The following is a 121,896-nucleotide window of genomic DNA, read 5'->3' on the forward strand; positions in this document are numbered from 1 at the left end:
ATAAGGAAATAGAATTAACTTTAATAATATTAAAATACAGTAAAGTAGAAAACGTAAATTTTTTATCGTAATTAATTGTAGAAGGTTTAAATTTAACGAGAGCCAAGAATCTTCTTATATGTATTACCAGCAATAAAGCTTCCATGGAAATCAGACCTCATTGAGTTATGACTGTCTTGAAATATTTTCATTATATTTTTTTTTTTTTGAATAAGGTATCCAAAACAATGTATCAAAAGTAAAATTCGGATAAGATATTGTACAAAAAAAAGCTACGAGGGTTATTTTTTTTTTCAAGGTCCGATCGGTCAAGAAATCAAAACCACAGTGAAAATAAAAATTTTTTATTTGTACAAAGTACTTACATAAATACCCTATTTTTCTACATAGTCGTCACTCTGATTTAGACATTTGTCGTAGCATGGTACTAACTTTCCAATATCCTCGTCATAGAACGGAGCCGCCTGTGTTTTCAGCCATGTTTCTACGCTGGTCTGCAGCTCGATGTCTCAGCCAAAATGTTGTCCTCCTAGCCAGCGTTTCATGTGAGCACAGAGATGAAAATCAGATAGAGCCAAGTCTGGGCTGCATGGTGGGTGATCAAACACTTCCCAACGAAAACGCTGCAGGAGCTACTTTATTACAGCTGCAGTGTGCGGCCGAGCATTGTCATGGAGAAAGACAATGCCTGATGACAACATTCCTCTCCGCTTATTCTGAATTGCCCTTCGTAGATGTTGAAGAGTCACGCAGTATGAGGCTACAGTGATGGTTGTGCCATGAATTCCACCAAGAGAACTCCATTCCGGTCCCAGAACACAGTAGCCATACTCTTTCTATATGTATAGTAGTACAACGATTTCTGACAAGTTATAACAACTCGTTCTTCCAAAAAGTAAGCCGTCAGACATTTTTAGGCTAATATAATAACTATGATTTTTTTCTTACATATTTTATTTTGGAAAAACTTTCTCCATTTTTATGTATATTATAATTTTTGATAGTATTTTTAGGAAATTAAATTTATTTATTAAAAAATATATTTATTAAAAATATTAAATTAAATAGTTTTTCTTTTGCACTGAGTTTTTAATAAAAACTGTTTATTTTATTTCAAGTTTTGACTTATTACTTCCTTCTATGAAGTATAGCGATCACGAAAAATTTCGGTTTTCAGATTTTTGTTTTGACCATCACTGAATCCATTTTGACTAGTAACGGCGTGACGTTTGTACGTACTCATGTATGTATGTACGTACGTATCTCGCATAACTCAAAAACGATCAGCCATAGTACGTTAAAATTTTGGGTTCAGGACTGTCGTAACATCTAGTTGTGCACCTCCCCTTTTTATTGTTATCGGCTGAACCTAAAAGCTCAAAATCCCCCAAATAATTGGATTCTGGACTTTTTCTTAACTGCAGTAATAAGCCCTCATTAAGATCTTTTCAACGATATATCATAAGTGGCACTTATTTTCATTGTTTCCAGAGTTATAGCCAAATAAAATTTTAATTAATGACATATTTGGATCTTCCAAGGGGAAGACATATTGGTTCGAATCAGACTTCATCTTCCTTTTTGTTTTTAACTTTTGTATTTTTTAGTTATTTGAACCCTAATTTTTTTAAAATGCTGAACAATACAGAGATAGAAGAACAATTGCTAACATGTACAGGAACCAAACAGCAACAATAACAATTGAAGAATATAAGAAAGAAGCCCTAATAAGAAAGGGAGTCCGACAAGGATGTTCCCTATCTCCGTTACTTTTTAATCTTTACATGGAACTAGCAGTTAATGATGTTAAAGAACAATTTAGATTCGGAGTAACAGTACAAGGTGAAAAGATAAAGATGCTACGATTTGCTGATGATATAGTAATTCTAGCCGAGAGTAAAAAGGATTTAGAAGAAACAATGAACGGCATAGATGAAGTCCTACGCAAGAACTATCGCATGAAAATAAACAAGAACAAAACAAAAGTAATGAAATGTAGTAGAAATAACAAAGATGGACCGCTGAATGTGAAAATAGGAGGAGAAAGATTATGGAGGTAGAACAATTTTGTTATTTGGGAAGTAAAATTACTAAAGATGGACGAAGCAGGAGCGATATAAAATGCCGAATAGCACAAGCTAAACGAGCCTTCAGTAAGAAATATAATTTGTTTACATCAAAAATTAATTTAAATGTCAGGAAAAGATTTTTGAAAGTGTATGTTTGGAGTGTCGCTTTATATGGAAGTGAAACTTGGACGATCGGAGTATCTTAGAAGAAATGATTAGAAGATTTTGAAATGCGGTGCTATAGGAGAATGTTAAAAATCAGATGGGTGGATAAAGTGACAAATGAAGAGGTATTGCGGCAAATAGATGAAGAAAGAAGCATTTGGAAAAATATAGTTAAAAGAAGAGACAGACTTATAGGCCACATACTAAGGCATCCTGGAATAGTCGCTTTAATATTGGAAGGACAGGTAGAAGGGAAAAATTGTGTAGGCAGGCCACGTTTGGAGTATGTAAAACAAATTGTTGGGGATGTAGGATGTAGAGGGTATACTGAAATGAAACGACTAGCACTAGATAGGGAATGTTGGAGAGCTGCATCAAACCAGTCAAATGACTGAAGACAAAAAAAAAAAAGAAAAAAAAAAAGCAAATTTTACTTTTCCAGCTATTGTAATACATCTATAGCACAAGAATAGATCTAATAATATATTCATAATAAAAAAATAGTAGGGTCAAAATATAGTAAAAGAAGAATTGTTTAAAATTTTAAAATAAGTAGGTAGCTGTAATAAAATAGAAGAAAGACACTTGCGCAGTTCGACGAAAGAAGATTGACTTTTTGTAATTTTATTTTTGAAAAAGTATGAAATCATTCTAATCTATAATTTTACAAAAGAAAGATTTTTGATCAATAGTTACCGCAGCTAAAGAAATGTCAACGTTCCAACTTCAGTATTAGAACGATCTCAGCTTCCAGCTTCGTCCACAGAAATCTTTTGGTTCTCAAATTAAGCGTATCTGAAGAACGACTCAACCAATCTTCATTGAAAAGTCGGCAAAAAAAAAAGACAAATTGCAGCAAATTAGTAGTGATGTATTGATGTAGCCTATCCCCAAACTTCGTAATTTGTGAGTAGAAAAAGCAATAAAATAATAAAAATAAAAATTTGAAAGCAAAGTAATACTCCACGGAGATAAAATAATAATGATATAATTATTGATATTGTAATTTTGGCTGAAACCTAGGAATGAATTAGAAAAAAAATAATGAATGATAATACTGAAAAAATTTTAAGTCGAAAGTAAAATATTGCAAAAACGTTTAATAAATACGAGTGAAAGGAGTTTAATTAAGAGCTATTAAAATAGGAGAATGCAATACAACAAATTTTAAACGAATTTTTGCACAACATAAAAGCTTTTATGTAGAAAAGAAATGTACTGGTGTGAAATATAAACTTAAGAAATAGAAAAAAAATTTTGTAAAGATTTCTATAAAAAGTAAAACTTTTTGGCACATAAACGAGGACAATGTTGAGTTTTGAGAAGTAATAACAAATTAAGAGTACCTAAAATTAGTTAATAGAAAATGAAGAAATTTTAAGACAAGTTTTAGAAGATAAGGTTTTTTTCTGGAAAATGCATTTACTAATTTTTGTGAAATTTTAAATTAGATTCAATTTGTAAAAATTCTTCATAAAATTTGCCTTTTCAGAATGATGCCTATATTACCTATTGCAAATAGTTAACCTTCATTTACTGAATCACTACTAGGCGTGTACTCTTTGGTATGCTAAATTTTAAACACTAACTTCCATCTGTATTTATTACATTTACTGTAGTCAACAATGTGTTTTAACACAAAATATAATTACAATTAACAAGAAAAAATGGGGAAACTGAAGAATATCTTCTTTCATATTCATTCATGGGAAAATTCAGAGGTATCCGTTGTTCCTTTTTTTTTTCTTTTTCCTGTTTAGCCTCCGATAACTACCGTTTAGATAATTCTTCAGAGGATGATATGTATGAGTGTAGTCTTGTACATTCTCAGTTCGACCATTCCTGAGATGTGTAGTTAATTGAAACCCAACCACCAAAGAACACCTGTATCCACGATCTAGTATTCAAATCCGTGTAAAAATATCTGGCTTTAATCCGTTGTTCCTGGAAACGTTTTACGTTTTAACAACTAATAAAATAAGCTTATTTTATGCAATAAACATTTTACAATTAATTTTTACGATCGGCACATCTAGCTTTTCCATTATTGTAATTTTCATTTAGTTAATTCAATCTCATTGATGAATCTAATTATATAAATTCAGCACAAAATGAGCGAAGCCTACTGTTCACAGAACTGCTTGTAAAAGATTTTCTAAATAAAAGTTTAAAGCGTAAAACCAATAAAGATAAACTGCGATTTAAGTATATGAAAAGATTATTTAGTATATTAACATACATAAGTTTAAGAAAAGAGATTAGCTTAGAAAAGATAGGAAAGAAAAGTGAATTAAACAACATATCGGGTGAAATCCAGGTAGATAAATAAATCAGTTGATTTTCGAAGACAAGAGTTAGATTCCAGTCCTTGTAAAAGCTTTTATATGAATTTGAACGCTAAGCTGTGGATACCGGTGTTCTTTGCTGGCTGAGTTTCAGTTAACCACACGTCTCAGAAATGGTCATCCTGAGTTTGTTTTCAAGAATATACATTAACCGGTACATTTACACTTACCCGCCAAACTGCGAACAGATACCTTGTCATCTCTGCACGGTACTGTTGACGCCATGTCATTGTGCTGTTACTATGTAACCCGGTATTACATAAATAGATATATCAAAAATACGAAGGATGAATTTATGCTAATATTAGTAGGGATTACTAACCGCACGAATAAAAAGGATCCCGTTACTACCTCCCGTGTAGTAACGGGAGGTAGCCCTCTTGCCTAGGCCATTTTGGCTCACCTGCACTCAAGAGCAGTGAGTCGGGGTGTGTCCGATGATGGCATGGGGGACCCTCAAGGGTGGATTGAGGGCGCGAGGCTATGGGTGTGCGGGGTGCATGCCTGTAGCCTGTTTATAAGAAGGATTCAACTGCCACGGCACCCTGGCGCGACTGATATACTGCTCAACGGCGGTTCTGGTCGCCCCAAGATTGCTTAAACAAACTGTAAACGAGACTCGTAGAAGAAAGAAAGAAGGATGTGGTATTGATAGGTTGAATTTTTTTAATTTCATGGTCTTTTTGAGAACCTTATCTCAAATTTTAATATCGGGGCATAAGTGTTGTGTGTTATTTTAATAACACACTTACGGGGTGTAAAGACAACCCGTAAGTGTTGTGTGTTGTACTTGTCTTTTGTGTCTTGATGTTTTCTGTAGTTTATGCTTTTAAATAAAATGTAAGGGCCCTTTACACCCTTACATATGACGATCCAGATGGTGATAGTAGTTTCTTTTAAAGATTGTGACGAGGTCTAATGACCTTAGCAGTCGATCCCCGTAAAAATTCAGATTAGAAAAAAAATAAATAAAATAAAAAGGACGTTTTTACTTCATAACCCAAAACGTCTGTTTTTCGTAATTGTTAGTTTGTGATATCTATACACTTTTAACTTGTATATATGTTTATTTAACTTATATTTTAGCTTTGTTTGCGATTTTCTCTTTAATTACTTTAACAAGTTTGGCCTTGAATTGTTGCCATCTTCATTTATAGATATAGCTAAACTTTTTTGAAGGATTTTTTTTTGGTAATTTCAATAAATAAGCACATTCAAATTGTTTGTAGAAAAACATTTTCTTACTACTGACTAAAAACTTAATGCTGAAAAATAAGATTTTAACTGAAAGGTACTTTTTTCTTTAATCTTTGTTTAAACCGTAAATGTAATGGTACTTTATTGCACAAATTAAAAAAAAAAAAACAAATAAAAACAGTAAACTAGCCTAAATAGTCGTATATTACCATACACTGATAAATTTATGTTAACGATTAACAAAATAAATTAAGAAATATTTACAATGTGAAATAATTACTACCCTAAAGTAAAGATATAAAGTTGTTATATATAACGTATCCAGGTTGGTTGGTTGGTTTGCTTGGCATTTCTCCCGCCACCATCCCATTCGGTCGCCCTAAAGCATATGACTGAATGTCTGTGCCACAAACGGCTACTGAACCTCGAACAGTTTAGCGACCAGTATCCTAATATAGCTCCTAGAACTTACCTAAATACGTGAGCGGACTAAGCGTGGTGCCATACACCATCGGCTTACGTGTCCCAACCGCTCATTTGTCATATATATGTTAAATGAGTAGGCGCACCCCGTCAACTACTAAAAATATGTATAACTAATAAATATATATATATATATATATGGTCGTTAATATATAATGTATACAGAAATACCTTAGAAAAATGTATTTTACGGTTACAACCGTTAATAACTATTAACTACAAAACGTACTTAATTTTGTTGTACACGCATTTTTTTATAACTTTCAGAAAATGGGACTTCTCCAACAAAAACACTACAATTTTTTTTTTTCTAATACAGATTGAAATACATTTTCATTTTTATACTTTTATCAATGTTATTTTTTATAAAGTTGCTATTTCACCATTTTTTTCCTACTCATGTAAAGTTTTTTAAAATGTTTTTGTAAATCAACAAATGTATACGGCAGCCATTTAATAATTAGAGATTTAGTTAGTTTCCATCTGTTGAATATTAGGTTTTTATAAAAACAGATAAATACAACACGAACAGCTGACAAAAATTCTAAGTCATAAAGATAAGCTCTTCCTAATCGATCTCTATAAATATTACAAATTCTCTTATTAAAACTGAATAGAAAATACAACGTATCCACATCATTCTTAACAAAATCATAAAACTACATTATTTTGGGAGAATATTTCTAGTTTTACTGCCTCTAAATCCTGAACATAATCTTATAAATGATATTAAGACTACCGTTCACTTTTTATTTTTTTGAGGGACATGAGAGGTTATTTTAGAATTTATTTTTTTTTTATTAAGACTCATAAAGTATTTCTTCTAGTTCACTTTAATCCATTTATTTACTGCCAAATGTTTATTGCTTAATAATTTCCATTTGATTAAGAAAGCTACATTCTAAGTCGATATATAGTTTTACTTAATTATTAGGCATACCAAAAATAAAAGTATCAATTCAGGTATCTGTGGGTTAAGATGTTTTGTTCAAACGGAAAGGTAGTATGATAGATCAACGGATGAATGGAAAAAGGAAATAAAATCTTGCTTGATTGTGAAAGCAAACGAATAATAAATTCACTAGAAAAAAGTGATTAACATACCAACAAGCTCATACGTGTATTTAACATAATGGTTAGCTACAGCCAAAAATAAAAATTCTAACTAGGTTTAGGAAACCTACGTTTCCGGTTATGGATTAAGCGTTATTACATCCTTACCAAAGATCCAACAGACATTCAGTCAGTGTATTTAAACAACAATTTTTTTCAGTCAAAAAAAAAAAAAAAAATATTTGCCGATTATCTCTTGGGAGATGAACGATTTTTGTCAATCGGTTCAAATAGATGTTCCAACAAATTATTTTCCTCCAGATTCTAAATATTCAAGTTTATGATTTTTCTATAAAAACAATAATTTTTTTCAAATATTTAGTAAAGCAATAATGGTTAGAAATAAAGAAGGAATGGACTACATATTCAATGTAATTAGATTGTTTTATACATTCTTTATGCTTTTAATAACCTCACTCAATTTTATAAATATAGCTAAGTGCACGTGTCTGAATTGATAACAAGGTTAAAGTACTACTAAAACTTTCCTTCCCCTTCAACTGACCACCCACGAGCCATTAACTAAGTTTATTTCTCATAGAGGACAGCACTTTAAAGTTTGAGAATTGTACAGGAAACTAATTTTATTGCAGATTGTATAGAATAGCTGCACGTGAATAATTGTTAAAACGAATAAAATCATAAAGGAAATTCTATTTAATTGAATATATTCAAATTAAACTTAGTTTATTTGTATATGTAAAAACCTATAGCAAATATTAATTATGTGACCTTAGAGGAGTGGAATGATCTATTTTTCATCGGATTGTTCACGAACTCTTATTCTCAGGCAGGATTTTTTACAAGTTAATTCTATCATTACACAGCTGTTACTTGTCTACAATTGCTTAAAATTAAAATAAAATAAGTAATTATTTTTTCTGAGCTAATCTCAAAAAAATACTGAACTGAAATAAAAAATTCTTACCCATCTATAACTTAAAAACTTGTTTTTTACTGAGTGCTGTATATAGTAATTACTGACTATATTTACCTACTAGATTTCCCCACTTGCCCAACCTTCCTGGTAATATAATTTTTAACAAATACAGATAATAATATACTATGACTAGAAAAACACGTTGATCATAGTTCTACTAACTCTGTAAGGCGGTAAAATCCTGTTAGGTTCTACCGTAAACCATTCGATAAACAAAAGAAAAAAAAGTAAAATATTTTGCGACTAAATTTTATTGAATTATCAATAAATTATAAATAATTACAATTTGCAGTAAAGCTTTATAAAAAAAATTATACAAATAAATTCGTTCAAAGACAAATGCAAGTTTAAAAATCATTAATCAAAACTACTAAAATTTAAACCACTAAAATTAAAAGTTTTTACTTTAAGGTTATTATTTAAACTGACATCTCTTGTTGTAGATACAGAGAGTAAAATAATTAAAAATATAGTACGGAAGTAGTTATTAATAATAATGCGATTATTCTTTAAGTTGCAAATCTGAATAGTTCATCTTTGTCATATAAACATTAATTGTCATTACTATTAATATTAGTAGTAATGAAATAATAATTTGCCTTCTCGTTTTAAGATCCAAATATTTCATTAATTAAACGTTTATTTGGCTACAACTCTGGAACCAATGAAAGCAAGTACCATTTATGATATATCGTTGAAAAGCTCTCAATAAGGGCTTATTATTGCAGTTAAGAAAAAGTCCAAAATCTATTTTTTTTTTTTGGATTTTAGGATTTTTTAGACATTTTTAGTTCAGCCGATTGTAATCAAAAGTAAACATAATAACATATATTCATTTCTTTAGTTGATTCAAGACTATTTACGCACATTAAATTAGAGAAAACTCATAAAAAATTATGAGTTCACAATAATACCCGATGAAGAATAAAATTTTAATTAAAAGTAATATCTACTTGTGCACCTCTACTTTTGATTGCAGTAGACTGAACCAAAAAAGCCCAAAATCAAAAAATTTGATTTCATAACTGCAGTAAGAAGTTCGTATAAGCTTTTCAATGATAAGGTATTTATTTTCATTGGTTCCAGAGTTATGGCTAAATAAAATTTTAATTAATGAAATATTTTGTATCTTACAAGGGAAAGGCACTTCGGTTCGAATACTACTTCATCTTCTTTTTTTAAACTTTTTTTTTTATTTCAATACTGTTTTATTAATAATTATTAACCTCTGATAGTAAAAAATATTTACAATAAATAATAATTCAATAATAACAGTAAAACAAAATATGAAAAAATATTAATAAAATAGAGTTTTATGCACTTTTAAAAATGTGTATATGTAATTTAATAGGCGTACAAGAAAGTCATGTAGTGTCACATCAGTTTTTTTTATTTTAGGATTATGAAGAAAATGTTTGATTTGCTTAAACTTTTAACGTTTTGCTGCCACATTTTGGACTGAATTGGTTAAAATTAGTCGAATTTCTAAAACTCATATTTAACCTTATATTTTTTCTACCGAGTTATTTTCATTAATTTCCTCAGAAGCAAATTCTTCCAACTTTTTTTAAGAATAATAATGATAAACACAATTTTTGTTTTGTAATATATGACAGATAATACTAATCTGTTTTGAAATGCTAAAACGAATATGATTTCAGATTTTTTCCATCATACTACGTTTTTGAAAAATTTCAAATTTTAAAATTTCATAATTGTTGATTTTATACATTACAAGATTATATAGGTATACATTTTATTATACAATAATATTTTATATTTATGTGCTCAGTTTATTTTTAACTCTCTTATAGAGAACGAGTGATCAGTGAAGTCCCATAATGCCTCGTAAGTAAGTAAATGATTCGGACTTTATTTTACGTGTGTGGTGAATTCACTGTAAAATTATATAAGAAAAATATTACACCTTTACATAAAGCACTTATAAGTTGTACTTTAACTACAAAATCATTGATCGGGATAATAAATGGTTCCTCATTTATTATATAGTAATTATTCGGTCAATTTAAGTGGATGGCTAAAAGGCACACAAATGTCTTGTAAGTTAATGTCCCTATAGTTTGGCGTGAACCAAATGATCACTTAATAGGTCTTTATTTCTGTCTGACTGATGTGTCTGGATATTCTAAGAAGTCTAACCACTCTGTACTTTGGCCTTCATTGCCATCTGCACTCAGACATATGCTTCACAGTGAATCTCTTTCACTTTTCAAGTTTCCTGAATACTTTTTTCGCAAAAATATGATGAAGAAGCAGGCATTATGAAGAAGACAATCATGATTCACACTTTGAATCATAATCCAGTGAGCCACATCTTATATCACAGGGTGAGCTAAATAATCTAGGCTAAGAAACTTAAACTAATAAAAAATCAAGCTAAATTTTAGGCTCAAGATAAGAATATAAGTTAAAAATATACAAAATTTTCAAGCTATAGAAGATGGCAGAAAGTTTTTTTCCAATATTTTTCCGAAGAAAATTACATAGCTTACTGTATAAATAATAATGAGCCTATGTTAAAATTAGGGCAAGTTCATGAATCTGAATGGTGGCGCCTTTACGTTGATTCCTTCAAACACAGCTTAAAAGAAGTTCTGCTTCACAATACCAATAAATATATTTTTATACTATTCTGTTATGGAATTAATATGAAAAAAACCTATGATGTAATGAAAATTGTTGTTGAAAAATAAATTATAAAAAGCACAGTTCTAACGTCTGTAGAGATTTGAAAGTAATAGCTCTTTTCTTAGATATACATTTAGGGTATACATAATACTTTTGTTTTATCTGTGAATGAAAAAGCCGAGCTAGAGATCTGCATTATGTGGTAAAACAGTGGAAGAAATGTGAGAACTTAACTTCTTGTGAAAAAAACCGTTATTCATGAGGCTCTAATGAAACTAGAATATAATTTTTACTGCACCTTCATATGAAACAGAGATTAATAAAACATTTCGTAAAAACTATGAAGAAGGATAGTCAAGGATTCTTGTACTTAAGACAGAAATTTCATAAAGTAAGTGAAGAAAAAAATTAAACAGATTTTTTTTGACCCATAAATAAGGGAAGTAGTCGAAGATTAAATGTTTAACTCTGTGTTAACCTGCGTAGGAATAACTGCTTTGAAAGCGTTTAAAGGCACTTGCGAAATTTTTTTGGATGTACATAAATTAAAAAATTACCAGGTTATTATTTATAAATTGATAAATTCATAATTCATACAGACTTCTGGAATACAATATGTCAATAAAAGTTCGTTCCCTTCATTCATATTTGGATTCCTCCCAACAAAATCTTGAGGCAGAAAGTGATGAAAATCGTGAACGTTTCTACCAAGATGGTTCAGTGTTGGAAAACCGTTAAAAACCGTTAAAATATAGTGTTAATATGCTATCTGATTATTGCTTGACTTTAATTCGAAATAATTCTGATTTTAAATAAGGAGCCATGTCCTAAGAAGTTTTAATACAAGTATATTTAATATACTGGTATATAAGTAATTTTAAAATTATTTTATTTATTTATAACGTTTACATATTTTTATCAGTATTATTTCATAAAATAGTCTATGCACTAATTTGTAGTATAATCACTCGTAATTTTTATTTATACATTTTTTCTTTGTATGCAATTCTGACCAAGGGTATCCATTGACCCTTCCAGGCACATACTGGAGTGGTTCTTTTTATTATCCATCGAACAGCAAACCTACATCAATCTGTTAAACGTCTTATGTTATGTTCTAAATAAAATATTTATTATTTTAGGTTCAGTAAAGTTCATTATACCGATAAATTGAGATAGATTTTTTTCATTAAAAGGTCCATTTTTTTAATATATAAATTTCAATTTCTTAACTTTTTTTATATTTAGATTTTATTTTATTCATATGTATAATTTCTAACTTATTATAATTGTTAAATAAAACAATACTTAAATATACTATACATACATGTAGAATCTATGTTTTGTTACCATATATATGCCTAATTTAATATCGACAGGCGACAACGGTAGCAGCTCTTTCTTTTCCTGTTTAGCCTCCGGTAACTACCGTTTAGATAATAATTCAGAGGATGAATGAGGATGATATGTACGAGTGTAAATCAAGTGTAGTCTTGTACATTCTCAGTTCGACCATTCCTGAGATGTGTGGTTAATTGAAACCCGACCACCAAAGAACACCGGTATCCACGATCTAGTATTCAAATCCGTGTAAAAATAACTGGCTTTACTAGGACATGAACGCTGGAACTCTCGGCTTCCAAATCAGCTGATTTGGGAAGACGCGTTCACCACTAGACCAACCCGGTGGGTCAACGGTAGCAGCTCAGATGTTAGCTGGAGCACAGTATACGTACGCGCTGGTACGCGTCACTTCCACCACGCAGATTACCGCGCACCCACCACAGCGGTGCTGCGCCGGCGAAAGACGACCGACGCTGACCCGACACTGAGGGGCTCTGGGAGCCACCACTGCCACGCTGTAGTGGGGACCCAACTGCCGCTGAGGGGAAGCCAGGTCTGATTACAATAGACGAGCCGCAACTCCCCGACTTCGCCGGAGACCAGCTTCCGGACCCCAAAGCTCCTCTCAGATGTAACACAAAAAACGGCCCTTTTACAAAATTACAAAAATTACAAGCCGTCGAAGCCATTCGGCGACAAAATATATATATATATAGATTGTATAAATCATACAGTAATACATTTGTTATATACTATGTATAAAACAAAATCTATATATAGAAATTGCATTAAATCAAACAATAATACTCAAATATATAACACAAACAAGTAACAAGTAATAATTTAAGTAGACGTTAAAGATAATAAATTTGTTAGAAATGAATTAATATAATAATAATAAATGAAAAGAAGAAGAAAAAGAAAATTCGTTCTGGAAAATCTTACTAGACTTTACATTGATAACTAGATTTATTTTTATGTGTCCTAAAATTTACATTAAGATGAGCAATCATTTTTTATCTGATGATGGGTGGTAATTTATATACGTATATGAAACCAGGTAGTTATAACTGTACAAAGTTTGTTGCGTTGCAACAAAATGAAAATAAGGTGTGTGTGTGTGTGTGTGTGTGTGTGTTTGTGTGTGTAAAATCACTGGTCTCTTTCATTCAATTTTAAATGCTGACGACGATTTTGCTAACATTTTCCGCCATTTGCACAGACCCTCTTTGGAATATTTAATTTTTTTTTTCTTTTGTAATATTTACATACATTGTAATTCTTCCGGGAACTTTTCAGTTTTCCAAATTTCTTCGCAGATTTGGTGCATCTTCTTTACTATTTTTCCTTCTGCCCATTTCAAAATTTCCGCCATTATTTCATCTTCTCCAGGTGCTTTATTGTTTTTCAGTGTCTTAACGATCTCCCTCCTCTATGAATCATGAGACCTTGCCGTTGGTGAGGGGGCTTGAGTGCTCAGAGATACAGAGTAGCTGGACAGAAGGTGCAACCATAACGGAGAGGTATCTGTTGAGAGCCAGACTAAGGAATGATTCCTGAAAGAGGGCAACAGCTCTTTCAGTAGTTGTTAGGGGCGTGAGTCACAATGACTTAAACGGCCATATCAACATCACTCAGTCCTCTGAGTACTGCGCAGCTGAAAGCAATGGAAAACTACAGCTGTTTTTTTTTTCCAAGAAATGTGGCTCTCTGCATTTTCAAAAGCAATAATGGAGGCGCCTTCCTTGGTAAAATATTCCGGAGTTAAAATAGTCCCCCGTTCGGATCTCCGGGTGGGGACTACTAAGGAAGGGGTCATCAGAAAAGTAAAAAATAACATTCTACGAGTCGGAGCGTGGAATGTTAGAAGCTTAAAAAAGGTTGGTAGGGTAGAAAATTTAAAAAGGGAAATGGATAGGTTAAACATGGATATAGTAGGAATTAGTGAGGTTCGGTGGGAAGAGGAAGGCGACTTTTGGTCGGGTGACTTTAGAGTAATTAACTAAGCGTCAAATAATGGGCAGGCAGGAGTAGGTTTCGTGATGAACAAGAAGATAGGGAGAAGAGTGGAGTATTTCAAGACGCATAGCGATAGAATCATTGTAATAAGGATAAAATCAAAACCTAAACCGACAACGATTGTTAACGTCTATATGCCTACAAGCGCCCATGATGATGATGAGGTAGAGTGTGTATACGAAGAGATTGATGAAGCAATTAAACACGTAAAAGGAGATGAAAATTTAATAATAGTTGGAGATTGGAATGCAAGCATTGGAAAAGGCAAGGAAGGAAGTATAGTGGGTGAATACGGGCTGGGCAAAAGGAATGAAAGAGGGGACCGACTTATAGAGTTTTGCACGAAGTATAATTTAGTAATTGCCAACACCCAATTTAAAAATCATAATAGAAGAATATACACTTGGAAAAAGCCAGGCGATACTGCAAGGTATCAGATAGATTATATCATGGTTAAGCAAAGATTTAGAAATCAACTCGTTGACTGCAAAACTTACCCTGGAGCAGACATTGATAGCGACCATAATTTGGTGATAATGAAATGTAGATTGGGGTTTAAAAACCTGAAGAAAAGGTGTCAGATGAATCGGTGGAATTTAGAGAAGCTTGAGGAAGAGGAGGTAAAGAAGATTTTTGAGGAGGATATCGCAAGAGGTCTGAGTAAAAAAGATAAGGTAGTAAATGTAGAAGAAGAATGGGAGAATGTTAAAAAGGAAATTCTTAAATCAACAGAAGCAAAATTAGGCGGAATAAAGAGAACTGGTAGAAAACCTTGGGTTTCAGACGATATATTGCAGCTGATGGATGAACGTAGAAAATATAAGAATGCTAGTGATGAAGAAAGTAAAAGGAACTATCGGCAATTAAGAAATGCTATAAACAGGAAGTGCAACCTGGCGAAAGAAGAGTGGATTAAAGAAAAGTGTTCAGAAGTGGAAAGAGAAATGAACATTGGTAAAATAGACGGAGCATACAGGAAAGTTAAGGAAAATTTTGGGGTACATAAATTAAAACCTAATAATGTGTTAAACAAAGATGGTACACCAATATATAATACGAAAGGTATAGTCGATAGATGATTGGTAAGTATAATCTGAATTAAGTTTTTAATCCTTTTATAACTCTGGTGTTCATTATTTCTTTTTAATTTTTCCTAGTTATAGTGACATGGGCTATTTTAAATTCTCCTATTTTTGTATTAGACACGACCCATGTCTTCTTCTTCTTCTTCTTGATCATATTTTTAAAGTGCATTGTCATCAGTTTAAGATGAAAGATTTCGCAGAAAGCGATGAGTATTTCCCCGTTTTTGTTCGTTCTTCTGTAAACCATATAGTCTCCCACTATGCTATTAAATTTCCTTTCTTTTCCTACTTACGCATTAAAATCTCCAAGTAAAGATTTTATGTGACGTTGTGGAATTTTAGATGAAATATCTTTTAATTGTTTCCAAAATGCTTCTACTTTATTTAGATTAGTTCTATTATTCTTATATACTAGGGGGAGGGTATATCCTTTGAAGGATGTTGTTGAAATGTTTTCTGATACAGATGAAAAATTAATTACGCTTCCTGTGATGTTTTTTCTTACTGAAAAATCTGTTCCTAAAAAGCTGGTTACTCCATTGCTCTTTATGATGGCTGATTTTCCTTTGAAAATCCTGTAATTACGAAGTCCATATGAAGTTCGTCCCTAAATCGAGTTTCTTATAGTGCTGTTATTTGTGTATTTTTCGCGAGTCAGTTGTTTAGCATGGTGGTCTGTGTAAGTGTATTGACGTTAAACGTTGCCAAGTACTTGTGTTAGTTTTTAGTCTAGTAAGTAGGTTTAAAGGTATTCCTGGAAGCTCCGATACTTCCGAGCATGATGGTCTAGGCTCTCCAGAATCCAAAGGCCAAGTTGCACCGCGTACGGTAAAGGATTCTCCTTTAAGGTTATCCCCTGGGATGGTTATCAGATTGATTGGCGACTCTGTCATCCCTAAAGGTATGTATGTATTTAAATAACTTTTAAAAATTTGAAAAAGCATACATAATATATAAATACTATTTATATATAATTTATATATAATTATACATTATATATACGAGCCTTCAGTAAGAAATATAATTTGTTTACATCAAAAATTAATTTAAATGTCAGGAAAAGATTTTTGAAAGTATATGTTTGGAGTGTCGCTTTATATGGAAGTGAAACTTGGACGATCGGAGTATCTGAGAAGAAAAGATTAGAAGCTTTTGAAATGCGGTGCTATAGGAGAATGTTAAAAATCAGATGGCTGGATAAAGTGACAAATGAAGAGGTATTGCGACAAATAGATGAAGAAAGAAGCATTTGGAAAGATATAGTTAAAAGAAGAGACAGACTTATAGACCACATACTAAGGCATCCTGGAATAGTCGCTTTAATATTGGAAGGACAGATAGAAGGAAAAAATTGTGTAGGCAGGCCACGTTTGGAATATGTAAAACAAATTGTTAGGGATGTAGGATGTAGAGGGTATACTGAAATGAAACGACTAGCACTAGATAGGGAATCTTGGAGAGCTGCATCAAACCAGTCAAATGACTGAAGACAAAAAAAAAGAATATATAAAATTGTCACTCACACACTCTTTTTATCCTTTATTAAAGCGCAATGGTTATCAGCAATGTATTTTTTTTTTTTTTTGGCATTCGAGTTTTTTTTTATTTTTAATATTTATTTCTTGTGTTAAGTAGTATTAACATGACTGATCATAAGTAGCTGGGTTAGTTACAGACTTCTTCAAATAATTTTATAGCATCAACCCAGTCCATCTTTTACAATCTATAGTTTCTCGTGTTTTTTTATAAAAATATAAAAAAATGTAAATGTTATCTATAATCAATATAACATTTATTGTGTTGAACAATGTAACAGTAATGTTTTTTTTTCATAAAATAAATGTATAGGAAAAAAAGAAATATGAACAATAAAAAAGATATACTATTAACATAATCACAAACTATTACAAAAAAATTACATTCAAAAAACACCGACCCATCAGAAAAAAAAACCGTTACCGTTTAACTATAAAGAAATAAAGTAAACTATTAACTACGAAAGAGAATGTTGTTTGGGGCAGAAAATAAAACTTAAGGTTAAAATATTATAAATTTGTTACTAGTAAATTATTTGTTTTATTTTAGATATCACTTTTACACTCGAACCTATCATTCATTTAAGATATGATTTTGTATTTCTTTTTTACTTATATTAATTTCTCTGAATCAAGAGATTATATTTTACTGGCTCTTGAAAGTTTCTTTTAATTTTAATTCAATATACGTTAATGCTATTTTTGTATAGTTTTTCAGTATTGTGCTCATTTCTATTTAATTTCTAGCTGAACGTTATAGGATTCCTCCGATACTGTTTTTTTTTTGCAGTCAATATTCTAAAAAAAAAATCTGATGTGGACAACACATGACTTCCTTGTACGCCTATTAAATTACATTTACTAATTTTTATTTTTTATTTTTAATGGAAAGTACATAAACTTTATTTCATTAAAAACTTTTGATATTTTTATTTATTTATTTATTTTTTTTATTGATATATTGAATTTTTATTATTTATCGTAATTTGTTTTTTACAATCAGAGCTTAATAATTGTTAAAAGATCAATATATTTAAATTAAAAAAAAGATGGGTGGAATATATTGAAGAGTTATACGGAGGAAATGAATTAGAAAATGGTGTTATAGAGGAAGAAGGAAGTTGAGGAGGATGAAATGGGAGACACAATACTGAGATCTGAATTTAAGAGAGCATTAAAAGATTTAAATGGCAGAAAGGCTCCTGGAATAGACGGAATACCTGTAGAATTACTGCGCAGTGCAGGTGAGGAAGCGATTGATAGATTATACAAACTGGTGTGTAATATTTATGAAAACGGGGAATTTCCGTCAGACTTCAAAAAAAGTGTTATATTAATGATACCAAAGAAAGCAGGGGCAGATAAATCTGAAGAATACAGAACAATTAGTTTAACTAGTCATGCATCAAAAATCTTAACTAGAATTCTATACAGACGAATTGAGAGGAGAGTGGAAGAAGTGTTAGGAGAAGACCAATTTGGTTTCAGGAAACGTATAGGGACAAGGGAAGCAATTTTAGGCCTTAGATTAATAGTAGAAGGAAGATTAAAGAAAAACAAACCAACACACTTGGCGTTTATAGACCTAGAAAAGGCATTCGATAACGTAGACTGGAATAAAATGTTCAGCATTTTAAAAAAGTTAGGGTTCAAATACAGAGATAGAAGAACAATTACTAACATGTACAGGAACCAAACAGCAACAGTAATAATTGAAGAACATAAGAAAGAAGCCGGAATAAGAAAGGGAGTCCGACAAGGATGTTCCGTATCTCCGTTATTTTTTAATCTTTACATGGATCTAGCAGTTAATGATGTTAAAGAACAATTTAGTGTCGGAGTAACAGTACAAGGTGAAAAGATAAAGATGCTACGTTTTGCTGATGATATAGTAATTCTAGCCGAGAATAAAAAGGATTTAGAAGAAACAATGAACGGCATAGATGAAGTCCTACGCAAGAACTATCGCATGAAAATAAACAAGAAGAAAACAAAAGTAATGAAATGTAGTAGAAATAACAAAGATGGACCACTGAATGTGAAAATAGGAGAAGAAAAGAATACGGAGGTAGAAGAATTTTGTTATTTGGGAAGTAGAATTACTAAAGATGGACGAAGCAGGAGCGATGTAAAATTCCGAATAGCACAAGCTAAACGAGCCTTCAGTAAGAAATATAATTTGTTTACATGAAAAATTATTTTAAATGTCAGGAAAAGATTTTTGAAAGTATATGTTTGGAGTGTCGCTTTATATGGAAGTGAAACTTGGACGATCGGAGTATCTGAGAAGAAAAGATTAGAAGCTTTTGAAATGCGGTGCTATAGGAGAATGTTAAAAATCAGATGGCTGGATAAAGTGACAAATGAAGAGGTATTGCGACAAATAGATGAGGAAAGAAGCATTTGGAAAAATATAGTTGAAAGAAGAGACAGACTTATAGGCCACATATTAAGGCATCCTGGAATAGTCGCTTTAATATTGGAAGGACAGGTAGAAGGGAAAAATTGTGTAGGCAGGCCACGTTTGGAATATGTAAAACAAATTGTTAGGGATGTAGGTTGTATAGGGTACACTGAAATGAAACGACTAGCACTAAATAGGGAATCTTAGAGAGCTGCATCAAACCAGTCAAATGACTGAAGACAAAAAAAAAAGTTACATAAACAGGAAGAAGAAATCTGATTCAAACTGATGTGCCTCCAAATATTTCATTAATTAAAACTTTATTTGACTATAACTCTGGAACCAATGAAAATAAGACCTACTTATGAAATATCGTTTAAAAGCTCTCAATTAGAACTTATTGTTACAGTTAAGAAAAAGTAAAAAATCCAGCCTTTTTTTGGATTTTGACTTTTTTGGTCACTTTTGGTAAAGTCGATTGCAATTAAAAAGAGAGGTACAAAACTAGATGTTACAGCAGTCCTAAATCCATAAATATAGTATTTTTACTTCCTTTACTTCGTGCAAGGAAGTAAAAATACTATTTTGCAAACACTGTGGACATTAATTCTTTTTCCTACTAATTTAATTAGTATTATTTAATTGCTGATTATCATGACAAAATATTCTGGTTTTGTCATTATATTTTATTATATAATTTATTTATTTTTATTATTTTTTTGTTTTACAGTAACGTAACATTAAAATAAATCTGACCAACTATCTACACAATCCATTTCCTTTTAACAAGAAATCTCTCTCATCCTTAGCCTCACTCTCGCTCGATCTCTCTCTTTCTTTCTTGACATACGTTAGCTATGAAGTGTCTTTCACTGTTAAGTACCAAACTTGAACCATCACAAGCAATTTACTTTGTCTTAGCGTATTAAATCAAATCCCAACTCTTTCAAATATCAAAGTACCTTTGTATTTTATTGGACAATATAGTTTTTTTTTTTAACATCTTTCGAAAGTAGTTAAATAAAATCTTCAATTATTATCTAAAATCACTCTGATCATGAATTGCCAAATTTAATACTTTTATTACTATAATTTTTTTTTAAATCTTTCTCTAATAGATTTTCTGTCCACAATTTTTCGTCTAATAACTTGCACTCTGTACGTACAAAATAAAACTAAACTCACAGACTTGAGGATATGATACGAACGTAATACTATAATTTTATTAATATAAATATCATAATTATTCATTTAAACTCACAATTACTGGGTATTTACAATTGTTATACTTTTTTTCCATAAAAAATTAATTTTGTAGCTTTAGCCTGATCGGGATTCGAACCCGGAACTTTACGAATGAAAGGAATACCCACTACAGCGTGGCAGTGGAAGCCCCCAGAGCCCCGCAGTGTCGGGTCGGTGTCGGTCGTTCTTCGCCGGCGCGGCCGAGGCGGTTATCCCCGAGCGATCCCACGCTGGGCCGGCTACTTTTTTTTTTTTTTTTTTTCCCCTACTCTCCCCGACCGCATATCCAATTAAGTATACTCAGTCGGGGAGAGTGTCCTTTTACTCTCAAAGGAGGCGTCCCCCACCCGCCGGCTATACGTCGGGCACGGCAGGTTGGCCTCCCCGGTCTCGGATCTTTTGTTTTACATTGCCTGCCTCTAATCCCCCGCTTTAGAGCCAAGGTCCGGCTATGCCGTCCCCCAGCGCCTCAGCAGGGAACCGGGACTCTTTCTTTACGCCTTTGGCCTCTAATCGACAGCGCCGACCCCACAAAGAGCCTAGGCTCCCGCAGGGACGACCCCGCCGACCGGGACTTGGTCTTTTATTTTAACCCAAACTCAAACTCCCCTGGAGTTCACCCCCTTCTCAGGTACCCGCACACCAAGGCGTACAGGCCCTCCATGGAATGACTGTCCGCCCTACCCTACTGTTTATACTCCCATTCTTCTGTCTTCATCCTCTTTGGCCCGCAGGACCTCCCCGGCGAACCTGCGGAACCATTCCCAGTTCTCATTGTTGTACCCCAACCGGTTTATGAGATTTTCTGGTGTAAGACCATTAATTACTATTTGACCTCTGTTAACGGCCCATCTTGGACATATGAACAACGTATGTTCGGCATCGTCGTTCTCTGGACAATAGATGCACTGCGGGGTGGCTCTCTTCCCGATCCTATACAGATACTGACCGAAAGAGCCGTGCCCCGTCAGTAATTGTGTCATGTAAAAATTGACATCTCCGAGTCTATTGTTATTCCAGGTTTTAATATTAGGGATTAGGCGTCTGGTCCATTCTCCCACTCTGGACCCTGTCCACTCTTCTTGCCATTCTTGTTCTATAATCCCTTCCATCTCTTCTTTCGACATACCGCTGTGTCTGAGGGTTCTGGCTTTTATCTGAAGGTCTATGGGTAGGACCCCGGTCAGTACGCACAGCGCGTAATACGATACCGTACAGTAACTAGCAGCTACACGCAGCAATGCCAGTCTATGGACACTTCTCAACTTCTTTTTATTTCGCTGTATGTTCATTGCCGCCCCCCATATGGGAGCCGCATACAGTACCGTCGAAGTGATAGCCGCGGTTATCAATCTTCGAATAACCATTTTAGGTGTGCCGTGGTTTTGAAATAATCCTCTTAATCCCTTTACAGCAGGAGTAACTCTCCCACAAATCATATCAATATGCTTGCTGAACCTTAAACTTTTGTCCAGAAGTACCCCCAAGTATTTTGTTTCTTTTACTTCATCAATTCTCTGTCCTCTGATATTTAGATTCACACTTCTTAATGGTCTTCTACCCGAGAGGACCAGGCAACAGGATTTATTAGGAGTTATTTCTAATTTGTTATCCTCCATCCATTCATCTATTGTTCTAAGCGCTTGGTTTGCCTTGTTCTCCAGTTCATTAATATCTCTGTCTTCTACTAATATTGCGATATCATCCGCGTATCCTACTATCGATACCCCTTCGGGGTAGTTCAGCCTGAAGATTTTATCATAGAAAACATTCCATAAGGTTGGGCCAAGGACAGATCCTGCGGCACCCCTCCGAATACCTGAAATATGGCTTTCCTTTCTAGGGTTTTGATCTCTATGAACCTATTTTGCAGATATTGATCTATCTGATTTACTAAGTATTTACTTATTTGCATGGCTTGAAGCGCCTCAATGATGGCTATCCAGGGGACCGTACCAAATGCGTTTCTAACATCAAGCATTATGATCATGGGGATTTTTCTAGTCCTCTATGTACCGCTTCTGCAATTTAATGCCCAGTTTTTTACCTTCTCAACTGCGGTCACCGTGGACCGTCCCTTTCTAAATCCGTATTGTTCCGGATGTAGACATTGTTTTTCCTCTATTTCCTCTCTAAGTCTATTTTCTAACAACCTTTCAACTACTTTTCCCATATTATTTATGAGCGTAATCGGTCTATATGCTGTGTTCTCTTGAATTTGTCCTGCCTTTGGGAGGAAGACTGTTCTTGCTTCCTTCCAGCATTCAGGGAAGCTTCTATTTTGTAGGCCGTAGCTGGCTACATCGACTATTTCCCAAGGTACGATCCTAGCTATTATCTTAATGATGTCCGCTGGGATGCCATCTGGGCCGGGGCTTTTCTTTTTTTTTAATTTATTTATAGCTTCCATGACCTATTTTTGTGTAAATCTTCCTCCCTGGCATTCTATCACCTCTCTATTATATTGCTCCTCCGTTCTGGAGAATAACTTTCTGATCTGCAACGCAGCCGTTTCTTCATTCAGTGTCGGAGCTTGTCTCCCAAGCCGCTTGGTTACTATTTTGAAAACCCTTCCCCACGGATCAGCATTCAACTCCTCGCATAGTTCTAACCATTTCCTTCTTTTGGCCTGCTTTATGAGGAAGTTAAGCGTCTTTCTCGCTTGCCTATATTGCTCTGTCGCAATGTTACATCCTATTTCCGAACCAACTCTAGCTCGCAACCTCTGGGCCGTCCTCTTGTGTCTTTGCATAATTCTACGCTGTTCCTCTATCTCCCTGGACCACCAGTAGACCATATTATGTTTAATATTATTTCTCCTCGGTATGTTCGCCATCTCTTCTTTAACTATGCTACCGAGTCCGTCGGAGTCCTCGGTAGCTACTGCTACCGAGTCCGTCGACCAGGGCGATTGAAGCCTGGCGAGCTGAAGCCGGAGCGGGAAACCAGCGTCTGCGTCCAGCAACTCCCTCGGCGGGGACGTTGGCATCCGCTGGGAGGTCCCACGTTGAGAAGGCCAGGACGTTCTGTCATCTTCCATCTTCTTCTTCTTGGTCTTCTCCAGGTGGTGGTCGACGATGAATTGCATTCACTCTCGCGGTGCACGCTCTTTTATTGGAGCCTGAGATTCGTGGGGCTCCAGCCCCGCTATGGTGGGAGAACTGCGCGGTCATCTGCGCGGCGGTATTGTTGCTTGTATCAGCACGTCCGTATACTGTGCGCCAGTTGCTATACCGTGTCCGGCCACCGTTATTAAATTAGGCATATATGTGGTAACAACTCCTCCCCCGTAAAGGCGGGCGCATACGGATCCAGATCTGATGGATCTTGTTGTAGTCCGCGTTCAGGCCGTGGTGTCAGGTTTCAGCCTGGAGACGTGTACCTTTAGCCGGGTACCTTTCCGGCAAATTTCATAAACTTGCCTTGTTTGTTGATGGACAATGTACAGGCCTTCCCATGGAGCCTCGAATCCTGCATATTGACAATCGCGAGCAGGGCAGACGTGCTGTCTGATGAACACTTGGTCATCCAGCTCGAATGTCGGTTGTTCTTCTCTGTTGCCGGTGAACATTTTTTACATTAGACTTCCTGGTGTGCTGCCGCCTTCTCCTCTCTTTCCACAGTGGGTTGAGACGGTTCCTCTGCTTTTGGGTGTTGCCAGTCCCCAGGTTTCTTTAACTCTCTCCCAATGAGCAGTTTGCTTGGTGCCATGCCATCTCGTGGCGTTAGCCCGATTTTTCAATGCAAACAGAACTCATGGTACACTCTTATCCCACGTTAGATGTTCGACATCCTGCTCGAGAGCTGTTCTCAGCGTTTTCTTCAGCTCCTCATAACGACGCTCCGTGGGATTCGCCTGTGGATGGTATACGGGTGTAGTCCAGTGTGCAATGTTTCGTTGGCGGCATAACTTCTTCCACTTTCGGCTTGTGAGCGCAGTCCCGTTGTCTGTCAGGACGGCCGCAGGATAGCCCCAGCGGCAAAACACTACCTCCTCCAACTAGCTGAAGATGGTGTCCGTGTCAGTTCGAGGAACGGGCCTAGCCTCTATCAGCGGGAAAACAGGTCAGTTGCCACCACTAGGAACCTGTTGCCTCGTTTCATTCCTGGGTACGGACCCATTAAGGCAACCGCCACATGCTTGCAACAAGGCTTCCGGGTTCGCTGATTATCTGATGGAGTATTTGTAATAAAAGAGCGTGCACGAGAGTGAATTTTCAATTCATCGTCGACCACCAACTGGAGAATACTAAAAAGAAAAAGAAGAAGATGGAAGAAGTCCCTGGCCGCCTCAACATGGGACCTCCCGGCGGAAGCCAACATCCCCGCCGGAGTAGCAAGCCTGGCCGGCTCATCGTGAAAGCCGCTGGACGCGGACGCTATCTTCCCGCTACAGCTCGCTGGGCTTCAATCGCCCTGGCCGTCGGACTCAGCAGTAGCAGCCGGCCTAGCGTGGGATAACTCTGGAAGAACCGCCACGGCCGCGCCGACGATGGACGACCGGACACTGCAAGGGCCTGGGGGCCACCATTGCCACGCTGTAATGGGGACCAACTGCCGCTGAGGGAAAGCCCGGTATGACTTCAATGGACGAGCCGCAACTACCCGACTTCGCCAGAGAACAGCTTCCGAACCCAACAGCTCTTCTCAGAGCTAACGCAAAAATCGGCCCTTTTTAAGGCAACCACAAGGTTATGGATTACGAACCGTCGAAGTCATTTGATGACAACAGCCCTACTTGGGGCTACCATAAAGTTAGTAATTACAACGAGCTGTCAAAGCCAATCGACGACAAAACGGCCCTTTTCAGGTCTACCATACGTTAGTATGGCACTTACTAACTTAGCACTTACTAACTATGGCACTTAGTATGGCACTTACTAACCAGTAAGTGCCACGTGACGTCGAAGCCATTCGCCGACAATATATATATTGTCGCCGATATATATTATTTATCATCTTATCAGATGGATAATTTTTTTTCCATTTTAATTAGTAACTTTATTGCATAATAAAACAAACATAACATTACATTTTTTTAAGAAAAAAATGTAATTTTTTGATTAAATGACTGAAAATAAATAAAGAAGATAATGAAAAACGAAATTAATTTTAAAATTCAAAAATTTTTATTTATTTTTACTCCTTTTAGTAACCTTAAAAATCGTAGAATTTTGAAAAGTACTATTTCATATCTTCTTTAAACTTCAGAAAACTATCTATGCATAATTTCAAGTTTACTCCAGGCAGTTTCTTAGATATGATGGTCGTTCAAAAAAAATTTGGGACTTGTTTTAACCTTTAAAGGAATGTGTATTTGATACACGAAAAACAAATCCGTCACCCTCATTATACTGAAAATAAAAGCTACGCGTTTGTTTATTTGTGTGTGTGTGTATATATATATATATATATATATGTGTGTGTGTGTGTGTGTGTGTGTGTGTGTGGTCAAAGTTTGTCATATGTTTATATGTTTCCTGACGCTACATAAAAGTTTTCTTTAACGTTGACCGTCTAATGGTATGGCAAAATATTGAAAAGTGTTAGAAAATAAATTTGATCATGCTAGAAACTAATGTGATCTTTTCATATTTTGATGCTTTTATATAATTTTTCCATGACAAAGAAATCACTATTTATTTATAGTAATAGAAAAAGATTGAATTAAAAATATTATCAGTACTTGATATATTTATTTAAAAAAAGCGTTCGACTTGACTTATTTTATATAAAGAAATCAATGAAAAATAAACAGACTAACAAAAACCACATTGAAGATTAGAAAAATTATTATTTAAGAATTGAAGTTTTTTCTAAATTTAAATTCTAACAAATAGATTCTAAATTAAAACTAAAACAATTTACTGACTCTTAACATAACTCTGACTTCAAAAATTAATATTCAAAACATTAAGTCAAAAATTAATATTTTATCTGCCACGGACGGACACGTCCTTTTCTTCCATTTTTAGTAGCTTTACTACATAAACAAAAAAAAAAATCTAATTTGGACACCATATGAATTCCTTGTTCATCTATTAAATTACATATACACATTTTTGCTGCACTTCATTTAAACTTATTTCATTTGAAAATGAGATACGATCTTCCAATTTTTTAATAAAAGTGGACATTTACACAATTGCTAAAATATTCGGTTTTATTAACATCAAATATTTACATTAATTCAACAATGTTACCTGAAATGTTAGATCAGAGTAAAAGTCCCTTGATTACTCTAAATAAATTGTTTACCAAATAATCCAGAAATAAAAATTGATTGTTCTACACCGTAAGGTCAAAATTAATATTAGTAACCAGAATACAGGATTTCATTAAACGGAATATTTTAATTATTAACTTTTATTTATTCTAGCCGAGAATAAAAAGGATTTAGAAGAAACAATGAACGGCATAGATGAAGTCCTACGCAAGAACTATCGCGTGAAAATAAACAAGAACAAAACAAAAGTAATGAAATGTTGTAGAAATAACAAAGATGGACCACTGAATGTGAAAATAGGAGGAGAAAAGATTATGGAGGTAGAAGAATTTTGTTATTTGGGAAGTAGAATTACTAAACATGGACGAAGCAGGAGCGATATAAAATGCCGAATAGCACAAGCGAAACGAGCCTTCAGTAAGAAATATAATTTGTTTACATAAAAAATTAATTTAAATGTCAGGAAAAGATTTTTGAAAGTATATGTTTGGAGTGTCGCTTTATATGGAAGTGAAACTTGGACGATCGGAGTATCTGAGAAGAAAAGATTAGAAGCTTTTGAAATGCGGTGCTATAGGAGAATGTTAAAAATCAGATGGGTGGATAAAGTGACAAATGAAGAGGTATTGCGGCAAATAGATGAAGAAAGAAGCATTTAGAAAAATATAGTTGAAAGAAGAGGCATACTAAGGAATCCTGGAATAGTCGCTTTAATATTGGAAGGACAGGTAGAAGGGAAAAATTGTGTAGGCAGGCCACGTTTGGAATATGTAAAACAAATTGTTAGGGATGTAGGATGTAGAGGGTATACTGAAATGAAACGACTGGCACTAGATAGGGAATCTTGCTTAACCCACCGGGTTGGTCTAGTGGTTAATGCGTCTTCCCAAATCAGCTGATTTGGAAGTCGAGAGTTACAGCGTTCAAGTCCTAGTAAAGCCAGATATTTTTACATGGATTTGAATACTAGATCGTGGATACCGGTGTTCTTTGGTGGTTGGGTTTCAATTAACCAAACATCTCAGGTACGGTTGAACTGAGAATGTACAAGACTACACTTCATTTACACTCATACATATCATCCTCATTCATCCTCTGAAGAATTATCTAAACGGTAGTTACCGGAGGCTAAACAGGAAAAAGAAAGAAAAAGGTAGGGAATCTTGGAGAGCTGCAGCCAAACCAGTCAAATGACTGAAGACAAAAAAAAAACAAAAAAAAAGACTTATATTTATACGATACCCCAGAAATGTTGTACATATTACGTACAAGTGAAAAAAAATTTCAACAATCACTTTAAATTGAATACAACTCAAAAATATATTTTATTTTTTTGTCAATTAATTAAATGAAATGATTTTTTTTAATAAATATTCAATTTTTACAAGAATTTATAAGAAAATCCAAAAATAATACGATTCTAAATTATAATTTTCAATTAATATTAAATAATCAGATGATTCACCAAATATATTATATATAAACATATGTAATTCTTATATTACATTACATATTTTAAAAAGTACATAAAAATTTTATATCACTAATAAATTTTCATGTTTTTTTTTCATTATCATTGAACTTTTATTTGTTGTAAAACCATTCTTACAATTACGGATTAATAATTATTAAATCAATATACTTAAATTAAAAATAAATAAATAAAAAAAGGTAAAAAAAAAAGCAAAAGTAGAAGTCTGATTCGAACCAATGCGCCTTCCCTTTAAGATCCAAATATTTCATTAAATAAAATTTTAATTTTAATTTCGATTGCAATCAAAAAGGAAGGTGCACAATTAGATGTTACAACAGAGCTAAATCCAAAATTTCAACATCCTACGGCTAAACGTCTTTGAGTTATACGAGATCCATTCGCACTCGTACGTACGTATGTACGTACGAGTGCGTACGTACGTATAGAAACTAGTCAAAATGGATTCAGGGATGGTCAAAATGGATATTTCGGTTGAAAACCAATATGTTTTACAGGGAATTATGATCATTTTATAAATTAATATTCTCTTTTTTCATACCTTAGAATTAGTATAATTTCATATTTCTGAATTATGACCATCATTGAAGAAAACTTTCAACCTCCTTTTAATTTCTAAAGGGATAAATTATAATGAGATATGAAAAGTAATTCCTGAACCTACATTACCTTGAAATTGATAGCGTTGTGTTTGGGTATACAACTTAATTAAATTTCCATGTGAAAATATTTTTAATAGAAGAACGACATTACAATACAATATATATCTATTATGATATAACAGTTCAATCCAAAATCAATTATGATGTGGAATAAAATAATTTAAAAGTTAAAAATAAAAACCGACTTCAAAAAATAATAGTATTAAAAAGTTCCAAATAATGACATTTTTATTTATTAACTAAAGTAAAATTATTTACAACACATTTTTGAAGTGTCAGCTAACACAAATTAAAGATAAAGTTATTTAAACCGACTGTAAGGCGGCTAAACTGGATTCCCACATATAAAATGGAATCTCAAAAGCATATAAGAGAGAGCGTCTCACGATCACACCTCATCTTGAGTTAGCTAAGGTATATATACTTAGTGATAATCCTGTACCTAAGCATCTTAAAGTATTCTTATATCATATTTTTGTATGTCGAATTTTATTGTTGTATTATATTTTTGTAGTTTTTATTTTATTTTGGTTAAAGTTCTACTACCAATTTTGCATTGTTAAAAGTAGGATTTGTATTATGTAGATCATGGGTTTTTTTTGGGGTTTTTTTTTTTAACTTGTGTTGGCAGGCACTGACTTCAAAAATAGTTGTTTGTTATAAATACTTTTACTTTAGTTAATAAACAAAAATTTAATTATTTGAAACTTTTAGATATAATTATTATTTGAACCCGGTTTTTACGTTTATTTTTTAAATTATTATATTTCACAATTTTTAGTGATATCTAGTACCTACATATATATTATAATTACAATACGGGTAGGTCTAATATACGTGCTGCTCAAATGAGACAGCGACGTTTAAAAGAAAGTTGCCAAGAAAGGAACGAACGTTTTAGGAAAAATGGAGAAAGAAATGCCATGAATATTTCGGCATGTTTCTCAACAACGAGAATGCAGAGTGGCGTAGTGTATTGCAGGAGAACCACTGTCGGCTAAATAAGGACGTTTTCTTTGTGTGTCGGTGTCCACAATTCGTAGTTAGTAAGGCCAATAAATTTTCTGGATTATCTGGCAGGTTCGAGAAGCGATTTTGTTCCGACCTCTCCAGTGATCTGACTTAGGAGCTTTTAGCTTTTGACGTTTCGAGCGGGGTTACGTGAGAACAGGTGACCTTTCTCAAAAAATAAATTGTTAAACGCTCACCTTGCCTTGAGTTAGATGTTAGTTTCTTACAGGCTGTGGACGTAGTGCCTGGCTTCCCAGTCGGTGCTGTTTGCTTAAGCTGCGATGGAGCAATCCGGGGGAGATTGCTTGGAGGACGTGGTTGGTTATGCCAAGGACTTGGTGGTCATTGACCATTCCAACCGAGAAGGTCAATCGGCAGGTTTCTGCAGAAGCCCCGGTCCTCCAGATAGGAGATTCCTTTCAGAGATTCCACAGAGAAGGTGTTGTGCCCTCGCGAAGCGAATTGCGCGAACAAACCAGCCGAAACTGGATCGTGGTAATTCACGACTTCAGCTAGAAGTCTGGGCGCAGGCGGCCTTGTCGCCTGCGTCAAAGGGCTGAATGGACATTCAAAATTTAAAGATTTCTGTGTCCAAGACGAAGTTTATACTTCTCAAGGGTGCAGCCAAATTATCGTACAGTCGTAACCCCCATATTAAATATAAAGGCTGTGTAATCAGCCGATTTAGAGTTCACAAGTACCTAGGTGTTTCGTTTGATGAAAACTTGCTGTTCAACAATCACATTTGGCAAGCAGCGGTGGACGCTGTCTCAGTTATGCACAAACTTAGGAGGATTGCTCGGAAAGACTATGGGTTGCCGGGCTGTCGAATGTACATAGTGTACTGAGGAGTATTCGAAAGCATGTCCTCTTAAGCAGTGCCCGTTTGTGCGCATAGGTTGGATTTGAATAGAACACTTGGTCAAAATTTAAAGGGTGCCCAGTGCAGAGCCTTAATTGTATGCACTGGTGTTTTTAAAACAAACTTCTACGAGGCTACCAACATATTGCGAAAGGCTTTCCCAAACGTTTTAGTGGTGAAAGTTTGGACAGCTGTGTACAGATTGCGAAGAAGCCGGGAGACCGAGGTATTTGGGATGCAGTTTTGAGCCGAGCCAGTACCAAAGCGGAATGGTGATCACAATGCACCAGATCTAAATTTCGTTCAGTTGCTTATCTTCTGCCTGCGGAAGAGGCTGCAGAGGCTTGCGATGGAAGGATGTCAGCTAGAATGGGACACCACGACTGTGAAAATCCTTGTATACTTTTATACAGGATTTTGGGAGATGGTATGCCTCGAACTCGTTTTTAAGGGCAACGGGTGCCCAGGTGCTCGGGTGCTCACCAACCACGCTAACTTGAACCAATATCTACTTCGATTCCGCTTGGCATGATGAGCTGTGCGTTTGCGGAATGGACCGGTCTCTGGCCCCCCTGCTCTTGGATGGGGGGGGGGGGCTAGAGACCGGTCCATCCTGTAACTTAGAGGTCAAGGCGAAAATTGGCTACTCACAAGCATCAAGTCAATGTGGCGAGAGCCGCATTGTTGGACCATGTGGAAGTTTCTTGATGCAGTTGCTTTTTTTCAACCGGCTCCTTAGTTTGCTTAAGGGAAAGAGTCTTATCGCATTACCGAGGGAAGCTAACCCTGAGTATAGCTGACTACCAACCAATTATTATAACTCCAAGCGCTATAAAATGTTTGATAGGTATTTGCTTGCATTCGGTGACCTAGGAGTGGCAGTGGAATTGCTGCCTAAACGAAATAAATTTTATTATGTATGTCATATGTATTTTAATAGTTGACGGGATGTGCCTACCCATTTCAGCAAATATATGACAAGTGAGCGCTTAGGACACGTAAGCCGATGGTGTATGGCACCACGCTTAGTCTGCTCAGGCTGTTAGGTAAGCCCTAGGAGCTATGTTAAGATAATGGTCGCTAAACTGTTCGAGGCTCAGTAGCGTTTCTGGCACAAGACATTCGGTCTTATACTTTAGAGCGACGAAAATTTGAAATGCCAAGCAAACCAATAGTATATTTTGTCATTGGTTGGTCGAAAGCTTTGTGATGCGTTCGAAATCGGCGGTACTGCATGGTGTACAGAGGCGGATTCCCCTCCGCACCGTTTCGGCATTCTCAACTTCATTTTCAACTAAAGCAGTGTTAGTCATTGCAAGCATCCCTCCGTTTAAACAACTAGCCGAGATGAGAATTGGGATTATTGGAGGATCTTATCGGAGTGACTTGCACGGGAAGTTGTTCCGAGAATGGAGGTCCGCTGGGACATGTTTTCCACGGGGCGAAGGACAAATGTCTGATCCGGCAGGTTGAGCCTTGGGTCAACCGCAGCTTTGGTGAGGTCACCTACTAGTCGACCCAATTTTTATTTAGCTACAGCGTGTTTCGGGTATACTAACATGCCAGAAGGAGCGCTGACGACCTCTTTTTCCTTTCTTTTTCCTTTTTTGGGAGTTCGATACACCGGAACATTTTGTGCTCGACTGCAGGACGTGGGTTGCTAAACGTCGCTGCTGTGAGTTGGTGACTGGGCCACTTACAGTTGACACAATCTAAGGCTGACGTTATCAACGGCAGAGAGGTTTCGTGAGGTAATTGACTTTGTGACTTCTTTCTTTTTAAAGTCAGTTAAAAATGGAAAATATATGTCCTGACTAACTACATTGGCAATGGAATTTTTTATTTTAAAGATCTTTCACTTAATTTATTTAGTATAACTTTCAATGGAATCAATTTCAAAAAATAAATAAAAGCATCATCAAAATCAACCAATCTGGTAAAGATCTGAACAAATTTTAAGAAAAGTATGATAAGTCGAACTAAGAATCACATTCTTCTAGAGGGATGTAAATCATTCCTTTCAAGATTTACTTGAGAATTAGATCATTTTTACATTCGATAAAAGCAGAATATGTTTTTTGTAATCCAGCAATTTGTTATATTGTACAACAAAAATTGCTTATCTTCGAGAAAATAACAGCATGCTCAAAAAGGTTTTCAAAATGTTTGAAGTTTTCTAATGAAACAACCTCATTTATCCTTGGAATTTTTTTATGCAAGAAACTACTCAACCGAAGTACAAAACATTTTAGGACTACCATTTAATGGACCATAATTACTGAGAAAGAAAATTATTTAAAACACAGAAAATTGTTGAAATATTTTAATTTTATTTTTGAATATGAGACAAAACTTTTTATAATATAGAATTATTGTGGAGGGAATTTTAAAACTAATTTTAATGGTCAGAAAGTCATTTAATATAAAATTATCACAACTTCATAAGAAAAAGCTCAAATTAATATGGAAGTACTGAACGGATAGCATTCAGACAGACATTAGAAATAACACTCATCATTTATTTTCAATTAAATGTTTCACTTACTGTATTTGTAAGAAATGTTTTAAATTAATAACTGTATTTTATTAATTACTCATTGTTAGTAAAATACATCAGACAAAAACGTTTTAACAACAGAACCACAATTACAACTCAAGTAATTGTCTTCAGTAAGCTGAACAAGACTGAGAATGCTGATGTCAGTAGGAATAATTAGTTACTCTGCTTTAGAACAATCAAATGTCATTTTGTTCTGAAATCCAGTTAATGGATTAGTGGTCTTTTCTTGAACACATTGTATCAAATTCTTAGTTGCAAAACCCAATAAATAATCTATCATCTTAAGTTCCCTACTCATTTCCTTTATAATAAAAAAAAAAATTATAACTTAAATTAGTCCAACAGAAAACATTAACTTATGTTCATTAAGTGTATTTAAACATTCTATAATTCGTCATAAGTAATCCTGTTAACAGAGTAATGACAATAAATATTTCAATGTTATTAAATGTATCTTCTAGAATACCATGCGATTCATTTTCAATATCATATTTATCATGTCTATTATGCTAAAGAAGTACTTTCATCCACTAAATTCAGTTTTGCAACTTAAATGACAAAAAATAACCATTTCCTAGGGATGTACAGTGTTATTGATATACAAAACTGTAATTAACATTACATACTCAATAACTTAGGACTTATTATGAAACAGATTGAGTTATTTTGGTTTTTATTGGTGTTATTGGGTTTTTTAGGTGGTTATTTGGTCAGATTGAGAATTTAGACCTAATAAATAGACAAACTAATGTAGTAAGTCAATTTCAGTTGATTTACATGAAAAATTTTGCTTATTTTAAAACTGCAATAACCTGTTTACAGATACAATAAAAAATGGTGTAATTAAAAAAAAAAGAAACAGATAATCAGTAAGCCTTAAAAAAATTTGAGAGAAATAGAAAAGAAAACACTTATGAGTTCCTTCTTATTTTAAGAAAAGCATCATTGTTGTTATTCTATCAAAGAAAGCAGGAAAAAGCTGGAACAGAGTACTGGGAGAACTGCACTATTGTAAGTTAACATATCAGATTAACTAGAATAAAATTAAATAAAAACAGAAAAGAGGTAGAAAATATGCTAAAGGAAGACCAATCTTTTTTTGAGGAAGTAATTTTATCCTCAGATTAATTTTGAAAGTAGATTAAAGAAAAACAACGCTATCAAAATGGCATTTGTAAAACTTGAAAAAATTTTTTATTGTAGAATGGAAGAGAATAATTTATATTAAGAAATATATGGTTAACTTATATAAAAAGAACAATTAGTAGTAGAATTCTTTCTTTTTTATAATAAAAATAATGTTTTATTGAAATATGAGGATACTTCTCAAGTTTCATAGATTTTTTGATGCTAATGGATTCAGTAGGCCTAGGCATACTTTTCCCAGATATCATAGTAAATCATACGAAACATTCATTTTTATACTCATAAGACCTCAAAATACTGAAAATATTATTTGCATGTTAGCAACATTTAGTCGTTATGTAGTATAACGACAAAAATGGGAATAAAGTAAGTACACTATGTTATTTAACATAGATCAAAGAATTTTATAATAGAATTAATTTATATTCCACTGTAAACACTAGTTGTAAAGATGATAAGTAACAAATAGTGTAATATTAGAATTATTTAATGACATCAATGACTTTTTTTAGGTAAGAATAAATAAATCAGAACTAATGATACATTTTATAGATCATGTTATGAGCAGATATCCTACAGCAAAGATAGCAAACAGAAATAGCAATTACCTGGAATGATCAAGCAAAACCATGGAAAAAATTTTGACAAAATATTACAAAGCACAAAATTATTTATTAAAAAGGAATATAGTTAAATCCATACTAGTTCATAAAAATTAAAAAATAATTGAAAAAGAATACGTGAAGATAAACAAAATCATTACAAAAAAATAACAATTTTAAAAATATTTATTAAAAAGGGGGACAATTCAAATATTTATAAATTTTCAAAAGAAAGAAAAACAGATTTTTTTCTTTATTATATAATTATTTATTAATTATATATGTCGTTTCTTTTACTATTAATTAAAAACCCACAACAGAATAACACTGTTTTTGAAAAAGATAACCTTTAAAATAAAGGAAGAGCTTATAAATAGTTAGGTAATAAAAATACAAAAAGATTCTAAAATTTTTAATTGTCTAATCAATAGACTTCATGATTCATCTTTACAGGTATCAAACAATGATTTGAAAGATAATTTTTAAGTATTAAAACTTGCTCTTCCTTTCAGAAGAAGGATTTTTATTTTAATTTAACAAACAAATTTTGACAGAAAAGGAAACATTTTATTATTTTTATCCACAAAGCAGCTTTGCTTTTTTAATTTTATTAGTTTAGTTATAATTAAAATTATAAATTTACTTCAGTAAAATCATAATTTAAAGGGTAATAATTTATAATTTGAATGATAATTTCAAAGGTTATAATTATGAATATCACTTTTCAGTTCAATGAAAAGTATTTTTAATAAAAACTAGTATTTTTAATAAAAACTAGAAAGAACGCAGAAAAATGTTACATGGTTTATGTTTCATGTTAAAGTTTTTGCTAAAAAATAATACAAACGTATATGAAAGACTTATTGTGTAACACATCTACAACTTTTACTACAGAAACAGATTATGTACTATAAGAGCTCAGTTTTGTAACAAAATATTTTTTTTTTTGTTAACCAGCCATTTTACTTGTTTAATGTTATTTTGCATTCCTTCGTGTGCTGTTCCAGTCTTCTAACCTCTTTAAACTTTCTACACCCCTCATTGATTTCTGTTCCATACACAAACTGCAATCTATATATTTCTTGACAAGTGTTACCTTCTGCACATCTCTCCATTTCCTAATTACCAAACTTTGTTACCTTAAATTTTTCTATAAATTGTGTTTATATTTATTTTACCATAAACTACTTTCATCACAAATCCATTTTAAGACAACTTTATTTTGTTATAAACAACCTTATCAACTTGATTGTCAATGTTCACATTAATATTACATTTCAAAGGTCCCTCCTTCCTTTTTTCCATGCTTTCATGTTTCAGTACAATAAAGTGTATTAATGTAGTATTTTATAATATATCAACACAAATATTTTACACAAAGATATTCTAGACAAAGATAGGTCCAGAAAGTTGTATATGTAGAACCAGATACATTATTACATGAGGCTGGGTTTTACAAATAAAATTATTATATATTTTTAAGTAATAATTTCTTTTATGTTTTTGTTTCATGATGGAGAGGTGAAGAAAACGTTTTTCTTTATTGTGTTAATATTTAGCTATAATATTAATTCTTTAGCATGTTTCATAAAAGTATATTAATAATTGTTCTCACTGTATTTTTTTTGTCTTAATCCAATAAGACAACGATGAAATCAACACATCTGAGTTAATACCTTATTTTGTAAGTATGTTTGTTATTAGTGAGAATGTATTTTACATGTTACAAAAAGATTTCTGCTAGGATGCTGAGAATATATGTGCTACACATAGCAAATTAATTAACTTGAATGTAATATTTGTTTTGAAACTTAAATTAATTTTATATTTATACAGTTCATTATAAGGGATTTTTCTGTGTTGTTTGAGAGGTTGTTACATTGTATAAAATCATTTACAACATATATACTATTTAATTCACTATATTTCTCAATAAAATTTATTTGCATCCATGAAAATGTTATGTTATCTTCATATGATAGTGTATTACTCTGATCTGTTCTGGATTTAAATCTTCAAAGTACGCTAAAAAAAGTGGCCTCGCAACTGATTTAAACACCTTACATTTGAGTTCACTGAGATTTAGTTGGTGGATATTTAATATTGTTTTAACTATATTTCAATTTTATATACTGTTTTCTGTGTAACTATATAGGATACACAAGCCTAGTTCTGTACATCTTATATCATTGTTCTATTTTTCTCAGGAAGTTTATGGGCAATTGCATCAAAATTCTTCTAAAATCCAGAAAATTAATGTAAAGATTAATTTTATCATCTAATTTCTTGTTAAAGTTTGGCAAAAATTTTATGTCGGTTTATATAATGTATATTAATTAATTCTAGTTTTTAGTTTTGCATTAACTGAGTCAGAGGAATTAGGCTATAGCTTTTCACATCATTTTTTTATTCTTTATTATGGTCTAGTTTAACTAAGCTAACTTTAGAAATTTAATCTTCTCTATCAAGGTACTAACCGAGCTAAATACCCACAACGTGTCTTATTGTCACATTTGTGTTGGTATTTTCTTGAGATGCTGCAAAAAAATACTTTGCAACTACTAATCGATGTGTATTTGAGTATTCAAGTCGATTTGAAATTTTATTAGTTAACAAAATGTGTTAAGTTTATATGTCGCGTTAAATTTTTTTCCTTCATATGATACTATTTGTTTCCAAACATTATAAAATATACCACTTTCAAAATGCAAATAGATAATATTTTACCTGTCTATTTTTTTGTTATACAATATTTTAGAAGGAATTTGGATACCTGGGTTTACATGCCATACACGGTTCAGCTGAGGTCTTGTGCAGCTACCAAAAATGAAAAATAACAGGAAATGGAATTCCGATGTCAGTCCTCAGGAATCCCCAAATAAAACCAACACTCCTCAGATTAGAAATTATTCAACGTGGATAAAAGAGTATGTCAGATCTGCACCCATTTAAAATGATAATGAGAAAGAAGATAACAAGATATGTAAAGGGGTGGGGGTAAGAATGAATGATTACCTTTGGAAGAATCACAGTGAAAAACAAACAACACAACACTACCCAAAGGAAAGCTCAAGGCTGTCTCCAAATAGCAAGAATCCATCCCAACCACAACCCTTCATGAAATTATTGATTTATTTACTTCTTTTTTTATTAATACAGAGCAAAAATATTTAATTTCCTCTAGGAATTGAAGAGCCGTATATAAAAACACAAAGGGTTCATAAAGGAGCAATCTCATTCACACCCTATATTGAAGTAAATTTGGAACTAAATCTGGAACCATATTGAAGTGGTATCTGTTGAGATTCCTGAAAGAGGGCTACAGCTCTTTCACAAGTTGTTAACGGCATAGAAGACTTAAACAGCCATATCAACATCACTCAATTTCTGAGTACTGCACAGCTGAGAGCAATTGAAAACTACATCTGTTTTTTTTTCCAAGAAAATGTAGCTCTCTGCATTTTTATGAATCAAAGATAGACACGTCTTCCTTGGTAAAATATTCTGGAGGTAACCAGTCCCCTGTTCAGATTTTCAGGTGGTGACTGGTAAGGAAGGAATCACCAGAAGATTAAAAAATAACAATCTATGAATCAGAGCGTGGAATGTTAGAAATCTAAAAATGATTGGAAGGTTAGAAAATTTAAAGAGGGAAATGGGTAGATTAAATGTAGATGTAGTAGGAACTAGCAAATTTCAGTGGGAAGAGGAAAATGATTTGGTCAGGTGATTTTAGAGTAATTAACTCAGCTTCAAATAAAGGGCAGGATGGAGTATGTTTTACAATGAAAAGAAAATAGGGAAGAGAGTAGAGTATTTCAAAAAGAATAGCAATAGAATCATTGTAATTAGGATAAAATTGAAATCTAATTTGAAAACATTTATCAACATCAACTTTTTTCCTGTTTAACCTCCAGAACCACCATAAAGTATTACTTCAGATGATGAATGAGAATTATATCTATGAATGTAAGTGAAGTGTAGTCTTGTACTGTCTTAGGTCAACCATTTCAGAGATGTATGGTTAATTGAAACCCAACCACGGAAGAATATCGGTATCCACAATTTAATATTCAAATCCATATAAACCAAACCTTCAAACCTTTACTAGGATTTGAATTTTAGAACTCTTGAATTCAAAATCAACTAATTTGTGATTTTGAGTTCACCACTAGACCATCCCAGTGAGTTAATTGTCAATGTCTATATGCCTACAAGTGCCCATAATGATGATAAGATAGAGTGTGTGTATATGAAGAAATTGACTAAGTAATGAAACATATAAAAGGGGATGAAAATTTAATAGTAGAGATTGGAATGCAAGTATCAGGAAAGGCAAGGAAGTACATATTGTGGGTGAATATGAGCTGGGCAAAAGAAATGAAAGAAGGGAACGAATTAATGAGTTTTGTATGAAGTATAATTTACTAATTGCCAACACCCAGTTTAAAAACCATAATAGAAGAATATACTTGTGGAAAAAGGCTGGTGATACTGCAAAGTATCAGATAGATTATATAATGGTTAAGCAATGATTTAGAAATAAACTCACTAACTCCAAAGCATATTCAAGAGCAGACATTGATAACAGTCATAATTTAGTGATAATGGGAATAATGGGAGTTTAAAAACCTGAAAAAAAGGTGCCAGGTGAATTGGTGGAATCTAAAGAAGTTTGAAGAAAAGAAGGTAAAGAAGATTTTTGAAGAGGACATCGCAAGAGGTTTGAGTAAAAAATTATAAGGTAGAAAATATAGAAGAAGAATTGGAGAATGTTAAAAAGAAAATTCTTAAAACAAAGAGAATTGGAGAAAACCTTGAATATCAGAAGATATATTGCAGCTGATGGATGAACATAGAAAGTATAAGAATGCTAGTAATAAAGAAGGTAGGACCTGTTGATAATTAAAAAATTCTATAAACAGGAAGAGCAAATAGAGAAAGAACAGTGTTTTTAAGAACAGTGGAAAGAGAAATGATCATTGGTAAAATAGACGGAGCATACAGGAAAGTTAAGGAGAATTTTGTAATACATAAGTGAAAATCTAATAATGTATTAAATAAAGATGGTATACCAATTTATAATATGAAAGAAAAGTTTGATAGGCGAGTGAAATATGTTGAAGAGTTATATGGAGGAAATTATTTAAAAACTGGTGTTATAGAGGAAGAAGAGGAATTCAAAGAGAATGAAAAGGGAGATACAATATACTGGAATATGAATTTAGTAGAACATTAAAGGATTTCAATCACAGAAAGGCTCCTGGGATAGATGGAATACCTGCAGAGTTACTACACAGTGCAGGTGAGGAAGCGATTGATAGATTATACAAACTGGTGTGTAATATTTATGAAAAAGGGGAATTTCCGTCAGACTTCAAAAAAAGTGTTATAGTAATGATACCAAAGAAAGCAGGGGCAGATAAATGTGAAGAATACAGAACAATTAGTTTAACTAGTCATGCATCAAAAATCTTAACTAGAATTCTATTCAGAAGAATTGAGAGGAGAGTGGAAGAAGTGTTAGGAGAAGACCAATTTGGTTTCAGGAAACGTATAGGGACAAGGGAAGCAATTTTAGGCCTTAGATTAATAGTAGAAGGAAGATTAAAGAAAAACAAACCGACATACTTGGCGTTTATAGACCTAGAAAAGGCATTCGATAACGTAGACTGGAATAAAGGGAGTCCGACAAGGATGTTCCCTATCTCCGTTATTTTTTAATCTTTACATGGATCTAGCAGTTAATGATGTTAAAGAACAATTTAGTGTCGGAGTAACAGTACAAGGTGAAAATATAAAGATGCTACGATTTGCCGATGATATAGTAATTCTAGCCGAGAATAAAAAGGATTTAGAAGAAACAATGAACGGCATAGATGAAGTCCTACGCAAGAACTATTGCATGAAAATAAACAAGAACAAAACAAAAGTAATGAAATGTAGAAGAAATAACAAAGATGGACCACTGAATGTGAAAATAGGAGAAGAAAAGATTATGGAGGTAGAAGAATTTTGTTATTTGGGAAGTAGAATTACTAAAGATGGACGAAGCAGGAGCGATATAAAATGCCGAATAGCACAAGCGAAACGAGCCTTCAGTAAGAAATATAATTTGTTTACATCAAAAATTAATTTAAATGTCAGGAAAAGATTTTTGAAAGTATATGTTTGGAGTGTCGCTTTATATGGAAGTGAAACTTGGACGATCGGAGTATCTGAGAAGAAAAGATTAGAAGCTTTTGAAATGCGGTGCTATAGGAGAATGTTAAAAATCAGATGGGTGGATAAAGTGACAAATGAAGAGGTATTGCGACAAATAGATGAGGAAAGAAGCATTTGGAAAAATATAGTTGAAAGAAGAGACAGACTTATAGGCCACATATTAAGGCATCCTGGAATAGTCGCTTTAATATTGGAAGGACAGGTAGAAGGAAAAAATTGTGTAGGCAGGCCACGTTTGGAATATGTAAAACAAATTGTTAGGGATGTAGGTTGTAGGTTGTAGGTTGTAGGTTGTAGGTTGTATGTACTGAAATGAAACGACTAGCACTAAATAGGGAATCTTAGAGAGCTGCATCAAACAGGAAAAGTTGTTTTCAGGAAAAGTATAGTGACAAGGGAAGCAATTGTAGCAATAGTAGTAGGATTATTAAAGAAAAACAAACCAACATACATAGCATTTATGAAGGTATTTGATAATGTAGGCTGGAATAAAAGTTCAGCATTTTAAAAACATAGGGTTCAAGTATAAAGACAGAAGAACAATTGCTAACATTTACAGAAACCAAACTGCAACAGTAATAATTGAAGAACATAAGAAAGAAGTAGTAATAAAAAAGTGAGCCAAAAAAGGATGTTCTCTATCCCTGTTATTTTTTAATCTTTTCATAGACGTAGCAATTAATGTTATTAAAGAACAGTTATGATCCAGAGTAACAGTGCAAAGTGAAAATATGAAGATGCTACAATTAGCTGATGATATAGTAACTCTAGCTGAGATTTAGTAGAAACAATGAATAGCATGGATGTTGACCTATGCAAGACCTACCATGTGAAAAAAACAAAATTAATCAAATGTAGTAGAAATAAAGTAGATAGATCACTGAACATAAAAATAGGATGAGAAAAGGGTATGAAAGTAGAAGAATTTTGTTATTTGGGAAGTAGAATTACTAATGATGGATGAAACAGGAGCATTATAAAATGCCGAATAGTACAGGTAAAATGAGCTTTCAGCCAGAAATGTAATTTATTTGCTTACATCAAAAATTAATTTAAACATCAGGAAACTATTTTTGAAAGTATATATATGGAGCATAGCTTTATATGAAAGTGAAACTTGGACAATTGGAGTACCTGAAAACAAAAGATTAGAAGCTTTTTGGGCCATAGCAAAAGGTTAAAAATCAGATGGGTGGATAAAGTGATAAATGAAGAGGTGTTTCACAAATTGTTGAAAAAAGAAGCGTTTGGAAAAATATAGCTAAAAGAAGAGACAGACTCATAAGCCGCATCTTAAGGCTGGAATAGTCACTTTGACTATTGGAGGAACAGGTAGATGGGAAAAATTGTGTAGGCAGGCAAAGTTTAGAGTATGTAAAACAAATTGTTAGGGATGAGGATGTAAGGGGACACTGAAATAAAACGACTGGCATTAGATAGGGAATCTTGGAGAGCTGCTTCAAACTTGTCAAATGACTGAAGACAAAAAAAGTACATAAAAGTACTTGTGCTTACTTTTCATGAATTTTTCTGGTATTTAGATTTTATAAATAAGTGATAACTTAATTATTTAAACAAAAGAATATTTTAATTAAATTGTATCATCCATTCTTTTCATCTCTAAAGTCTAGAATTTGACCACCAAGTGTTAATTTTTTTTTTTTAATTCAAATTGAATATCTTTGTGATTACTGATTGTGTCTGTTGAAAATGTGACATTTGAATTTAAAGAATCAGAATGTAATATTTTTAAATTGTTATTAAGTTTTCCTAAATTATTCTCTAAAGTATATTACACTAATCTGCTTAACTGAATGAAATTTTACTAATTGGAATATCGGTTTTCCTAGAACATTGAAAAATGTCAGTTCTGATTTACCTTATAAAGTGACTGAACCTGAACATTATTTGTGAAAATGAGAAATTTAATAATTACAGATTTTAAGTGAATCTAGTAATAGTACTTTTAATGATATTAAAATCATGACATGTCATGTGATCAAAAAAATAATGATATTTTAATTTTTATCAAAAAGAGTTTACTTATTGATATTTTGTTTATCAAAGTAGTCCCAAAGAGATCAACAGACTTATTCCAGCTTTCCTCAAACTCTCAAAGCATTTCTGGAAAGCATTACTTGGTGTAGCATTAAATTCACCTAGCGATTTTTCTTTATTACTACTATCATTACAAATCATTTTCCTTTAAGGGTCTCTTAAAAAAAGTAGGAACAAGGAAAAAATCACTGAGTTATTTAACCTCTTCCGATGCAGCATGGCAACCTTTATTTAACTTTGTTAAATAATCACAAACCTAAAAAAAGAATTGAAGTGTAAGCTGATGAAGTGGTAAACTTATCAAGGTGCAAATCCAAAAATTGTTTGTGCTCATTATTTGTGGTCATTCTCTTTGGATTGCCTGACATAAACAGCATAAACCTGTTAAGTAATAATGAAACATTTATATCCTAGCAGTTATTGCAAGGCGCTTGCAGTGGGGAGTAGATATATGGTTGCAAACAGAGTAAAATGTGCCTTGCTACAACAGCTCTGCTATGAAAATCAATCATAAGAAGAAGAAAATGAAAACAAAATATGTTTTTGTATTTTCACAAAATCTATTTAAAAATCGGATGTAGACACCACATGACTTCCATGTACAACTATTAAATTATACACACACATTTATTGCTACTCTTCATTTAAACCATATTGAAAAGTGAGTTACAATCCCCCAATACTTTAATAAAGTGGACAGTTACACAGTTGCATTGTGGTGGACACCACATTCATCACTTTTTTGTGGTGCCCATATCAGCATTTTATATTAGTTTATATAATAATTTTGTTTCACGACACTCAAGTAGTTATGTGGTGTAATGAGAATGTTGGATTTGTAACCATGGACACATCGATTCGAATCATATATTTTTCGACTTCATATACATACATTTTTTTTAATTTAAATATATTGATTTATTAATAATTATTAATTGCCATTAATTGAATTATTATTTATTGTAATTTTTCTAACAATCAGAGGTTAATAATTATTAATAAATCAATATATTTAAATTTAAAAAAAAAAGTTAAAAAAAGAAATGTATATGAAGTTGGATTAGAACCGATGTGCCTCCCCTTGTAAGATCCAAATATTTCATTAATTAAAATTTCATTTGGCTATAACTCTGGAACTAATAAAAATAAGTACCACTTATAATATATTACTGAAAAGCTCTCAATTAGGAGAGCTTAACAAGAATAATATAACTGCAGTAATAACTGCAGTTATTTTAAAATCATAGGGAATCTTGGAGAGCTGCTTCAAACTTGTCAAATGACTGAAGACAAAAAAAGTACATAAAAGTACTTGTGCTTACTTTTCATGAATTTTTCTGGTATTTAGATTTTATAAATAAGTGATAACTTAATTATTTAAACAAAAGAATATTTTAATTAAATTGTATCATCCATTCTTTTCATCTCTAAAGTCTAGAATTTGACCACCAAGTGTTAATTTTTTTTTTTTAATTCAAATTGAATATCTTTGTGATTACTGATTGTGTCTGTTGAAAATGTGACATTTGAATTTAAAGATTTATTGCTATTATTGCTGCAGTTATTATTTTGAAAAAGTTCAAAATTCAATTTTTTTGGATTTTGGGCTTTATTAGACACTTTTGGTTCAGTTGATTGCAATTGACTGGGGAAGGAAAGGGGAAGTGCACAACTAGATATTACAACAATCCTAGATCCAAAATTTCAACATTTTACAACTAATTGTTTTTGAGTTACGTGAGATACATACGTATAGATGTCATGCCAAAACTAATCAAAATGGATTCAGGGATGGTCAAAATAGATATTTTCATTGAAATCTGAGAAGCAAAATTTTTCATGATCACAATACTTCCTTTACTTCAAACAAGGAAATCCTGTAACCTTGCATAACCTTAATCCTTATTTCCTTTACTTGTATGAAGTAAAGGAAATAACAGGATCTAAATGATAGAAATGGCAGCGTTTTGGTACACATTGCCTTCCTCAGATGTTACATACTGAATGCAAAAGCTTAAATGTACAGTATAAAGAAAAAGGTAAATACATAAAACCAAAAGTAATAAAATGTGTAAAAATAAAAAGCAACAATATGAGTGTTCACATATATATGTATAAATTTAACAGTAAAACTCCCCAAAAAATAATAATTTGAATAAGTGAAATTACTGACTCAAATATGATTAAAATAATTTAAATTGGTAAGATTATTATGATATTTTGTTTGAGAATGTGTTTCCTGATAAAATAATAAGTAGGTGACCTGGAATTATGAGTCATAATATTAGCTGTTGTTTCAGTTAAGATTGATATTCCATTTGGTAAAAGGTGTTTAAATATGTCATTTGATAGTTTTTACTGTTAAATTTATATGTTAGCGATTCATGTGTACATTCCCTATTGATGGTTTTTATCTTTATTTATTTCATTTCTTTTGGTTTTGTGTATTTACCTTTTTCTTTGTATCATACTTTTAAGCTTTGTATTCTGCAAATAACATCTGAGGAAGGTGCTGTGTATCATAAAATCAACAAATCAATCGACTTTTCAATAAATTTTGTGAAATTTAAAAACATATTCGTATTTTGTTTCCCTGTTTTCATTTTATTTTCATTTTTATTTTTGGTACTCTTTGTTGATAGTTCAACATTGTGGCAAGAATTCATAATGGATGAGGCCATTATTAAAGCAGAAAAAACACAGTAAGTAAAATCTTACAATTTGATAGCTCTTGGAATGCTTTTTTTTGGATTTCATTTTTCAGGAAGCTCTCACTGGTTTGATTAGTCCTACATTTCAGTATCAAAACTGGACATCCACATTTTGTCAACAATTATAACATGTTTGAATAATTCTGAGTCATCAGTAATGTCAGCTAATAATTGCTCAACAATGTTTTTCTCATGTCACTTTTGATGAAAATTTAACAATTTTGAAACAAATTTTGTTGCTACTCATTTCAAATCCAAAATGCAGTTAAAATTGTTTCATATGAACCATAAGAGATTTCCCCTTCTTCAATAACTTCCCTAACAGTTAAAAATAATCATATAACACAATGTCCTTTATTTTATTGATATTTTCAGAGGTTCTGAAGAATTAGGACTTCCGACCACTTTGTCACCTTCACCACCCTGTTGAGATCATTTGTGCCTCTCATAAACCCTCAGTACTGACACATCATCCTTGTAAAAGCCTTCTCTAAAATCTTCATCCCTTCACTGGACTTTTTATACTTTGAATGCAAAATTTAATGCTTATCCTGTGTTCTGTCATTTAAAAAAAAAAATCTTCACTTGGAAGTAAAATACATCCTACTTACTCGGTTACCAAATTTGAATTCTATATGGCTGAAAATATTGATATCTCTTACATAAAAGAAAATGTCCTGAATTTTCAGGGTACCTTCGTATCTTTAAATAGGCGTGCACTAATTTTGATTTTAAGGGGTTCAAATCGATAAAAAACTAAATTTTGTGTTAACAGCGCTATCTATTGGACGTAAAAGCAACATACGCTATACTAAATATTTTATGATTCCATTGCAATGTTTCCAATATGTGTGTTTGCTATGAATTAAAAAAACTATTGGACTGATTTAAGTGCGAGGAAGAAGGGAGAAAGGGAAAAATCAGAAAAGGAAAATAGGAAAATATCAAAAAAGATAAAAGGGAAGAAGGGGAAAACTGAAAAAAGAAAAAAGTGGAAAACAGGGAAAAGGAAAAACGGGAAAAGGAAATGGAAAGGGAAAAGAGGAAAAAGGAGGGGGGAATGGGAAATGGGGGAAGAGAAAGTGGAAAGTAAAGTAAGGGAAAGGTAAATCGGAGAAAATGGGAAGGGAGAGCAAAGCGAGCCATGACCCTCTGATTGTGATGGCAAGTGCAAGTAACCATAGAACATGGCGAAGCTGCGGTGGGGATGCTAAATTTGGGATAGTAATAAATGTTTTGTTTATCTTATTGGACTTTTATATTTAACTATTTTAATTCATTCATAAAATGAATTGGTCTAAGAAATATTGTTCAGTTTTCTTATCTACTTTTTTGTTTTTCTTTATTTAAGTTTTGGGAAACAATTCATTGTTTATCGTATATTCCTTCAGTAATTTTCATAAAAAATGTTATTTACCATTTTATCAGGATTTAATGAAAATCTAAATATAATGTTGTTGATTAAATATTTTTTATTTATAAAAAATAAGTTTGCTATTAAAAAAGTATTGCGGGTAAAGCTACATCTATATTGTGGGTGAAGTAATTACGGGGTACGCTAGTACATTATAAACAGTGTTGCTATTGCATAGTGTAAAGAGGAACTCAATAAAAAGACACAGAATGCTAAATAAAAAAAAAACCATTATCTTTTGATCTCACATCACATAAGTAGATGTTTTCTTATTACATAATCTATCAAGACAACATTATAACAAAATTATAATCTATTTATGATGAAATTAGTAGAATTATTTTAAGTGTTGAAAATTGTTTTTAAAAGTAGGATGAACAAAGACATTAATCATTTTATGAAAATTTTACAAATATATAAAAGCCAAGATTTCAATACACTTATAACAGTATTCAGTTTTTCAAAACACGCTAAATTTTACTAAACCATTTATTAAAAAAAAAAATACAAAAATGATCGTATGCATTATTCAGTTAAACAGTCTTTCGTTTGAGACAGGCAATATAGCAAATAGGCTATTGGTAAAACATTTAAGACACTATTATAATTAATTCTAAAAGTCCATTTGATGAATCATTTTCATCCATTTCAAAGTGAGTTGTTTATATAATTTTTTGCAACTTTAAGACTATATCTCTATTTTGCACATACAATTTTAGTTCCATTTATATTATTGCCACTGGTTTTTAAGGAAAAATTTCACATTTAACCACATTTAAAAATGTAATCATATTCAATATTGAACAAGATATGTAATGCTATAAGCATTAATTTCCAACTCTGATTAGTTGCTCACAATTTGTTTAATACCTAAATTGTCTATGATTGAATTTTTATTAATTTGTAGATAGAACTTGTTCATTGTTTTTTTTTTCTTTCCTTTCTTTGTTAGTTTAAGAAGAAGTTTGTTAGTTTAAGAAACTAGTTTAAGAAGAAACTTAAAAGGGCTTTAATTGGCGCAAAACAGAAAACGAAAGAAAAATTTTAGTTGAAAAACATGATATTAGGCAGAAAGGATTTCATATATGCAGGCAATCAGTGATTTTAGAAAATGTAGCCAGGCAATCATATATTTAGATGAATCCTACGTTTTATCATCTCATTAAGTGGCAAAATCAAGGACTAACAACCGCGATGGAGGACTTCATTTATCCATAAATAAAGATGAATGCTTAATTATAATTCATGCTCTCCAATGTTAACTTGGACAGCCAAATCAAAAAGTGGAGATTACTATGATAGCATGAATACTAAAAATTATTTGAAATTAAAATTAAAATTAAAATTATTTGAGAAAAATTAGTTCCTAACCTTCCTCCTGAGTCTGTAGTAGTTATTGACAATGTTTCGTACAATAATATCCTTTCTGATAATAATAATACACCTTAATTTCATGCTGCAGAAGAAATTTCATAAGTAGCGTGCATCAGCATACTATAAACTTTTACATCCAGATTATGATTCAAATGCAATACTTGCTTTATGTTTTGATTTATGTTTTGAGTAAGTGTAGCCTTTTCCCAAATCTGCTATTAAACAACCATATTATGCGAGACAAATTGGATTTTACAATTTATGTCTAACTTAAAAGGAAAAGAACCTTTCTTTTATGTGTGGACTGAGAAACTGAGTGGTAGAATTTTAACTGAAGTTTCATCTGCTTTATTATATTATTTGAAAAATTATGTATCAAACAAAAACCATCTACATCTTTATTGACAAAAATCTAAATAATATTAGTAATTTTGGATTCACATTAGGATTACTTATCGAACATTAAGAAAGGATTCATATTAAGAAAGTTAAAAATGGGAATAAACATCAGTTGTGAATCAATCATTTCTGTGTTTCAGATTTCAAGTTGTAAATGAACAGATGACTAAGCTGACCTTACAGAAGCATGGTTGGACTCCAGCAAAATGTTCCACTTTTTATTTACAACCTTTACAATTGATTGCTTAGGTATCAATGCAGCATCATGGCATTAAAGCAGCAAAGTAGAATGATGTTAATAATCTTCTTACAGACACATTTGGCGAGTCTTGGAGAAATGAAGAACAGCTGTTATTGTATGCTAAAATAATCGATGGAATAAAAAAATAGGTGTAATGTAATAAGATCCACAGATGACTGTGAGTATAATTCTTAATGAAAAGTATAAACATATTAATTAACTATTATTAATACTTTTTTCTTATAATTGTATTACTTTTCTTATAATTTTATATATTTTACATTTATAAAACATAATATAAAATATAAAAGGTTTCTGTTATATCTAACCAGTAGTGGTTAATTATTCTCACCAAAACTACTTTTAAATCAATTATTTATTAAACATTATTTGTGACATATTATAAAACATGGAATATAAACACAACTTAACAAGTAAATGCATATTTATAGAATACAAAAACTTCTATCTGCTAGATTAATTGCATATTTTAATTTTGCATTTTCATTATTTCATTTTTTGCAGGTGTGGATAAAGTTAAATGATGGTGAAGAATGTGATGAAAGTTAAGAATGTAATAAAGATGTATGAAGCGACAAATGATTACAATGAATATGACAGATTCCATTACTAATTCTTTTTCACATCATATGTAAATTTGTTTTTTCTAAAATAAAATTATAACCTTTATTTTATTACTTTTTTTTGTACGTGTCTCATTAATTACATATTTACAAGATTAATTAGCACTTTACCAAGAAGTATAATATTAAATCTTTTTAATGTAAACAACTTCTATTAATAATTTAATTACATTTTGTTTTCACAACAATTCTTTTTCTATCAAAATTATATTTATATGGTATTTCATGTCAAAGTTGTGTATGAAATGGAATTAATAATGATGCATTTGCCCTGAGGTAGGTAATCCCCACATCCAGAACACTACATCTATGTTCCACATCCAGGGCGGTAACAGCTGTACTTATGTACTATACTTATAGCTGGCCAACAGGGCTCCAAGTAAATTCCTCGGATATATTACTCTTTTTGACCTGTTTCCACCTTCAGGTCCTCACATGGATTGGATTTTTAGGTCACCTGCAGGATATGAACAATTTATTGATTAGGAAGTGGACACATACCAAACTTAGAGCTGGCTATGTGGCGGCCAGGGTCAATGTTATTGCAGGTGTAACGGAGACCCTTCTGTTGTCCACATGCCACCTACGATGGCAAGCATGTAGCAATGATGCCCATGTATGTCGGTGCATGGGAGCTTTGAAAGCTTCGGTGAGTAGAAGCCTGGAATCAGTGCAGAGATTGCGCCTCCGCTCTCTGCCAGGACATATGCCGCTTCCACCGGAGTATCGGATCGGACCTCCAAGGTTAGTAGCCCCGGAGTGGGGGTGTACCCCGGCGGCTAGTCTTGCTACAGAAGGGATAAATGTTCATGAATATTCTTGAACAAACTAACGTGGCAGAGGGTGCACGTAAACACCCTCGTTTAGAAACCTCCGATTCGCCACAAGCAAAGAGGAAAAAAGTAAGGAATCTGATAAGATAAAGAAAGATGCTGATAGAATCAGTAAAGACTTAAAGTTTATTTGGCTATAGCGTACCTAAGCCAAGATTTTTAATTATTACAAAGGAGAATGGAAACTTTCAAAAAGTTAGTCCATTCTTAATCGCAAGAGAAATTACTAATTGTGCTGGTGGTCCTGTCAAAGAAATACGTAAAACTTTTAATGGTTTGCATGTCGAAACCATCAACGACATGCAAAGCCAGAAAGTTCAGGTGTTGAAGAAAATCCGTCAATTTGCGGTTTCTGTCCAACCCCATAGCACACTTAACTCATCCAGAGGAGTTGTTTGTCGCGATCTTCTTAATTGTACAGAAGAAGAAATTGTATAAGAAATGTCGAGTCAGGGAGTGACTCAAAGTCGCAGACTTACTATGAGAAGAAATGGTGAGATTATTCCTTCGGCCTCGCATGTTTTGACATTTAATAGGCCGAATCTTCCTGAAAAGGTACGATCTGGCATCCATCGGCTTGATGTACGAGCTTTCATTCCGCAGCCGATGAGATGTTTTAAGTGTCAACGATACGGACACACAGCAGCAAGATGTGAAGCGCAGGAAATATGTATATGTGGAGAGAAAGCACATGAGGGGACCCATGTACAGACCATCCAGCCTGCGTTAACTGTAAAGGGCATCACAATTGTCGTTCAAGAAACTGCCCTACATATAAATTAGAAACAGCCATTCAGGAAGTTAAAACGCTTCAGAAGGTCAGTTATCCTGAAGCGAAGAAAATTGTTAATCAGCGTACACCACGACAATCGACTTCTTACGCAGAAGCTGCGGCTGCCCCTTCCACATCTAAAATTAATGTGGAGCAGTTGCTTAACACGATGGCACTAAGTCTTGCGACAATGATTGAAAGAATCATTGATTCAAAGATTGAGTCGACTCATCAGAGAAAACAAAGTAAAGATGAGAAGGCTCACCCCCGGACTGACACCGTTGACATGAGAGACGCACCAGCGCCATTTAAAAAACCAACTAAATCTGTGATTGTAAAGTCACCAAGTTGCGTAAAAATTAAAAATCTTGATTTATCTGATGGAGAGAAACAGATCACTCCGTCATGTAGTCACAAACCAAAAGAAATTGTAACAAGAAAATCTGACTCTACTGAAATGGAGGTGCAAGTTATTATAGAAAAAGCACTAGAATGAAATAAAAACTGCAACAATGGAGCCTCCAAAAGCTTAAAGTACAGCTTCAGCGAGAGCATCTATTTCAGCTGGACCCAGCACTGCAGTAGAGGTAGAATCCAGTTCATCAGCCGCGGAAAGTGCATCGCTTGCTAGATTAGATTCAATAGCAACGATGCTAACTGCACCAACGATGTTTTTGTCTCCCGACGTCAACCGCAGAACGTCACTGGCATCGGAAAGAGAGGAAGACGATGCGATGTCTCAGGCCTCAGATACGCTGTCATCAGAGGTTGAGGCCGTTAGAAGAATGGAGAAACGGTGCAAGAAAGGATGGCCGAAAGGAAAGCCTAGGAAGTAATTTTCTGGATTCGAAGTTATAAAAGAATGTAAATTTTGAATTTTTTTTTTGTTTTTTTTTTTTTTTGATTCATGAATGTGAATCACTGAACCATTTTTTCTTTTTTTTTTGAAGTGGGATGGGGCTAATGACCAAAGTAGTCGATGCCCTAAAAACCTCAAAAAAAAAAAAATGATGCATATACTGGCTGATAAAATAACCCTAAAAATAAGGCAGTAACTCAGTGACTCAATAAATGTAAATCATTTTTACATAGACATCTTTACTAGTCACTTCTCGCCTTTCAGCAGCACATATACTCTTCAGTTCTTATTAAGTAATCATACTTTATGAGTCATGCTTCTGCTGGTAGTAAATGTACATGAACAAATTAATTTTTCTCATATGAATTTTTTATTAACAAGATGAATTGTTCCTTTTTATTCTATTTTTTTCTTTTTTAAATTCAACACACTTATACGTTATAATTAGTTAATTTATTAGTATATTTATATAGGTTGAAAGCAAAGTTAGAGTAGTTATTAAGAATAGCTTAGGTATACTCTACACTGAAAACCATTTAATTAATTTATTTATGTCAAATAATGATCTGGGATTTTGATGTTCCTGGCCAGTTCTTAGCTATTTATTCATTTTAATTTAATAAATTCTCTCAAAATGTCAGTTTGAATGTTTAACTTTTTTCTGACAAAACAGTTAAAATAGACCTACTGAAGTTCTAAAAATATAACTGCTGAAGAGTTGAATACGCTTATGTCTCTGGAAGAGGCAGTATCTACTTAAATGTTGATTTATCTCTGACAGACCTAATAAGCATTTAAAAAACTAGAACAATCAAGCTAATGAGTGTACCCAATATTAATATTAGTACTTTCTATGTAGTTACATGTTTATTTTTTCTCTCCAAAGTGTTACAAATATTTAAGAAGTCTACAGGTTTTTTACAAGAAGTATTTTTATCTTTAATATAACTTAAACATATATAATTTTGGTGTATTGTAGTAGTATCAAGCTCTAGCTTTTCCAAATTGTGTCACTGAAGGGAAATTCAAATCTGTTGTATATTATTTCTTGATAAATAAAATAACAGCAGTAAACCTGCTTCAGCTAATATGAATATCAATTTCAAAATTGCATGAAACGGGAGTCAAAGTTCAGAATATAATTTTCTAAGTTACTATACTAGATTTTAGTCGAACAAGCTGGTCTAGTGGTAAACTGATCATCACAAATCAGTTGTTTAAGAGCTGATTTTTGAAGTCAAATCAAAGGTTCAAAGGTTTGAACCCTGTTAAAAGTTGGTTCCTTTCACACCAATTTGATTTTTACATGGATTACTTATTATTGTTCACTAGTTCAACACATTATAATGTACACATTAGTAATATAATACATAATTATAGATACATACATACCACAATATTGCGATTAAAAGTGAATAGAATTGATGACTAAAACTAATTTTTAATCTATAAATATATGTAATCATTTATCTAAAAAAAAAAATTATCATTGCTGCTGTAATAAACACATAGATTTACATATAAATTGTACCTTTAAAATAACTTGTTCTAACTGATTGACTGTTTCATCAACAAGCAGCAAAAACTACTAATGCTAAATTGACGAAAATTTGTATACATGTTCTCAGTGTTCATTAAGAAATGATTTTTTGAAATTCCGAATTTAACAGGTTAAGATGGAGTGACAATAAAATTGACTATCTTTTTTAATTTCATTTTAACAAATGAAGATATCAATTTGAATTTTGATGTGTGTAACTTTCCTATAAATATCTAAAAACCATTTGTAATTTTTTTGAAATTCGACCTTGAGAGGGATAAAGACAGGTAAAAAAATATTAACAACCATTGAAAATTTTCCCTATTTCGACTATATCAAATGAGATATTCACTGCATTGGAGCTTCCAAATACTCTTCATTTAAATATATAAAAATCATTTTCAGGTCTTTTAATTTTGATTTTTTAAGGATTGTGACTGTATTCAGCACGGCAGCTCAACCTACACTACCACTGTTACTGTATGTGCATTTTATTTATCATTATTATTCTCACAAGCATGAGTTAAATGATCGCAGCAGGGTCCAAAGGGCAGAGCTTTCTGGCTAGACGGAAAGGACAAGCAAAACGAGCCATGACTAGCCTAATATCTCCTAACTGCGACAGAAAACTCGAGTAACCATGTAGCGCAGCGAAGCCACAATGGAGATGCTACATTTTTTGGGGGTTTGAAAATATTCTTCAGATATATATTTTAAAACCATTTTCAAAGATTATTGAATTTTTATTTTTTAAGGGGTGCAATGGAGTTCGGTGCAGGGGTTCAACCAACATATCCACTGCCACTGCTACTGTCTGTGCTACGCAACTGGTTGCACATGCCTCTCGTTTGCTGAATAAAAAACATAAAATAAAAAAAATTTGACTGCGAAATGAAATGCAAGTAACCAAGACCACAGGCGAAGCCGGAACAAGGAATGCAAATTTATAATTATAAAAATGTAGTCTATTAAAAACTGTTCAACCCCACTTTAATGGAGAGAAGACTTTATTGGTTAAAATTATAAATAGAAAAACTGTAGTAAAATATAAAGTAGTGAACCTTTCTTCCTATTAGTTTCTTTACTGAATAAAGTTTTGGTACAATACATTTTTACCAAAATGTATTATAAAACTGATTTTACGCCAAAATATGTATTGAATTATTTCTCTTCTATCAGCAGCCTTTCTCCTGTTGTACAACTTTCATATGCTAGGTTTAATTACTAATTAAATTTTAATTAATGACTGATTTAGCTATCATTATATTGTAATTAATTTTACATTTTTCTTTTTCATTTTATTGACATTGTACAATGTTTATATGATTATAATTAATATTTGTATTGCATACTGCATATTCTTTCTCTTTTTCTTATGTCATACTTTTCTTGTTGATGTAATGGTTATTTATATGACGTTAAAAATATAATCATATTTTCTGAATTGAACCCTTCCTAAACTATTGATGGATGAATCAGCCAACAAGGGAATAAGTAAATTTTTGATAGATACCAAGTTATTGACAGATACACCTAAACATTAGATTATTAACATAAAATGAAGTTTATTTAATGTTGAGAAGATGTACCTAGTATTATTTGACTACTATAGTCTCAATAAATACTGAAACATGAATAATCTCTGCTAATTTTTAAAAAACAACCTTGAAGTTGTTAGACTAAGGTTATATTAACTTTTTATTTTTCACTTAAGCTTCTTGTTAATTTCCCTTTCATAAAATGGATATAAATAAGGCATGTCTTTTGCGATTTTTAATTTATTCAGTTATTTATTTTTAATTTTCTTTATTTAAAGCTCTCTATTAATACAGACATAATATGATTTTTTTTTATAATTGAGAGTTGATGTTAGTTGCAAATTATTTCATTTTAACAAATACAATTTTTCTTTTAACTAATTTTCTTAAAAAAACATTTAGCTCTACTTAAATTCATTTAGTTGCGCTGTAGCTTGAAAAGGATTAACTAAAATGGACATATATACTATCAATGTCATATATATGTTTTTATACATATATAATTGAAAGTAAAGATTCATCTTTATAATCTTGATTTATAAACAGACTTACATTAATATTTATCTCTATTATAAAATTGTTATTTATTTAGTTGATAAATTAATACTTAACTTTTTTTTCTTTCGTACTCTCTAAGGATATCTGTGATATTCAGGTAGCACACTGAATAGCTTTACATTTGTTATCAATGACTATATCAATATGTTTTGAATAATTTGAATGCAGTTTTCTCATTCGCTTTTCATTTTTAATTAAAGGTAAACTTTTTAACAATGTGAAATAATAGAATAACTAATAGATATTTTGTATCACTTAATATAAAATCATTTAAATTTGGGTACATGTATTTTCTTTTATTGTCATAGGATTATACATTATGTAATGTTTAATCTTATGTGATTTATTATCAGTAATGTATAAAAAAGAAAACCCTTGTTTCAATATTTCTTTTACATATGGTTTGTAAATAATTATTTTTCAAGTGTATGAAGTCTTAACGTTAATGATTTAATGATGACTGGTAAAATATTATAACAGGTTGTACTGTCTTTTGTAACCAATTTTAATTATTTATTAATATTTTTGACAGTGTTTTAAGATTAGTGAAATTTTATTGTCTTTAATGATCTTGATCTTATCATTTGATAGTTTGGTACCTTCTTATGCAATTTAACGTTCTGGAATTATGTGACACTAGATGTTCAGCTTTCTGCCCAGATCATTAACCATCATTAGAGGTTACAATACGCAAGTGAAACATATGCAATTCACCCACACCCAAACTGTTACTACATTACAACTTTAAAATTAGATTTGATAGACATCATAAAAACTAACAAGAAGCAAAATTCAGTAAGTCTTACTTAGTAAAAGTACTCACAAAAAACATAGAAAATATAACAGATCATATTACATATATATCATATATGATCTGAGCAATAACAGATCACATTAATTATTAAATGCTACTCGTATATCATTAAAATTAATAGTAACGTTAAATGCTACAAATGAACCCTGATACTTACAAGAAGCATGTTGGCTGTAATATTGTTCTCATCATTTTCTTGAGCCTTCAAAATTCAACCTTGTATTCTCTGTTGACTCGTCAGCATAAAACTAATGTGACATTATTTTGTCAATTTTTACATCTATTCTCTTTATTTTTATGTCGATGTTCCACTTTGTAGAGTTAAATTTGATTATTAACTCTCTCTGCCTTCCATGCCAAAGTTTTTAGTCTTTTAGTTTTTAGTCACAGTTACATGATTCCTCAACTCATCAAATCATTTATTAAATACACCAAATTTGATTCATCTGTGATGCTCTTGTGCCACAACAGTCCCCTGTGGCACTAGGTACTATTCCTGTGTTACCAAGGAGACCACTCTCCAAGGAGGTGGTCTCTTTTATCTGTTAACATAAAGCAATGCAAGAACGAATTGCACCGAAAGATTTGAGTACTTATTCTGAATTACATACAGTTCATGCTTTGAATCACTATACAAGTACAAAAAAATTCTTTTCAGCATGCCGGAAGACGGAGGTAGATTTCACGGGTGCTAGAGGTATCACCTGCAAGAGAGGTATGATTTTTTTTGTCTTCGAAACCCCATTTTTTCCACCCCCTAGGCCAATAGTTGGTTATATCAATTTACTTAGATAAATTTTAGGCCCTTATCCAAAGAATAATAGGAACTTTAAACGAATTCGATATTCTACTTAATAAGAAAGGTATAGCGATATATTTTTTTTCGAAAAAGCCACCCCATTTCCACCCCAATGGTCCGATTTTGGCCGTTAACGAACTCAACCGAGATTTTGGGTCGAGGTATTTTTAGGAAATAATTTGAAACTGATTGGCGCAAAATTAGGTAGTTATTGTGTCCACAAGAAAGTGAAATGTATATAAATACGTATATATATATATATATATATATATATATATACACTACCGTGTGTAAATACAACGCCAATGTCATCGTACTAACAGTTACATTGTATGTATATAAAACGATTTTTTTTAAAATCAAAAATAGCAAATCTTCTACCCGTGTACAGTCCTCGTTCTATCACGGTGCTAATCTTCAACTTATAATGGGAAACCTGTAATTACTACAAATCAAGTATAATATTAATGCAAGGTGCTTCGTAGTTTCAGATATTAGTACAATGTTCGACTACATAAAAAAATTACTCAACGAAAATAGATACTAAGCACAAATATTCATTTTTTTAAATTGGTTACCACAACCTTTTTCCTTTAACTGTAGTATCGATATCACCGATTTAATCTCCTTCACAGGATTAATTTCATTACATAAATGTATAAAATATATTTAAAAATAATATGAAATTTTGAATTTATACTCTTGTTATACTGCAATTCCATTACGAACTACTTCGTATCACGTGTACGTATTACAACACTTGACATGGCTACCACTTAAATAGCTGATAAGGACAATCGCAAAAATATTTAAAAGAATGTTTAAAAGTAATCTAAAAGTACTCTAAATCGTTCGAAAATGTTGTACAAGTAACTTTGTTTTTGACTTTTAAATCATTTTAATTTTACTTCTAATTCCCCTAACGCGTATTTTATACGTACTGGGTGATTTTAATTATTTAATGTTTGTTTTGTTTTAAACTATTCATTATAAGCCGACTGTTTAAAGAGAACATGCCAGATTGCAACGATACTGTATTAAAGCGATTGGCTGAAATTATGGAAACTGGAGAGGAAAGTGATATTGAATCATCGTAGGAAAGGGTGAACAACAAAGAAGGTATTGTAGAAAGTTGTAAATACGTTACTTTATAATTAATATTACCTTTGAAGATGCAGTATGTTAAGCTCACCAGCAAAAGGGCCCTGCAATATCACAGAACAAATTGTAACACCAATTATCCTGTGGAGCATGTATATAGAATAGAATATTTTTTTGCTATATTATAATCAATAATTGTTTGTTTTTTTATTTCAATATTTGTTTGTTGTGAAATATGCCGTCCGGTTGTATAAATTTCAACAAAACGTACACAGCAAATTTATTCTAAATAAAATCTACGCTGTTTTAACATGGTAAGGTTTTTTGGTCTTTTTAAAGAAAAATACTTTTTTTACATTTTGTGGCCCGGCACAAATAAAAAAAAAAAAATGTATAAGATTGAATTCAATATTTTTAGTTTGCTGCAAATATCATAACTTCTCTGCGATAACCTTATAATATCAACATACTTATTAGATTCAATAACTTTTAATTATTAGCTTTATGTTTTTCAATTCCCTTCATCCTACAAATTGTATCGTCTGCAATCTCTTATAAGATGAAATAAGTAACCACGGGTTACTTATAGCTACTACGCTGATAAAATTTCCTAGAAGACTGCTTTTGATTTTTTACAAAGCCTACTCCTAAATTGAAATAAATAATGGTTCTAAAATTGTATTTTAATTTTTAGAAATGGACTGTCAAGATCTTCCATAAAACTGGAGGTGAAAATTGTTATTCGTGACTACAAGATGTCTATTGTCACTAATCCTGTCAATTTCATTTACCAATATTATCACAATTGGTGTGTGATTATAATATATATTAAATATTTTTGTATAAAAGGAGGAGATAATTCTTAATATTATGAAATATTTAATTGTATTTTATTACTTTATTCCAGTAAAATAATTTCTGGTTTAACCGAAAAATGCATTACGGAAATCACATCCATAAAATTACAACATTCATCCATTTGTATATATTTTCCAATGGGATATTTTTGTTGTAAAATACGTATATAATCACACGAACCTCTGTAGAACTATAAACCAATCTATATTGATAATCACGTAAAAATATCCTATTTTACAGAAGCAATTTTACTGTCATAAGTATTAAGTTACGCGCGTGTGTGTGTGTGTGTGTGTGTGTGTTTTGTTAATTCACAAAACCTGCATTTTCTGCTCTTTTGTATGAAGTACACAAATAATATAAAATTAAATAATTTTCATTTACTTTTTCTAAATTGTTAAATTTTTTCATTCCTTATTTTATATATTTTTACATTTCGTCATCTTTACATATTTTTGAATTATTATATTTAATTTATTTATTATATTTATATATTAAACTATACTATTATTTTATAATTAAACGTTTATTTTTTAATCCTCTTTCTATTAAGATATTACAACCGTTAACTTAGAAACTTTGATCTTGGAGTAGTAATAAACTTACACTTTCGTAATGTATTTTATAATTGTCCGCGCGTGCGTGTGTGTTTTTTTTTTTGTAAACCATTTTGAATAAAATTTTTTTTATATCTCTAAGATAAAATTTCAATCTTCCTACTAACACGTTGTATATAATTTTATTCAGAATGTAGTTTTTAAAATCGATTAGAAAGATGTAATACTTCTACAAAAAATAAATTGATTATATTACACACATAATAACTCAACAATATTTATTATTGTGACCTCATTTCAAAATACACTATTTCACTATTTTAAAAAAATATGTTAAAAATAATGGGAGGTTTAGTAATATAAGAAATATAATATTTTACAAAACTACGGCATATTATAATAAATCATTGACAAAAATATGAAGAGTTTTTGTTTTGGAAACTTAGTCAAAGAGTAACACTCTTTTATAAAAGGAAATAAATTACTGAGTTATTCCAATTTTATTGTAGAAATAGAACGATAATGATAAATGATAATGAAAATTATAACGGAAAACCATAAAAAAGAGAAAAACAAAGATAAAAGTGAAAACATCAAACGAATTCGAAAATTTGTTTACGTATAAATTTAGAAAGTAATAATAATAATAATATTTATATTTTTTTTGCGGAGGGAGGTGGAAATGCATTTACTCACGGGGTGTCGGGCTCCCACTGACGATATTATCCAATCACCATCAGCAGACTACCGACTAAACCCCCTCCACCAACCTTCTACCAGGACTCGACCCAGAACCGTTCAACACATTTCTTCCGATGGAGTCCTCCTATATCAGCCTGAGAAGGTCGCTACCTAATTTTAAGAACTATCAGCTCACCCTTCTTGGTCCTGAGAATGCTGCCGACGAATCGGACCACACTCTGAGTACACTGAGGTGTACTCAGTGTCGTCCCGTACTCCGGGGCAATAGAAGCTGTCGGGGGACGGTGCTTTCCCTATCATATGGAGGTAAGCGCGGAAGTACCCGTGATCCGTTAAAAACTGGGTCATTTAATACTCCACCTCCCATGCCACGGCCCCGTCAACGGTCTGACCAGAGGCGTTGAGGTTTATCGTCGTCTGTTGCCGTGGTCCCAGGTCTCTTGCCATGCGAGAAACGTGCGAGTCCGTTCCTCGTTGGTGATGGTCTCCCGGTTTTCGCCTGCTTGTCGCCTCCTGTAGCGCGGCTGGCGTTACCTTGCCAAAAAAGCCATGAGTATGACGCCGGTGACCACTACTGCAGGCTCGGAAACCGTCCGATATCTGGAAGGAACTCGCAAGGTCGCGGTTCGTTGCACCTGCGCGAGCCGCTTCCGGTTTCTTTCGACTCTTTATGTTTGAGCCCGCACTTCCGCCCCGTATAACAGGATTGAATGCACTGTGAACATCAGCAATCGCCATCTGCTGGTTTTCGGTCCGCCGACGTTCGCCATGAGCCGGCTGAGAGCAGTGATGGCTCTCGCAGCTTTGTCTTCGGGTCTCCGAAGCTGAGTTTCCGATCAATCATCATATCGAGATAATTGTGGCCAGCTTGGTCTCGACAACCTCGACCCCGAACCTCAGGGTGAAGAAGGTATCGATACGCTTCTTCGTTAGAACCATGATCTCCATTTTGCTAAGGGCTAGTGACTACTTTGGCGTTTTCTCATGTGCGTTACCAAAGTTCTGTGGTCATTTTGGTTTGCTTTTCGGTGATTTGACTATCAGTTGAGTGTGTACCCTCTGATAATACCAGGCTAACTATCATCATACTACGGCTGCTGTATTGAACTAGTAGACTCGTCATTTTATTATCCTGCGGTAATCAAGGTACATATTTTTACGTTTACACGCCTCATTGTGACAATTGGGTGGGAACAAATTCTGGTCGTCAGTCCCTGTGACAAGTAAGGGGTCATTCCCTAATCCTACTTTCGTTCTTTTCAGAACGAGGGCCGTAATCTGTGGTTATTTAATAACTAATCCAGAAGCGGCTAAAAGGTATAGAGAGCGACAGAAGAATATTCAGCTCTCCAGCTGCTCGTACTCGCTGCGGGCAGTCGTTGCGTTTGCGGATTCGCCCAACTAATTGTAGGTAGACAGCGAGAATTTAGATATAGCTAGTCAGGCTAGGGAATCTCCGGCCATGAAACAGTTCACCGAGGTTAAGAAGTCCAGGCGGAAGAGGAAGTGGAAGCCTGTTCCTACGACCTCGTTGGAGGATGAGACTTCGAAGATGGATACAGGGACACCCGCCCGAGGTGAACCTAACCCTGCAATAGAGACGTTTTGCAAAGAGATGGGCAGACCTGACAGTTTTACCCCACTGGTGACGGCAGTCCAGAGCGAACTGGACTATCTAATTGGGTTTTTGGTTCTCCCCGGCAGCGTCTTCCTCGCTTGTTGGAAATCTAAGAGGCCTTTTCCGCTGTGGCGGAAGGCTATGAGAATTTGGCCTCCAAGACCGAGGAGGTTAAAGTGGTTCTGATACCGGCTCCTGATCCATCACAGCCCGGGCGCTATGCGGAGGTCGTTCGCGGCAAAAGGGAGGCCAGCCAGACCAAAAAACCAGAGGTCTTGTTTGTCAATAAGCCAGAGGGGTCAACCAAGACGAGTTCGGACCTGAAAAAGGACTTCCAGGCTGCTCTTCGTTAGAGCCGGAAGGGCCTACGAATTATAGGCACATAAGAGATCAGCAAGGGTCAATTTCTGGTCGCTGATAATAAGGAGACAGACTAAGTCATGAAGATCTCTCATGCTGTGCAGAAGCTTGAGGTCAAGGTAGACCCCAAGCTAGATCATAAGCCCTGTGTCACAATTTAAGACATCGACCGTAGTCTCTCCAACACGGAGATTCTGACCCTGATGAGGGAACCGAACACCGACTTGGACGAGCTCCGCGTTCAGAAAGGAGTGTTCGTTTGTCTTCAAAACAGAGAAGCGTGATGCCACTCGGTATCATGAGGTATTTGAATTAGGTGCCCCTCTTCCCGATAAACCCCATCAGGGCTAGGAACGGAGGCGGTATGGCGACCGGAAGCGTCACAAGGCGGGTGTCTTCCCCTACGGAGTTGGTACGGTCTCTTCCAGAAGTTCTTGTTGGAGGGTAGAATCTTTCTGGATTCGCATCCTGCCGCGTCAAGCAGTACCTTGACGTGCAGCGATGCAAATGTTGTCTCTTCGACCAGAAGGCCAAATTCTGCTAGTGTGCATTGGTTTGCGCGCATTGTGGTGAAGAGGGTCACAAGCGTGAAGATTGTCCGCAGAAAAAAGAGGCTCAGACTTACGTCAACTGTAAAAGATTGCGCAAGATTCATAGGCATACTCGTGAATAGTACGAATATGTTTGTTATAAGAGGGTAGGTGAGATTTATCAACTCTCTTGATGGTTAGGTACGGTCAGCTAAACGCCCAGGGTGCCTATGTAGTCCAAGTTGAGTTAGGTGAAGTTGTCGAAAAATGGAACGTCGATGTTGTTCTTCTACAACACCCCTATGTGGTCAAGAGTGATCTACCAGGTTTCCCCAGTTGGAGGAAGTTTTTCGTTGGTGACAGCAATTCCGCCATACTATCCAGGAAGTCTTTAGATAGTGTCATTATATGACAAGCCTCTGACACGCATCATGTCGTTGTCAAGCTTGCCGTGAATGGTCTGGACCAAGATGTTGTAAGTACAGGAATCCCACTGAACAGCATTGGGAAAGATGGGATAGACTTGATTGGCTGGTAGCGGGTCGTTCTATTATTATAGGTGTTGATGCGAATGCCAAATCACCTCCGAGGCACAGTGGGATCACGGATGATGGCGGCGAATTAATCGAAGGTTTCGTCGCGCGACATCATTTTGATGTTTTCAATGTAGCCGGCGAATTGTCTACTTTCGCCGGTGCAGTTGAGTTGCGGAGGGCCTTCTATGGTACCATAATCGATGTTACCGTGGGTAAGGATATCCCTGGTAGGATTCAGAACTGGTCAGTAGTCGATGACTGCGCGAGTGATCATCGGCTAATAGATTTTGAGTTGGTAGGCAGGCTGCTCGATGTCTATAGGGGAAACGTCTCTGTTCAGCAGGGGTGCTTTCTGCATAGGTGGGCTGATTGACCTAGGTTTTCAAATATTCTTGCGGCCAGGCCCCGAGTTTTTACTAAATGTCTGAACGAGTCTCCATTAGACGACCTGGCAGGAAATCTTTCTTCTGTGGTGGTTGAAGCCGCTAATCAGTCGATTCCCAGAGGCACGGATAGAGAGAGTGTAGTTGGATGGTGAACTCGGGACTTCACCGCGATGAAGCGGACTGTGTGCCGGCTTAGGCGAGCCGCACAGCTTGAGGGTGATTCTGATCGGCGTGCAGCCTTCCTTGCGGACTCTTGTCGAAAAAGGACGGAGTATTTTCATAAGGTTAGGTCTTCTAAGCGTAATTCCTGGCGCTCTTTTGTACAAGAGCAGAGAAACAAGACCCATGGGGTGTTGTTTATAGAGTACTTGGTCATAAGCGGAAAAATACATTTTTCTGTCGGTTCTCTCAACCCATGATGGAGTTGTTATAGACAATGATCGTGTTCTCACTCTTCTGCTGAATGATCTACTTCCAGATGACAATGAGATTGGTAAATCTCTTAAAATCGACGTGTTTGAAGGGAAGTTGTAGGTTTTCGCTCAGAAAACTTGTCTTCTGAAATTATTGAGGCTGAGGTCTGCTAAGTAATCTGTAGCCTGGCTAGAAATAAAGCCTCTCGGATATGATTTTATCACAGTGGAACTCGTTGTTCGCACTTTGTCAGTAATTCTTGGTCCCTTGACTAGGATTTTTAATCGGACGCCTTTGGCTGGTCATTTCCCAGCGTGGTGAAAACGTGGTGAGTTGAAATTAATCTTCAAAGGTGGCGACAAGAACCCCATTGTAAATTCTTCTTACTAGCCTCTGTCGCTCTTGCCTATAGTAGGTAAGGTTTTCGAGAAGGTCTTGTACCTCCGCATCAATAGTAGGTTGACTTGCAACCATATTCTGATGGACGATCAGTATGGTTTCCGCTCTGGCAAGGGCACAGAGAACGCTATTCTTAGGATAATGGATTTCGCTTCGACCAGCGAGTGCAAATATGTACTTGGCGACTATTTGGACATATCCGGGGTCTTCAATAACAATAATAACCGGAGTCTTCTGGTTACCCTCTGCCTTGTTTCAGTTGCAGCATCGTTGTTGCACGCAAAATGAGGTTGAGATCCTCTCGAGCTATTTCAGCAATAGAACCGTCGTCCTTCGTGACGGTGGCTCGGAAGTAGGAAAGACCTTGTCGAAAGGTTGTCCACAGGGCAATATTGTAGGTCTACTCGTCTGGGTTGTTGAGTTCGACTCTCTCATGGGGTTGCGGATGGCCACTGGCGGCCGCATCGTAGCTTATGCCGCCGACGATGGGTTACTGGTGGTCATGAGTAACTCGCATGCTGAGATAGAACTCACAGCGACATAGGCATGTAAGGTACTTAGGTTGTCTTCAGCATAAGATGGTTTTCAGTGGGAAGAAAACCACCATGATGCTTCTTAAAGGTTGTCTACCCGCGACCATTCACCCGCGGGTCGTGATGGATGGCCTTCCGATTATGTATGTTACCATTCAGAAATATCTGGTTGTCATCCTTGATGAGAAACTTCAATTCTGAGAGCACCTTCAATTTGTCGCAAGGAAGGCTATAAATGCCTTCTTTGGTGTTCATAGAGTCATCTATCCCGGTTGTGGGTTGAATTATCACACAATGCGTGTTATTTACAAAGGTGTTTGTGGGGCCACAATGTTGTACGCTGCGCCCATCTGGGTTCATCGTTTACGATTCCAGTGTTATGAAAATATTTTATTGCGAACCCAGCGTCTTCTGTTGTTAGTTGTCGGTGGCTACAGAACTGTCTTGAGAGAGTTAGCACCTGTGATCGCCGGCATAAAACCAATTGACATTTTAGCTACGGAATGTAGCAAGCAATATTTTTCTAAGAAGGGAGGTCTTCTTCTGGGCGTATACGAGAAATCGAAGACCAAGGTTTTGACTCTTAGCAAGTTAGGTGGAACGATTCTTACGGTCGATACACGCATAGTATTTTCCAAATGTTAGGGAACTGCGAGCAATTAGGTGGCTATCCCCCAATCGGTATACAACTCAATTCCTTTCAAAAAATGGTGCCTTTAGGAATAGTTTGGTTTGGTTGACTCCGGCTTGTGTCCGGATTGTACGGTCGATGAAACTGTGGACCATGTCCTTTATGTTTATCTACTGAACGAGGCTGAACGTATCAAAGTTGTTAAGGAATTCGAGTGAGTGGATTCCTTCTTTCATCTGTGAATCAGCTGGAAGACTCGCAGAGAATGGACTATTGTGGCTGGCTTCCTCCATTACCTTGCCCTGAGCAGGACGGCTGAAGGAGTACAGTAGAGTAGCACTCCGGGTGGCTAGGGACCGCCTGGGCAGTTTATTGGCCGGAGGTAGGCGTTTGGCATCGAGCCACGGTTAGATAGAAATTTTGGTGATTATTTTGAATGTTAGCTGTCCGCGGAACGGTGACTGCACTGCCGAGGGTACGGGTAACCATGCAGCCGTGAGGTGTAACGCCAGTTTGACGAGGGCAGTTTTACATGAGCAAACATCATTGTCGGCGGGATGGCGACTGCACTCCCGAGGCCATGGATCGCATGCAGCCGTGAGGTGTAGCAGCATCTTGACGATGGTAGAAAGCAAGTAAATATCACTTGGGACTCTGCGATGGGGTAGAATGATGGAGTATTTGGACTCTGCTGAGTAGGAGAAGGAGGTCTGTCCGCCTCTCCCTTTTAATCCAAACCGGAGTCCATAAATTAACCAAGTGAGAGGAATAAACTGAAGGTTAGTTCACTAAGGGAACTAGGAATAAATTTCTTTGTTGCAAACAACATTTTTGGTGGTAAGTTGGTTTTCATTTAACTCGAAATCTATGAGACATTTACAAGGAAGTGACTCAGTAAAAGAAGAACTAGGCGCAGGGTTTGTGCTTCCACGAACTCGGTTAGCTAGTTCAGAGGGCAACGATGTAGGACTTTCAAGATGTCCGGATGTGACCTGCAGCGAAGGCGAATGCTGAGTTTATAAAACACTGATGTAAATGTCTATTGAGGCATTTACATCAGCGGCATCTCACCTCGGGGAGGTGGTGTGGTGACTGGAAGCGTCACAAGGCGGGTGTCTTCCCCTACGTGGCTGGGATGAGGTTAGAGACAACCCATGGTCGTCCAGCCAGGCACGGACTCTTTGCATGGCTTGGTTGAGCCTCAGTTGGGTTTGCTCCACTTCGCAGTCTGTAGCAAGCAGCGCAACGTCATCAGCGTACCCAACCAAGACCGATTCTTCAGGCATCTTCAGCCTCAGCAAGCCGTCATAGACGGCGTTCCAAAGGTCGGGGCCGAGAATCGACCCCTGCGCCTCCTCTGACGTGATCGCAGTACTACGACAGCCTGCCGCGGGTCTTGTAGATGAGACCGCGGTTCCTGAGTAGCAAGGCAGCAAGACAATTGTCTTGCTGCCTAGAACAATTTGAGCAATAAATTGTAGTAAGACAATTGTTCTTGCAATAAGCTCAGCAAGCCCGTTCTATATCTCTATGGACACGTTTTTTTGTTTGCCTGTAACGGTGACCATGTGACCTGTAACGGTGACCAATAATTACGTTGCAACTTTGCAGATGTTCGGCCGCGCCAATAATATTTTTTTTTTTTTTTTTTTTAGGAGGGAGGTGGAAATGCATTTACGCACGGAGTGTCGGGCTTCCGCTGATTGTATTATCCAATCACTATCAGCAGACTACCGACTAAAACCACCCCCCTTTCTACCAGGACTCTACCCAGAACCGTTTAACGCATTACTTCCGGTCGAGTTCTCCTATACTAGCCTGATTAGGTGCTACCTAATTTTCGGGACTATCCAGGTCAATCTTTCTGGCCCTGAGAAAGTTGCCGACGAATCGGGCTACACTTTCCCAGCTGCTCAGGTGTACGAACCATCAACGCATCCACGTTGTGGGGACTCAGTGCTCCGTGATCCGCCTATATTATCCTCGATCTGCCGCCCACCGAGCACATTTGAAAAAGGTGAGCTCAGCGTCGTCCCGTACACCGGGGCAATACAGGCAGTCGGGGGACGGCGCTTTCCCTATGACATGGAGGTAAGCGCGGAAGTACCCGTGACCCGTTAAAAATTGGGTCATGTAGTACTCCACAACTCCATGCCATCGCTCCGTCCACGGTCTGACCAGAGTGATAAGTCTTGCGGTCCATGGTCCTCTGGTCTCGTGGTCCCAGGTACATGAAACGAATGCTCCAGGGCCCGGATCATATCGCTCCACCGTGCGGAGTTGAACGCGTTTTTTACGTCCAACGTAACGAGAAGGACCACACGTCGCGAAAAATGAGGGCGGTAGGAGGACGGCGACTCTGGGTTTTCTTTTCCCTTGGGAATTAGCACAAGACGCGCGGTCTTCCACCTGGCGCTAAAAGACTCAGCCATCAGATACATGTCTAGTAGAAGACGGGGCCCGCAGCGCCCCACTAGTTTGAATACCTCGGCCGGTATACCGTCGGGACCAGGAACTTTTTTGCCTTTCAACGACCGTAGGACTATTTCCAGTTCCTCCATCGAGAAGAGCGGGAAGTCGCTCCCGTCGTCTCCCGCTCGGCATGGACCGAGTGGGCCGGGAACATCTTAACGACGTGTTCCGCTTTAGCCTCGTCTAATGGAGCTGGTGACCGCAAGACCCCCAATCGCCGAGTTAGTATCTTGTAACCTAGCCCCCAAGGGTCTGCATCCACGGTCTCCGTCAGTTCTCTCCAGCAGCGTGCCTTGCTCACGTTGATGGCTCGACGGAGCCGCTTCTTTGCCGTCTTATACTCGGCTGACCTGGCGTTCGCGTCTATGCCATTCCTCGCACGTTGGGCCACCCGTCTTAGTCGAAGACACTCTCGGCGCAACCCCGCAATCTCCGGTGTCCACCAGTACACGGGTCGCTTGTGGTGCCTCGCCCCCCCCCCCCCGTGGGGCATGGAGGCATCGCATGCAGACGCGATCAGCCGCATGGTTGCAGCAACTACGGCTTCAGCGCCAGCGTCCCCCCGTTGGTGAAGTTTACAGGGGCTACCACCCCTGAGGAGATCTTTCTGTTGAATTTATTCTCGTCGATTTTGTTGACGTTATATCTTTTCAGCAGTCGTGGGGGCCCCGGGCGCTCTCGTGGTGGTGGCTACCGGTATAATTCTGGAGAATTCTCCAGTCCTGAACGAGCGTGACCAGCTCTTCGGAGGCGAGGGAAATATCAGGAATGGTTTCCAAATATCCTGGGCGGCGGAACGTCGTCGTGTTCCCTGTATTGAGAATCACGAGTCCAGTACGTGCCGTCATATCCAGAATGTATTTCCCTCTGGAGTTGGTATGCGCCATACCCCATTCTACCGCCCTGGAGTTGAAGTCCCCATCTACCACCAACTCACCAGCGGCAGCTCGTCAATTTTCCGGCGAAAGTCCGCTATCGAATCATTTGGGGTGAGGTAACAGCTAAAAATCGTCACTTCACCGGAACAGATCCAAACGAAACCCTCGCCTGCGCCGTGCCTCTGAACTTGGGTTCTGCTGCGATACGGAATCCATATCGCCATTGAGAGTCGTCACGGTCCCGGTACTGCTCGCTGATCAGCACCAAATCGGCCTCCCTGTCTCTGGCTAATTGCAGCAGCACGTCATCAGCTAGCCGGCTCCTGTTAAGGTTGGCCTGTATTATGTTCAACATTTTAACGGAGCCTTCTCTTCGCCTGCTCCAGGGCTGTCCGGAAGACCTGACACTCCCTTGTTCCAGGTGCGTGAGCTAGCTGCGAAGCGTTCACCCCTTTTTCTTGGCAGAGCATGCACCGAGGGGGGCGGAACACTCCTTAGCCTTGTGCTCCCCTAACCCGCACTTATGGCAGAGCCGGCTTCTGTCAGGCCCCTTACATCCACGAGCCAGATTCCCATACCCATGGCACCTGAAACACCGTGGGACCTGTGCCCTGGGTCTGATATTTGAGAGTACAACCAGCCAATCCTTATCATGGATTGGCTGAGTAGTCTGGAATAATAATAATAATAATGCCCTGAGGTAGATAATTCCCACGTCCGGAACACAACATCTATGTTCCACGTCCAGGGCGGCAACAGCTGTACTTCGTACATTACATATACATTTACTAACGGGGTTCCGAGTAAATTCCTCGGTTATGCTTTTTTAAGTTTGACCTGTTTCCAGCTTCAGGTCACTAAACGGACTGGATTTTTCGCCTACCTGCAGGAAATGGAATAATAAACGATTTGAAAATGGAGTCATACCACTCTTAGAGCTGGCGATGTGGCGGCCAGGGTCAATGCCTTCCGTTGTCCACATGCCCCCTGCGATGGCAAGCATGTAGCAATGGTGCCCATGTATGTCGATGCATGGAAGCTCTGAAAGCTTCGGTGAGTAGGAGCCTGGAGTCAGTGCAGAGACTGCGCATCCGTTCTCTGCCAGGACATATGCCGGTTCCACCGGAGTACCGGATCGGACCTCCACGATTAGTAGGCCTGGAGTGGGGGTGTACCCCGGCGGCTAGCCTTGCTACAGAAGGGATCAACCGTTCATGAATATTGAACAATCAAACGTGGCAAAGGGTGCACGTAAACACCCTCGTTTAGAATCCTCCGACTCGCCACAAGCGAAGAGGAAAAAGAGCAAAGAGTTTGACAAAATCAAGAAAGATGCTGATAGAATCAGTAAAGATTTACGTAAAAGCTTATTTGGCTATAGTTTACCTAAGCCAAGATTTTTAATTATTACAAAGGAGAATGGAATCTTCCAAAAAGTTAGACCATTCTTAATCGTTAGAGAAATTACAAATTGTGCTGGTGGTCCCGTTAAAGAAATCCGAAAGACTTTTAATTAATTGCACGTCAAAACTATCAAAGAGGTGCAAAGCCAGAAAGTCCAGGCGTTGAAGAAGATCGGTGAATTTGCGGTTTCTGTTCAACCGCATAGCACACTGAACTCATCCAGAGGAGTTGTTGTGTGTCGCGATCTTCTTAATTGTACAGAAGTAGAAATTGTACAAGAAATGTCGAGTCAGGGAGTGACTCAGTGTCGCAGACTAACCGTGCGAAAAAATGGTGAAGTTGTTCCTTCGGCCTCTCATGTTTTAACATTTAATAGGCCGAATCTTCCTGAAAAGGTACGAGCTGGCATCCATCGGCTTGATGTACGAGCATTTATCCCGCAGCCGATAAGATGTTTTAAGTGTCAACGATTCGGACACACAGCAGCTAGATGTGAAGCGAAGGAAATATGTATATGTGGAGAAAAAACACATGAGGGGGACTCATGTAAAGACCATCCGACCTGCGTTAACTGTAAAGGGCATCACAATTGTCGTTCAAGAAACTGCCCTACATATAAATTAGAAACAGCCATTCAGAAAGTTAAAACGCTTCAGAAGGTCAGTTATTCTGAAGCGAAGAAAATTGTTAATCAGCGTACACCACGACCATCGACTTCTTACGCAGAGGCAGCAGCTGCCCCTTCCACATCTAAAATTAACGTGGAGCAGTTGCTTAACACGATGACTCCAAGTCTTGCCGACGATGATTGAAAGAATCATTGATTCAAAGATTGAGTCGACTCATCGGATGGAACAAACTAAACATGAGAAGGCTCACTCTCCGTCTGACGCCGTTGACATGAGAGAGGCACCAGCACAGTTTAAATCACCAGCTAAACCTGGGATTATTAAGCCACCAACTGAAGTAAGAATAAAAAATCTTGACTTATCTAGCAAAGAGAAACGGATCACTCCGTCGTCTAGTCACAAGCTTAAAGAAATTGTGACAAGAAAATCTGAATGTGCGGAAATGGAGGTGCAAGTTATTATTAAGAAACCTCCAGACGTAGAGAATATAAAACCTGTACCAATAGAGCCCCCAAAAGCGCAAAGATCAGCTTCGGTGAGAGCATCTATTTCAGCTGGACCCAGTACTGCAGTATAGATAGAGTCCAGCTCATCCGCCGCGGAGACATCATCGCTTATTAGTTTAGATTCCCTAGCAAAGATGCTAACAGCACCGGCGAAACTTTCATCAACTGACGTCAGCCGCAGAATGTCACTGGCATCCGAAATAGAGGAAGACGATGCCATGTCAGAGGCCTCAGATACGCTGTCATCAGAGGTTGAGGCCGTCAGAAGAATGGAGAAACGCAAGAAAGAATGGCCGAAAGGAAAGCCTAGAAAGTAATATTCTGGATTTCTGGAGAACAATGTAAATTTTTTGAACATTGTTGATTCATAAGAATGTGAATAATTGAACCTTTTTTTTTTTATTTTTTTTGAAGTGGGATGGGGCTAATGACCAAAGTAGTCGATGCCCCTAAAAATCTCAAAAAGAAAGAAATATAATAATAATAATAATAAAAATAATGTAACGGATAAATTCAACCCCACGTCCGTGCAACAACATCTACGCACACATCTGGGGCGGTCAAAGACATGGTACTTCGGTACCTGCACTTATATTGGCCAACGTGGAAATGTTCTTCCTCAGGAGCTCACTATGGAGTACGGGATTGGCGGTCCCGTTCTTTCCGAGCTGGTTGCGGTTATGGTTCTCGGTTTCGCTGCTTGCAGCGTGGGTCGGAGGAATGACCGTGTTTGCGGACGAGAAGTGCCCATTCCTCTTCTCGGTTGTAAAGCCGGGTTGAGGGTGAGTTTGCTGTGCTGAGTCTTGCGCCGTTCAGTGTGTCAGTCACTTCGGCCCTTGGCAGCGATTCTCATGAGTAAGTGTATCGGAGCTCTTACTGCTACGTGCGAATTCTGGGATGTCAGTATCGTGGGTCAGGCAGTACCTTACTCCTCAGCTCAGGTTAAATTTGTGGGAGGCGGTTGACTGGCGGACCCCAGTCAGGATCAATGATCCGGAGCAGGCCCAACCGTCGCTCCGCCCGCACTTTGTGACATCATTACTGGCGTATTCAAAGGATTAAAAATACCAATAAAATCTTTTATTTGGAACTGATGCTCTATGGAGTTGAAACGTGGACGATGAGAAAGGCAGACAGAAAACGAATTGAGGCTTTTAAGATGAGACACAGAATGATAAATGTGAGATGGCAAGGCCATGTTTGTTAATGAAGAAGAATTAATGAAAATTGGAGCGAATAGGAAAATCCCAAATGTGATTGAATATATGAAAAAGAAATGCCTAGAACATTGTACGAGATGTTTATTGCAGGATGTGATAGAAGCTTGGTGAATGAAAAGAAAGGAAGAGATTACAAATGAAGGATGGATTATGGAAAAGGGATTATGGGAATAATGATGAAACAAGTAGGTTAGCAAAGAATAGAACAAGATGGAGAACAAGAGCCGTGATAGCACCGGCCCTAATGGCAGAATACTATGAATTAATTCAGATAGTGCTATTAAACTCATACGTAATTCATAATAAAAGGTAATACGTTAAATCAGTTACTCATATTCATATAGCCCCGTTCCGGAATGTTTGTAAGCTTTTATTATCCAAGGCAGTGTAAATAATATAAAAATAATATTAAATAATTAAATTTAAATACGACACTGATGGCATCAATGTAACAGTTACTTCGTATCAATGTGTAGTTACTTTACATATCGTTTATGAAACAATTTTTTTTTAAGTCAAATATAGTAGATCTTTTACCGTTGCGTAATCCTCATTCTGTCAAAGAGCCAATCTTCAAATAATTACGGAAAACCTGTAATTACTATAAACCATGTATAATATTAATGCGAGGTACTTCATACTTCCAGGTTTTAGCACAAGGTTCGACTATATGAAAAAATTACACAGAGAAAATACTAGATACTAAGCACGAATATTTATTTATTTTTTTGATTATGAGAGCTTTTGTTCTTTAACTGCAGTATCAACATCACCGATTCGACTACTTTGACAAGATTAATTTCATTACATAAACTTATAAAATATAAATAAAAATAAACATGAAATATTGAATTATTATCAAATAATATTGCTTCATTTCCTTTGTTAATACTAAGTATCACGTGTACATATTATATCACTTGGTATGAAAATCAACTTGAATAGGTGATAAGAACACTCAAATATTTCTAAAAGTGCTCCTCTAATTAAAAAGTTCTAAAATATTGTTGTGCTAAGTTACTTTGGTTTCAACCTCTAATTACGCCTAATGCGAATTATATATATATTTTGTTATTTTAATTATTTTAGCGGGCTTTTGTGTTAAATTATTTATAAAAAAGTCTTGTTTAATTATTTATTAGAAACAGAACATGTCAGTTTACAACGTATTAGAGAATTTGGCTGAAATTATGGAAACTGGAGAAGAAAGTGATATTGAATTCATTGTAGGAAAGGGAAAACAACAAAAAAAGGTATTGCAGAGAGTTAAAAATATGTTATTTTACAACACTGATAGACAAAAAAGATTTTTTTAATGTTTCTATAAGTGTGACAACATTTCTTGAATTGCTTTTTTGCGTACATTACAGATCAGTAAATACATTTTTTCTATCACCCTTAGTTTTAAATAAATTACGCTTCTAAAAGAATTAAGGGAAAATATAGTTAAAATCTGTAAAATTTATAATTTTGCATGGCCATACCTGTGTATGATTTCGCTGATGCTTTTCTTTTATAAATAGCCTCAAGCACATCCCGAATTAATGATCAACAGTAATCGGCTAGCATGTTAGTATTCCATTCCCCTTTAGAGCGGCTTTCCTTCACCGAAATATCTTGGTGGAAACATTCATCGTGTTCGTCACTTACGTCTCCGAGGTTAACCGGGAAAAATCCAGATGTGAGTGGAAAAATGTATTTTCAAAGAAATGTTATAAATCAACGGCTCTGTATGAAGTTAACTTTCAATATCTTGGTAATTGTTGGATTTTTGTTTGCCGAGAAAATATTTGCAAATGCCTTTAAATGAAGCCCAAGCTGCACTTTCTACATTATTTAACATCAAGTCAAATACATCATCTTTGACCAACTCTCTTATTTGAGGATCAACAAATATTCCTTCTTTAATTTTTCCTTCACTTACATTCGGAAATTTTGGCCTGATGTACAAATATCCGGAACTATCTTTCTTCATTGCTTTTACAAAATGTTTTATTAGTCTAGCTTGATATGGAGAGAGGGTAAAAATATTTTTTTGGGTTCAACTAAGGGTTCATGAATAATATTTTTCCCATTTGGAGTTAAGTTGTCTCGTTTCTTCCACTCTTTGGTAACATAATGTTTATATATAGTGTTTATAACCCTCGCTCGGTTCTCCTATTCGTAAACAAAACACATGTACTTAATGCAGCCTAACTGCATGCCTAAGACAACAGCTATAACTTTCAAATCAACAAATATGATCCAGCTATGTTTTTTATCATATATTTTTTCAAGAACGTCTTTCGACACATCGTATGGCTCTTTCAAATTAATGCCATAAGTGATTGGTATCGAAGGAAATTTGTTATTGTTGTGTAGTAAAACCACTTTTAAATATACTTGGACGAATCTATGAAAAGGCACCAGTCCTCAGGTTTATGAACTTGTCCTAAGTGCAACATAAGCTCATCAACATTTGTGCAATAAACAAAATTATTTTTATCAATAAAGTACTGACAAAGTTCTTCTTGTCGGGTTCGAAAGCCCAAAATTTTTGTATTTTTTTAAAGTAAATTCCAACCATGCAGTCTTGATCCTAACAGTTCAGCTTGATTTCTTAATAAATTCAAATCCGTAACCGATATAACATGTGGCTTATTTGAAGATAATTCAAAATCAAAATCATTGTTGTCTTCTTCGGTACTGCCTGATTCTTTATCGCTGCTTTCGAAACAAACATTCACGGGTGACTCAGGACGGGAAAATTTCACTATGAGGTATAGGCCGAATTGCAATGAAGGATATTTTACAGTAAGTTTAGATTTTTTAGGAATTCCAGGCACACTTGTTAAACAAAAGTAACAATCAGTTACATGATCCTTTGGTTCACACCAAACCATAGTTCACCAAATCACAAAGCCTTCCGTGGACCGTTTAGCCATCCTCTTAAATATACAGAACAATCAGTACATACTATATGCGGAGCTCATGTCTTAACCTGATTACCAATTTTACACTGAAAGTACAAATGATATGCTCTTTTATTTAACGGTGTAATGTTTTTTCTATTTGATTTTATGGTAAACTCACCATATACATAACAAAAGGCATCCACATGATTTACATAATTTTGAGGCATTATGACACTGCACTGTCAACAAACTTAAGACATCAGTAAGACTGAACGAAATTAACTCATTCGCACATCCATTGCTTAATGAAAACATCACACTGTGTTTTCAGCTACATGTTTTGATCTGCACAGACGATTAATCTTGTCCAGATAGAAAGATTCTGAATTCATATTCATTTTCAGGATCAAAAACAGTTTAAAATCATGTATCGCATGTTAGGAAACAAAAATTATGTTTATCAGTGTAATTAGTGTTATCGTTCAGGATATAGTTTGTTAAGCTCATGGAAAAAAGGATCCTGTAACATCAGAGCACTACTTGTAACACCAATACTGTAGAGCAAGTTTATCGAATAGACAGATTTTTTTCTATATTACAACCAGTATTTTTTTTTTAATTTTAGTGTACATTTTTTATGTCATATGCTGTTCGGTTGTATGCAGATTTTAACATAATGTACATGGAGAATTTATTCTTAATAAAATATGCTTTATCTTTGTAAGGTTTTGTGTCCTTTACGAATCCTTTTTGTCATTTAAGAACAAATGTATAGGAATGAATTTAGTATTTGTGATTTGCCGTGTGTCATAACTTTTCACCACTAACCTAATAATACAACATACTTGTTATGTTATATAACTTTAAATTATTGGCTTTATGTGTTTTAATTCCATTCACCGTACAAGTTGTATCACCTGCAATCTCTTAAAAGATTAAATTAAGTAAACCCAGATGAAGCAACTACGCCGCTAAAATATGATAAAATTTCCTAGAAGACAGTATTTTTTTTTTTAAAGCACTATGAAGTTTAGTCAGTAATTATGACAGATATTAAATATTTTTAACAAAATGAGATAATTATCTAGAAATATTTAACAAGATTTAAAGAGATATTTTATTGAATTTTATTATTTTTATTCCAGTAAACTAATTACTGATCTATCCAAAAAATGCAAATACACACACACACACACACACACACACACACAAAATATAGTGTGTGTTTATATACTGTATGTGTGTATATAGTGCGTTCTAATTTGTAAAAAACTGAATTTTCTGCCCTTTTTTATAAAAATTAACAAATAGGATGAAGTTAAGTAATTTTCATTAAATTATTTTAAATTTATAAATTTGTCAGAGTTTCTCTATCTATTACGTTTATAAATTTTTCCATTATGTTTAACATATTTATTATTTTTATATACTAATATTATGCTCTATTTATGATATAAATTAGTTATTATATTAACCTAAATATATCTGTACCTACATCGGATCAATTAATTTAAAGAAAATTCCAATTCATTCAAAAGAAAATTAAATGAAAACTTAAAAATGACTAAACAATAAGTATATTATCTGCTACCAACAAGAGTAGATAAATAAATAGTAACCAGATCAATACGCAACAGAAATCATTTCAAGGCCAGGTTGTTAGCTACTCCACAAATAAAAAAATAACTGTCCCCATCATTTCACCAGACATTGAAGGAAAATTGCGTTAAAATTTGAGTAAAACTTTAAGTCTTACAAAATACAAACTTTATCATATATACTGTGTAATATATATCATATCATACACTACACTGATACAAGTAAGTTCTTATAAATACATGTATATAAAATATAATAAGTATGTGTAGAATAAAAAGATATATAAAAAAAGTAGAAAAATGTAATATAAAAAAGGTAACAGTTTAAAAGACATTTGTATACTGCATTTGTTAACAAGGATTCAGAAAGCTCATCAACAGTATTTAAAGATATGTTTTTTGTGTAACAAAAACAAATCTTTAAATTTATTTTAAATCGATCTGAGAGCTCATTTAAATGGGTCCATTATTTTAAATTAGGTAAATTAGGAAATTTTAAATTGCAGTGATAGTATAATAAGGCACTAGTATAACTTGCACGTTAAATTATTCTCCTGAATTACATAGAATTACATGTCTGTTGTCTTGTTTGTAGTAAAAAGATTTTTTTCCATCAGTAGAATAGAACAGTATCATCTATTTAATCGAAATAGTTAATAACTTGCAATATGTGTCTTACGTGTTTAATATTTATTGAGATTAACAACAAAATTTTCTGATGAACTGTTTAACTTTGGAGTAAAAATGTACAGTTTGCTAGAAAAATAAATAAAATTATACTGTTCGATAAATAAATTTTTTTTCTTTTTTTACTGTTATTAACTTTACAATAATTTTTACTTTGAAATACAATGTTGTATTTTTATAATTTTTTTTAAATTTAGATTAGAGGTCACAAACTGTTATTTAAGATTGCAAGTCCTGTATTTAAGTCATTGTTTTTTGGAGATTGGGGTAAAAAGACTTGAAAAGTTGAAATTGACGATATTGATCCTGCAATATTCCAGACTATGATGAGGTAAATATACTAAATTTTAAAAATTATATAATTAAAATTGTTCTTTAATTTTTTTGTAGAAGTTCATTATTGTCCTGTTAAAATCCCAAAATAAGATTTTTGTTTTATTACAAACTTAGGTAATTTAAAATTTTATACGTCCTCTAAGTTCTGTAATCTTACATACAGTTATTAAATTTGACATATATATTCAAAAATGTATTAAAACTAGCCAAACTATTTTTGAATATATATTCATAAAATTTATTTTACAAAGTAGTTAATCAGCAATCATTTATCAATTAAAATAAATGCTCCTTATAGCTAAATATCTTGACTATATGTTTATATACTGAAGCGTAAGACCAAAATTGAAACACTTGAATGAGGTTTAAATAAAAGCTGCATTAAAAAAAAACAAAAAAATCAGGACTATCATATAATGTGACAAGTTATTTTTATTTTATTTTAATATTATTTAAGAATTTTATTATAATATATAACACAAATAATGACTTATTACCTTTTTAAATTCTAAATAACTGTTAAAATTTCTACTTTTGTTTGTATGTCTGTTTATGTGCAATAATGTACGCATATAAAATTAATATTTATATTTCTTCTATCACAGCACTGAAATACTCAATGATCTTTGACCTCATGAAACTCACACGTGCGACAAATTTAGTTGTAATTATGCTTTGTTTAAGACTTCAAACTGTTTCACACTAAAATGTTACAAAATCATTATTTTAGAATTTACAGATAAATAAAAAATATTAATAAAAATAAAATCAAATAAATGAAACATATGTTTCATAGTAATTGCGTTATTATATATTATTTAACATTCTTTAATATATTATTTTTATGAAACACTAAAGCTTTGTGTACGAAGTTACCTGTGCACTTGTAGTTGAATAAGACAATACTGATTAATCAGTTTTGCAATGTACTCAGTAGTAATAAAAGGAATAATTATATATATATATATTTATTTATTTAATACAAGAAAATAAATATTTAATACTGAAGAGATAAGGGGAATCAGATTATAATTTTTAATAAAGTAAATGGATCCACATCATGCTAGCTTTTAAGGATGAAAACCCTTAGGTTTCCAAAACCTAGGAAATAAGACCACAGTTCAAAGTATACAAAATATTTATGGTATATGTAACACAGAAATATACTTTGCATACACCCCAATTACTGTTATACCTTACAAACTGAAAGTTACATTCTGACTGAATATTCTGTTAGCTTCATATTTCAAGTAACATTAATTACGCCCTTATATATAAATAAATAAATATATATTTGCATTACGGTTGAGATGGGTAAAATAAGGTATAAGATGATGGTACAACTTAACCTAGAGTGGGGAATATGGTATATTGTTTGCATATTTGACTATTGTCAGTCTGTGTCAAGTATTGTCGCGTTTGAATAAGATTGCTTAACTGTGTGTTGTTAATTGTTAAAATGTGGTTTCACTGTTGAAGAACGTGTATTCATGATGGAAAACTTATTTAGAGATGACATTTCATGTTGTGTGTCGGTGAAAGTTCAGGGAGAAATTTGAAATGGGAACGTTTGAAAAAGTGTTATTCAGAAGTTAATTAAAAAATTTTGTCTAACAGGTTCAATGTTAGTACAGAAATGTTCTCAAAACAGTTCAGTTTTAACGGTGCAGGTCATACAGGACATTAGAGCAGCAGTTAAAAGATCTCCTCATAAATTTTTGTAAACTAAGCCGTGAAAAGAACATTTCACTTGGTTCAGCCCATACTGCTGTGAGGAGAATCCTGAAATGTTACCCCTATCGAATGCATGTTTTCCTTGAGGTAAATGACACCTGATTACTGAAAACAGGTTAACTACTACTGTCAGTGGTTCAAGAACATCATTAGAGGCAACACAGACATTTTATATCAAATGTTTTTCACATATGAAGCATGGTTTCAGCTTGGTGGGTATACCGAACTTCCATACGTGAAGTACTGAAACCCACATATTTTCTTTGAATCTCCCTTTCACCCACAAAAAATAGGGGTATTGTGTGCAGTTTCAAAGTGATAAATAATAGGACCCTTGTTTTTTGAAAAGACTGCAGATGCTGCCATCTATTAAGAAATTATCCAACAGTCATATAGCTTTACTGCAAGAGTATGACTGTGACTGCTGATTGAAACAGGACAGCAGAGTTAACCATATAGTTCTCTACTATGGAGATGCTACACAATTTTTTCAATGAAAGAATCATTTCTAAAGGAATATAGCGACCAAGAACCACTTATATGACTAGTCCAGACACCCTGCAATAATTAATGATGAACATTATCAACGTAATCCAGGAAATAGAAGTGTACAGCTAACAGTAGCCAGGAACATGGTCAAACATGTTAACAAGTTTATAGAATTGCATTGATATCATTTTCACCCCCTTCTGTAAATGATTATGTTACTGTTTGCCAATAAACTATTATTTATAGATTAAAATAAGGGATGGGACCTCTTTTAATTTAAACACCTATATATATATATATAAAAAACTCAGGCTTGAAACTGTGATCAGTTTCTGAATGTGAAGCCAAACATTTACAGTATTAGTTCTGCCCATTAAATTCCAGTGTGAATAGAAAAACAAGTGTATTTCAAATAGGACCCTCACAACATCAGCAGTCTTGTCTTTTATTCTCTTAAATTATCTTTAGTAAAATTGTATTTAGTATTCTGATTTTGTGACTAATGTATCAACAGGAATTTTTCGAGGCTGATGTTGTGTTGAAGTTTGCATTTTCTATTGGATAATGTTGTCTTATGGTAGCTGGTATTAGTCTGATGTGAAATATAACCCTTTTTTTGTTTCATTATTTAATTTCAAATACATTATAAACTAAAATTGTTTCTTGGAATATAAACGGAAAATATTTTTTACTCTTGTAAATGCAAAAACATTTTTTTTGAAAAAAATATTTTTAAAAACTGAGGGTATATTGATACCACGATTATTTTAAAAACATCAGTGACACAATTCCAATAAATCCTTTGTTGTCCTCTCTCATTAGACACTAATAGTTCTTAATTGTAAGTTATGATAATTTAGTTCATGGCATTAGTTTTATGAAAGACCACAGAACATTTATGGGTTACTATTTTTTATCCTTTCTGTTAATTTCAGAAGAGCAGTTTTCTTTTACAGTAACTAAATTGATTGTTCTGCTTATATTTTTATCTTCTGTTTGTTCAGGTACATTTATACAGGTAACTCTACATTTGAAACTACCATAAATGCTGCTTTAGTCTACAAAGTAGCCCATAAATTTGATCTGCCAAATCTGAGGGCAGCTTGTAAAATTTATATGTCATTAAATTTAACACCTGATGATGTCTGTACAATTCTTCAAATATTGGATTCATATGAAGAAACAGAACTGAAAAACAATTGTATAAACTTGATAAAAACTAAAACCAGTGCTGTACTGGATAGTAAAGGTTTCATTGATTGTGATGAAAGAATTCTCAAAATGATAGTTAATACCGATGTGATGGATGTTAAAGAATTTCAGTTATTTGATGCAGTTAATGTATGGGCTATCCACAATGCAGAAAAAAAGGTAATTATAATTAATGTATTCACATGAAATCTAATTAAATTAAAAATATGTATAATGGCTTAAAGAATAAAGAAAACACAGCTTGTGACATGGGCAGGTCTGTTATTAGTATTTAAATTTTAAGTTGGTGTTATTCAGCAAAGAATTTCAAAATTAAAAAAAAATATTGATAATCTATTCTATACTATTATATATATATATTATTTATTTTTTTTAGTTATTTTTTTGTTTGGGTTATAAAACTACGACAAACAAACAATCCCACGCACCATCAACTTTTATAGAGAATGATTTTGGCAGTTTTTGTTCTGCGATAAATATTTGATTATTCAAATTTTCGAGTATTTTGTAGTTATTTTCTGAGTTCTCTTTCTAAAATCTTGCTGAAGCAGGAGAGATGTAACATTGGTAGAAAATTTACAGATGCGAGACGAATGTCTACATCGCGTTTATATGAGACAATGGAAGAGCCTGAGGATCTATTTTACACAATGCTACACAAGATAGGAAAGCCACTTTAAACTTCAGATCTACGTTTGAAAAAGATTTAAAAATTGGTGCAATGATTAATATATGCAATAATTATTTACAAAAAAAAAATGGAAAGATGAAATGGCATGTGTTCTGGTGGGAATGTTTCACTTCCTACCTTAATGAGTTGCTAGAACCAATCAATAGTTTAGTTTTAGGATCTCATCCTTTGTCAAAATATTTTCTTTATAATGTTGGAAAATGCGACAATTTATTTACGATGACTTCTTTCGGTGCTAAATAAATTATAAAAAGGAATTTTATTTAAAATTCCCTTTTAAACATTTAAAATTCAGGATAAAGTTTACCATAGTATAGGAATTTTATTGCCAGCAGCTGGTGTCGAACACCGATTTTTAAAAATTTACTTCCTTTTTGATTCTGATCAAACTTCTCTTCGTACTAATATTGTTCCAAACTAGAAGAAGAAACTAATAACAGCACTCCAGCAAGTTTTTCTGCAATTTAATAATCTGATCAGAATGTTTAAATGTAATACGGACAACACATCTCTGGATAACGCGGAAGATTTTGAATTAATAATTCATGCAGATCAGCCACGTGTTAATCAGCATAGGGGTCGCTATAATGCTCCAACTACTACATTAATACGACAACTTTAAACATGCAAGCTAACATAATTGATATTGATAATAAGTCGTCCCACATTGTTCAGTATTGTCATGCTGCTTTAACGCCCACATAAATGTTGCATTATGCAACTCTGTAAAAGCGATTCGATATATCTGAACATATATTACCAAAGGTTCAGATCAAGCAACTTTCTCGGTTGAAAATCGAAGAGATGAATGGACACAGTACATTAATGGAAAATATATATGCACATCTGAGGCAGATTGGCGATTTTTTGACTTCCAATACATCTTCGTTATCCCACTATTGTTCTCTTGGCGGTTCACTTAGAAAACTATTAAGTACTTATTTCACTCAGCAAAATCTCAAACGAGTCCTTGAAAATCCACAGAAGACCACTCTTATTGCTTATATTTGAGCTTTATCAGTCCGATGACTTCGCTGAGACGCTGTTACATCCTGAAGTTCCTAGATATTACACCTATAATAAATTTAATACAATACAATTTTTACTACAGTTAACAAGTTTTACTATAATAACAAGTTTAGCAGAAGAAAGCACGGAACTGATATCAAAGGATTTCCTGATATCAAAATGGATGCTGCTCTGGGTAGAGTATGTACAATCCATTCAAACCAAAATGAATGTTACCTGCAACAACATCTGCGTATGTTATTGCATAATGTTAAAGGACCTACATCTTTTGATTATTTAAAAACTGTTGATTGTGTGCTACAGCAAACATATAAAGCCGCTTGTGCTGCACATGGCTTAGTAGAAAATGATAATCACTGGAATGAAACGATTGCTGATGTTTCTACCTGTCAATCGTCTCCTAAATTGAGAGAATTATTTTAAATATTAGTTTTTGTCATCCTGTCCAACCGAATGTATTGTGGGAAATGTTCCAAAAATATTATTGTGAAAATTACAATTTCAGATGAAATATTCAATAGAGGTCTCATTGAGATTTAAGATATAATCGTTACATTAAGTGAGAAGCAATTATGCGATTTCGGTTTACCAATACCTACACGTGATAATCAATAAGCTATTAATGCTTATGATACAATGTTAAGACTATATTTCGACATTGATGAACAGAAAGTATTTGTAAGTATTAATCTTCCTAAATTAGTTCTAGATCAACTTCAGGCGTTTTATTCATAAATGACTGCAACAACCCAAAGATTTTTTTTTCTTAGATGCTCCTGGAGGCACTGGGAAAATCCTTAATCAATTTGCTACTTGCTCAAGTTCGCTTAACTAAAAAGGTTGCAATCGATGTAGCATCATCAGGAATAGCTGCTACACTTATAAAAGTTGGAAGAAATGCACATTCCACTTTTAAGTTACCGTTAAATGTTGCATGCGGTAAAGAATCTATTTATTCTTGTCGTAAAAATGGTCAACGTGGATAAATTTTGCAAAATGCTAAAATTATAGTGTGGAATGAATGCACAATGAATCATCGAGATCATGTTGAAGGCATTGATCCAACCCTTCGAGGTATTAGATCACGCGGTAAATTAATGGGTGGTATAACTTTCGTGTTTTCTAAAGACTTTCTGCAAAAATTGTCTGTCTTCCCGAGAGGAATTAGGGCCGATGTTGTTCAGGCATGCCTTAAATCATCACCCTTATTAAAATTTGTCTTAACTATTAACTTAAGAACTAGTATGAGAGTTCATCTTAGGGGTGATGATGGTAACTTTCCCTTCCAACTAATAAACATTGCAAATGGGACTCTTCCTCGCAATGATGGTTACATTTCTGTAGATAAAAACATTAGTACTGTTGTGCATACAATGGATGACCTCATTTCCGATATTTATGCAGAAATTAGTAAGCTTTTACCAAAAACCGTACTATTGGCTTTGCGAAAGTTCTATCATATGTTCTTAAAATACTTCTTATTTCAAATTAATAATATGAGTTTTTAAAAAGCAAGGAAGCAAAACAGGAATCTCAATCTGTAGATTCTGCAATCAATACTGAATATGCAGTCCACCTATCCTTAAGAATTTCTGAATTCTTTTAATCCTGCAGATTTTCCAGTTCATAGTCTCAATCTTAAAATGAGTACCGATTATTTTACTACGAGACTTTAATCCTCCAAGGTTATGTAACAGCACAAGTTTGCAAATTAAAACTGTGCAAAATCACACCATTGAGGTTACAATTTTGACAGGTCCAGCTGCAGGGGAGCTTGCTCTTATAACACGCATCCCAATGATCCCAATAGGCTTAATATTTCAATTTAAGAGGCTGCAATTTCTTATAAAACTTTCGTTTGCTATAACAATTAATAAAGTGCAAGGCCAGACATTGAAACACATTGGTACTGTTTTACGATCAGACTGTTTTTCTCATGGATAATTATATGTTAGACCTTCCAGAACTGGTATTTCAGAAAGTCAATATATTCTGCTACCAGAAAATCAAAACGCCGCAAAAAATATCATATACCTGGAAGTTCTATCACTGTTAGAAAATGGGTTGATTACATTATAATCTCGGGCGAAGCCGAGACGGATATGCTATATATATATATATAAATATAAATATATATATGTGTGTGTGTGTGTGTTTGTGTGTGTATATATATATATATATATATATATATACATCGATAACAAATGAAGAAATCAACCTGAATTTTGGTGAGAGTGTACTCTTCATGTCAATAAACCAAATTCTAGATTTTTGAAATTCGACCTTGAAAAGGAGGAAGAAAGGTAAAAAAATTTTGAACAAAGATTGTAAGTTTTCCCAATCCCGACTACAGTAAACTAGATATTCAGTAGATCTGAGCATACAAATATTCTTCAGATAAATATTGAAGAACCGTTTTTGGTTCTTTTTTTATTTCCGATTTTTTTCTAGGGGTGCGAAGATAAACGACGCTACGGCACAACCAACGTAGCCACTGCCACCGTAACTGTATGTGTGACGGGCTGCACCTATCTCCACTTACTTGACTAAAGAGGATAAAATGAAAGAATTGACCGCTTTGGGAAACGCAAGTAACCATACAGCACAGGCGAAGCTGTGATGGGGAGCTAGTAAGAAAAATTTAAGTGTTTTGTTTGTGTCACGATCACTCTGTAGTAACTGAAGTTTTAGAATTATTTATGGAGTTTTAGGTACTGCAGTTTGTTTTGTAGTGGAGAATACATTAATTTCTCTAGACAGTTGACTGACTTCAGCAATTACATTTCTTAACAAAGTTTACATGCTTAATGATATATATTGTGCTGGAAAATTAAAGATTATAATTAAAATTTGTGGTGAGAGAGTCATAGTCATAGAGCTCTGATTGGCGTAGAATAAAGGTCGGATTAAGTAGTTATTCCAAACAAAGTATTATTGAAATCATTTATATAATTTTGTTTTAAAAATATTTCACAAGATAAAATTTACTACGTAGGTAATTTTCACTTACCACTTTTAAACCTAGCTACTTGGCCAATCAAGAATCCTGGAAACCTTGAGAATTTGAGGTATTCAGAATAAATTTAAATAAACATTATTTGCTTTCTGTAGAGATTTTCTATGCGACGAACAGAAAGATACAAAATAAGATAATATAGGTTTCATAGTTTATTTAATTACAATCAAAATTACGAAGTAAGCCGCTCAATGATGTAATTGAAAATTTAAAAAAATAGTTAAAGGATCATGACCAATATAATGATTAAACATTATGAATATCATCTATTTTGCAGAAAAAAAACTACTTAAAATCGTTTTATCACAAACTATATACAAAGTCTAAAATGGTGGGCTGGCGATTCTGTTTCGGATTTTACTTGTAAAACTAAACAAAAAATATCCTTATGAAAAATGGCAATTTCTCTTTCGTTCTCCCACTCTCTGCCATTTTGTTATTTTTTTATAAAAATTTATCTCAAGTTCGGATAGAGGAATCACATTAATATTTAGTAAGGGTCTTTTACTTACGGAAGTTTGGTAGTTTATTCACATCGTAAAAAACGTGTATCTATTATTATCGTTGTTGTTTTGTTGTTACAATAAGAATTAAAATCTTCTTATGACTGCCAACTCAATGAAATCTCGGCACTACCACGTTGACGAAACAAAAATAACAAGTTTTTTTTTTTTATTTTGACCAATGATGTGAGCTAAATCCTGTATTGTGAGCCAAGATAACCTGTCAAAACGGTCGTTATTGTGACTAATACCGCAGTACCTACTCAGACGATCAGGAGTTTCGTAACATGTAATCCAGAAGATTTGGAACAGTGAGCTTGAACGGCCTTCCAGAGCACCATCGACGAGCCACATGACATCGCAAGAAAAATAAGAAAGACAAGACGCTCAACCCAGAGGAACTCTGTCCCTTCACCAGAGCAGACCATCCTGGTCAGGTTCCCGACTCTACCGATCCGCGGCCGACCAAAATATTTCTTTCTTGTTGCACATATGGATTGAACCCCTTTCAGTTCCAGATTGTGACCGCAACAGTAAAATATTTTAAAAACGACTCCCGAGTTTTAGTCTCTTCGCTCAACTAGTTAACGACTTTGGGAGGTCACAGACCAAAAGTTCTTTTCAGAGCCATGATATTATGGTTTACGCTAACCTTTCTCATCTGTCACGGTTGACCATTCCCGGCAGTCCACCGATATGCTGTTTCTCTGTTGTCATTATTCTATGATATTATAATTTTCATACAACGTAAAAAATATTTGTAACAAGTAGTTTATAAAAACATTATCAGTAGAATTATAATCTAACAAAAGTTCCTAAAAGTAGTCATTTTAGTTTCAACTAACTATTTCATGAACGTTTCAAATTTAAATAAAATAAGTAATTCCCTATCTCTATTACTTTTTAATCTTTACATGGAACTAGCAGTTAATGATGTTAAAGAACAATTTAGATTCGGAGTAACAGTACAAGGTGAAAAGATAAAGATGCTACGATTTGCTGATGATATAGTAATTCTAGCCGAGAGTAAAAAGGATTTAGAAGAAACAGTGAACGGCATAGATGAAGTCCTACGGAAAAACTATCGCATGAAAATAAACAAGAACAAAACAAAAGTAATGAAATGTAGTAGAAATAACAAAGATGGACTACTGAATGTGAAAATAGGAGGAGAAAAGATTATGGAGGTAGAAGAATTTTGTTACTTGGAAAGTAGAATTACTAAAGATGGACGAAGCAGGAGCGATATAAAATGTCGAATAGCACAAGCTAAACGAGCCTTCAGTAAGAAAAATTAATTTGTTTACATCAAAAATTAATTTAAATGTCAGGAAAAGATTTTTGAAAGTGTTTGTTTGGAGTGTCGCTTTATATGGAAGTGAAACTTGGACGATCGAAGTATCTGAGAAGAAAAGATTAGAAGCTTTTGAAATGCGGTGCTATAGGAGAATGTTAAAAATCAGATGGGTGGATAAAGTGACAAATGAAGAGGTATTGCGGCAAATAGATGAAGAAAGAAGCGTTTGGAAAAATATAGTTAAAAGAAGAGACAGACTTATAGGCCACATACTAAAGCATTCTGGAATAGTCGCTTTAATATTGGAAGGACAGATAGAAGGGAAAAATTGTGTAGGCAGGCCACGTTTGGAATATGTAAATCAAATTGTTAGGGATGTAGGATGTAGAGTATGAAATGAAACGACTAGCACTAGATAGGGACTCTTGGAGAGCTGCATTAAACCAGTCAAATGACTGATGACAAAAAAAAGAAAAAAAAAGTAATTCGTCTAACGATAAGTATCGGTTATTAAATCTTAAATTATGTATTTGCTTCTCAGAGTAGGAAGTTATATAAACTTTTACATAGTTATTTATAAAAATGTAAGTTACACATATTCATTCATACGTTCCTCTAACCGGCTAAACATATAAAACAATGACTGTCAACCTTTGTCGGAAATATGAATCAATGAACCCGGTATTTTCTAGAAAACTACAATCGAAAAAGAACTTTAAATAGCGTTTTGTATCAAACAGAATTATGGACTGAAAAACATCAACCTAAAACATGGTATAATCTTAAACAATTCTTTTAGATGACCAAGTACTGAAAAATTTAAGAGCAAAAATTATATCGCTATCTATGCCAGTTTTTACAACATTAACAAATTTCATAATTTAATATTAAGTAAACTTCATAAACAATATTATTCCTAAAGAAAAAGTGAAATTTCAACAAAATGTGTTAAATGTAAATACAGCTTAGCTAATGACGAGTTTAAAGTAAGTCTGAGATACCATTTTTAACTGAACAGATAAGGTTAACCATTTCATGTTAGTGGGATATACTACATACTACTGGTTAGTATAAAACTGGTCTGGTTAAACTGTATCAGTGGAAAGATTTTTTTTTTAATAATGGCTGGAATTATAATTTAATCTAAACCGACGTTCCTTTAGTAGTCATACCGTGAATAATTAAAGGTGTGGAGATGGACTCGGTGGAAAATATAGTAAGTAAATTTGAAAATATATTTTAATAATTAATTAATCGTCTAATTACAAGTGAATTTAGAATTTACTGACAATAACATTAAAAAAATGAAAAGGTCAGGATTGCAATATTTTTTATAATTTTTTGTCTCTCTTTTTTTAAGGTATTTCAGTTTTAACGTACGCTACGAAACTGAAGAGCATAAAGAATAATATTAGATTTCTTTCGATGACAGTCAGTGAGTTCGAAAGTGGGCCAGCACACTCTTTATTACTCTCTTCAGAAGAACAATTAAATATTCTGTTAAACATTATACGTCCTGGTTCTAAGCCACTTCCTGAAGGATTCTGTTCCTCAACAGAATCTCGTAACTGTAAAACTCAAACAGAATCTAAGTGGATAAAAATTTTACCTTCAAGTATAACGTCCGAAGACAGTGAAGATGTGAATGGTTTTAAACGTAAGAAAATGAGTACATTTTAGTTTATAGAAGAAATAAATGAATATTTATGATTATACTTTTAATTTGTGATTCATATCACTCATTTAATAAGGTCGCTTAGAAATTGCATTAATGATCTCAATAATTGAAAAATACCAATATCAAAATAGATTATTATAATTAGCTGTTTATTATTATTATTATCCCACACTTTCACAGTTTTACTTTTGTCGGTGACATTCCTTAAACTCGGAGAAATTTATACCAACGAGATTATGCTTGCTATTGTGGTCTAAGTGCCTTCTGGGTAACATGACAGGTATCCATTATCACGTTCCTTTGCGTTAAAGCGTGGGACTTCCACTGGATCTCCAGTTTTTCAAGACTGTTGTGCAAAGCAGATGGTATTATTCCCCCCGCAGATATAATTATCGGGATTATTAGAATTCTTTTTGATTCCACGTTTCTTTAATTTCAAAAGCAATCGTCTATTAGGTAAGGTACTTTTTCCATTCTATCAACTACTACTATATCTGGCCTATTACAGTTGATGTGTTTTGCTGTTACAATTCCCTGGTTCCAGAAAATTTTTGCGTTTTTGTTCCCCAAAAAGGAGGCTGGCTAATAAGTATAGTAGGGTCCTTTTTGAAACTCTAACTTGTATCTACTGTAGAGTTCTATGTGCACAATTTTTCCCACATTGTTGTGCCTTCTAATGTACTCCGTCGGAGCTAGAATTGGACAGACAGTGATTATATGGTCTATTGTTTCATTGTGCTACATACATAGCCTACATTTGTTGTTGATATTTTTTTTAGGAATAACTCTCTTAAAATTTCTTGTTGCTACTAGTTTATCCTGTATGCTACATGTAAACCCATCCGTCTCGAAATGTAACTTTCCTTTCACAAGCCAATTATTTGGAGCTGCTTTGTCGACTCCTTCCTAGTCTAGACGGTTCCTATATCTCCCATGCAGCTCTTTTCTTCCCCATTCTAGAATTTTATCTGCATTGCTCTCTTTCTTGTGTTCTACGTTGTTAGTCCTGCTGGTTAGGTTCAATGGCGTATAGTTTTGGTCTGCCGCTACTATGGCTTGATAAAAGGGGGGTTGCCTGCTATGAAAGTAATACATAGCAGGGAAGTTTTCGTTCTGGCCGTTGCATAGTTTTTTAATATCGAGTACTCTTCTTCCACCTTCCTTTCTCGGGAGCGTGAATCTTTCTTTGGACGAGTGGATGTGGTGGGACCTTTCTTGGTAGAATATTTTTCTAGTGAGTCTATTCAACTCGTCTAACTCTGCTTCACTGTGTTTTATTATACCTAACGCATACGTGAGTGCTGGCACAGCATATGTGTTCACTACCTTCCCTTTATTTCCCCCATTAATTTCTGATTGTAAAATTAATTTTATTCTCTTTGCATACGTTTTCTTAGGTTTTTCTTCAATGGCTTTGAGCTCCATTATTATTATTTTTTATATATATTATTTTTGAGGTTTTTAGGGACATCGACTACTTTGGTTATTAGCCCCATTCCACATAAAAAAGAAATAAAATAAAATAAAAAAAAGTTCAGTGATTCACATTCTCATGAATCAAAAAAGTTTAAAATTTAACATTCTTCTATAACTACAGTTCCAAAAAGTTACTTCCTAGGCTTTCCTTTCGGCCATCCTTTCTTGCACCGTTTTTCCATCCTGCGAACGGCCTCAACTTCTGAACAAAGAGTGTCTGAGGCCTCAGACAAGGCATCTTCTTCTTTTTCTGATGCCAATGACGTTTGCCGGCTTACATGAGGGGATGAAAGTTTCATTGGTGCTGTTAGCATCGTTGCTATGGAGTCTAAACTAGCATGCGATGCACTTTCCGCGGCTGATGAGCTGGATTCTATCTCTAATGCAGTGCTGGGTCCAGCTGAAATAGATGCTCTCACCGAAGCTGTTCTTTGAGCTTTTGGAGGCTCCATTGCTGCAGTTTTTATATCATCTTTATCTGGTGCTTTCTCGATAATAACTTGCACCTCCATTTCGGTAGACTCGGGTTTTCTTGTCACAATTTCTTTAAGCTTGTGACTAGACGACGGAGTGATCCGTTTCTCTTTGCTAGATAAGTCAAGATTTTTTATTCTTACTTCAGTTGGTGGCTTTACAATCACAGATTTGGCTGGTTTTTTAAACGGCGCTGGCGCATCTCTCATGTCAACGGCGTAAGTCCGGGGATGAGCCTTCTCATCTATACTTTGTTTTCTCTGATAAGTCGACTCAATCTTTGAATCAATGATTCTTTCAATCATTGTCGCAAGGCTTGGTGCCATCTTGTTAAGCAACTGCTCCACATTAATTTTAGATGTGGAAGGGGCAGCCGCTGCTTCTGCATAAGAAGTCGATGTCGAGGTGTACGCTGATTAACAATTTTCTTCACTTCAGGATAACTGACCTTTTCAAGCGTTTTAACTTCCTGTATGGCTGTTTCTAATTTATATGTAGGGCAGTTCCTTGAACGACAGTTGTGGTGCCCTTTACAGTTAACGCAGATTGGTGGGTCTTTACATGGGTCACCCTCATGTGCTTTCTCCCCACATATACATATTTCCTGCACTTCGCATCTAGCTGCTGTGTGTCCGAATCGTTGACACTTATAACATCTCATCGGCTGTGGAATGAAAGCTCGTACATCAAGCCGATGGAAGCCAGCTCGTACCTTTTCAGGAAGGTTTGGCCTATTAAATGTTAAAACATGCGAGGCCGAAGGAACAACTTCACCATTTCTTCGCATGGTTAGTCTGCGACACTGAGTCACTCCCTGACTCGACATTTCTTGTACAATTTCTTCTTCTGTACAATTTAGAAAATCGCGTCAAACAACAACTCCTCTGGATGAGTTAAGTGTGCTATGCGGTTGGACAGAAACCGCAAATTCACCGATCTTCTTCAACGCCTGAACTTTCTGGGTTTGCATGTCGTTGATGGTTTCGACATTCAATCCATTTTCCAAGTTTTACGAATTTCCTTAACAGGACAACCAGCACAATTTGTTATTTCTCTTGCGATTAAAAATGGACTAACTTTTTGGAAGATTCCATTCTCCTTTGTAATAATTAAAAATCATGGTTTGGTAGCAATATTTCCAAACAACGACTTTTTCAATTCCCTACTGATTTTGTCAGCATCTCTCTTGATTTTATCTGACTCCTTACTGTTTTTCCTCTTCTCTTGTGGCGAATCAGAGGTTTCTAAACGAGGGTGTTTACGTGCACCCACTGGCATGTTTGTTTGTTCAAGTATGTTCGTTGTGTTAATCCCTTCTGTAGCAAGGCTAGCCGCCGGGGTACAGCCCCACTCCAGGGCTACTAACCTTGGAGGTCCGATCCGGTACTCCGGTGGAATCGACATATGACAGAGACATATGTGGCAGAGAGCAGAGGCGCAATCTTTGCACTGACTCCAGGCTTCTACTCACCGAAGCTTTCAAAGCTCCCATGCACCGAAATACATGGACACAATTGCTACATGCTTGCCATCGCAGGGGGCATGTGGACAACGGAAGGGTCTCCGTTACACCTGCAATAACATTGACCCTGGCCGCCACATCGCCAGCTCTAAAAGTGGTATGAGTCCATTTCCAAAATGGACTCATAATATAATAAACGATTATTCACTCGACGATTAGTCATCATAATAATAAACGATTATTCCATATCCTGCAGATAGCCGCAAAATCCAGTCCGTTTAGTAAGCTGAAGTTGCAAACAGGTCAGAAGTAAAAGAAAGTATAACCGAGAAATTTACTCGGAACCCCTTTAGCCAGCTATGTGTATTGTACATAAGTACAGCTTTTGCCGCCCTGGACGTGGGGATTACCTACCTCAGGGCATTATTATTATTATAATTATTATTATTATAATTCTATGGGCAAGCCCAGTAAAAAGCATCCTAGCCGGACCAAAGGCAAGGCGCAGAAGCTATAACTGTTTTTCTGACATGCGTTGTATATGGGAACATGAACTATTGAATACTATGGGTGAGATATATGAATTAAAGACAAAATATGAGACGTGAAAATATATGAACTGCCAAATGTTAATGGCCATTGTCTCCCACCTGCAGCTCTACTTGATCGTCCTCCCGCAGTAACAGGCGTTATCTTATCGCTTGAGCATGTGACGTACCGACGGACCAAGCGGAATGTATCCTGCAACACAGCCGACTGCATTGGTCGGAACAGATTTGCTAGTACACCAACGGATCTTAATGACTCATGCCGAGAACGTGGAATCTCTGCCATCGCGCCCAAAACCACCCGGACTACCATTACGCTCTCCTGGTCCAAAATCTCCTTGACTTGGTCTGCAAGATCCCTATATTTCACTATTTTTTTCCATGTACTTCCTCACTGTGCTGGTGGACAATGGAATTGTAACATAAATCAGAAAGGTGATCTTTTCCTGCTTCTTGGTCAGAACGATGTCTGGCCTATTATCCTCCACTGTCCTGTCCGTCAGAACAGTACGGTCGTAGTACAGTTTATACCGATCGTCTTCCGATACAGACTGAAGAGCATATATTTAAAATACGGGATTTAAACGGCAAGGAGACCTAGGTCCAAAGCGAGCCTCCGGTGAGCATCTTCGCCACATTGTTTTGTCGTATATTCCCTTGGGACTGTATATTCCCTTGGGCTAAAAACTGAAATCCGCTAACGATATGTTCGATGGACTCGTGGGTCGATCCACAAAGATGGCATAGGTCAATGGTTACAGCAGGATCCTTAACGACATGCTTTCTGTATCTGAGTGTGCTGACGACTTTATCCTGTATAGCAAAGGTCCTCCGACTCAGCAAACAACTCGGCATACTCCAGCCAGGCTACAGACGCATCTCGATCAACCGCTTCATCCATAAGCGCACATAATACCTCCAATGCAACTCCCTCGAACGCCACCTATCCATCACACTGATCTCAGAGAAGGTATCCTCAAGGGACTGGAATTTCTCATCACTGAGGTGTACTGGGGTTAGACTGTCACATTTATTGTATCCCCGTGGAGCAAGCTGGACTGGGTCTTCTCTAGGAAGTATTTCTGGAGATTCAGCAGCTGTTTTGCATGAACCTCCCGGAAATCCAGAACGCCTCTTCCTCCTCTATTCCTGGACAGGTGAAGCTGCTCGACGGAGCTGCGCGGGTGATGGGAGCGGTGTTGCGTGAACGATAAACGCATCGTTCTGTTAAGCCCTTCAAGGTCTGTCCGCGTGCAATTTATCACGCCAAAGCTATAGGAAATCCATGGAACGGAAAATATGTTAATGGCCTTTACCTTATTAGAACCACACAACTGGGAACTCATGACGGCTCTTACCCTACTCATAAAGCCAGATGTAAGGGCCTCTTTCGCTCGACTATGGGTAATTCCAATATTGTGCAGGAAGCATATGTCTCATCACGCTGCATTGCATTCATGAGTGCAGGAGCATCCATCTGCGGCACATCACACGTCTCATTCTGCGACCATTTTCCTCTCTTCATGGCATTGACCCTACAAGTTTTTCTCAAGACCAAAACTCATGCATATGTCGACACAGAACTTCTCGACTAATTTGACAAGTTGCCGGACCCCTTTTTCAGTGTCAGAAATAAGCTTAATATCATGCATATACACGAGGTGGCTAAAACTGTACTGCCCAAGAGCAAACCCCTTCTTGGACTTTTGTAAGATGGAAGACAAAGGGTTCAACGCTAAGCAAGATCATAGAGCGCTAAAGGAATCGCCCTGAAAAATTGTTGATCTGTGTTTCTCCGACCTTAACGGAGTTCTTATCTGGAATAGTCAACGAAAAATTTGTCCACCATTTACCCATAACAACACTTAGGCACTAAACTACAACGGGATCGACTATGTACAGTCGTAAGGCCTCTATCATCCAGGAGTTCAAGAGTGCCGATCCGAGTCAAAGGCCTTCCTATAGTCTATATAACGAGTATATAGGCTGCCCCAACTCTTCTTTGCCGTTACAGAGATAACGCTATCAATCACAAGCTGCTCTTTGCAGCCCCTACAACCCTGACGACACCCTTTCTGTTCCTCAGCCAAGATCTGATGCCTCTCAAGGTGCTTATTGATTATGGCAATGAGGACAGAAGTAAAAAGCTTATACATTGTAGGGAGACAGGTAATAGGTCTGTACTTGGACGGGTCTGCTGTCGCAGGAGAAAATTTCGGGATTAGATAGGTCATCCCCTGGGTGAAAAAGGTCGGCATTAGACTTGATCTCGCAAGATGGCAGAGTAAAATTCTGCAAGACGCTTGTGAACAGAAGAAAAGAGTTTGTACCAAAAATTATGCACTCCATCAATCCCTGGCGCCTTCCAACTATGGGGTTTCTTAACCGCCTCCTGTACATCTTTTGGAGTGATTAAATGATCTACCATTGTCTGGACTCTATCAACTCGTTTTCGTTCTTCACGAATCCACGTTGCCTCACTGTTATGCTGCGAGGAACACGACCAAAGCGGGTCCAATAACCCAAGAGATCCTCACTAGCAGGGGACGCGTTCGCCTGAGGTTGTTGCTTAGGTGAAACCTGCAACTACTTATACAGCTTCTTTTGATTGGTACGGAACAAGTGAGCTTGTTTCGAGCGCATGTTACTCTGCCCATACCGCCGTAGCCGACATGACAGTACCATCAATCGTTGCTTAACAAATCCAGGACTTCATGGCAGGTGGTGTTTTCCGGGTTCCATACGTTCGGATCATCGACCCCGCCACCAATCGGATCCTTCTACTGGGGTTAGCAGATGATATGAAACTGGACAGACAACCAATCTCTTTCCTCAGCTTATCGATTTTCATACACAGTCACTCCTCTCAAGGTGGACGCTAGGGACTCTTACGCATTGCAGGAGCGACGATTCGCTGGCCATTCTCTTTGACTGCCGTGATCGCACCGATGTACACTAACTCATGAAGTTCAATTATGGAGGGTACTAATTTTACTTTTCTTCAAGAATCTCATTAATAAGGCCCACTATGTTCCTCGTTTCGCGATTAACCCGCAGCCTTGGTATACGCTGTCTGGCCGACGGATCCATACCACCATACAGCATCTCGTTCTCTGCAAATTGATCGGAGAGGGGATTGTCGGGTCTTATCGCTTCTTATACAGCACTTTCATCAAAAGATGGGCTGGATAACAACCCTAACTCCCTAGAAACATCAGTTCGGATTAACGCCACCACATCCGCAGGAACCCTATTAGACGTAAATGGGATCTGCGCTGATCCAGGATGTTTTGGACAGACTTACATCGTAGCTCAGGGAACTTCTCAACCATCGCTTGGTGCAGCGGAACACTATACGGTTTCATGTCCGATTCCATTTTTGTTATAGTTAGGTAGGTACGGTAAAGGAAGGCATTCTGTTCATCTATCCATTTAAACCGCTTCCTACCCCGGGATTCTACAGCACTGGGTGACTGAATTTCTATTAATTTCCTAATAAATTCCTATTTATATTTTATTTTATTTCACGGTTTTTTTTTTTCTTTTTTATGCTCCCTCCTATCTCTTCTTTTTTCTTTTTTCCTGCAAGTTGTTATTTTAATAAAATCCTATTTGAGATATTTGTTCTCATTTAATGTTATAAAATTGTAAGTAATTACAGTATGAAATCTGTATGTATTTTTTTAACTTAATTTAATTAAATATTCACGACTAGTAACTGCTATGTAAATAAGATTTTTACTAAACGATATAATACTTAAGATTTAATTTTTAAAAATAAATAACTTTTGAAAAACTTTATCCGTTTTCTATATATAATTTAATATTTTTTTCCAATAAAAAAAAAAGTTAAGTTGTATTGTAAATATAATTGTTAAAATCTAATTTTTTTTTTTGTTTAACCCTTGGGGTTCGGAGTTAAGCATTACTGCAGAGGATGAAATGAATGATATGTAGCGTGTGTGAAAAATGCCATGCCAGACCGGGATTCGAACCTGAAACCTGAGGGTGAAAGGCCGAGACGCTATTACTGAGAGTGTCTAGTGTTTTGTAATTGCACGCATTGGTATAATTTTGTAGTATATTTTCTTGTTGTTCAAAAATAATTATCACGTTTAGTATATACAACATATTTTCTATGTTAAATTTTATAATACTACGCATGATTTTTTACCGTAAGAAGAAGCAGAAATATTTATCAAAAATTTAGTAAATACAGCCAATAAAAATTATAGAAGTACCTTGAATTTTCACTAAAATCTGAATAAATTATTTTTATAAGTACTTGGAATAAATGTTAACTGGTTTTAATTTAGATTGTAGGTATAACTTAGCCGACAAGTTTATATGCATAGCGGTATTCCTGAAGAAGTTAAATAATCTTTAATTTAGTTGACATCTTTCTTTCTTCTTTATAATACTTAGGATTTTATTTTAATTAATGCATATAACCCACTTTACTTAAAATAATGTATTCAATGTGTTTTTTTCTTTTGCAGGTGTTACTCACTTAAATATGCCAAACATTTTTACATTGAATACCTACAATACGAATTATTCTTCAAAGTTTTCTTTTGCTAACATGAAGTGGAAGATTGAAATTTCAAAAACCGCAAATCTATGTTACTTATGCCTTGCGGTTAGTATACACAAACACATACACGTATATATATATATTATTTTGAAGTAGCAATAGCAGCATAGTTTAATATGTTTGCATTTTAGTGTTCTAAATGATATTGACATATATTAAATTACTTTACATCAATCACAATTTTTTTTTATTTTCATGCTTCCAACATTTGGTTTACTTATTTTATGTTAGATTTACTACTTCGTAAAAAAATGTTTGTTTTATATTTATTACAGCGACTATTACCACTATTTTACTGTTGATTGATATGCATTTATTTCTTTATATTGTAACTATTAGACTCAAACTATAATGGTTTATATTATTTTTCGATTAATCCCACCTTTATTGGATATAATTTTTGTGCTCACTCCCAAGTATGAAGACATTAGAAATGTTCTGATGATAATCAGAGCTTACTTAATGTTAAACACTTTATTTAATGATTATTAAGTAAGAATAATTTTCAATTCTGACTGAAAAAGTTAGAATTTTTCACAAAAACCATCAAACACAAAAACGTAGAATGGTCTTCTACGTTTCGATTTTAAGTAAAAATATTATTATGAATGGGTTTTGAACGCAATTAATAAAAACAACTTTTGGAATAATAAAAATTAGTAATAGTATGAAAAGATACATGCATGGTGACTATGATTCAGATTAGATTAGGTATTTTAAATAATGTATCGCAGGCATTTGCAGAGTATTTTACCTCTACTTACACGTTGACTTATCTCTAGATAAAAATAGCTCAAGAATTAATGATGGGCAGAATTTATAGAAGAGACTGATCTATTTAACGTTTATAATATATTAATGTTAATAAAGTGTGAAGTGTTATTAGGAAGGTTTAAGAACCTACAAGTTCTTATGAATTGCTTAATACCCTTGAATGCATTTTAAAAAATGTTCAGAAATTTTCTGTAGACCACTAATTCATTTTCTATCTGTCTCATTTTCTATCTGTTTCTATCTGTCTAATGGTTTTCTACTAAAATGAAAAAAAAATGAAAGTTAGTTGTATTTAAATCATACATCAAGTCTTGTTTTAAAGTATGTAATTGACACCTAAATTTGACACATTATGATTGTATATAATAGGCACAAATAATATCCCTATAATAAGCATATTATAGGGCTCTTGTCAAATTTGTGGCCAGTCTTTGAACATATAATGTAACAAATATTTCTGCATTAGAGCCTTACATGCTTCAGGATTAGCATAGGTTTTGCTGTGATAACATTTTATTTTTCAAATTTGGCTTCACTCCCAATGCTGTTTTACCACCTAGTAGACTAACTCTCATGTACATGCTATTTATCTTGATTTTAATAAAATTTCAAAATACAATTAAATAAATCACACGGTTCTGGTTTTACACTACTGACGTTTTTAGAACTTACTCAAACAGTATAAGCAGTATATTGTGTAAAAATACATAACAAAGATTGTTTTTAAGTAGTTCAGGAGTTCCGTAACAGTTATTCATGTCACTTCTTTGTGACTGAAATTTGAAATACTGTTTCAGAAATCAGGTGGCAACAGTTGTAAGATTGATTTACATTTAAAAATTAAATCTTTGTTTCATCAGAGTGAAAATGTCATTTCAAAAAGTAAGTTATGAGATTTAATAAATATATTTAACAATATTATATATATAAGCAAGTTTTGGTCTACATTGTAAAAATGTATATTCAGTAATTATTACTATGTTATGCCAGTGGCCTTAGCTAGTGTTAATGCAGTAATTCTTGTAATGACTAATAAGATATGTTACCTTTAAAGTATGCTGAACAGTTGGGTACAACAGTTGGTTCGTACTAAACCACAGACAATTTCAAATAATAAAAAATTGAAGGATGGATACTTACATTTGTTTGCTACAAGTCTTACTATTAACCACACTATTCAGTATTGATTAAATCAAGGCATTTATCCTTAAACATAAAACTTTTTTTATTCTTGGTACAAAATATACAAAACTCTTGCAGGTGAAGTTGCAGTATTTGCCAATTCATTTTCCACTTTAGCTGTAGCAGTTAAATAACAAATATATTATCCTTTTTTTTATTTTTACAGCTGTTTTTCCCCCCTTTTAATCATTGATATGGAATAGTATTATAATCCATGATATGGAATAATGCCATCATAACTAACAGGATTCAAGAAAAATAAAGAATGGATGCAGGCAAACAGAATAACAATTTTAAACAATAGCACTTTTAATTTAACCAATTATGATAGCTATATTTGAGAAAAAACTGATAAATCATTTAAGTTAAAAACATTTTTCTAAAACATATTTTACCTTTAAAAAGTAATTTTGAACAATTACTTCCAGCAGTCATGTTGAATGAGTACTATGTTGTACAGCTATGTAATGCTCCTCAAATATCATACAAGTATTATAAATTATTCCGTTGTGCTGATAATAATTTGAATGTGTGTTTATCCCTAGCTGTATAATCCTAGAACATTTTGTAAAAAAAAAATACACTTTAACTACTAAGCTTCAAAATATTTTTAATATCATCCTCTGGTGACTCAATAGCAAGTATAGGGTGTGATTCAAAAGTTTAAATCTAATCCTAAACTTACATACTACACTGAAGCAAAAGGTATTTGTGGAATTTTAAACAGTTCTCAGTTAAGCAGTTAAAATATACTTTATCATATAGAAATCTTACCTCTATAAGAAACACACCACTTGCATCTTGTCCATGTTCAATCCCTTCTATTGCCAGCTAAGCTTCTTAGTAGCTCCCATTTCCTTTTATATTTTTCTATCATTTTTAGCACTTTCTGGCCACTTCTTGCATATACTGTTCCTAGTTTTCCTATTATGAATTATTCTGGTTAGGCTTCTATTCTATTTCACTCTTCTCATTACTTCTTAATTTTTATTTCAGCTTTCCATTTAATTTTCTCCTATTTCCTTAATGCCACATTTCAAATCCATCCAGCTTTCTTTTTTTCTCAGCCCATGTCCCCACCTATAAAGAAGAATATTCCAAACATATCATCACATAAGATGTTTTCTGTTGCTGGTTAACTTCCTAATTTGTTTCCTAATTCTGTTTTCTAAACTGTTTCCTAATTCAGGTACAGTTCTTTAATTTGTCTTCAATCTTTCAATTTATGTTTTGATTTTTAATATTTTTATATGTTTATTCTTTTTGGCATGATGAAAGCTTCTCCATATTTATAAAACATACGCAATCACCTTCATTCTTCTAAATTCATGAGTCAATCTTCATGCAGCTTTTTACTTACCTTAATTGTTTTCTATTCTTATCTTTTTTATTTTATATACTTTTTTTATTCTTATGTTTCCTTCTGTCTTCCTTTTTCCAGTCATCTCTAGTATTGTATCATTTATTAATCCTTTGTTCTTAATAGATCAAATTATTTTTTCAACTGCTGTTTTGCTGTTTTTATGGCTTCATCCATAATCATCCAAAATTCATTTGCACAATGCCTTATATAATTATATCCTTTAATACCGTGTATTTATCGTTTCTTGTTTTATGAACTGATTTTTTCTTTGAGATTCAGTTAATTTATTTTCATCATTCTTTTAATATTGCTTAATACTACTTTTATATTTTACTGCTATTACTACTACTACTACTACTAGAAGTATACAATTGTTATTAATGTCAGCTTCTATAATCCATGTACGTTTTTTTTATACTTTGAATTTATGTTTAGTAATTACAAATATAAAGACAATTCTATATATGTTTTCATTTCCTGTGATTTCCATATGGTGATTTCCATATGCAAAGTATTCTTTTATTTTTTAAAAATAAATTATTTGTCATGAACACATTATTTTCCTTATAAAATTCAATGAAATTTTATTCCCTTTCATTTACTATTATTCCCACTTCTTGATCTTCCTTTATTTCCCCTACCACAGGATATGGTCTCTCATTATTACCTTGTAGTAATTTCTATTTTTCTCTTCTATAAACTGTATTTTTCGATTTGCAAAAGGAGTATGTCATGGCATGGAAGAGAAAAATTCTAAATACACTAAATGAATGGGGTATACAAGGAAATCTTTATGCCTTTATCAGAGGTTTCTTCAGTAGTCGGTCCTTTAGAATTTGAGTTGATATGATGAAATCCAAAAGTTTCAAACTAGAAAACGGAGTGTCGCAGGAACTGTCTTAAGTCTTACTTAAATAGTATAACAAACTGTGTGAAAACCCATTATGTGTTCTTTATTTCTAGGTGATTTTTCAATTTATGCAGCATCTAGAACATTAGCTACTAACATTCTACATGCTATATCTAAAAGCTGCTTCAAAACCTGATAACCTGATTTAACCTGATAACCTTATTTAAAAACCACGGTGACAAGGGGGATTTTAATTTGCAGTTACTTCCTTGGGCTCTTTAAGGCAAGATTTTTAAACCCTCCACGAGAGCTATGAAAGCTGCCTAGAAGAATTTTAAACGAGGCAATAATTTCTGCTTGGTAGCTGCACTGGTACTCATGGGGTTTGCTAAATAGAAAAACAAGCCATCTCGTTCTGCCAAAACATCATGGGTCAATGGGGCAGAGCTGCCAGGCGTGGAATAATCAGCACGATGTCCATATAATGTAGCCAAAGGCTAATTATTCAAAATTTTGTTATTTATATGTGTAGGAAAGTCCCATATTTTTGCGGCATATCTTATCAATATGATCTCTCTTCTATAATGTAATGGAATTTTTCCAGCTTCCAGCATTAGCGGGGATATAACTGTGTTATATCTCTTCTGTTATTTATTACATCTAACTTTTGTAAATACGACTTTCTAGTGGATGAATATACAATACATCGGTAGACAAGTTCGATTGAATCAATGCTTTAAACAGACTCAGTATTTTTACTTAATCTGAGCCTCTTATCAACTGCAGAGGGCGGGATAGACATTCAAAATTTACAGATTTCTATGCCCAAGACGAAGTTTATGCTTCTCAAGAATGCAAACACATTATCGTACAGTCATAACCCCCATATTAAATATAAAGGCTGTGTAATAAGCCTAGTTAGAGTTCATAAGTACCTAGGTGTTTTGTTTGACGAGAAGTTGCTGTTTAGCAACCACATTAGGCAAGTACCGGCGGGCAGCGTCTCAGTGATGCACAAACGTAGGATTGCTCGGAAGGACTATGGGTTGTCTGGTTGTCAAATGTACAATTGTGTACCGAGGTGTCTTCGAAAGCATGACCTCATACGCGGGGCCTGTTTGGGCGCATAGGTTGGATATGAATACAGCCCTTCTTAAAAATTTAACGAATGCACAGCGCAGAGCCTTAATTGTATGCACTGGTGTTTTCAAAATAACTTCCTACGAGGTTACCACCGTATTGGGAAAGGCTCTTCCAATCGATTGAGTGGTGAAAATTCGGGCAGCCATCTGGAGATTGCGAAGAGATCGGGAGGTCGAGGTATTTGGGATGGAGTTTCGAGCCTGGCCATTACCGGAGGAGAACGGTGATCACAATGCACCGGATCTATATTTGGTTCAGTAGCCCATATTTCGGCTGTATAAGGGACTGCAGAGCCTCGCGATGGAAGCATGGCAGCTGGAATGTGACACCACGACTAAGGAAAGATCCTTGTATATATTTATACACGATCTGGGGGGATGATATGCCTCGAGTAATGGGTTCCCGGGTGCTAACCAATCATGTTAATTAAAACCAATTTCTGTTTCGGTTCCTCCTGGCAGCTGATGAGCTTTGCATCTGCGGGGATGTCCAGTCAAATAAACACCTGATATTTGACTGCCCTACTGTTGTGGGGGGGGGGGCAGAGACCAGGCCACCCTGGAACTTAAAGGTCATGGGGGAAATTGGTCACTCACAAGCGGCGAGTCAATGTGGCGAGGGCCGCATTGTCGGATATCGTGGGAGGTCCTTTATGCAGTTGCTATGTTCTACCTACATCAGTAGTTTATCTAAGGGAAAAGACTTCTGCCGCACTGCTGGGTGAAACTAACTAGAGATTTATACGGGTGACCACCAGCCAATTAATGCTCCAAGCGATTTAATATGATGGACAGGTAGTTGCTGGCATTCAACGATCTAGACGTGTCAACCAATTGCTGTATAGACAAGTAAATTTTAATGTCATGTATATTTTTAGTAGTTGACACGTTGCACTTACCCATTTTAGTAAATGTATGACAAGTGAGCGATTAGGAGACTTAAGCCGGTGGTGTCTGGCACCGCGCTTAGTTCGCTCACGCTGTTAGGTAAGCTCTAGGAGCTGTTTAGGACAGTGGTCGCTTAACTGTTTCGAGTTTCAGTAGCCGTTTCTGGCATAGACATTCGTTCTTTTGTTTTAGGGAACCGAATGGTGTGGTGGCGGGAGAAATGCCAGGCAAACCAATTATCTGAGCTCCACTTGATATTAGATAAACATGTAATAATGTTTAGGGCTTTTTTGCATTATCACTCAAGTGCTGTATATGTAATCCCCATGAAAGGGATTTATCTAGTAAAAGACCTAAAAATCCCACATTATTCTTGTATTCAATTGGATGGTCTTTGTGGCTCAAATCAATACTTCGGTAAAGAATTCTTTTCCTATAGAAGTGTACGCTGCACGTTTTCTCGCTGCAAGTTTGAAACCATTATTCCTCGCAACAACATTGAGGCAATTATCGCTCGTTGCAATTTGTATTGACCATATCTGTAGTGTTGCTGACATACATATTTGCCAGATCATCGACATAAACACTTTTGCCGATTTCTGCTGGAATAGCTAATATTAATTTATTGATGGCGATCGTAAACAAAGTACCGCTCAACGACGAGCCCTGTGATATAGAATTTTCAAATCTTTTTTCTGGTGAATATTCATTATTAATGCGTACATTAAAAGTTCGGTCGTTTATATAAATACTGAGTAAAATTTTTAGATTGCCGCGAATGCCGCATTCATATAACGGAAGCATTATTCCATGTTTCAGGTCATATTGAATGCCTTCTGCAGATCATAGAAGACTCCGACGCAATGTTTTCTTGTGATGAAGCTATTATATATCATGTTCTCTAAGTTAATCATTTTATCAGTAGTTGAGTAGTATTGTCGAAATCTGCTTGATGTGAGGATAAAGGATTTTATTTTTATAAAATTCAAACGAGTCGATTACTTATCATTTTTTCAACACTTTTTCCATAGTGCATGTCAAAGAAATAAGACTATTATAATCTATTTGGATTTCTTAAATATTTATCTTCCTTTGGAACTTGAAAAATATGTACTCTTTTCCACTGCTGTGGGTACGCTCCATTCCGCCATATCTGATTATGTAGTTCTAACAAACTAAATTTTGCAATGGTTTTCAGCTGCCTGATCAAGACATAATGAATTTCATCCAGACCAGCGCTGTATTTTCGGCTTTCTCCAACATTTACACAATTTCTTCTATTTTGAATGGTACATTATACGAATAATTAATTTCCGTTGTGAAAGTTAGCAGATCGTCAAGTTTAGTTTTTTGCTTTCTGAAATATTCATCGTAGTTAGCCATAATTCTGGCTCCTCAAAACGATTCGCTAGCAGCTCTGACATTTCGTTTGGAGTATCTTTAACGTCATTTTCATATTGAAGGCAAGTTGTGGGAGCAAAGCTTGCATACCCGCAAATCGCCTTCACTTTCTTCCAAACGTCTGATGCTGTTGCGTTTCTGTCAATGGATGACACGTATTGCTGCCAGGATCGTTTTTTAAAGTATCATCAGTTCATTTGCATACGCCCTGTATTTTTTTAAGGCAATTTGATTTGTAAATTCCTTATGAGTGAGAGGCTTCATTCCATTGTCTATTATTCTTTCAATCTTGGTAGTCTATATGGGGGCAAGTGTGCCTAGAAACTGGTTTGTATCAATAGCAGTTGAAGCAGGAACTGCAACCACAGCCTGAGCATAAGTTGTTGTTACTCTAGGCTTGCGTGCGCTTACAATCTTCTTTGCTTCGAAGTATCTGACCTTCTGCAGGGTTTTGAATTCCTGCACAGCCACCTCGTCGTTTTAAGCAGGAGAGTTTCTTGATCTACATGAATGCTGTCCTTTGCATTTTACACAAGAAGGAGGTTACTGCATGGTTCTCCCTCATGAATTTCCTCACCACATATGCATATTTGTGGCCTTTTGCACCAAGCAGCGATGTGGCCAAAAAGGTAGACACCTGAAGCATCCCATTATTTGCAGCCAAAAAGCCCATCACATCCATGCCGTGCACGTACTTTCTCCGGCAGGGTTGGTTTGTTAAAAGTAAGGACATGAGAGGCAGACGGAAGAACTTTGCCGTTCCTTCTCATTTTATCCTTCGGCATTGAATAACTCCTTGAGGTGTCATCTCTTCTACAATCGCCTGTTTTGTTCAATTGAGTAAATCCCCACAAACCACAACACCCTTTGAAGTGTTGAGAGTTCTGTGAGGATCGAGCCGTACAGCAAATTCACCTGTCTTTTTTAGCCCAAGGATCTTCCGCGACTGGTTGCCATTAGTCGTCTATACATGTAGTCCGTTGCAAGTTTTACGGATTTCTTTTACTGGGCCTCTAGCACAATTATTTATTTCTCAAGCGATAATTAAAGGGCTTATCCTGAAAAATTACCATCCTCTGTACTAATTACCAGATATTTTGGTTTACAAAAAACTGCTAGGAGAGTTATGAGACCGCAAGGTCTCATAACTCTCCCGTCCGTTTTCATAACTCAACATCCGTTTTCCTTCAGGAGAAATGGGTAGTTCAAGACGAGGGTGTTTACGTGAACCCTCTGTCACGATTGGAGATTGTTCAACTTGAATGATTTTCTGTCTCTTCTGTAGCAAGACTAGCCGGCGGGGTACACCCCCACTCCAGGGCTACCAACCCTAGAGGTCCGGTCCGGTATTCCGGTGGAATCGGCTTATATTCTAGCAGAGAGTGGATGCGCAATCTCTGCACTTACTCCAGGCCCCTACACACCGAAATATTCAGGCTACCATTCGTCGATATACATTGCCTTAACTACCATACCTTAACAACATGTTTGCCATAGAGGGGGGCATGTCAATTACACTTGCAATCACTTCGACCCTGGCCGCCACATCGCCGCTCTAAAGATGGTGTGAATGCATTTCCTTAATCATTAAAGTTTCTCATATCTGTAGGTGGCTGAAAATCCATTCCTTGTATTACGGCCCTAGGTGGAATCGGGCCGAAGAAAATTCCATCTCCGAAGGAAAACACTCGGAGCCCGTTAGCCAGCATTATCAATAGTAAACATGCACAGCTGTTTCCGCTCTGGACGTGGAACATAGATGGTATCTTCCGGACGTGGGAATTATCTACCTCGGTGCATTATTATTATTATAATAACTACGTAAAATTACTATCCGTATTTTAAATAATATTTTTAATATTTTAAATATTTTAAAAAATATTTTAAATAACTTACTTAAAATTTGTAATCCATTTCTGAAAAAAGTCATTAAAATATAAAAGCGGGTGTAAAGGGCCCGCAATTATTAAACCACATCCTTAGATAAATTCGTCCTCTGTTATTTTGAAACCTGCATTGCAGTTTTCCTTAAATCTTCGTTTTATAAGATTTGTATTTCCGGTTTCGCGGGACCTGGAGATGGGATTTGTTCAATCTGAACTTTAGTTTCAGATTCCTTCATCTTTGTTTGAATTTGGGTCGCCCATTGAATTAGTCGTAGGCTCAGTTTTAGGTGAAGTAAGACACTGTTGTTTTTGCAGATCTATTTTTGTTAAAGATGACTTTGGGCTGCTGTCCCTCATTGTTTGGTTCTTTAATTTCTGATTAATTATTCTTTCTACCAATGTTGTTTATACATATCAGCGGGTCCCTGCACGGATCATCCGGGTGCAACAGGTTGCCACACTTGCAAATCTGTTTCCTCGTGCATCTCGCAGCCGTGTGTCTGAATATTTGACATCCAAATACGGCAATGGTGTTGGGATGAACAGACGCACATCAAGCTTATGAAAATCTGCCTTTATTCTCTCCGGACATTTAGGTTTGTTAAATGATAACACGTGTAATGTGTGACTTCTCAGTTTCAGGCTAAATAGAAAAAAGAGAAATAAATTTATAAGAAATATTTAGTTTAGCTTTTAATATCCTGGTTGAACCGCGAACATGCGACAATATATTGCATAATACGCGTATATAAGATTTATATGTATTCGATGATGATTCTGTCATATTAAATTTTGAAAACTCTGAAACTCTGTATTCTTATTAACTCTAATATTACTTTAGTGCTAGCTGTATTTTTTTCTAATTTATATGCGTTTTTTTTTTATTGGCTGTGGAGCAGTTTTCCCTGGAGTTTCAATCCCTACTGGAGATTCTTGTAAAATTTACATGATTAGAAGTAGTGTTAATAATTATGTAAAGGCAACTGACATCATAACACTAGAGGTACGTAGATTCCATTACTGTAATTTTATAACAATGTGAATGATTATAAGTCTTATATAATTGCATTCTCTCTCTTTCTCTCTCAATCTCTCTCTCTCTCACTCTCTCTCTCTCTCTCTGTGTGTGTGTGTGTGTGTGTGTGTGTGTGTGTGTGTGTGCGTGCGTGTGCGTGCGTGCGAGCGCGTGCGTGTGTGTTTTGAGTCATTGTCAAAACACTAGTGATAATAATATAAAAACTATCAGATACACTTGCATAAGTCAAGAGAATATTTACGAATGAATATGTAAAAAAGTGCGGACATTAAGTTCTATATTTGTAGCATGACACCATAATATTATACATTGTCTAGCTGTGTTTTTAGGTAAGGAAGTAAATGGAAATAATATTTTTAAGATTACGCTATAAATACATTACTAACCGACCATACATATGAAAAGTGATAACAACTACGTTCGTAAAACTCTTCTGAGTTCATCAAATTTATAAGATTTCTTTTCTGAATGAGCCAAGTTCCATGAATATGCATACTCTGCAATCTTCCTTCTTGTTAAACTACTTTAACATACATTTTCTTTTATTATTTGTAAAACCTCACTACCAGAGTGATTTTCTGTAAAGTAGGTATGCAGATCTAGTATCTCAGTTTATTGAGCTGCTAATTTATTGCACCATAAAAGTGCCTTATTAATCAAATAAATGTACAAATGTGTATATAATTAAATAATTTCTTAATTATTATAATTTCGAACAGTTGCCCATCTCCCGCCTGCGGAGGAGGCTTTACAGCCTCGCGATGGAAGCACGGAAGCAAGAATAGCACGCCACGACTAAGGGAAGGTCCTTGTATAGATTTATACAGGATCGATCTGGAGGAATGTTATGCCTTTCCATCCTTTTTAAGGGCAACGGGAGCCCGACTGCTCTTCAAACATGTAAATTTAAATTAATATTTGTTTCGGTTCCACCTGACAGTTGATGAGCTGTGCGTGTGCGGGGAGGTCCAGTCGAACGAGCACATGATGTTGGACTGTCCGCTCTTGGAGAGACCAGAACTCAGGCCACCCTGGAAAGTAGACGTCAAGGGGAAAATTGGCCACTCACAAGCGGCGAGTCAATGTAGCGAGAGCTGACTTGTCGGACAGTGTGGGAGTTCCTTGATGCGGTTGCTTTGTTCAACCGACATCAGCAGTTTGCCTAAAGGAAGTGACTAATACGACGCTGCTGTAGGAAGCTAGCTACTCTTAATAGATACTCTTAATCGGATAGAGATATTAATCTGGCTGGCTACCAGCTAGATTACGGTTCAACGCTTTAATGGTAGACAGGTACTTGCTGGTATTCAGCGCACTAGGCGTGGCAGCTAATTGCTGTCGTTGACGAGATAAATTTAATTATTGACAGTCATTTATGTTTTATTAGTTGACGGGGTGCGCCTACCCATTTTATTGATAGATTACAAGTGGGCGGTGGACACGCAAGCGAGTGGGTCTAGTACGGTACCAAGCTTATTCCGCTAACGCTTTCAGGTTAGCACTAGAAGCTGCTTAAGATACTGGTCGCTGAACTATTTTGAGGCTCAGTGGCCGGTATTGGCACAGACATTCGGTCTTATGCAACCGCATCAAGGAACTCCCACACGGTCCAACAATACGGCTCTCGCCAAATTGACTCGCTGAATGTGACTGGCCAATTTTCCCCTTGACCTCTAAGTTCTAGTGTGGCCCGATCTCTGCCTCCCCCCCAGTCAGACTTCAGGTGTTCATTTGACTGGACCTCCACGCAGACGGACAGTTCATCAGGTGCCAGGCGGAACCGAAACAAATATTGGTTCAAATTATCATGGTTGGTGAGCCCGTGGGTACCCGTTGCTCTTAAAAACGAACTCGAGGCATACCATCTCCCAGATCCCGTATAAACTTGTACGGGGATCTTCCCTTAGACGTGGTATCCACTCCAGCTGCGATGCTTCCATCGTGAGGCTCTGCAGCCTCTTCCGCAGGCGGGAGACTAGCAACTGAACGAAATTTAGATCCGGTGCATTGCGATCACCGTTCCGTTTCGGTATTGGCTCAGCCCGAAACCATATCACAAATACCTCGGCCTCCCGACCTCTTCGCTATCTCCACACGGCTGTCCGAACTTTCACCACTAAATCGATTCGGAGAGCCTGTCCCAATACGGTGTTTGCCTTGTAGGAAGGTGTTTTAAAAACTCCAGTGCATACAATTAAGGCTCTGCGCTAAGCACTCCTTAAATTTTGAACAAGTGCTCTATTCTTATCCAACCTATGCGCCCAAACGGGCGCCGAGAAATCATGCTTTCGCAGACACCTCGGTACACCACGTATATTTGTACAGTCAGACAACCCATAGTCCTTCCGAGCAATCCTCCTAAGTTTGTGCATCACTGATACGGTGAGACGGTGTCTGCCACTACTTGCCTAATGTGGCTGCTAAACAGCAACTTCTCATCAAACAAAACACCTAGGTACTTATGAACTCTCACGCGGCTGATTAAGCAGCCTTTATACTTTATTTGGGAGTTTCGACTGTAATTTGTCTGCATCCTTGAGAAGCATAAACTTCTTTTTCGGCACAGAAATCTTTTAATTTTGAATGTCAATCCAGCCCTTCGTGGTCGATAAGGCCGCTTGCACTCGATCTACCAGCTGCGATCGTGAATTACCAAGAATTAAAAGGAGAGAGTCATCGGCGAAAGCCTGGGTCTTGACCCCTTCTGTGAAGGTCAATCTCAGAAACCCGTCAAATACCAGGTTCCACATCACGGGAACGAGATCGCAATCCTGCGGGCTTCACCTGGTGACCGATTTTCCACAGCTAGATGCGATCCTTTAAACAGAGTCGTACGATTAGACAAATAGTCACATACGATGTCCTGCACGGCTATTGGGATATTGAGCGTTCCAACTCATAGACAGAACTCCAACACAAGAAAGGAAATGCTGCCTTATATCTATAAAAATTGTCAGAACATATGTACAGTCGGCGCTTTCCACCTCGACAAGAGCATTTAAGATGCAGTCCTCAATGCCAAACCCTTTCGCTTTTTTTAAAGCCATACTTGCCTCGAATTTCAAAACAGTTCACCTCAATGCTTTCCCATAGCCGTTCCACAACCACTCTTTCAATCAACTTCCTGATTATTATTTCGTGTAATATACGAATAGTAAAAGTATCATTTACTCAATACGCCTCCTTACTTTTACTATTTCCAGTTTTACACTTTTATAAACCAAATTTTTTACATTAAACCGTTCTTAACAAATTCGTACATTTTTCAAAGCTTTACACAAACTCTTTGTAAGTATATCAGCAATATTATTCTCAGTTTCAACTTTAATCATATCCATAACTCCTTTTTCATAATTTTCATTCACATAATGATAATGAACTTTTGTGTTTTCTGAGTTGTTCAAGAAATTTCCATATTTTGCTATTGCTAATACTCTTGAATTGCCTTCAAATATTTTTACACGCTCTTTAACTTTTACTTTAAAAGTTTCCTTTAACATATCAATTACAAATTTAATATCAGTTACCGCCTCTGACAAAGCCACATATTCAGCAAATGTCAAAGAATTTTTCACAGAGTTTTGCTTGTGAGATCTCCAGTAAATTACATCATTAAATAATCTAATAACATAACTACTTTTCTTTTTCGTGTTTAGCCTCCAGGAATTACCGTTCAGGTATTAGTTCAAAGGATGAATGAGGATGATAAGTACGAGTGTAAATGAAGTGTAGTCTTGTACAGTCTCAGTACGACCATTCCTGAGATGTGTGGTTAATTGAAACCCAACCACCAAAGAACACTGGTTTCCATGATCTAGTGCTTAAATCCGTATAAAAGTAACTGCCGTTACTAGGAGTTGAACGCTGGAAATTTCAACTTCCAAGTCAGCTGATTTGGGAAGATTTCACCACTAGACCAACCCAGTGGGTTACCTTACAACCTACTTTCTGTATAACCTAACAATATCCCATTATCTACTTTTTTATTTCATTTGGAGTTTCTATTTTGTTCTGGAAATCTTACAAAAACTTTACTTTCATATAAATGTAAATTAGAAACATCTGGTTTCTTTCAAAAAAATATTTCATATGGTGTTTTTGTTTCTATTGCATTACCTAAATTTTAGGCCAATATTTCTTATGAATCTGTGCTTCATCCAATAAACAACATGATAAATTCATAATTTTTCTATTAATCTTTTCTGCTGTTCCATTTAATTCATGTACATAAACAGAGGGCAATTATTAATAATTATTCCTTTTTCTTTAACAAAATTATAGATTTTCCTATTAAAATATTCCTTAACATTATCACATCTTAAAACTTTAATTCTTTTACCAGTTATATTTTCTATTTCATTTACAAATTCAATTAAACAATTGCAAACTTCTTCTTTTGATTTAATTGTATATACTTTAGCTATTTTACTCTAATCATCAATATATGATATGAAATATTTTTCTCCTTTATATCCTGTTGTACTAAAAAGTCCATAGACACCTGTGTGCACAATTTCCAATGTATCTCCTGCTTTACTTCTGTTATTTTTAAATGATTTGTTATTTATCTTATTCTCAACACAAATCTTACATTTCATAAATTCATTTTCTAACTCATTAGGAATTCCTTTTAATAACTGATATTTTCATAAAATATTCAAATATTTTAAATTTACATGGCCTAGTAATCTATGCCATTTCTCCTTTTTACTCATACTTTCAACTTTTTTATTAGCAATGTTCACATATGATTCCTCTGATTTTAAATTGATTTTCATAATATAAAATCCTTTTTCATTGAAAGCTAAAGCTATAATATTATTATTGTTATTCAAAATTTTAGTTGTTCCTCCTTTGGAAACAATGGTATTGTTCTCAGTTATTTTACTATAACTTATTAAATTCGAATGCATATTTTTTATATAAAAAAACATTTTTCATTTTTACTTTATTTAGTTTACCATAGACGTTAAAATAACTTACCACATTTCCAACTTAGTAACTTTAACAATCCCATGATCTTCTAAATAAAACTTAATAGGTTTTTCAATAAAATTCAATTTTCAAAATACTTTTCATCATTAATTATATGATTTGTGCATCCACTGTCAAGCAACTATTTTATTTTATTTACTTATTTATTTCAATTTTATTTCACTTTATTTCAATTTGAATTACTTAGGTTACTATTATTTGCCGCATGATAGTTGACTGCTGTGATCCAAACGCTGCTCTCCTCATTCCTTTGTCCGTGTTGGTCGAACAGTTGTGAATTCCCGTTGCCAATTCCTTTGTTGCTGACTGCTTGAGCTGCCACATCCTCTCATGCTGTTACCTCTTCCGGCTCCACGTCATTGTGCTGCTCGCTATCTTTCACCGCTTTCAGTTGCTTTGCCACCATATTGCAATTATTTTCAAATGACCAATTTTGCAACACTTGAAACATGTTCTTTCTTCTTCGTTTCTATTAGCCATAAATGCATTGGATTTGTTTTCTTGATATTCTTTTTGATGATGTTTTTACTCTGCCATCTATATTTTGATCTTTACGTAATCTGCAGTCTGATATTCTGCTTTCAACGTATCTATCAGATCATCAATATAACTGTATGACTCTGGCAATGTATTTAATATATATATCAACTTTTCTTTCTTTGTCACTGTTGCACGAGCACTTTTCAACTCATTTACATACTTCTCAAAATCAGAGAAAGGTGATGATGAATCACTGTAATTTATTAGTTCCAGTTTTTCCAATCTGTTTCTGTAAACTATTTGTACTGCCATAGATTCTTTTAAATATAAACAATCAAACTTTTCGATTATATTATATACTATCGTCATCTCACACACAAATTCCAACTGTTTATTAGAAATTGCACTGTAAATATAATTCATTGCTTTTAGATCTTTATCATCCCACTCTTCTTTGTCTTGTGCCGTTTTACTTCTTGTAATAATTTCATCATATTTCTTGGATCATAAAATTAATAATTCTTCTTTTCCACATGTATTATTTTTCATCAAAACTTGGAATAGTGATATCTCCTTGTTTGGACAGTTTGCTCTCCAGTACATTATATTTTCGTTAAGACTCAATGTACTTTTTGAAAACAGATTCATTTTTTTGTTCTGGTTACAACTAATTTCCTTACACCACTAGATAAAATTCAGCTTTCTTGTAACCATGCTCTGCTACTATGTCGAGGTTCGGGTTTTAGCCAATGAATAGAGTATTAATAATAACTATATTTATTTATACTAATAATAAAAGGAAATAAACTACATTGCTGTGCTGTGTTCGGCACATCCATGCTCTATGGCAATGAAAACCTTTCTCTGTGTATGTCAAAACATCACCTGACTTCACATTCTAGTACATACATTTATCAATAGATGTCACCACTTGGCCTATTATAGGAACAGTAAACCATCACCTACTCAACACTAGCATTTTCAAAAATCTCAGTAATATTAGTGACTTAAAAGGAATCACATAAAGAAACTAAAAATGGTAATAAAACTTCAGTTGCAGTTCAATCATTTCTGTTTTAAATTTCAAGATATAAATGAATAGTCAATTTAACTGACCCTTTTTAAGCATAGCTGGACTCCAACAAAATGTTCTATTTTTAATTTACAACCTATACAGTTGATTATATAGGCATCAAAGCAGCAAAGAAGAAGGATGCTAATAAGCTTCTGACGCATTTGTTTGCCGAGTGTTGGAGATATGAAGATCAGAAATTGTGGTATGCTTATATAATTGATGGAATAACAAAATCTGATAACCAAGAACTGCAACTTGGTGACTGTTTGGAAATGACTGTGAATATAATTTTTAATGAAATGTAAAATATATCAATTAAACATTAATACTGCTTTTTTATATAATAACATTTTTCTAAATAAAATAAAACAGTTTTCTGTAATGAGTTTCATTTTTAAAAGTCAAACATGTCCCAAAACCACCCAAGGTAAAACTGATATGCTCATTCTTATCAAGCAAAATCAAACTTCTGCGAAATTTAATGTAAAATATTTAATTAACAAATAATTTTCGATTTAAAATATACATAAAAAGTTGTGATTCTTTCTACACAAACTTGCCAGTTAAATGTTTTGCCCTGATAACTAATAATGCAGAACTGATTCTCTTTCTTATCCAGTAATGGTTATTTAATTCTTACCAAAGCTAGTATTAAATCAATGTTTTATCAAGTATTATTTGTGGCATACTGTAAAACATAGAAAATAAACACAAGTTGACAAGTGAACATGTCCTTATACAATACAAAAACTCCCATATGCTAGATTTATTGTATATTTTAATTTTGCCTTTTGATTATTTCATTTTTTATTCAGGTGTGGATGAAGTTACATAATAGTGAAGAATGTGATTAGAATGAAAAAGAAAATGAAGAACAAAGTGATAATAAATAAAGCAGTAATGAAGCATATGATTAAAATGGATTGTGATAGATTCCATTAGTAATTCTTTTTCACACCATATGTTAATTTGTTTTTTCTAAATAAAAATACAACTTTTATTTTATTACTTTTTTTGTACCTTTCCCAGTAATTTTATATTTATATTAATTAATATAAGTGTGGCACTATCCAAAAGTTTGAGACTTCGTTTTTTTTTTTTTTAAGTAAAATCTTGTTTTAATAATTTAATTATATTGTCTTCATAACCTTTATCTACCAAGATTGTATAGGATTTCATGTCAAAATTGTATATGTAATGGAAGTAATCATGATGCTTATACCGACTGATAAAGTAGCCCTAAAAAAATAAATCAGTAACTCAGTGACTGCATAAATGATAATCATTTTTACAGAGTGTTTACTTGACACTTCTCCTCTTTCAGCAACAAGTATACTTCTCAGAGCATGTTAAGTAATCCTACTTTAAGTTTGAAAGCAAACTGTGGTAAATAAAATCTATAAATAAATTATGAAATAAAGGGTTTGAGTTTTAAATAAATACTTTATTGTAGTAGTTTCTCTTTTCTTTCTGAATCATCGGTTAGTTACTTTGTTGCTACTCTCTATTCCTTTCTCTTCTGTGCTAACCATTTAATTTTTAGCTATTCATTATCCTACTTTTTCAACTGTCTGTTTTATATACTACAGTTGACATATAATAATGTATCCATTTGTAATATCAGTTGTAATATCCAGTTGACATCTTCATACCACTGTAGCCAGTACTGTCTGACTTTGTTGTTTAATCAATAATGAAACACTTAATAGTATTGAAGCTACTTATGAAGTTATTTTACTTCCTTCCTACAATAGGTGACTCTGGTTGTAGGTGATCAGACCACTTCAAGTACCTAGAACATGAAAGAATCACTTGATGCTAAGTCTGAGTTGTAGGAAGATTATCCATTTGTTTTCAGCCAGGTGATGTAAATGAGTTCTTGGGTTCAGCAGCAGCATACTGTCTTATGTTTTGTTAACGATTTCACAATTCATCTGCCATTCAATCATCTGCTTTCAATTTCTTGCATTCAAAAAACTGTTGTCATATTAGATATCCATAACATATACCACTGTCAGTGGGTCCTTCAATTTTCTTAAATATTTAAAATATTCCAAGTGACCTATAAATAAGAGCTCTCTCTTTTTATGACATGAGTAGCAAGCTAATGCGTGAAGGAGCTCAATGCCCAAATAACTAAAGCACTGTAGTGGCCATATTTGGGAACATTTGTTGTAAGTAACCAGACATAAGACATTATTAGTCACCATTAAAAATGGTATATCTATTCTCAACTATAATTAGAATACTAGGCTTATTAGGGAAAGTGAGAAAGTATTTTCTGTTGATCTTCTTTACTGAGCAAAATATACCATTGCATATTGTTTATTTATTTTTGTTACATACGCACAGTTGCAGCAAATTACTTATTTATTTATTCTTTTTTATGACAAGAAATTCATTTTGTAGCATTTGGAATGTTAAGGTTGACAGAGATCCTAGTATCTTCTTGATGAAATTACTTTCCCATGGAGGTCAGTAAACAATTGGTGTTAATTATCACATTAACCAATTTTTTTTTTCATGAACCCTTAGGATGATAATGTTATGTTTTTATATACCAATTTATCAAATAAAGGGGACGGCAACTCCATGGGAAAGCCTTCGCGAGGTGTTAAGTTAAGACCGAGACCCGGCCGAGGCTATTGGTTTTCATTGGGTGCTTGCGCCCTTGGTGCTGGCACCTTCGGGCAAGGCATAATGACCGAGATCCGGTTCCTGGTGGTGGCGGGGCGGGGAACGGCATAGCCGGGCCCTGTTTCCTCCGCCGGGGATTAGAAGGCAGGCACAAAAGATCCAGAACCAGGGGGGGTGCCGGAAGTTAAGCCGGTGGATGGGGAGACCTCCTTGTTAGAGTCGGAAGGACACATCCCTGGGCCGAGTATACTTAATTGGATGTCCGGCCCAGGGATGTAGGGAGAAAAAAAAAATTTATCAAATAAAAAGAATCTATGATTTATTAAAAGGATTTATATTTTTTATATAAAAGATTAAAAAAAACTAATCATTTTGCTTGCTTAAAAAGAATCTATGCTAAATCATCCTTTTCATTTAATAAAAAGACTTCATAGATTTTTTTTACAAAAAAAAATCTAAGCTAAATGGTAATTAAAATGGATTGAAGTGCAAGGAAATACTTGGAAACCATTTACATGAAAAGGTTACTGAAAATCTAAAACTGGTTGCGATTTAAATTTTATCAATTATCGTCTGTTACTGATCAACTAGTATATTGTGTGTATTAAAAAAATAATAGATAAAGGAAAAACTTGTAATGAAATAAAAAATTAACAATAAACAAAATGCATTGTTAAATTAAATAAAGACAACGTTAAAATAGGAAAAGGTATCTCAGTAAATTGCCTAGGCTTTGCGGACGATTTAGCCCTACTATCCCAAAATATAGAAGAGGCCAAATACCAACTGTCAACATTGGAAGAGATTGCAGGAAAAATCTGTCTAAAAATTTCATACGAAAAAACCAAAATTATGGTGAGAGACCCACTATGCATAAGCAAAGTAAAAATAAACAATAACGACATAGAACTAATAGAAAATTTTAAATATTTGGGGAAAACTTCACACATAACCTCCGAGAAAATCCAAACTGGAATGAAAGAATAAATAAACTCATCAAAGTCACAATAAAAACACAAAACAGCTGTAACAAAAAATGCATGTCCATAAACACAAAAATAAGACATTATAACTCAGTTATCCAACCAGAAATACTTTACGGATGTGAAACCATATTTGGACCGTACCAGAGAAGGTTTACCGACAAACTGGAAAAGATTGAAAGACAGGTTCTACGACGATGCATTGGGAAAAACATGAAAAAAGACGGGATTTGGAGAATTATTCCAAACGAAGAAATTTACAAAACTATCATCCCGATAACTAATAAATTTAGAAAGAAGAGAATTTCCTTTCTAGAACATATTTTCAGAATGGAAGAGACCAGACTTATCAGACGGATAATCGAACTATTCTGGAACAAGAAAAGCAGACCGAACTGGTTATACGAAGTACAGAAAGATATGGAGGAATTAGACATAACCCGTGAAAACCTAAAAACGAAAAACAGAAACTATGAGAAATTAAAAAATAAAGAAACAAGATTCCTATCACAACCCAAGAAAACAATAAGCCGGGTGTACTCTGAACAAGAAAGGGCAACAAGATCTGAAACCCTTAGAAATTAATGGCAAAAAAGAAAAGCTGAAAAACAACAAATCAGCAAGAAAAGAAAGAACTTGCCAAAAAATGAACTTAAGTGATCCATTATGGTCTTAAAAGTAAAAAAAAAAAAAAAAAAAAAGTTTAGTTGATAGTTAAAGCGTAATTTTAGAAATAAGTATATGAAGTGTAAGTGATAAAAAGAAATTGTAAAGTAGGAAGAAAATTAAACAACAAACATTTTTGAACAAAAAAAAAATGGTCTTAAAAGTAAAAAAAAAAAAAAAATGCATTGAGGGGATAATCCTGTAACGCTTAGCCACACACATTGAGTGCTGTCACAAAGGCTTTTCTGAAGTTAAAATTCAAACTCATACATACCATATTAAAGAATTTGGCAGTCTGTGACTTTCAGTTCTTCCTGAATTTAAATAGGAATCTTGAAGGCATTTATTTAATCTCTAATGATAAAGCAAAGTTGACATTGTGATCAAGGAAACACTATGAGAATTCTTCGTTGATATGATGAAAATTATTAAGTGAAGCAGTAAATTTTTACTGTATTTAAAAGTAAAAGTCACTCTTCCAGCCAATGTAGTTTTATTTTGTTTTCATTTGAATATCTTTCCATTTGCAGATTATCAGCGAGTAAGGATTACTTTTTAGCCACCCTCTTATATTATTTTAGACATTCCAGTTGAAAGTTAAGTTAACTTAAAAACAATCTAAACTATTAAAACTTAAAAACAGTCTATATCTGATAACAATCTACTTTCAGATTTTACGTAATTTTTTTTTAATGTTTTATGAACAATTTTGTTTTCCTATTTATTATAGTCTTTTTCATCTCATGGACTACTATAAGAGAAACATAGTTAATGGTTGTTAATATGATTTTTTTATGCTTTCATTGCCACAGAGGCTGCAATAATAATTGTAATCAATACACTGAAAATGTGTAAATTTATTTTAACTTATTTTAAGTAACAGAATACCTGATGGTTGCAGGTGACCTGATCTAAGACAAGTCACTGAAAAATAAAAATCCCATGGAAGAAGACTTACTAGGGGAAGTAAGATGTGGCCCACTGAGCCAAAGATACAGTTGTGCATCACCAAATATACTAAAATTCAGTAGGTAGTAATCATTTAAGTAGGATCCTTATTCTGTTAACCACAGTGATAGTTATATAGTACCATGGAAAGTACATTCTTACTATAAGTGATAGCAATTTTGACTAGTGCATCTAGCATCAGGTA

General features: G+C 34.6%; 1 protein-coding gene across 8 annotated transcripts; it reads left to right on the top strand.

Annotated features, from left to right (window-relative positions):
- Positions 1 to 58,792: 58,792 nt before the first annotated feature.
- Positions 58,793 to 117,451, top strand: LOC142318461 (BTB/POZ domain-containing protein 6-like). 8 transcript variants are annotated; one of them, XR_012754923.1, is made up of 5 exons: positions 58,793 to 59,052; positions 79,044 to 79,177; positions 82,410 to 82,776; positions 86,789 to 86,967; positions 90,514 to 90,636. XR_012754923.1 is itself a non-coding variant. In XM_075355047.1 (4 exons), exons 2-4 carry the CDS (start codon positions 79,170 to 79,172, stop codon positions 90,526 to 90,528), a joined length of 390 nt encoding a protein of 129 aa, XP_075211162.1. In that variant the 5' UTR covers positions 74,676 to 74,920; positions 79,044 to 79,169; the 3' UTR covers positions 90,529 to 90,663. The 8 variants fall into 8 exon arrangements, 1 of the variants encoding a protein (XP_075211162.1); XR_012754922.1 differs by lacking the exon at positions 58,793 to 59,052 and adding an exon at positions 74,676 to 74,920; XR_012754921.1 differs by lacking the exons at positions 58,793 to 59,052; positions 79,044 to 79,177; positions 86,789 to 86,967 and adding exons at positions 99,291 to 99,430; positions 109,771 to 109,874; positions 117,273 to 117,451 and having other exon boundaries at positions 82,600 to 82,776; positions 90,514 to 90,810.
- Positions 117,452 to 121,896: the final 4,445 nt, after the last annotated feature.

The sequence above is a fragment of the Lycorma delicatula genome, chromosome 1, assembly GCF_047948215.1.
Source record: "Lycorma delicatula isolate Av1 chromosome 1, ASM4794821v1, whole genome shotgun sequence".
Lineage (NCBI taxonomy): Eukaryota > Metazoa > Arthropoda > Insecta > Hemiptera > Fulgoridae > Lycorma > Lycorma delicatula.